The 144,179-nt window shown below is 41.4% G+C and overlaps 2 protein-coding genes across 9 annotated transcripts; one reads left to right on the top strand and one right to left on the bottom strand.

Annotated features, from left to right (window-relative positions):
• The first annotated feature begins 14,607 nt into the window (after nucleotides 1–14,607).
• Nucleotides 14,608–41,362, top strand: LOC133218728 (transient receptor potential cation channel subfamily V member 6-like). Of its 4 annotated transcripts, XM_061365449.1 has the most exons (16): nucleotides 20,808–20,946; nucleotides 21,028–21,138; nucleotides 30,136–30,233; nucleotides 30,732–30,854; nucleotides 32,358–32,498; nucleotides 33,050–33,148; nucleotides 33,358–33,533; nucleotides 34,386–34,532; nucleotides 35,304–35,516; nucleotides 35,843–35,929; nucleotides 37,042–37,118; nucleotides 37,374–37,539; nucleotides 37,798–37,864; nucleotides 38,780–39,048; nucleotides 40,084–40,190; nucleotides 40,472–41,362. In XM_061365449.1, exons 4-16 carry the CDS (start codon nucleotides 30,779–30,781, stop codon nucleotides 40,743–40,745), a joined length of 1,899 nt encoding a protein of 632 aa, XP_061221433.1. In that variant the 5' UTR covers nucleotides 20,808–20,946; nucleotides 21,028–21,138; nucleotides 30,136–30,233; nucleotides 30,732–30,778; the 3' UTR covers nucleotides 40,746–41,362. The 4 variants fall into 4 exon arrangements, with proteins under 4 accessions (XP_061221431.1, XP_061221432.1, XP_061221430.1 ...); XM_061365447.1 differs by lacking the exons at nucleotides 20,808–20,946; nucleotides 21,028–21,138 and adding an exon at nucleotides 14,608–14,818; XM_061365448.1 differs by lacking the exon at nucleotides 21,028–21,138 and having other exon boundaries at nucleotides 20,468–20,946; nucleotides 35,304–35,342.
• Nucleotides 41,363–65,250: 23,888 nt separating this feature from the next.
• LOC133218723 (ephrin type-B receptor 5) lies at nucleotides 65,251–132,063 on the bottom strand. Of its 5 annotated transcripts, XM_061365438.1 has the most exons (19): nucleotides 131,618–131,632; nucleotides 122,291–122,388; nucleotides 115,339–115,557; nucleotides 109,366–109,438; nucleotides 104,559–104,623; nucleotides 101,119–101,815; nucleotides 95,404–95,559; nucleotides 93,021–93,359; nucleotides 86,097–86,221; nucleotides 84,869–85,031; nucleotides 83,954–84,068; nucleotides 81,241–81,296; nucleotides 81,006–81,125; nucleotides 80,360–80,607; nucleotides 79,221–79,436; nucleotides 78,217–78,366; nucleotides 77,849–78,042; nucleotides 76,560–76,715; nucleotides 75,043–75,537 (listed from the first exon to the last, which is right to left on the bottom strand). In XM_061365438.1, exons 4-19 carry the CDS (start codon nucleotides 109,370–109,372, stop codon nucleotides 75,429–75,431), a joined length of 2,916 nt encoding a protein of 971 aa, XP_061221422.1. In that variant the 5' UTR covers nucleotides 109,373–109,438; nucleotides 115,339–115,557; nucleotides 122,291–122,388; nucleotides 131,618–131,632; the 3' UTR covers nucleotides 75,043–75,428. The 5 variants fall into 5 exon arrangements, with proteins under 5 accessions (XP_061221424.1, XP_061221422.1, XP_061221419.1 ...); XM_061365435.1 differs by lacking the exon at nucleotides 109,366–109,438; XM_061365440.1 differs by lacking the exons at nucleotides 109,366–109,438; nucleotides 122,291–122,388; nucleotides 131,618–131,632 and adding an exon at nucleotides 65,251–65,423 and having other exon boundaries at nucleotides 75,433–75,537; nucleotides 115,339–115,553.
• Between the last annotated feature and the right edge of the window lie 12,116 nt (nucleotides 132,064–144,179).

Genomic DNA, 144,179 nt, shown 5'->3' with positions numbered 1-144,179 from the left:
TGATTTATCTACCACTGGTCTCACCTGGCATACATTGTGACATCATTGGACTTGCCTTCCAAACAAAGGTGTTAGTCAGGAACACTGTGGACTTTGCACCATGTGTAGCTAACAACATCCTAAAGCGTGAAAGGAGTGTGAAAGCTGATGTGAATAATCACACAATCCTAAACATCTCCCCCATACAAGCAGTGCTCACAAGTAACTGACTGAAACTGGACAAGAAATGTCCAGTTAAAAGACTGGTGCAACTGGAGGCAAAAGAAAAGTGTAATGACTTTTTCACTTCGGTGCTTTAGCAATTAGTGTTTTGCAACTGCCTTTGTAAATAGAAATAAGTTTAAAAAGCAAAAACCCAATAGAATGACAAGCATGTGTTTTAAAATGTCCTCTAGATGGTGATCTAACATCAATGCAGAAACAGTTTACCTTACAAAGCACCTATTCTACTAGGGGAGAAAGAGGGAGGGAGGGGAATCTCATAGCATTTTAACCCTTGATATTCACTGTGCCAATTTGCTTTAATTTGAGTCTATGTCCAGACATCCATCCAATGATGACTTTTCACCATGTAGCCTGGGAGACAATTTTCTACCTATTTTCAAACTCACATTTAAGCCCAACTATCATCTGCTGTACCAAATATCTTCCACACTTCCTGAATTTATATACAGTTTCATGTTACCATTGGTTTTCCCTTTTCATTTTTCCCCCTTTTCTACCATTAATAATAGTGGTTTTATTCAAGATCCTCCCCTTTTTTTCTGAGACGCCCGAAAACCTGTCTGGAATTTAGGCAAGTCATGAATTTAGCTTGTCAAATCACAGTAACAATTATCTCAGGCCTATGAAAGTCACTACAGAAGTAAGCACACGCAAGGGTACATACACTGATTTAAAGACACTGAGATTTCTACATCAGGTGGTGGTCTTGGGTCATTTGGCTTGCTATCCAAAACATTAAAGGGTTTTTTTTCCAGTTGGTCTTCAAAAGGATTTACACTCAGCCTAAAAATTGCTGGTTGAAGCAGACCTTAGGAACTTAGAATATGGATTTTTCATAAGTATTCATTAAGTTGAAAGGTTGAGTATTACATGGCTGCAAAAATTTCTTATATACTGTGTCCTACGGAATACTGTGTATGAGGATCAATATACTGGGCATCAGTAGCTATATACTCTGACACAAGAGAAGGATGAAAGCTCCAATAGATCTGAAGATGGAGCACATTGGACAGAGTAAGAGGGACTTGGAATGGAATGTGGAACTTTCAGTCCTGCAGGGTGTCTAGTAAAGCAGTTTCCCTGGACAAGTTCCCTACAGAGATCTCTGTATCTAAAGGAATCTGTATCCAATTCAGTGTAAGATTGTATATCAAAGGTGCTCTGCATTCCTCACAGGGAGTGTGGAATACTTTCAAGTCCTCACCTGCACCTCTGAAATTCTTTATTTAACCAAAGTAGGAAAGTAAATAGATGCCAGATGTGGAAACTCATACTACTGCTGAGGTCATGGTAATGTATTCATTCTGGAAAAAGTCCAGAGTGCTGCCTCAGCAAGGGATCCTGTCACAGGAGACTTATTCCTACATCTTTTCGTGTACTGACACCAGTGTTGGTCTGGCTCAGTTAATGAGATATACTACATAAAACCATTTTAAATACAGGTTTTATTGGGTCACTTTTCTAACGGGTGAGTTTTGGATCCAGTTAACTGTGCTGTCACATAAAGGCTAGTCCACAGCTAGGTATTACAAACAAATGATTGGGATGGGATAGAGGAAGGCTAGACTGGCCTTTACTGAGTGCTGAACTACAAATTCAATAGAAGCTTTATAAAGGTTTTACAATGCCTTATGAAGAGACACAGTGAGTATGCAGCCCTTGCTTGAGTTCAGAGAGTTCTGCTTCTTCTTTTCCTTGGTTTGTGCTTATATATGTTCACCAGCAAAGAATATGTGTAGTGGAAATAGGAAATGGATGTACTAAGGTGAAATGTGAAATGGGAAAGATATAAGCCAATAGAAGTGCTGTTTAAACACAACTCAAAAAATCAAAATGCAAAATTGTTTAAATAAAAAAAGAAAAGCTGAAGAACAGAACCAGACTGTCTACCAAATAGGTTGTTACTCAGTATTGCTGACAGCAGTAGCATATTCAGTTGAGCATCTCAGACATTGTATTGTGCATTTCTCTGGATGTTCCCTGTTACAGTGTTTTGTGTGTGGGTACAAGCATCCAATCAGTACAAGAAAAATAGAGCAAAAAAAAAAAAGGTTGAAAGAATTAAATGACTACTGACTTTTTTCTACTTCATCTCTATTCCCAGAAATAAATCGCACTTTTTTAGCACTGTCACCCCTTGTGGAAGCAAAGATTGCTCTACACCATAGAAATCTATCTTCAATAAATGAATTAAACTGATTTGTTTAAAAAGTTGTTGGATATTGTGCCTAAATTGGACATATCATGAACTGAGTCTGATGTGTTTGAGCACTTAGTAGGTTAACATCACTTCCTGCATCACTTCCACTCTGAAGAAGACTGACTTCCATTCAAAACAATCTTACTCTACATGGCCTTGTCCTTTGCTGGAATCCTCATGGTTGTGTTTGCTTACGGTCACACTGATTGCACTGGACAATGGATTCCTTCCTAAAGCTGTGCTTTCCTAACTGTACCAAGAGATACGGGTGTATTTCTGTAGCCAATAGAATAGATTCTTAGTGTAGACTGCAGGACTGCCCTGGGACACCTCTGAAATAGAGGCTTCAAGGTAGAGAAGAACAATGGATATGGGTTCCTCTGTCCATACAGTGGATTTAGAGTGGTGGGGAATGAGCAGCCTATGAGACAGATGAGTACATTGAAATAATTGGAGAAACCAGAGTCATAGAATCGCAGAATTGTTAGGGTAGGAAGGGAGGTCTGGATATCATCCAGTCCAACCCCCTGCCAAGGCAGGTTACACCGGAACATATCCAGGCAGGTTTTGAATGTCTCCAGAGAGGGAGACTCCATAATCCCCTGGCCAGCTTGTGCCAGGGCTCTGCCATCCTCCGTGTAAAGTTCTTCCTCATGTTGAGGTGATACTTCTTGTGTTTTAGTTCATGGGCATTGCTCCTCATCCTGTTGCTGGGCAGTGCTGAAAAGAGTGCCTGCCTTTGAGATACTGATCTTCATTGATGAGGTTGCCTCTCAGTCTTCTCTAGACTAAACAGATCCATCTCCTACAATCTCTCCTCTCATGAGAGATCCTCCAGACCCCCCATTCATAGCAGTAATTTATCTTGCTAGGGATTTTGACTCAATATTTCATGTTTTCTTCCATTAGCTACTTCTGAAACATGACCCAATGAGAGGTGCAAAGACAATGAAAATACCCAAGCCAGTACAGCACACTGGCCACTGCTCTCAGATTCAGCTGGGGGAGGGGGATAAGACTCGTTAATGGGAGAAACCTCATCAGGTTGAAAGAGCTGGTGCATGAAATGTAGTAAAGCAGCTCTCCGGTCCAGTGAAGCCCAGGACAATTGGCAGCACCAGGAAGGTTATCACTGTCTGTATCAGATGACTCTCCTATGTGAGGTCAAAACCCCACTGGATTTGTAATAAGGAGGTGGAGGAGGCTGTAAAGTCATTCCCAAGATGGAGCAGTGAGGGCCTTGAGGCAAAAAAGAGCCAATGGAGGGAAGAAAGGAAATGGTCTGAAAGATCATAATCAGTGAATTTCTGTATCCTACCCGAAGGCTCTATTCCTCAGAGAACAGGATGGTGCCCTGCAGCTAAAGGCACACCCACTGGCTGATTTTGATGCCAGGATCAGAAAACTGATAGAGATGGAGAACTTTGGATGCTCCAGTCTGTAAGGGGGAACTCCAGAAAATGACTGAAAGCAGATCCCCTTAGAAATGCCCAGAACTACAACAGCCAGGGCACAGGTATGGGGAAAATGGCACAAGCAGGTCTGTGAGATCCCGGAATAAAAATAAGTGCAGGGCAGCACAGAGAATTGGCAGAGGCTTTTTTGGACCATAGGGTGGGAATGATGGGGCAGCTGCAAGGTAGGAATAATGGATGTTGGAAGTTCTGGGTTGGAGATAATGGACTGCTGCATCTTAGGCCACAGATAATGTAGAGTGGAAGTGTGTGGTGGAGTGCCTGCAGACAGTTCTGTATTATGGCTGCTGATCTGGTGTTGCAGAGAGTCCAAAAGCGCACTGCAAATTCTGAGGATCTAGTTCCCCCCTGGCAGGCAGTTCTTTTTATTTGTCTGTCATGGTTATTATCAGAAGGTAACCAGTCTGTTGGGATGTGCTTTTTGTTACTGTCACATGCATGACACAGCGCTCTTTGCTTTCTCATGCAGAATTCACAGCTTCTAAGCTATACATGGAAAACTTGTGTGAAAAAGAGCAGTGTTTGGAAAAATATGGCCATTTTCCATCACTAATATTGGATCCTGAAAATGGAAATGTCTTGCTTCTTCTAACAGCGGATACCAGCAGTCAGGTTGTATCACCCCATTCAAGAGATGAAGATAACATCCTTGCCCCAAAGGTTTCATCTATCTCACCATTACACAATAACAACAAACTAAAAGCTCCTGAGCTGGGAGTGATGGTAACAGTGGCTGATGACTTTCTTTTTAAGTGTGAATTGGATTTATCCTGAGGTCTGGGCTGTATTGTCACTTTCTTATCTCCTTCTCTCCTTGTGCCATGTGCTGGATGTGTTTTCATCTGCTCTTGTCCTGTTTGCTATTAATTATTTAAAATAGTAACAGTGGAAGCATATGCAACATACATAGTGTGATCAAGCCTGTATTAAACCTAGTCTTTAACAGCGACTCACCTCCAGGAGGCAATCGTTTTCAAACATCCCGAACAGCTGGATTAAGACAGAATAAATTGCTTTCTACGTTAACTTGGATTTAACGAAATCTTAAATATCTAGATTTAAGTGGGACAAGCGCCCCTGCTTGTAATTCTGAAGAAAGGGAATGCAGATAACAAAGGAAGTTCACCGCTGGGAGCTTCTAAATCAGACCATTCCACCCCCTGCCGGGCCTCTGCTTTAAAATGCATGAAGAACCCGATGCCTTCAGCAGAGGAGTCAGCAACAGCCTAGGCAGAAGCTTTAACTCTTGAAGCACCTTTCTGTCTGGCCTGTCAAGCTTCACATCATTTCTTTATGGCAATCATCAACCATCTCCCTGTGCATTCAGTGAATGTTGAAACGTCTCTGGTTTAAAACATTCTTATGCTTTCTCTCTAAATTACTTCAGGCTACCCTGGCTGAATTCAGACACAAGATAAACCATAAATGACTTTAAAAGAGTTTCAGCTTCTTAGTATTTCAGAAAGTCACAGTCTTTTGAGCAAGTTCTTAAGGAAATTAATAAACTACCTTTTAGATTATAAGAAACACAGTATAAGAAGTTTTCTTTGCCTTCTGCTCTATGAACATGTTTGCTTTATGTTTCAGGGTTCTTTTTTTAGGAATGAAATTTAGCAAGTCACTTTTTCAGTAGCTGGTAAAATCCAGGGACTCAGTCCAATATGCACTGTGGGTTTCAAAGGTTTTTATGCAGCAAGCATTGTAGTGCTCATACAATGCAAGTTATGTTAATTTCCCATGGAATCTGCATACATACAACCCTCTGGTTTCTATTCAGCTTCTACGATTTTCTTAATTTGTGAAGCGATTTAAGGCCTAAGGAAAAAAGATACAATTTCATGATTACTTAATTAAATTGATAACTGTAATTACTCAATTTTGGTTAATAAATTAATATATATCATTATGGCAGTAGATTGCAGCCTACAAATGGGTGGAGTCTACATATACCCAAGGTAATTGCAAATTTGAATGTGAAGCAACTCGCCATGTGCTGACTGAAACTACAGAGAAGAGGAATGGTATAGCTGCTGTGGTGAAACTACAGAGAAGAGGAATGGTATAGCTACTGTGGGAATGCAGAAGTCATCAGGTACATTGTCTGGGCCTTGAATTGCTTTCTCCCCAGGCAAAACATCAGTGGCATTGTTCTCACATGTTTTCTTTATGAATGGGCAATTATACAAGGTTCTGTCTTAATTTCTCTTGAACCTGTTCTAGAGTTGACCACATCATGTAAGTATTCATTAGATAAGGTACACAGATCACTGCTGCAGTCTCCTCTCAGGTTGTAATTTGGTTTGGGGTAAATGAGGGCAGCACAATGATAAGATGGAGATCCAAGATAATTAGGTAGTTTGTAAGAAAGACTGTGATAGTTTGCTTCTGTCAGAGGTGTGACTGTGAACTGCCCCTGAAGCTGCACAGTCTGTATCGTGCAATACATTTCAGTCACTCTTACTAACAAGGAAGACTATTTAGTATTAAAAGAACTAAATAAATAGTTATTGTCTCAACTATATTATTATTCCTAATATTATTATTAGGCAAATGAGTAATTTCATTCTTGATATTCTAATCATGTTTTCTAAACCCAGGACACATGGCTATTTAGAAAACTGACTTCTGAATGGGAACATGGGGTAGACATGATACCACTTTCTCTGTGTTCAGAGATGATTTACTCTTCCAGTCTCATTCTTTCTTCCTTCTGTATTTGTAAGCCTGGATTGGCAATACTGAATTGCTCTAATGGAAGAGAGAGATGTAAGAGACTGCACTACTCCTTTAAATGTAACTGGATTTGGATTTTGGAAAGAAGTCAGTTGCAAAATAGAAATGGCTTCATCTGGAGCCAAGATTTTGCTCAAGTAGTAACTGCATTTGTGCTAGCTAAGTGGGAGTATTACAAACAGTCTTCAGGGTGCCTGACGTAGGTACTTACACAATACAGTACTCTAGAAGTTTGAGTGTTTTTTCTTTTTTTCCCCTTCAGTTTGCTGGAACAAAACCAGTCAACCCAAAATTGAATGTTCCAATGTTGTTTCTTGGTAAATTACTGGACTTGTGTAAACAGTGTTGTCTGGAGAGGGAGAGAGAAGTATTTGTGGACTACTGAAGCATTTGGACTCATAGGACTATCACAGGACAGACTGAACAAGTAGTGGCTGCAGCTGCAAAGATATGATCTGAGATGCTTTGCATTATCTACATCTTCTGTAATGTGCTTCTCTTTATCTACTGGATAAAGCTCTTTTAAATCTAGGGCCCCCCTTTTACAGGTAGTCCTTCCAAAATGGGAATACGTTGATACTGTTTATGATGCACGTGAACGTATTCTGAAACTGTAATCTGTATGTTTTGGAATGTGAACTGTGCCCACCACTACAGCACCCGAGTTTGACTTTTTATACTGAGCTTCTTTGTGTGTATCTTGTAGTCTCGCCCTGGGAAACAAATAGAAGGTGTTCTGGAGACTTTTCTATTATAGTTTCTCCTTCTTTCCACACAAGTGAACCCCAAAGGTGGGGAAGTACAGACGCCTTATGTTAGTAACTTACGTGACTGCCTTCTGAGCTTCTTTTCATGTGAAATAACATTTGTTAAAAAGTATATTCTTATGGGTTTCCCCCCCGTAGCTTCCTAATCATGGCTTGAAATGTTTGCTATTTCTACATAGCATAATCAAGATGCTATTAAACTAAAAAATATTTTATATAGTTTCATAGCAAAGGATAATATTATACAGACCATAAGCAATATTAAAGAACTGACACAGAAGATAAAATGGGAGAAATTGTATTTGCTTCCTGGTAGTGAGAAATATTCTTAAAATTTTAAAATTATCTTTATTAGCTCTATAGTAAGTTACTTCTGGTTTTTAAAGTCATTTGTACATTTGGGTTAAGTTTCATTGTATATCACTACTCTGTGGTAGGTAGCTATGGAAAAATTGAGCATTTAATTTATTTAGTGTTAAATTATATTTTATTATCATATTATCATTTCTCTATTATTTAAATTGTTATTATTTATTTATTATTTAAAACTCTGCCACAGTTAATGCAGAAAACCAACAGTAGCTGAATGACTGCCCCAATTCATAGTCATCACCAAGATCTTTATGAAGCACTCATTGTATGGCAACATGCGGACTAACAATGCAACTAAGAGGTCATCATACCATGGCAAAGAGATTGATACAGGTGGTTTCAGACATAGCTGCAGCAGCTGAAGGAACTACCACTTCAGATAAGAAGTTTAAATTTATACTGTCAGTATTGTTACTTCCTTTTTTTTTTAATGATAAGTAACTGTCAGTCCTGAACTCTTCCCTAACCGTAATGTGCCCTTTCCAAAGGCACTTTAGACCAAAAATGTTATGGAGCTGAAAGCATCCATGAAACAGTTGCAGAACTGCACCCATGGACCTGCAGATCAGCTGTGCTTTGTGAACTGTGGAAATGGGTGGGCAAAATAAGTCGTTCAGGTGTATTGATCATATGTACACGCTTCCCATACTCCAAGTTCTGATAATGTTACTTCTGAAAAAGAAACAGGTACCCGAGTTTTGTTACTGGATGGTGGGAATGAAAATGTCTCACAGTGCTGGGAAAAGGAAATTTCCAAATAAGGACAGATTAAAAATACTATCTAGCCTAAAGAAGAAAAGAGCAGGAGGTGACTTTGTAAAGACTGGAGATAAAACACTAAACAGATGATCTGGTCTGTAATAGAAATAATCAGTTTATTACATTTATCTTTTTTCTATATAAATATATAATTTATAAATTTATGCTTACGTATTTAGAAATAAATTAAATTTATATATGGCATCGTGTGAGAGTAGATTTGGAGTAAATATTTATAGCTGACTTCAGAAGGAACTTGAGAGGCAAAAAAAGCTTTAATACATTTTAAAACAATTTTCCTTGGCACTCATACATATAGGAGGGGCCAAACAGAGTAAATGTATCCAGTTAGCATTTCTTTTTCAGTAAACTTGGTGACTCCAAAGGGCAAATTATGGAAAAATGCCGTGGGGGCACAAGGGATGTTCAGGTGGAAAAATACTTTGTGGTCTTTTCCCCAGGGTTTGCATGAAGGTCACTCAGATACAGTGTTCTTACAGCAGTTCTAGAGACATGACCTCTGATCTTACAGGCTTAGAATCAGAAGATGGGCAAAGACTTGGGCCCTAGTGCTGCCATTATTTATGGGGAATCACCTACTTTAGAGGTGAATCAGTGCTTGTGAAGGTCCCACTCTAAGTGAGAGGCCACTCTGATACTTCAAGAAGTTCCTTTTAAAAAAGTGTGATGCCACCTTTTAATTATTCTTTTCTTAGAACAATGGCCTTGAACCTCCAGCAAGTCGACTCTGATACCACGATTTGCAGCTGAGAAGTTGCTTCTTCCTAACTATAAATATGTGTTTTAAGAGATACCAGTTTAAGAAGCACAACGGTTCATAGGGTAATCTTGTGTGCAGAAAAAGCTAAAATAGGAAGTAGGTTTATCCCTGCAGCGTGTAGTGGTGAGATACCAGAGATAGCTCTGAATTAGCTAGCATGGTTGGTGGCAGCAGCATATGTTTGCACTGCATTTTGAGATGCTGTGGCTCCTTGGAGGCACGTTCTGATCTAAAATCCTTTAGCTAATATGGAGGAATACAATGGTGAGCACAGTTTGGTTGTACCATTGGTGTGTATATGTCCCAAATAGATCAAGATTTAAACTATTTGGTTTTCCAGGTGTTATGAAAGGTGAATTCTCCATTTTTTTCCCCCAGCAAATTGCGATTTTGCAAGTTTATTTTACCCAAATTCAAATCCTCCAAACCTCGTACATTTCAAGTTATTAAAAAAAAATTACATATATTAATACTACAAAGTGAATTTCCTCTTGTTTCCTAAGGTCAGCTTTTAAAAAATGTTCTTCAGCAGAAATAAGGGATGTAGCTTTAGCTTTTGCTACTTGTAAGTACAATTGACTGTTTTAATTATACCAACTCATGACTATATCACAAATTGAAGTGTGTTTGTAAACAGCATTTATGTCTCAGGGAATGCTGAAAATACAAATAAAGTTGTTTCATATAAAACCCCCTAAAGGACAACAGAGTCACATTTATTAACGAGTTGTTCACCTCCAGTATCTGCTTTGGCTAATGCCTGAAAATAATGACAGTGATGACATAGGCCCATATTTAGGGGGCCTATAAGGATGCTGGGGAGGGACTCTTCATTGGGGGCTGTAGTGATAGGACAAGGGGTAACGGGTTAAAACTGAAACAGAGGAAGTTTAGATTGGATATAAGGAAGAAATTCTTTACTGTAAGGGTTGCCCAAGGAAGGTGTGAATGTTCCATCCCTGGTGGTGTTCAAGGCCAGGTTGGACAGAAGCTTAGGTGACATGGTTTAGTGGGAGGTGTCCCTGCCCATGGCAGGGGGGTTGGAACTGAATGATCTTAAGGTCCTTTCCAACTCTAACTATTCTATGATTCTATGATGTAATTTTGATGGCTGTACAGCTCTAGATGCAATAACATCGCTAACCAGGAAGTTCATATTCTAATTAACAAAATACTAATTTTAAAGAGTTGTAAATGTTTTCATTCTGAAAAGTACTTCCATAGATTCATAGCCTTTTAAAAGGCTGGACTTGTCCTTGCTCACAGCAGCACCAGCATCAGAGCTAGATCAGCTTGCTCAAAGTGTCATTCCACTGAGTTTTGGAAAACTCAAAAGAATGAAGAATTCACAGTCTCTCTTGACAACCTACCTCACTGGTGAGCCACCCTCACTGCAGGGTTTGAAGGTTGTTGCTTTTTGCCCTTGGTATCTCTTAAATGAGTTTGGCTCTATCTTCTCTATGACCCTGTTTAAGGTAGACACTGCAATTAGACCTGTGGCTCCCCTTTCCTTCCCTTCAGCTACCTCCATGGTAAACAAACCCAGCTTCCTCCGTCTCTTCTCACACTTGTCCATCTTAGTGGCCCTTATTTGACATGCTCCAGTGTGCCAGTATGTCTCCTACACTGGGTGGGAGACAGCCCTGGAAGAAGTCTCTTAACGTGCAGTGTAACCTCTCTGAAATGAAGGGAATAAGAATTTCTCTGACATAATGTCTACAGTATTGCTAATGTGTGAGGTTGACCTTCACTGCTGCAAGGGCACATTGCTGGCTTATGTTCAACTTGCAGAATCTTTTCTGCAGAGATGGTCTGCACCAATCTTTCCCTAACCTGTACTGACATGTAGAGGTTTTTCTATCCCAGACCCTGAACTGGGTACTTGTTCTTCCTGTTGGCCTGTTACTTCATTTTATCAAGTAGTCTGAATGGCAGCCCTGCCCTCCAGCATAGCAATATCTCCCCACACTTAGGTGTCATCTGCACACTTACTTTGAATGTAGTTGTGATACCATTAACAATGTAGGTGAAACTTCATCAATCCAGTAGAGGACAGTCAATCTCTGCTAGTTAACAGACAGGACACAAGGAATGGCAAAGCATACATGCTACCCCTACACCAGCTCTTGTTGTGTTTCATAGATAAGTAGGTTAAAAACTAGGACGTCCACTACAGAAACCCTTGAGAATAATTAAAATAAAATATGCATTTGCTTGTTATTTATTTACATTGATCCCTGAGCTTGTTTTTAGTGTCAGTGGATGTATAGTGACCACACCTCCACACTGGGATATAAGGACTGAATCAAGAAGTGAGGTTATTACTGAGTCATCTCTAATGCTGTGGTGCTTTGTTGTGATCTTTGTGACACGTTACTCATAGTCCCATTAGCAACACAACCGATATTTTCCTTGTTCTATCAAGGAAAAAGTGTCATTTTGGTTCATGTAAACAACAAAAGGAAGAAATCCTTGGTTAAGACCTAGCTTAAGGAAGATTTAAACACTTTTAATTGCTTGGTCTATTGCCACTGCCAGGAAAACATCATGAATCCTACTTACAAAAGGAAAGGTAACTTTTATTTCAAGTCCTATTCTTAGAAACCCTCAGAAAGATAGAACACTGCTCTAAGAGTTTGTTATCTAAATGTCTGCCATATTCAGAGTTATGTGAGTCAGCAGAGCTTCTTCCCCTCAAGAACCAAGCTAGTGGTCACTGCAAACATAAGATTTCTATGCTTTAGGAGACTCTTCGTAATAGAAATAAATCAACTGCTCCTGGCAGGGGAAACCAAATTGAAACTAAACAAAAAGAAGAAACTTCTCAGTATAACCTTTTTTTTTTTGCTGTGTTCAGTTTTAATTCAGTGCAGGTCTGCTCTAGGGAACAGCTTTCTGGTATATTCAACATTTTCAGGGGGAAGAGGGGGTAATGTTTAATTTTGACCATTCATCATGTTCTTAACTGCGTGGTTGCAGTGACAAGCCTGTTTCTGCTCTAAGCTTCTTGGAGGGGAAGAGCAAATCACCAGTACAAATACAGCTCTTGTAGCTCTTTGGGCGTCATGGTATATCAGGTTCAAAATTCATTAACTGATGAAGTCTAATTAGATAACATGGATGTGAAGAAATCCTCAATATATTATGAAAACTGCAAAAAAAATATAACGAAATGAAACTTTCGGATCCAGCACAGTGTTAAGGCAGCCACAAAAAAAGAAGAATTCTGCATTTTTAAATAGGGTAAAACCAACAGAATCTGAGGAAAACTAAAAATGCAAGCAACAAAAAAATCTCAACCAACAACTTTTCCAGCAGAAATAAAGGGGAAAATAACTAACTCCTAATAAGCAACTAAATTTACAAATAAATTATTTTTGGTTTAGTAGTTACTTTAATATCTCATTAAATCAAACCCAACCAGTTCTGTATTACAGGAGATTTGTCATTTCCTTTGTCAATGCTGTTAAAGTTTAATTTCAGGTTAATTTCACTGCCTTCTCCCTGAATAGGTTCCATTTTGCGTATAGCACTCTCCAGTTTCTACTATAAATTTTCCATGAGGTGTATAACAGTTCTTTTCCCAGAAGCTTAGGACAATGAGTGCTACAGTGTTCCAGAATTTCTCTTAACCGTTGTAATACCAAAACTGCACAGAAAGAACAGGATTACTCACACAGTAACACAGTAACCTGAGCCTTACTTGGGTTAGCTAACCAAAGATGATTAATAGACAAATACTGCCACTCTCTATGGACAAGTCCTTTGATGAATGGATCCTTCTTCAGGATAACCTGCTCGAGAGGAACATTTCTAGCTTCTCTGCTCTTTTTCAGAGGAGGCCTTTTTGAACTCTGTCTGCTTAGGATCAGGCTCTGGTACACTCTCTTAAAGGCCTACCAATAGTTACAGCAAGAAACCACTGGCTCCTTTGTCACTTCTCTACCAGGAAGATTCTATAAGCAGTTATTCAGATATCAGAAGTGGACCCTACCATTTTTTCAGTAATTATTTCTTTACTGTCGTTAAAAGCAACAAGTTCATGTGAGCAGAGATACTTGTTTCTACTTTAATACTACTTTAGGTACAGTGGGTTGTCGAAGTTAATTTCACAGACCAATCAGTCAAATCTGGCCTCTTTCCGTGCTCTCTTGTACTGCCAAAACTTTCAGAACAGGTCAAGACTTCACTGGGACAGTCCTTGACACTGCAATCTGAAGAGTGGTAAGGGCAGAAGTATTTATAGGACCTTTTAAATTTTGAGAGAAATGTTAAGAAGTAGCAAGGACAGGCTGTGCCCTAAGGATAGGATGCTGAGCATGACTTCACACCAGGCAGTACAGGTGCCTCATGACTAGGGTACAGCCCCACACTACTTTGAGTAAGCAGACATGGAGATGGTAGCCAGGTTCAAACAAGAGCCTAAATTGTCTGGCAATTTTGTGATGATGAGGCACATCTCAGATCAACCTAACAAGTTAATCTGCTGATTAGAATGATGCCCAGTGATAGTACCAAGGTCCACTTTTCATTACGTAGGTCCATGTTGACAAAGCAAGTTTGAAGTCAGGTTAGAAGTCAGGGTTCTGATATCTGGAGCCCATGACCAAATACAAGCATAGACGTACCTGAACTAAAAGTTTATGCTCCTACAAAATAGCTCAGACAGGAACTGAAAGCTCAAGACAGATCTTAAATTGGGTTCTTATGCTTGCGGGCAGGGCATATGTGTATGTGCCTATGTATTTGTGAAGGTTCTGGGTTACAATGGTCAGGGCCATCAAAACCTATTAGTGTGCTCAGGAACCTAACAATAGTGTCCCCTCCTAGCAACACATGTCCTCACACCTTACAGGGCCAGAGAGGACTGTTTGTAGAGTGGTTTAATTATTGTGGGTTTTCATTTCAGGGGACACAGAACCAAGGATTGGGTACTGAGAAGGACAGGAGGCATGGGAAACTTGGGGTTGGGTAGTGGAGCTCAGGCTGCCTATGAGGTCCCTAAAAGCTGGGTGGGCTTTGGAGGCAAGGGTGGATAAGGGAGGCAGACATTCACTCTATCCTTAACAAGCTTTGGGGGCAGGGCAGGGTGAGGTAGGAGGAAAGTTCCAAACTACCACCAGGGAAGCCTTGGAGGCTCATAGCCTGTGATGAGTACATGGGTGGATGCCACAGGTGAGGCTGGTCAGGGCCATTAAAGCCAATTAGTATACTCAGGGTCTTGACCAAGGTAGAAGAAGGGAATAAAAAGAAGTGAAATGGGTCAGCTTTGCTTTGGGGTGTTAGAGATGTTTGTGGTATGCTCTGAAATCTGTGATGTATACTTCAATGGCCCTACCAAGACATCAGCAGGACAGATGTTTAACTGGGCCCACATTTGCCATGTTAACAAGGACCAAAACTAAATCCTTGTCATCAGCAGGATCTACCAATTCCAAGAATCACATACTGGACTTTGCAGTTATGGAATTAAGGGCTTTGGTATTATGGCATTCCTGACCATGAGGTAAGGTTAATTAGTGAGGTACTTCTTTGTTAATGTTTTTCCCTCTGTGGTGGGAGTCAGCACATTCCCAGTAATACTGCTGGGCTATCTTAAAATTGCAGACCTCTTTTGAGGAAATCCAAATGAGAAAGATTGCAGGAAATCCAAATGAGAAAGCTTGCAGGATTTCGGTATCTTACAGCTTCAAATCCTACTGTCACTTTTTTTTTGTGTAAATCTACAATCTTGGTGAGGTTCCAAGCCCTTACTTATTCCATCTTTTCCAAAGGGATATTCTTCTGCTTTTGTTGAGTACCTGAGACCCTCAGCAGGAGGCTGGGAGATTAATCTGTTACCTAAACTGGGGTGAGCTTCCCAACTCACCAACGTAAGTTTTTCCAACTTAAGCTAGTAGCTCAAATCACAGTAGCAGGAAAACATCCATGTCACTTGTCAGGGCTCTCCAGTGAGGTGAAATCCTACTGACCCACTCATTCAAGGTTACTTAGGAAGTTTCTTGGTGATCCTATTTCTTTTGTGTTGCCGATATAGCTGCACTCACCAGAGGTCTTCAATTCTTGCTATTGTTTCCTTTAGCTTTTCCTGGAAATGCTAAAAAGTCTGTGGCAGATGTTGGTGAGGTCAGTTTTATGAAGCCTAGTGATCTTTGTGCTGCTGCACCAGGATTTTCCATCACAGCCAATGGAAATATTACTGATCTCTCACCCAACTCACCAGAACCTTGGAAATGCATCTTTCAAAGTTGTTTGTTCCTCTGCTGCCATTGTCTGCCATAACTAGGTCATCTTGCTTCTGCTATTCCAAGTCAAGAAGTGGAGAGCCACTCCACTTCAAATCTTTTATTAACTAGGCTTACTACACACACATGTTCACATACAATAAACACTTCTATTAATAAAGATAATTCAGCATATTTTTTTTATTTTAAACAAGCTTGCCTCCATCCAGAATTGCATATCAGGATTGGTTGCATAAGATATAGTAGAATCTTAAAGGGCACCTATATCCCGATACAGTTTATAATGCATTGTTAAGTTACTTCTATTTCTGAGTTATCTGTGATTTATTAATGGTTAAGTAATTCCTATTTACACAGTAGATGATTTCTGGTGGAGCTGACACTAGTAGTATGTTTCTTCTGAATATCTAGTTATTTTTCTCTGTTACTTAGTTTTGTTTCCAGATATATCTCAATTGTGTGATATGAAACTCTATGTAATACCATGCATTTGCATACAATCATCCACAGCTTTGTTTTCCTGTGCTGCACAAGTAAGATACTGTAACTTGAACAACTGGAAATATCACAGTCCAACAGGATTCCCTAACATATCTGTAATACATCAAGCAATTGTTAGCTAGTCATTATTACAGCCTTCTCAAATGAAAGATCACCCATTATACTCATGGAGAAAATCCATCACTGCTTACTGCTAACTTTGTAAGTTCTTGACTTTCTTTTCTGCCTTCTGTCTGGACACAGAAACTGTTACTTTCATTGCTTTTCCCTGCTCTTCTGCTTGCCTCATTATTTTCTCTCACAATTCACATCTTCAGAGTTTTTATTAGATGCTGCAATTTCAGGCAAAGAACTGCAGTACATCAGAAATGTACAGGGGCGATGCTGAAAGACTGGTCTGGTTTTAGGCTGCACTTCCACTCTTGCTCTTAAGATGGTAGTGTAAACTTGGGTATGCATTCCAGGCACTTTCATCTTTGCCGTTGCTGAAATGACAGAATTTCTCTTCTGATCTCTGAGGTGGGAATTTCTTGAGAGCAAATCTTTATGAGAAGTAAGGTGATTTTTGTGAGCTGGAGCAAAAGATGTTTTTTATATTTTGAAGGTTTGAACATATATGTGATTCAGAAAGAATATATGGAACAAGACAGGGAGAAATATGCAGTGGAAAAATAAAAGCTTCTCAAATGGCCTGGAAGCTTGTGGCTCTGATGCTGTCCCTAACACAGGCAAGTCTTTGTGCTGAAATTGTGTCCAAGCAGAAGTGTAGGGTCAGTATGTATCTCTGGCATAGAAAACTTGGGTTGGCTACCTGCTAGCGAAGACAATGTGGCTAATCAGTGACTGTACAGTGATTTGAAGATGTGCTGAGCATCTAGTTATGCTATTTTATTTGTCTACCAGATGCTCAACATGGATTTGGGGGGCAAATTTGGAAGGCAAATGTAGAAGAGAATTTAAATTCATTGTAATAAGTAAGTTGATTTCCCTTTCTTCCCTTCCTCTTCAAAATCAGCTTCGTGTAATTCTTCTTGATACCATTTGTTACATTGCTGTGCTTAACAGAAACCTTGAAGTCTTTTTAGAAGATAAAAATTCTGAACTTCTACCATGTGCAGCTAATATAGTTTCTCTTTAGGTTTAACAGGAACCCTTACTTTTATGGTGTATATTTTATCTTTGTCTCCTGCAAATTGCAGTTCACGTTCTCATGGATTTTGTTAAAGACTAGGACTGCACTTTCACCTTTGCAGTAAATCTAAAATATCATGCAGCTCTTGCAATTCCCTCCCACCTCTAAAGAAACTGTAAGAGAAAAGCATAAAGAGAAAAAAGAACATGCACTCCCATCCTGATTTGTCACCAGATAAGCACATTGGATTCAATCCTGCATACCTTCAACACTCAAAATTCCCAAGAAGGTTAACAGGAGTTTTGTGACGACTTGGAATGTAAGGGTCAGGGCCATTAAGAAGGAAAAGAATCCATGCCATGTACTGTGCAAATTACGTCTGTCTCTGCATTAGCACTGAAATTACTTCTATAGTAGGCCAGGAACTAGCCATTTTGGGTTATGTTTAAAAGAAGGGAGGAACTGAAGAGGTGGCTTGGATGAAAAGAAAGCTGGAGATTATGTAGGAAATTTTCTTGTAGCCTTTTACCGTAATTTTTCTGTAATAATTTTTCCTTTTTAGGCATATTGCTGGTAAAGTCTAACTTAAATTCCAGGGTCACCGAAAGTCAGTTCTTTCATATTCAGATTTATGCTATTGTGGTGGGTTTTTTTTTAGTCTAGGCTGGCCTAAAACAAATGCATTGCACTATAAAAAAGCGTAGACTAGTGTCTCTGGCAAGGTCACGATCCCAAGTGGCTAAAGTAGCCTTCTTCTTCCATTGTATTTGTAGCAGGTAGATGAAAAGCGGAATTCCTTGGTTGTTGCTGCAGTATTTCCACATATCAGCTTATTTACACATTTTCTATCACTCTGCAAAGGGCAGCACATCCGAACTGTGCTATATGCAATATTGATAAATCCCCTAGAACCATGGAATGATTTAACTGCATAGAATCAACATTGTGCTATCATTGCTACTCTACTAATTTTTTGTTGTTAGCACTGTGGTGTGAGAACAAATTCAGCCAGGTTGTGCTTTGTATTTCATGCTTACATTGCTACTCATGATCTATGGATACAGGAGAGAAAGTGTGTGTAAGGAGATTTTGGCATCAGCTCTCATATTTGTTAGGTAGGGCCAAACTGGAATCAAAAGATTCCTGGAATCAGATCAGTCAGAATCAGCCCATCATAAACAAGAGAAGTCAAGACACACACCAGGAAAGGGCATTGTTGGCAGCCAGGATAAAAACCCTAATTGCAGTAGGAATCTGGAACAAGGAACAGGTAGAACTAGGATCATGTCAGGAGATAGGTAGGCCTTGCCAGTGTTATAGTATGACTTGGGAGCCATGGAAAGGGATACAAAGGGCTTCAAGCAGATATCAGGTATGTGATACATACACCAAAATTGTATATACTTACAATGCACCCCTCAACTACTAGGCCTTATCAGGTCCTATATATGAGTTTTCAAAAAACTGCTTATAGCTTCCTGCTAGATTGAAAGCCCAGCACTGCTTACAGTGTATGGCCATGATCTGATAAAGATATTTTGTTCTATGCAATAGTCTTACGTATTTCATCCATCTTTCATCTCTGAATTCTATTACCTTTGAAAATTTCCTCTATCTTAAATTACAAGAAAATACTCTTTTGCAGTATTAAGACTTTGTATCCATCCAAATGGGTAAAGGAAAACTATTGAGCCAGATTTACTGCAGTCTGAAGCTGTAATGAGAGTTGTAATAGACACCCCTCAACAGTGTGGGCAGTCCACCTGAGATACTGGTTTGCAGTTTGGTCAGCCTCTGTTGCCTTCATGTCTAACCGAGAACTCATTATGTGTCTGCTTGTACCTTAGAGCTGCCATCTGGGTGGCAGTAGCACTGCTGCCCAGAAAAGAATATGTCACTGCTTGTTTGTCCTGCTGATACCGGTCTTCTAGTGCTCTTACTCCTTGGGGAGGCACTAGAAAGTATTCTCTGCCTGGGAGAACAGCCCAGGAAAATAGAGATTGTGTTTGTCTATTATAGGCACTTAACACTTCAGTGTCTAAATACCTTTCTCAACTTTGAGTGTTTCTCCCCTCAAGAATGTTAGAAGGGATGTATTATTGATATTGCTAAAAACCCCTCATATTTTGCTCAGAATATCTACCTCTCAAAGTAGCAACTAATACATTTTTCCCATTATGACAGTTAACTTCCTCTTAAGTCTGTTCTTAGAACAGGACAATTTAGAGGGTCTTATATTTTCATATATGATTCCTCAAGTTTGCCTTAAAACATTGTGGTTTTGGGTTTGTTTTTTTTTTTCTGGGTAGTGACTTAGGTTTTTTATAGGATAGAATACATCAAGAGTTTACAAAAGTTTGGATGTGAGTCCTGGTTTGATAAGTCTGTTATTAAGTTACTTATCAAAGTCTGTTTGATAAGTAATTGTCTGTAATAAGTTTGATAACTCTAAGTAATCTGTAAATAAACCAGAAGTTTCAAAAAGATGGCTCAGCTGTATTACATTACCCACCTTACTCCCTTATCTACTGATTCTGCCTAGGAACAGGCACCCTGACCAAATCCTTTTCCACTTACTTCAAGAGTAAGAATGAAGGGACATTTCTGTTAATTCAAGATGCAAGAATATTAGGGAAAGAAGATTAGAAGCTAGGAGCCTGGTTTTTTGGTCCCATGTAGCTTCCAACTTCTTCACAAGGAGATGGATGTCTTTCCTCTTCATTTTGGTATTTTGCCTACTGCTTTGCAGACTCTCCCCCATGACCTTGATGGTGTTTTCTGTAGCAAAAACTAGCTCTTGTTAAATAGAAATTTTCATTTGTTTTCCTAAATAAGCTTTTCTGGAAGAAATATGAACAAATGTGAAGAAACGATGAGAGATTTTAGAACATTAAGGGAAAATTAAATATATGAAATTTACACATTAACCTACAGAAACTCTTCTTCCAACTTGTGATTTTGTTTGACGTAGAAAAGGTGGAGTCTATAATGATAATTTCCTTAATGGGATTTGCAGACAGTTGGGGTGGGAGGTGTGTCCTCCTCTATACTACCTTCCCAGAGCACAGTGTCTTTTAGGGCACGTTCCCACATGTTCACTCACCTTAAAGGTGTTTTGCCTGACTTGTTGAGCTGTCTATTTCAAAATTGCTTACATGTTGCTCTCTAGAGGAATTCGGAGATCCATAAGGAGGATGATTACTTCTGAGTTCTGAAATGAATACTAGAAACATTGGACATAAGGAGGATGATTACTTCAAAGTTCTGAAATGAAATACTAGAAGCTAGGACATGATGCTGTATGAATTCTTCTGGGCTGTATAGGGTCTTTGTGAGGGGTAGGCTGCCGGTGAGCTACTTCTAAATCAGACACACCTCTGGGTTGGGCTATTTTGGAAGCTAAGTACTTGATGAGGCTTAAGGTATGGTCTGCTAAGGACAAGGGATTTTATTCTGTGTTTTTACATGTACTTTGATGAAGTGATGCAGCTGAGGGACAGTCTCCTTTGTCAGTAGCAGACTAGGGCTCAGGAGTGCTGACTTGCAGTGAGCCTTCACTATCGTCTTTCAAAGTGTGGATTGTTGGCTTTAAGGCAGCTAGGTAAGAAAGAAAAAGGGACGTGCTATGGGGGTGCCTTTATTTGAGGATAGCAAACCCTTCTATTTCCGGATCTGGAATGGACTAAGTCAGAAGTTGCAAGGCAAAAAATCCTGGGATAAACATCTGGATGAAATCTACTTACTCCAGCAGAAAAGGTACAGTGCATTTCAGCCTTTTTGTCTTCCCTTTCTTCTGCTGCTCTCTCCCCGTAGCTGATTCTCAGTCTTTTCCCTTAGGCTTTTCTGCCAGTAGATAAACTTTAAACAACCCTGGAGCACTTTTCTGTATCAGATTTCTTCTTTCAAGGTGGAATGCTTCTGGAGTTCCAATCTTATCTGCTTTCACAGGTGGGTTTACTAGGTTGCAATTGAATTACCCTGAGCGCAGGACTTCAGTCACAAATGAATAATGTACTTTTGTCTTTCCTGCTTCATTGGTAAAGCTTACAAGAGAATGCAGAAGGGTTTCGTTTGGAGTTGTTTGTTGCTGTTGGCTTTGCTTGGGGTTTTTTTGCTTTTAATTAAGAGTGTGTGGGACATGTATTGCAGTCAGCTGAAATACTGGGTATGTTGCAACGATTGCTTTCTGTATGTCTAAAAAGCTGTCTTTACTATGGGATAGAGTGGACTTCATGTTGTTTCACATTCTGGTGGTCAGTCACTGCTTGGGTTGAACTGCTGTTTCTCGCCCCTGTAGCCTGGGTGTCAACATGTACAGTGACACCTCTTAGACCTTACATTGTCAAGAAGACTGCCTGTGCCGTCACATGTAAATATTGAATCTAGGCTGTTTGTTATTGCTGTGCAGGGTTGCTCCCTCCACACAGAGTAGTGCAGGGGCATTCATGGAAATCCAGCTGCATTTGTTTTTCATTGATGCTTGTTATTTCTGCATGGGCAAACACTGCAGCACTCAAATAACAAATTGCTTCCAGTCCCTGGTAAGATTTGTTTTTTCTTTCCTCACAAAACTCTGAACATCTCTGGGCACAAAAAGGTGGTTGTGTGGGAAAAAATTATCTATGTATACACACATACATGTATGGAAATAAGTAGGAAAGCACCTTAACAGGGACAAATATACACATATTTTTTAAGGAAAGAACTTACATCTGTCATCATCTAACTTCTAACCAAATAACAAAAGCCTCTTCTATTTTACTTTGGGGAAGTGGGACTTTAATGCACTTCAAATGGGAGGGGTAGTGGGAACAATAGTGTCTCCATAGAATGCTAACTAACAGCATCACAGATAACCGAAAAATAAGTTTTTAGCAGATTCTGTAATATCTGAATGAATGTGTGCAAAAGTCTAAATATATTAATATTTTTATAATTATAACATTATCTTCACATTTTTAAGTCATAGATATGTGGAAGGGGTATCTGGAGGTCCCTGTCTAACTTCCCACTTGAAGCAGGACTGTTGCCAGCAACAGATCGCATTGCTTTGGCTTTGTCTAGCTCAGTTCTGAAAGCCTCCCAGCACAGATATTCTACTATACCTTCAGATACCCATTACAGTGTTGTAGTAACCTCCTTCTGAAAAGGATTTTTTTTTTTTCCAAATGTCCATCCTGAGCCCCCAAAATCATCATTTGACACTGTAGCCCCTTGTTTTACCATGTGCTGTTACCATGAAGGGTTTATCATGGAATCGTAGAATAGTTAGGGTTGGAAGGGACCTTAAGATCATCAAGTTCCAACCCCCCTGCCACGGGCAGGGACACCTCACACTAAACCATGTCATGCAAGGCTCTGTCCAACCTGGCCTTTGAACACTGCCAGGGATGGAGCATTCACAACTTCCCTGGGCAGCGCATTCCAGTGCCTCACCAAGCTTGGCGCCTTCCTTTTCTGTGCTTCCTTTCAGATAGGCTGCTATTGAATTGCCATCCAACCTTTGCTTGACAGTCCTCATTAGTCATGTTCTGCAGGCCTACAAACATGTGTGTTGCTAATGATAGAGGAAAACAGAAAAACTGTTAGGCATATAGACCCTTCTCAGTAAACTTCTCTTAGAGAAGTTTGGTGCAACCCCAGTGCTCCTCAAAACTAACATTTCTCTGTTTCTTTATAAAACTCCATGTAACAGTACATGTACTGCATACAATATCATTGTGAAATCTGGGTTGCATGGGGACACAACTGTTCCCTACTGGTTTAGGTCTATGCTTCCCACAGCTTTCAACTAACGTTAATTAGTTGTCTGGTAGTTGGTCAGAAATTATATAGTGCCAATATATGAATTCTCTTTTCCAGAGTGGGATAGGCCCATTTCTCCCTCTTATTATCCTACTCTTTCCTTTCCTTTCTTGTCCCTAGAGATACTCAGAGTTTGAGGAGAAAAAAAATGAAAATTTTGCAGAAGACTGGAATTAGTTTTATTGACTTCATGCTCTTAATTATGTACAAGAGGAATACATACCAGGAAAACGTATATGGTGACTTGTATATGGGAAATACTCTTACGAAACCTTTGCTTCTGTGGAAAAACTATTGTAAGACAAGAGGACTTTTTTATTTCATTCTGTTAAGTTGTTGTGTGGAATTGCAGTGTTGTGGCTTCAGCTTGAGTTCTTCTCAGTGTTAATGGTGCTGGACTATATACAGTAATAAACAGCAATTAAATTCTACTATTACCTTATTGAAAGGTAGTGGTAAATATGTTACTACTTAGTAATTGGTTTGCTCTGACTACACACAGAAAGTCTGCAAGAGAACAATGCTTTTTCCTATCCTACAGGTGGTGATGGTTATACCTGGAAGCTAACTCCTTTTGTTATTCTCACCTTCACTAGAGTTGCTGTTCATTCTCTTTCTTCATGTGTAATACTTCTTTGAATTTTATTAGCAGTTGGTCTCATAAGTAAAGAGGACTTTGAGTTTATTTTGCCTTACTCTGCTAGTTTCTTTCTGTTCCAAACTCTTGTTTAAAGCAGCCTGTAGGTCAGTGCAGAGTGCCAGAGACAGTGGTCACATCTCATGTGTCTTTTCTAGTAGTATCTTTAAGCATAAACTCTGAGATCTATACAGCCTAGAGAATACAAACGTAAAATCCCAACATAGCTCATAATCATGGGGAACAAAGTGATAAATATGTATGAAAATCCTGGTCTGACATGGGAGCAGGAATCACATGGCTGTCACAGTCTAATAGATCCTCTGTAAGAGTTGTTGCTTCCTTTCTGTAAGTCTGGCCTTCAGAGGAAGAGGTTTATCTCCTTAGCATCTAATTTTATAAATTCTACCATATGAGAACAGCACTTTTCATAGAAAATAACTAATTAGGAAGTTAGAGCAAGTAGGTATATGGATCAGGAGACAATTACATTATATTTGTCTTTCTGCTATTGCCTGCCTTTATAACCTTGATTGATAAATAATCTATATTTTGTGTGTCTCCTCTCTCCCAGTTGCTGCTAGGGATTACTGGTATCACGTGGCCTTCATGTCATGTTCTGAGGCTTAATTGTTCTAATGACAGTAAAACATTTGAGTGGTACATCAATAAAAATAAAACCAAAGCATTTTTGCACATCAATTAACAATAAAAAACTGCTTTGAGAAATAATGCACTGGAAGTGCTTGAGGAAGATCTGCATAACCTGCAAAAAGCTCTGGTCATTCAAAAAATGTTGCAATACAAACTTCAGGTCCCTGTTAGTTTCCAGGTTTTTTGTGCCTTTTTACTCTCCAGTTCTAGTTGACATTATTCTTGAATGGTCTCAGATGCAGAATTAAAAAAATGAGATTAATGCAAGGAGATGGAAGAGACTGAGCAAGATTTCTGTTGCTTAGTGTGGTAGATAGCTAAAGGGGAAAGAGATAATACTTCCCTATCAGTTTCTTGTTGGTAATGAGTAACCTGTTAATTTCCAGAGGAGCTCTGTTTACCGTGAAGGAGCTTCAATATACAAGAGGTTCCAGGTAATTTGCTGAGTCTTTCTGTCAGTGCTGAAGAAATTTGCTGACCCTGATTGTCCAAGCCCCCTTACTTGTCTTCTTTTTACTTCATGCTATTAATTCCTAACTCATTCTTTAGCATCTTGTTAGATGATTGCTTTGATCCTCTTTTTGGCTCGTTAGCTTCCTTTGAGCACTCCTCTGCTCTCCTGATGTCTAGCACACATTTACATAAATATACTAGCAAAAGGGAGGGAGAAGATGGTGATTTCATGATGAGGTATTGAGCATAGATATTCTGAACACTGTAACAGGGAAAGAAAAGAAAGCTGAAATAATACCCTGATGATGAGTTTATAACTCACACAGAAAGAATTGCATTATACCCTTGGTAACTGTCGTAGCCATAGGGATAGATCATGAAGCTAGCAGATGCCGAACTTAAACTAGAGCAAACAATAGGAAAATACCCTACTGTGAATGACTCAAGTAGTAGAATGTGGGAAGGGAAGGAAAGAAGAGAAAGAGATGCTCTGTTACATCTCTGGTGAGCTCAGTATTAGAAAAGAAGCTTCAGATTGGTTTTGTCCAGGCAGTTCACATATTTAACATATTTCCTTGTTTTAAAAGAATAATCCCATAAATCCAAATTCTGGTTTTTTTGTAACAGTTAGGACTTATGGACTTGTCATTGCATTCTTTAGCTTGTCAAAAGAGTCGGATGCACTCCAAAGGAAGTGCTTATGAAGCTGTAAATCCAAAAGGGTACATATTACCAGCAGAAAGTGCTTGTGAAATCCTTAACCTTGTTTAAAACTGTTTTACATGACTCCTTCAGTCAGAATCTGACCTACATTCTAACTTCTCTTTGTTTCACAATGGATTTTGGGGTGTTCCTGATTTTGTCCTCATCTATATTGAAAAACAGTTCACAGCTTCCTGAGCATATCATTGAATCACCTGTTAAGAATACTGGCTGACAGTAATGCATGATCAAGGTTTACTAAGTGCCCCAACATAGCTATATTACTTAGCTCAGTAAGAAGATCCCAGAAGCACTTCTGGGTAAATGGTGTTGTGGTTTTCATAGCTCATGAGGACTACTGGTTAGCTATGTAGCTGTGCTTATCCTAAACTGATCCTGTAAGGCAATGTCAGTACTACCTAGTGTTACCAGACCTAACTTACCTGGCTAAATTAGTAATTTAGTGTCCCTTGACTCCATAGCTGAAGAAAGGAATGATTTAGAACCAGAACTTAACTTAGGTGTGCTGAATTCTCTTCTCAAAGCATCTAAATAGGTCTCAGCTGAATAACTCTCTGAAAGCCACACTCTCCAGTGACACGATGGCATGTTGCGGAAATGAAGCATCTACTGTAGGCAGCTCTGTTAAGAGACTAAGTTACAGATTTTACCTGCTGCTGCTTTGATGCACAGGAATTAGAGTTGTAAAAGGCAAAATTTATGCTGTGTTTGATGGGTCAAGAATAAAATTGGTTAAATGTCCACATCTTAATGAAATTAAAATATTTTGAAGGATCTAGATTCAGATGACTTTTTAACTTTTTTTTTTATGTCAGTGACTTTTTCTCACTTAGTAGTTAACATTTATATGCTCAGTACATGTAAGGTATTAAAAATGAGTTTATAATTATAATGGTGTGTTTTTAATGAGAGTAAAAGGTTTCCGCAATCATGGGACAGAAAATTAAATGAGAGTAAAAGCATATGATATAATCACGTAAGTCATGGCCCCTTAAGGCATCAGAGGCAGTGTGCCATGACATTCATCAACGCTTCTGGGATCTTTACCAGCTTGCTGACCAGTTGGAGGTCCCTATAGTAAGTAGAAAGGCTTGACAATTTTGTCCTATATTTCTAATAGCCATGAATGGTAGTTATTAGGTGTCTCCCTCTTAGTGGGTTTGTAAGTTACTTAGCTGTTTACAAGGGCTTTGGAGAATTTTGTGAGAAAGGTATTTTGTTTGTGTCCTCCCACACTGTCTCTTACCCAATCAATCCTCTCTCTGAGGTCATTTGAGGGATAAAGGCCTTCCACATAAAGCATCAACATATTAATTATAGCATTGTTTATACAATTGAAACCCCACCTCCTTCCCACTTCCTGCCTTCTGAACCCTGACATTCTCCAGGAAGTCAATTTCTTTCTCAGCCAGAATAATGGCAGAGGTGGCAACCTGCTTCTCCGATATTGAATCTTACAACTTTTGCTCAGAGCTACACTTTATTTTGTTCCTGTTTGTCTGATCCTAGATGCAATGTCCTTATCGAATCATCTTGTAATTAGCAACTAATGCAGCTGACACGTGAATAAGATAAAGAAAGAATTCTTCCCAAACAGCAAGGCAAAGAGTTCCAAGGACACATAAAAATACCTTAGAACAGTTCCCTTGTTTGTTCAGGATGTTTCTTTATATTCTGAATGGTTTTATTTCTCCTTTGTTCATTAGTGTTTTTCTAGTCTAATTTCTAGTGACTTAGATAACTGGGTGCTGTTGGTGACAGGAAATGCTCTTTTTTATGTAATGATAAATATAATATTTAGTTACTTTTATTGCTTGTAGCCCATGCCCATTAATTTAAACCTTATTCAGATGATTCCTATTTATCCATGTGATTCTGATATTTTGTTCCTTTTGCTTTATCTCCCACGTTTTCTCAAGTGAGTCAGTATCTTTCTGATATAAAATGCACAGAGTTTGCACATTTCATGTAGATAAAATCTGGAAACAATGGCATATAAAATAATTTTTCTTTCTCAAAGATTCTGTTGTTCATAAAAGACTAACTTAAATCATAAAAGACTAACTTAAATCAAGAAATACATCTTTCTGTGAGCCACAGAATCTATGCACCTGCTTTCCTATAGTTTTATGGCTAAATTACCCTATACCTAACAGGCACAAGTTCTGAGAAAACATTTTGTGCAATAGGCCATTTATATTCTCTCTGCCTCTTTCCCTGGTGTGGGTTTGCTTGTGGCTTATGGCAGTTACTTTCATAGATAACATATTCTAACATCAGGCTCATTAATAATGCAAAATGCCTATTGCTTTGTATAGTATATGCCCTATAAACTAAAACTAAATGTCATAAAAAAATCTTGTAACTAAATAATACCATAGTACAAGGAGAAAAAATCTGAGACGTCACAAGGAGAAAACATTGACTATATCTCCAGGTATATGGTTGGACTAATGTATTTGTCCCACGTGCTTTTACGTGTTCGTATGTGTGTGAGACCAACATCCAGTCCATTGGCAGCTGTTATACTGTACTGAAAGGACAGACTGGGGCTGATAGCAAAAGAAGGGTTGATCTTCTCCTCATTCGTGTCTGCTTGAATTTGTCATTGTTCTACTGTGTTTCTTAGACTGGTGCCACATCACAGATTACAGCATGGCCTGAGCCATACTAGATAATTAAGAACAAATTAAACATCTGCATTGCAAGAAAGCAGAGGTGAGGGAGTATAAAATTTGTACCTGAACAGAGATCTAAAACTGAATTTACCTTATTTTGAGACAGGAATCTCTTTCTGTTTCATACTAGAAATTCATCAGAGGAAGGCTGTTTCTTTGGGTTTGAGGGTGTTCTTAAATATTTAGTTCCTGAACTTGGGCTATTTAGAATGATTTAGTCATATAAAAACAAAAATACAAAAACCACCCAAGGCATGTTTTAGAAATAAAAGATAAATCTGAACATTTTCAAGGATAACATAAACGTTTACCCCAAATAAGTAGATTGGTTTTTGTGACTTTTTTGAGTGGCCAACTCAGTATTTTGAACATTGGTAAAGCTTATTGGGATGCTGACAAGCAGGTGTCGCAGGTAACTCTTTGCACCATCCCTTCAGGTACTTACATTGACAAGAATGGCTCCTTCTCCAGGCTAACCAGTCTCAGTTCTCTCAGCCTTTCCACATATGACAGATGCTGTAGTCCTATAATCATCTTGGGGCCCTTTTGCTGACCTATCATCAGTAGGTCAGTATGTCCTTTGTACTGAGGATCCTAGAACTGGACAAGGGCTTTAGGTATGGCCTTATCAGAGCTAAACAGAGGGGGAGGATCACTTCCCTTCACCTGCTGTTTGCATCAAGGGATCCTGCTGTAGTGAAGTTTGGTGACTGTACTTGTAAATTCTTCATCAGCTCTAAAGGATCTGTGAAGTAACCCAGAGACTCGGGGAAGACTCAAGGGCATTCTTCAACTATAAGTAAACCATTCAGCCTGGCACTTGCTTGATGGCATGCCCAGGACTGGCATACATTTCAGTTCTCAATAATTTCTTGTGTTATCTCAGCATAAGAGAAAAAACATAGTGTTACTGAGCTTCCAAATTTTTCTTCATAACTTTCTATGATGAGGAACTACATTCAGAACTTATTCTTTTAATTATACAGTTAAAACATTGTTATGATACAGAGTGAATGCTTGTTGGCACTTTTTCTTTTCTGTCCATTATTGGACTAATTCAGATGCTGTGTGAAAAATCTACTGGCTTTTACTGGCTCCTGAGATGACCAGTCTACTGTCAGGAGGGTTATCATATAGTCATGGAATAGTTAGGGTTTGAAAGGACCTTAAGATCATCCAGTTCCAACCCCCCTGCCATGGGCAGGGACACCTCACACTAAACCATGGCACCCAAGGCTCTGTCCAACCTGGCCTTGAACACCACCAGGGATGGAGCATTCACAGCTTCCTTGGGCAACCCATTCCAGTGCCTCACCACCCTCACAGGAAATAATTTCCTCCTTATATCCAGTCTGAACTTCTCCTGTTTAAGTTTTAACCTGCTACCCCTTGTCCAATCACTACATTGCCTAATGAAGAGTCCCTCCCCAGCATCCCTATAGGCCCCTTTCAGATACTGGAAGGCTGCCATGAGGTCTCCATGCAGCTTCTCTTCTCCAGGCTGAACAGCCCCAACTTTCTCAGCCCGTCTTCATATGGGAGGTGCTCCAGCCCTTGATTATCCTTGTGTCCCTTCTCTGGACTTGTTCCAACAGTTCCATGTCCTGTTGAGGACACCAGAACTGTATGCAATATTTCAAGTGAGCTCTATGACCCATCATTTGTTACTTTCTGTACCCCAACATGTAGGGTATATAAACCAGGAACATTTTGAAGCTGGTTATTCATTTCTCCTGTCTTTCCCTTTGCTGCCACCATATGGTTAAGTGTCAGTAAGTCAAAAGATAATGAACTGCCTGGGTTTCTAGAACTACACTTGCTTGTGACAGGGTTTTTTGCATTCAAAAAATACCTCGCATGGTAGGTTTGCATTACTGATCTTTCAGTGAAAATGCTGAAGATACATACTGTCTCGGGCAAAGAACATGATAGCGCTGGAGAAAGGCAGCATGTATTTAACTCTATTCCTTATCAGCCGCTTTTTCTTGACTATAGGATCTGGGAATCCCCACTTCTCCAGGCTGCCAAAGAGAACAACCTCCCAGCCATTAGGAAACTTCTCACTGATGGAACATGTGATATCTATCAGAGAGGTAACTCAATTATTTGTGACAAATGGTTTTCTGTGCAAGCAACACTCTGTTACAACTAGTAGAATAGTACATTTGTTAGTTTGCTAAAACATTCCCCTTAGGAAACTCAAACTACTTAACTCTGTGTTAGCAGCTTTGCAACAGAGTGAGTTTTCTGACTTGGAGAGCTCATCAGACCTTAGAAGAATGGGAAGATTAGAGGTTTACAGCTTGAACGGGCCTTTTTTGTGGAAGCACTGTGTGCTCATCCACTTCATGCCTCAGACTGCTGTCACTTACAAACATGAAGTCTCTGTTCAGCTTTTAGATTTTGGTGGAGTGAAGGACAGAGACTGTAGTTTTGAGGCTGTTACCATGTCATATGTTGAGGTGACATCTGGCAGTAGTAAAGGAGGGACTAGCACTCCCACAGTTCTCAACCCCAATATATGAATTTCTCTTTTGTCATATATAGTTGACTGTCTAGAATGACTCGCATGCTTCTCCTACTGTTTCTAGGTGCAGTGGGGGAAACTGCCCTTCACGTAGCTGCCTTGTATGATAACATGGAGGCAGCAGTGGCTCTGATGGAAGCAGCTCCTGAGCTTATCAATGAGAGGATGACATCAGAGCTCTATGAAGGTGACATCTTAGGGAATGAAGATGGGCAGGATTCCCTGTGGGGGGAGAGAGGAAGTACTACCTGTACTTTTAAGGAAGCAGCTTATACTGTTCCTGGTTCAATACAGTGCTGAACTGTTACAAAGCAAAGCCAACATACAAATGGCTCCTGACCATTTGTGGAAGGTGGAATTATATTAAACCCAAGTATGCACATGTACAAACATGCAAATTGGTAACTGCCAAACCCTTAACCACATATGGGCCTGTTTGCGACAGCAGGATTGCAAGGAAATGTACACTTGACTTTCTAGCATACTCATTTGTAACAGAAGGCACCTCTACCCATCTCTGAAAGAAGGAAAACTAGGTTTTTGGTTGACGAAGAACAGGATTGAAAAAAATGTGGCCACTGCTTTTGAGTCTTATCTGAGCCAGGTTTTTAAAGGATGGTTCTGATTGACTACTCAGAAAGGCCAGACAGAATCTTGAAACCACTAGAATAATAATGACGGGGCTTTAAAACTTTTAATACTGTCGTGGTTTAACCCCAGCCAGACAGCTAGTTCACTCACTCCCCCCTTCTTGCCCTCTCCCTATTCCCGGAGGGACAGAGAGGAGGATCAAAAAGAATGCAACTCCCACGGGTTGAGATAAGAACAGTTTAGTAACTAAGGTATAACACAAATCACTACTGCTACCACCAATAATAGTAATGATAAAGGAAATAACAAGGGAAGAGAATACAACACCTCAGTACCAGGTGACCGATAACTCGCCCCCCCAGCCCGACCAAGCACTGACCGATACCTCCTCCAACCCTGCAGTCCCTTTAGCCCTTCCGGGTAACTCCCACTTACCTCCTGGGCATGACATGCTGTGGTATGGAATACCTCTTTGGTCAGTTTGGGTCAGGTGTCCTGTCTGTGCTTCTTCCCAGCTTCCCTCCTCACTGGCAGAGCATGAGGCTCACAAAGTCCTTGGCCAAACCAAAACATCATTTTTATCAGCTCTGTTCCCAGCCCGAAAGTCAAAACACAGCACTGCACCAGCTACCAAGAAAGAGAAAAATGACTGCTACTGCTAAACCCAGGACAAATACCTAGTTTGAATGATTTAAAATAAGTCTACTTTGGGAGATTTGCCTTGACCTGGTCTTTGTGTCCCATGAAGGGAAGCATAATCAGTCACACAGATTTCAGTGTTATTCCTGGAAAAGTTTAGCACATCTTGTTTTCCCCCAGCAAAAATCTAGAAGGTACATCCTGTTGGCATTTTTTTGACAAGTTGTAAAGTCAGTTTTCATGAATTCATAAGAAGAGTTACGTAGAGTGGGATCCCTGGAAAAGCTGTAGGCCAGCCCCTCGTGCACAACAGGGATAACTTCAAAGCTAAATAATGCAGCTATTATGGGTGCAGTCCCAAACCCCTTAGATTTTCCATGAGTGAAATGTGAACTGCAGGCTACTGATCAGCCTGAAGCTGCTTTCCTGGAAGACAAGGTTTTATTTCTGTGTCTTACAGGCCAGACAGCTCTCCACATTGCAGCAGTGAACCAAAACATCATCTTGGTGAAGGCTTTACTCAAGAGAGGAGCTAATGCCTGCACGGCACGGGCTACTGGGCACTTCTTCAGGCGCAGATCCCAGAATCTTTTCTATTTTGGTACAGTCTCATTTTCTCTGCTTGCTGCTATGGAAGGGAACCAGCAGAGTGATGAGGGAACATATGGGGGGCTTGCTTTAGTCCCCATCTAAACTGGTCGAGTAGAGACTCATGTCTCCATGTGTCATCAATCACACATCTTTTAGCACACAGTAATGCTCGACCTGAGTATGTAAATACTACAGAAATATAAATTTATAAATCATGCAGATTTACAAATATACAGAATATTTGCATGTATACAAAAATATGTATAGCATTAAAATAATTTAATTTCATCCTAGCAGCATATAGGCACTTACTTGTCAACCTTCTTGTGAAGGTAATCTTCTGAAAAGAGCACCTCTTTCTTTTAGTGCTGGGGGGGGGAAGGCTTCCTTTCCTTTCTGAATAGAATGAGGAGTGTGGCAGGAAATTTACAGGTTACCTGAGGTAACTCTTTGTTTCATGTCCTCTAGCTTGGTAGCATGGATAGCTTTCCCTCATGGTACTTTAACCTCTTCTGCCTCCTGGAGTCATAATGCTGTTTCTCCCCATTCCTTTCTTTGCAGGAGAGCATGTTTTATCATTTGCTGCTTGTGTGGGAAATGAGGAAATTGTACAGTTGCTCATTGAAAATGGAGCTGATATTAGAGCTCAAGATTACCTGGGTATGTGCTGTGGGGCCTACTGAATTGAACACAGTGTATACGGATGTTTTAAATCAGATTCTGTTGTCTGTGCACGCACATATTTTTCTCTCATTACAAATGGCTGAGGGATGAGGGATGTGAGAAAAATTAAAGCCATTAGTCAATTGCCAGTCTTTGCACAGGGCTGGGCAATTCTACATATTTTATCTGGTCTGCTTCCTTCATAGGTAATACTGTTCTTCACATCCTGGTTCTCCAACCTAATAAGACGTTTGCCTGCCACATGTACAGCCTGATACTCTCCTATGATAGGAACAAAGAGGGACCAGGGTCACTTGAATTGATTCCTAACAATGAGGGGCTAACTCCATTCAAACTGGCTGGAGTTGAGGGTAATACTGTGGTGAGTTTCTGTGACACAGATGCTTCCATATAAAAGATAAATGGAGAACTTGAAATAACATTGTCCAGACCAAGGGAGTTTGCACATGTTTTTAGGAGGTAGAAGACACATAACAAATCCTTTATAAGAAAATCCTTCATAAGAAATTTCTTTAGCCTAATGAAAGAAATGAGTGCTTAAAGAATAACTCTTCTGACCCAATTTTTGAAGCATTTGAGTTGAAAAGGTGTTAACATAAAGATATACACACCCTCCATTAATGTTTTTGAAAGCCTAGCTAAAATTATTATCTTTGTCGAGATTTCATTACCCTAAATGTGACACATGGAAAACTTCCTCAGGTACCCACAGACATTTGTTAATGAACAAGAACTCAGTATTTAATGTAAACTCTCATCCTTTCCCTTAACAAAAAGACAGAGGTGTTTAGTGTTACTTCTGTAGCTCTATAAAGGACAGGATCACTTCCCTTGCAACACCTCTTTCCTGATAACTTGTGGAAAAGTATAAAAGGGTATTTTTTTTCCTAATCAACGTATAATTCCATGTGAAATCTATTGTCAGGATGTATAACTGTGTTAAATAACATTAACAGTTTGATTAGAATTTAAAGTAAAAAAACCACTCATCCTTTACCTCAAGCATGAGCTAATAATCAAACGGGAATCAGAAAAAGTTCTTCAACTTCTTAACCTGATGTAATTGTTCCTGAGAGATATGAGAACTGCCGCAGCTGCCAAGTTCAAGGCAAATCCATTGTAATTAATATTTTTTAACAAGTTTGTTCTCATTGCAAATACGCTATATACTGGAAAGTTCCCGGTATCCTCAAACTCCTTCTTTTCTCCTCAGATGTTTCAATACCTTATGCAGAAGAGGAAGCACAATCTTTGGTCCTTTGGCCCCTTGACCACTGTTCTCTATGATCTCACAGAGATTGACTCCTGGGCTGAAGATCAGTCCTTCCTTGAGCTCATTGTCTCAACCAAGAAGAGAGAGGTACTGTGGGTACCACATGCTTTTGGTGTACAGACCATGGTGATTATAGAAGAATGATGAGTTTGAAGATTCAAGCTCTTTTACAGTATCCAAGAGCAAGGACTTTGTACCATGTGCTGCAGGGAATACATAAAATGTATTAATGCTTATCAATGACTTAGCTACATCAGATGTATATACATGTGATTAATATACAGTTTCTTCTGAGGTGTGAAACTTGATGATTGAAAGAATTTAGCATGAGCAAGCTACAGGAAATGACATTGTGTGATTCAGTAAATGGTTCTGTCTTTCAGCAGGCTCAAATGTGTATCAGTGACAATACCTCTACAGTAGCTCTAGCAAGTAGCTTTCTGTAACTGTGATTCTGATTAACTCACAATGTCCCTGTGAGACATGATTGTGTTCAGAAATCCTAAACTTGAGTGCATTTTAAAACCATTCATTCTCTTCATTTAATGACGTTAGGCAAATCATCTCTGCTGCAGGCTTCAACACTTGTAAAGGTATTATTAAAAATTAAAGTAGCAAATGTAATGGCAAGCTTAGGCAGACCTCTAAGACTTTCAAGGGACACCACCCTATCAGTTTTAATTACCTTAAATAATACTAATAGGACAGGAAATGAACAAGAAGACATTTTAATTAGTACAATCCTCCCCATCCTGTATTTTTTCCATCTATCAAATCTTTTTTACTTATATGCATTTTTACTTTATTTATAAACAAATGCTGTTATGGCAGTTAATTCCTTCTTTCTGTCTTCCTCAGGCACGCCAAATCTTGGACCTAACACCTGTGAAGGAGCTGGTGAGCCTGAAGTGGAATATGTATGGCCGTCCCTATTTCTGTTTCCTGGCTTTATTCTATATACTCTACATGGTCTGCTTCACTATGTGCTGCGTCTACCGACCTCTGAAACCCCGAACAGGCAACAAAACAAGCAGCAGAGACAATACAATCTATGTCCAGAAAATGCTGCAGGTACTGTGTCTATAGGAGACAGGGCCCCATAGGCAACATTGGGCAATTCTCATCTAACCTACTAAACTGGAAAGTCCAAGTCTTTCCCAGTTCCCAGCTATTGCAGCTTTCCTTCTTTCTGCCAGCTGACCTTTGTCAGTGGGAAATATGGTGCACTCTCTGTTCTCAGTTGCTGGACCTGGTCTGGTTCCTGTGGCCTGGTCTAGTCCTAGTCATAGTTATTACACCAACAGTGGGCCTTCCCTTCACTCATCCTCTTTTTTAGTTTCCTTTCACTCCATTTAAAGTTTAATTTTAATTTCCATTCACTTTCTGTTTTTTTTCAGGAATCATATATGACGTATGAAGATGAGCTGAGGCTGGTGGGGGAGCTAATCACTGTCATTGGAGCTGTAGTAATTTTGATCCTTGAGGTAAGAGAAACAGTGAGCTCTATAGTTTTGAGTTTCATCAGGACAGATTTTACTTACTAGACAGGCATGCGTTTGTGCTGACAACTTGGTAAGTGTTATTTGCTTAGTCTAAGTGCTTTGATATAGGTCTATGGAAATAGATACTGCCAACAGTATCTGTTGGATGAAACAGACTGTGATAATGTACTAGTAAGACTCCAGGTGTGGAAGAGGCAATTAGAAGGATTTGCTGCAATCTCAAATACTGTCTGCAGGGTAATGCCACTGTTCCTGTTAGCACCATCTGTGGATCCAGCTGAATCCCAGCTATTGCATCAGATTATTAGAGATTCTTCACCTAGCACCCTGAAATACTCATGTGTTTAAGGCTGCTGGATGAAGTGATTTCTGTGCATACACAGAAAAGTTTATGCTTAAGTGGAGATCAGTGACTGTGTGGATCTGTAACAGGAGCCTTACTCAGCCAGAGTTCAGAGGTAGATGTGTTTAGGTGTTCTTCTTACGAACTCTCTCAAACAAAAGGCAAAGTTATTTCAATGAAAACAAACACCTCTTCCACTTGATTTTATTATAATCTAAAAAAGAAGACTGAAACTTTTACATGCAAAAACTCAAATGATGATGCCAGGGAGAACTGAAATAATACAGGGCTTGTAAACAGGCTTTTCTTTGCCCATATCTGTTCTGGAAGGACAGGTACTTCTTCCTGTGCTTGGTCATGACTCTAGGACTATACTACAATTGACACAGTGAGAATTAGAACAAACTCAAGAAAGTCTTTTTGTCTTAAGTTCTGACTCTCAGCTGTTTGTCTGGTCTCTTGTCAGTAATCTATATGAACTTCAGGCTCATAGCTCTGTGCTGCAACATCTCTCTGCCACATACCGAAGTCTCTTGATCTGCACAAGTGTTCTTAGATTTTCCAGCAATCTCTGTTCTATCCCAAGAGTGGTCCACCTGACTTTTTTTAAAGTAATATAGAAATCAATCTGTGAATCAGCCAAGCAGATGCAGCTGGTCCCAAGATCCTGTGAATATTGGTGATAACCATGACATTTTATAGTATAACGGAATTCATCTGAGTCCTAAAGTGAATAGGATGTCTCTCTTAGATCCCAGATATCCTTAGAGTTGGAGCAGCAAAATACTTTGGACAAACCATCCTAGGAGGGCCTTTCCACATAATTGTGTAAGTACACTGCTTTTGAAGGATCTTATTTTCTTGCTCCATTCTTTCAGAGTATTCCTTCTCTTGATTTGCTCTATTGGCTTGGCTGCTGTGTAGGGAGCCAGTAGACATGTAGAGTTGACAGCGCTGAGAGTTCTTTGTCTCTGGGACTCATGGCTATATACATGCTTGTCTTGGAATTTTTGAAAATGAAACAAAAAGAAGGGTAAGATTCCTCTACTGAACTTTTTTTCACTGTGTCTTCTTCCTTTGCAGCATCACATATGCTTTCATGATTCTAGTAACCATGGTGATGCGTCTCACGAGCACAACTGGTGAGGTGGTGCCCATGTCTTTTGCCCTGGTGCTAGGATGGTGCAATGTCATGTACTTTGCACGAGGCTTCCAGATGCTCGGACCCTTTACCATCATGATCCAGAAGGTATAAGACACAAACGGATATGGGCTTATTACATAATGACACCTTTTTGCAGATAGGACTGCAAAGGACTAGTGTTAATAGCAAATGGACAAGCTTTTGTTTGAGCAGATGATTTGTGACTTTCACATTCTTTCTTTAGTGTGGAAGTTTTCTTTAGTCCACTCGTAGTCTTAGAATCCGGAAAATGGCTTACATAGGATTGTATGGTGACTTGGTGGGACAGTTGGGCCTTATGATGGTTCTGTCTTGGTTCTACAGATGATATTTGGAGATCTTATGCGCTTTTGCTGGCTCATGGCTGTGGTGATACTAGGCTTTGCATCAGGTGAGTTTGCAAAAGTAAACCAGCAATATCATAGAATCAACCAGATTGGAAAAGATCTTTAAGATCAACAAGTCCAACCTTTACCCCAGCTCTGCCAAGGCCACCACTAACCCATGTCACTAAGGGACTCATCTATACAGTTTGTGAACCCTTCCAGGGATGGTGACTCCAGCACTGCCATGGGCAGCCTGTTCCAATGCCTGAGCAACCTCTGGGGAAGAAATTTTTCCTAGTATCCAGTTTAAACCTCCCCTGGTACAATATGAGGCATTTCCCCTTGTCCTATTGCTTGTTACTTGGGAGAAGAGACCAGCCACCTCCATGTGGCCAACACTTCCATGTTAGTAATGCCCTGCCATCTTCTTCAGTATGAATGAAGTGTGTGGGTTTTGATTTGTTCTCAGGTCGTTCTCTGAGTTAGCTGGCAAAGGTGTTGATGGTGTATACCCTCTATTTCTTTGAGTATGGTCACTTTCCCAGAACTGACTTTTGTTCATGCAAGTTCAGTTCTGGATTCTTTCTCTTTCTAGGGTAATAGAAATTAGAACAATACATGTAATTCCACATACACATCTAAGTCGAGGTTTACATACATACTGCATTTATGATACTTGTCTTTGGAAAATGAAATTAACATTCATGATTAATTATGCCCTTGAAGAAAAGAAAATCCCTATTTTGAGAGCAAAGGCAATAAAATAATTCTGAGTAATTCTAGAATGAAGTCCAGTGATTCTAGTGAGAGATTTGTCTTTGTTATGCTGGGTACTGCACTAGCATAGAAACACATGTAGCTCCTTCCCAGACCACTTTTTGTTGCCAGCATCTCTTACAGGACTGTTGTTGCTCTTGGAATGTGATTCCTGTTGTTTAAACTTTCTCTCTTTTTTTTTTCTCCCTATTGCTCTCCTCCAGCTTTTTACATCATCTTCCAGACAGAGAACCCTGAGAACCTTGGACAGTTCTACAATTATCCCATGTCCTTGTTCACCACCTTTGAGCTTTTCCTCACTATCATTGATGGCCCTGCAAATTATGATGTGGATCTGCCTTTTATGTACAGTGTGGTATACTTTGCCTTTGCCATCATTGCCACGCTCCTTATGCTCAACTTGCTAATTGCCATGATGGGTGACACCCATTGGAGAGTGGCCCATGAACGGGATGAGCTCTGGAGAGCCCAGGTAACCTAGTTTAGGTGGAAAAGTGTTCACTTTTAATAAAGAAGGGGAAAAGTTGTCCAAGAAAAATGTGCTAGACAGCCCAGTTACTTACTCTGCCATCCATGCTCTTAAGGAGGTATTTTAAAACCTTTCCTTGGCCTTCACTTTTCTCAGGGGCGAATACAACAAGCCATGTTCTTTTAATTCTGTTTTACAGCTTCTGAACATCAGCCACCAACTTTCTTTTTTCCTATCTATGAAATTGAAGCGACTAAATGCAAGACTTTTCTTCATGTCTTCCCATGTGAAACTGTCTTACAGTATGTTTTTGCTCTGTGGGTATTCCCACCTTATTCCAAATAGCAGCTAGAAACCCATTCAACCTTTTTGTCCATTGTGTATCTTCCTAGCTCTTTGGTCATTACACATGAGCTCACTCGTTAAATTGAATTATAGTTACATCCTTTTTTATAAATCACATTCTGTGTAACTGAGAGTTCAATTATAATTCTAGGGATTGACTGAGGTTGAGAATGCAAGGTAATGATTGCAAGTAGGTCAGTAATATCTTTAGATCCATTAAGAAAAGTTGGTTTAACTCTTGCTCAAAAGACCAAAAAAAATCAATCAGATCATTTATATAGCTGCTCAGCAGAAAACCCTTTTCTGTGGGAAATCAGTAAGTCAAATGGTTAAATGTAGTTATGTGGCCATGTTGGTAAATTCTGATAACAATTAATGCATATATAAATACTGTTCTATTCTCTAGCTTACAAATTAATTACCCTACTCTTTGCCATCAGGAAAGATATTTAACAGTGTTTTAAGAGCACCATTGCTTCCTCAAAACATGTCACAGCTGTGACTAGCATTGTAAATTGCCCTATAATAGTGTTGACTCTGATTTTTTTCATTACATGTGGAGCTGTAATCAAGTATGGTAATGGATCAGTACTCCTGAAACTGGTCATTTTGAAAGAGTTTTTTCTAATTCATCCAAGTTCTTTCTTGGTTGCTTGTTTGGTTGATTTGGTTGTTGTTTTTTTTATTCTAAAGGTTGTTGCTACCACTGTCATGCTGGAAAGGAAACTGCCAAGGTGTCTCTGGCCTCGCTCTGGGATCTGTGGCCGGGAGTATGGGCTAGGGGATCGATGGTATCTCAGGTGAGTTCTCTTCTAGTGTGTGCCTTTAAGGATCCTAGAAGAAGAATCCAAGGTGTGGATGCTAATAAGAAACATAACAGGGATGAATGTCTAGGAGGTAATTGTATGATAGTAACTGCTAGTACTGTGCCTATAAAAGATTTCCTGATTCTGTGTAGATTTTCTGGGATGTCTATGTCAGTAGGCATATGAGAGGGGCTTGCTGCTTGTGGCTGCTTGGTTTTGTTGATAAACTGGCATATTTCTACTTCATTAAGTTCATCTTTTTAATCCTTTTACAGAGTTGAAGACAGGGTTGATCCCATCAAACACAAGATGATGCGGTATACAGAAGCATTTAAGGCTCAGGATAAGGATAACTATGACAAAGGTTTGGAAAAGCTGGAAATAAATAGGGACATCCTGTACAAGAAGGAGCTGCCTGCTCTCTCATTGTCACGGAGCACATCCAAGACTAGTTCTCACCGTGGCTGGGAGATCCTCAGGCGTAACACCTTCCACCAACTTCATGAGGAGGCTGGACATGCTATGGAAGAGGAGGTCTATAATGTCTAGGAGGCCTCTTTTTTTTTTTCCCACAACACAGAACACTTTTGCCACAGCAGTTGTCTTCTCCAGCTGTTCATACATGTTCCAGCATCCTACTCACATTCAGCCTTGAACAACTCTGCTGGTAAAGAGTTCATGCACATTTCATGGTGTCTATGCTATGATATATGAATGTCATCTTTTCTCTCCTACACTTACGTGTTTCTGCTCTTGCACTGATATTTGCACCATGCTGGTGGATTTGTTAAGCTAAGATCTGTGGTAGTTTTTTATGCTTTGTAATGCCCTACAGGACTGAACAAAAGAAGCCAGCAACAAGATTGCACCCATTTACAAAAAAGTGATCAGTAAGCCTTCTCCCAGACTGTTACATGTAGTATAATCTCTCCCTTCAGTTTCACAAAATTCCAATGTTCTCATAGGAAAGAGGGCTGACTGAAGTTCTGCTTTATGATTTGGTACGAAACTGAAAAAACCTCTGTAACTAAGCTCAGGAATGAAAGTAGTTACTGACATTGTGGTGACTGTAACTATACAGCTGGCATTCAGGGCCTGACAGATTTCGCCCTCTGAAGAAAAGCAGTCTCTACTAGCTGCATTTTCAGTACTACTATCCTAACAGGACTGGTCTGGTTTGCTTCTTTGGGTTTGTGTGTGTGTATGTGTGTGTGTGAGATTTTGTTTGATTGATTGATTGATTGTGTTGTTATATGACTGCACTTTAAGGTTTTGAAAAGAAGCGACAACTGCTATTCCTGGGAGGATTCTGAAGGATCAAAAGTGGGAACTTCTTTTCCTAATGAGAGCATGAATGACCTGGTTAGGTGACTTTAAGCAACATGACATTTCAGCAGAGCTATTTATCTCCCAAATGATCTCCCAAGTGATCCCAAAGCTAGTCTTTTGTTTTCTGTGGAAGAGTAGGATTCTGAACCATAGTTCTCTGACTGAGCCATGAAGGCTAAGTAGTAAGCTACAACATAGCACTGAAAGAAACGAAGGGGAAATGTTGGATAGATGAATAAGAGCCCTTGCAGAGGCAGCTCAGAATATGGTGTGTGCCATATCTGCCTCAGAAAGCCTGAAACTATCCAATAAACAACTGAGTCATCCACACAGTTCCTTTCCAGGTGATGCTGTTCCAGTTAGTCAGTTTGTCACCTGTCTACAGCCACTTTAAGAAAAATGGATAAATATTCAGAGAAATGGACTGTCATTTCAGGTTTTCTTACATTCTCAGGAGTGTGGCGTTTCATTCCGACAGCAGAAGTAAGTGGAAATCAATCCATGGTCTTCACATTTCCTTCCCACAGAACTAGTAACAGAAACTGTGTTTTTTAAGAAACCAAGGATTATTACCTAGCACAAGACTTTGAGCCATATCACCTTGTGAGAATGAAAGCAGACAATGAAAATGCTGAATCCAGTGGATTTCTGATTGTACTGAGATATCACAGCAAGCATCTCCTCCATGTCTCTTGCAGGTGCTGTAATGAGCATCATTATCTTTGCAATTATGTGGTTTTATTTAAATGCCCTGTTTCTTTTACTTGAATGTGTATTTATGCTTCAGTGGATGACTGGCAGAGGCTGTCTTTCTGGAATGCAACTACATGCTTTGAGTTGACTCGTTTTGTTGCATTGAAAGTTTTGCCTCGTCTTGCTCATTTAGGTATTGTCAGTCCTTCCCAAATCCTTTGGGGTTTGTACTGGTGGTCTCTGGAGATGGGAACAATGTGGTACATTAACCAGAACTGTGAATTGCTGCTGTAATTGTAGGTGAATTTTCTTTCATAGTGAACAGGAAATAGCAGGAAGAGGAGGACTGATGGCTTCCCCTTCCTTCCAAACCCCCAAGTATAGTAGTCTTCTCACTGATTTGAAAACCTGGAGAAACACAATTAAGAAGGAGCTGTATGTAGCCATTTCTACAAAAGGACTCCTCTTTGTGACGTAATAATAATAGTAATAATTTAAAAGCTAGTTTGAAATAGTATAAGATGTGTAAGCCTTGGTGCTGATTTTGTATTTTTCATTGCCATGAACAACATGAAGAATTTTGATCTTGGAACTCAAACCAACATATTGACATTGCAGGAAGCAGAACAAAACTCAACTGTGCTGTGTCTTTATAGATTTTTGTATCTGCTCTCCATAAAAATAAAGGAAAAAAATCTAGTAGCAGATAGTTTTAAGCAAGTGCTTTCTTTGTAATAGATTTCAAAATCTTTGCACAGAACAGCATTAGAACTGTATGATTTCTTTTCTGAGTTTTGAGTTGCCTAATGTAAAATAAGGTAATCATAGAATATTTTGGGTTGGAAGGGACCTTTAAAAGCCATCTTGTCCAATCACCTGCAGTGCGCATGGACATCTTCAACTAAATCAGGCTGTTCAGAACGCTGTCCAACCTGACCTTGAATGTCTCCAGGGATGGGGCATTTGCCACCTCTCTGGGCAACCTGTGCCAGTGTTTGACCATTCTCACTGTAAAAAATTTCTTCCTGACTGCTATTTGAATTGTTTTCCAGCTTCCTGAGGTGATGCATATGAAAAAAAAATAATCCTTGAAAAAGACCTTATACATAAGGAGACAGAATATCTTACCAATAGTAAATAATTCCCCAGACGTCTTCTGGATGGGTTGTGGTGCAAAATGTATTTGGCATAATTTATTAAATCTGGAGGATAAAGAGCTATAGAAGAAAATGTGAGGTGAGAAAAGTCAGCAGATATAATGGGCACACAAGAAGTTAGAAATATTAAATATAATATATAAATGTGGAATAGCAATTGTTTTCCATTAGGACATATACACGAGTTGTGTCCATGTGAACCTCAGATGATGAAGTAATAACAGACACTAGACTAACAGGAGGAGCTGGAAGCCACTGTACAGCAGGGAAGTCATGACATAATTGCCATCACAGAAATGTGGTGGAATGATAGGCATGATTGGAGTGCTGCAGTAGATGGCTACAGGCTCTTCAGAAGAAATAGGCAAAGAAAAAGAGGCAATGGGGTTGTGTTGTATGTCAGGGAGTGCATTAACTGCCTTGAACTCAATGGTGTCAGTGAGAATGCTGAATGTTTGTGAAGATCGAGGAGAAGGCCAACCAATCAGATACTCTGGTAGGAGTCTGTTTACAGACCACCCAGCCAGGATGAAGCTACAGATGTAGTGTTCTTCAAACAACTGGGAGAAGTTTCATGATCACTTGCCCTTGTTCTCGTGGGGGACTACAACCTAACAGATGTCTGCTGGAAGTACAGCAGCAGAGAACAAACAGTCCAGGATGTTATTGGAGGGTGTGGAAGACAACTTCCTAACCTAGCTGGTGAGTGAGCCAAATAGGGGAGATGCCTGCCTAGATTTGCTGTTGGCAAACAGAGGAGGACAGTCGGTGATGTGATGGTTGAGGCCCTCTTAGGCAAAGCCATCATGAAAGGAGTGAATTTTCAGTCCTTGGAGAAGTCAGGAAGAAGGTCAGCAGAGTGTCCACCTTAAACTTCTGGAGAGCTGACATTGGTTGGCAGAATTCCTCAGGAAACATTACGGAAGGACAAAGGGGTCCAGGAAGGCTGGGCGCTCTTCAAGAATGAAATCCTTAAGGTACAGGAGCAGGTGGTCCCTTTGTCCTGAAAATCAGCCCAGCAGAAATAGACCAGCCTGGCAGTGCTGGAACTCCGGAAAAACAAGGGAATCTATCACCTGTGGAAGAAGGGACTGTCACCTCATCAGCAGTACAAGGATGTTGTTAGGTTATGTAGAGGGAAAGTTAGAAATGCAAAGGCAGAGATGGAACTAAATCTGGCCACTGCCATCAAAATAATAAAAAGTACTTTTTCAAATACATTAGCAATAAAGGGAGAGCCAAGGAGAACCGCCATCCTCTGCTTGACACAAGGGGTAACCTAGTGACTGAGGATGAGGAGAAGGCTGAGGCACTTAATGTTGCCTTCATCTTACTCTTTAATAGTCACACCAGCCATTCTCAGGGTACTCATAAGTCTCCTGCTCCACTTGGACGCATGTAAGTCTATGCATCCAGAGGGGTTCCACCCAAGAGTGCTGAAGGAGATGGCAGAGGAGCTCACTGAACCACTCTTCATCATCTAGCAGCAGTCCTGGTGTAGTGGGCAGGTCCCAGGGAATTGGAGGTTGGCCAACATGATGTCTCCACAAAAAGGGCAGAAGCAAGACCTTGGGAACTACAGGTCTGTCAGCCTGTCCCAAGTGACAGGACAAGAGGAAACAGCCTGAAGCTGCTTCAGGGGAGGTTTAGACGGAAGACGAGGTGTTCAGGCATTGGAACAGGCTACCCAGGGCAGTGGTGGAGTCACCATCCCTGCAAGTGTTCACGTACTGTGTATGTGAGAACCTCAGTGACATGGGTTAGTGGCAGCCTTGGCTGTGCTGGGGGAATATTGGACTTGATGGTCTTAAAAGTCTTTTCCAACCAAGTTGATTTAATAATTCTATTATTCTGTGATTTGAGCTGCTTCAGTGCAATCTGGCTCAGACTTGGAAACAGCAATAACTACAGTTACACAAAAGCAAAGCACTTTTGCTGTAATATTCTGCATGAATGTGCACTTCAGGATTTGCTTCAAGTTTTTGCATTTTGTGATGCAGTCATATCCTAAAATTCTCGAAGTGTTGCTGCTCCTTGCTGTTGCAAGGTGTGTTTTCCCTCTCTCTTAACTAATATTGCAATGATTTTGAAGTAGATGTTCCTTCCCTCCTTGAAACTGCTAACCTCAAACTGTCCTCTACATTACTGAAGCAACTTCTGAGTTTATGATCATTAATGTCATAAGAATGAATGTTTTGATCCAGTTGCTTGTAGTAAGATGAGAAGTATTTTCCAGACAATAAAAATATGATATATATGGAGTATCTTGCCTGCTTCTTTGTGTCTAAAACAAAATGGAATGGGCCATTTTTTTGTATTTGTGTATCTGTTAGGAATCGCATCATACATGAGTTGAAAAATTGGATTGTCATGCTTGGGTCCATATTAATATTTTTAGCAATCCACTTCAGAAATCTCTTTATACAAAACTCGTAGAGAGTTTCAAACACTGAAATACTTGTTTCTAAATTGGAGAGACATCAGTTTGATAGATGGACCACTCAGTGGATAAAGAACTGGCTGGCTGGCTGCACACGAAGAGTTGTGGTCAATGGCTCAATGTCCGGCTGGAGACCTAACATGTGCTGTCCCTCAGGGATAGGTGTTGGGACTGGTCTTGTTAAGCATCTTAGTCGCTGACATGGACAGTGGGATTGAGTGCACCCTCAGCAAGTTTGTTGATGACACCAAGCTGTGTGGTTCAGTTGATACGCTGGAGGGAAGGAATGCCAGCCAGAGGGACTTAGACACACTTGTTGTATGGGCAGAGGCCAGCCTCATGCTGTTCAACCAAGCCAAGTGCAAGGTCCTACAACTGGGTTGGGGTAATCCCAGGCACAGCTACAAGCTGGGCAGAGAAGAGATTCAGAGCAGCCCTGCAGAGAAGGACTTGGGAGTGTAGTTTGATGAGAAAATGAACATGAGCCGGCTTCAGTGTGCACTTGCAGCCCAGAAAGCCAACCGTATCCTGGGCTGCATCAAGAGGAGCATGACCAGCAGGTCGAAGGAGGTGATCCTGCCCCTTTACTCTGCTCTTGTGAGACCTCACCTGGAGTATTGTGTGCAGTTCCAGTATCCTCAACATAAAAAGGACATGGAACTGTTGGAACAAGTCCAGAGAAGGGACACGAGGATGATCAGGGGCTGGAGCACCTCCTGTATGAAGGTAGGCTGAGAAAGTTGGGGCTGTTCAGCCTGGAGAAGAGAAGCTGTGTGGGGACCTCATAGCAGCCTTCCAGTATCTGAAAGGGGGCTATAGGGATGCTGGGGAGGGACTCCTTATTAGGGACTGTAGTGACAGGACAAGGGGTAAGAGGTTAAAACTTAAACAGGGGATGTTAAAATTGGGTATAAGGAAGAAATTCTTTCCTGTTAGGGTGGGGAGGCTATGAATGCTCCATCCCTGGCAGTGTTCAAGGCCATGTTGGACAGAGCCTTGGGTGAGATGGTGATATGGTTTAGTGTGAGGTGTCCCTGCCCATGGCAGGGGAGTTGGAACTTGATGATCTTAAGGTCCTTTCCAACCCTAACTATGCTATGATTCTATGAAAGAGCTATCTAGACTCTTTTTTTTTTTTTTTAAAGTCTTTGAATATTTAGTAAAAAACGCAGTAAAAGCTCTTTGGAGAAGAAATCATATTTTCATGTTGGTGGAACAGCCTTTTTTGAATGGTGGTACCTGCTATAGCTGTTTGAAGTAAAATGCACATAACTACAGAGAGTTTTCTCAGTAATACACATACAGAACAGATACTGATAGCCCAGTTTTGCTTGCAGAATTTGATGTTTACACCATTTCCTACATGATGACTATGATTTCTTTTTTAGTGTGGTTAAGGGCTTCATCTCATATTACACATTACAGTAAATAAGGCAAAGAAGCTGCAAACCAGACTAATGAATTTCCCTAAGCTGCTACTGAAATGTATCCTGCACTGTTGAAGAACTCGGCTGTAAACAAAGGGTCTTGTATTAGATATCGATAAAATTGCTGATATGCTGACTCAGTAGTTTAATTTGGCTTTGTATTTGCACTTGTTTTTTCTCTTGTTTGCAATATCTAACTTCAGTCAGTAATATGTGTTATTTTTTTCAGATTTTTATAATAAATACAATAACAAAACTATCATTACGTATGTAGAAGTAAACATGTTAAAACACTTCAAGCTTATTTTTGAAAGCTTTCTAAATGGGAACAAACCAATCCAAGAAATGATTCATAAGAGATTAGGGAATATTTAGAGCCATTAACTATTGATTTTAAGAATAAGATTATTTTTGTTTCTGAAATGATAGCATTTTAATCAAGCTCTCAACTGTGCGCAGAGAACTCTTCAGCAAGAGTTTGAGGCCTGCCTTAAGAAATCTACCCAAGACAAGAAATCAGTGAAGATGCAAGCAAACATCTCTGAGATGGGCCATACGATAAGCCTCAGGCCTGCTATCATTTTGTGCTGGGTTGATAATTACAAAGTATGTAGATCTGCTGCTATTTTTAATTCTCCACTGCTGCACATTTTACCATCATCCTTCTGTACGCATGAAAACCTTGTCTTTAAGAACACCTTCCTACTCATTAATCAAATGCATGGGTTGGCTGAAGTTCCCTTTTAGTTACAATAAATTGACACTGTGTCTCAGATAGAAGCAGAACTGGAAAACAAAATATTACAGTGTTCCATAAGCTCAACCACTCCATAGTATCAAAAGGAATGATGTTTAAAACCTCTGAGAAGCTCTAAGTTGATTTAGGGATTTTAATCTGAAATATCAATAAGCCAAAGTTTCTAGGGGGACAATACTTGCAACACACACCACTCAACTATGCTATTGGCATAGTCAGACTGGACTTACCACTTGTCAAAATCATGGTGTGCATTGATGCAAGCTCCACTTCTGTCTGGGATGTGGCAGAAAATTCCTAGAGTTTTCAGTAGATGCTGAAGAATGACTTTTTAGCTCTTGACTTCAGAGGAAGTTGCTCACCATTTGAAAACTTCGCTTTCCAGCAGGAATGCGTATTTATAATAGTGCAGTGTTGTGCTACATTTTAATATCCTTGAGTTGATAGATTAAAAAAAGAAAGCCAAAGATAAACAACTCCTTGGAATTTAGTAATTATAAAAATTTAGGAAGTGTTAATACAGACATTTGGGGATTAATAAGGAAATGACAAGAATAGGTTTTAAGGAGGCACAAGGCAGAGGCAAGCAGAAGAATTCAAACATGATTCTGATCACAGCTGCTCATAATTTTCCCAGAACTCCATCTGTGTTTCTTCTGCACATAGATGTAAATAATGCTGCCACATATCATCCTTTATGACAAACAAACAATCATAAAGAATCTAATGGATTCAGATAAGAGTTCATTCTTTATTCAGGCTCACGATACTGTTAGCTTGCTTGATCTCCTGAGGACAGTGCCCTGGACTGCTGAAGCAATAGAAACTGGCTCGCTCCAATGTGATACAATAAGGATGTAGTTGAGACGTTTGGGAACACTGGCATGCTTATTCCTCCTATGTCTTGATGTTTGGGACGGGCCTTACAAATTCCTATTGACAAGATCACATGAAATAATCAGGAATGGATCAATAACCTCAATGTGCAGAAGGTCACCTTCATGTCATTGTGTCAACAGCTGGCATTGGCGCTGGACAGTCTCGCACACACATCTGGGTGTCTGTCATAATGCTAAAGAAACTGACCTTTAACAAATACTAATCTCACCAGGGAGGGGCTGATGGGAGGAGTGGCACCAGTTTGCAGATGCACAACAGTTTCATCACACTCATGGTCTGGTGGAATCCATGCTGAAAGAAGGCATGTGGTCAGTCCGGGTTGTTAGCCACCACCTTTTCACAATAAGCCTAGATGTTCTCCTGTTGTCTGTGAAGAAGAGAAATAGGATACTTTGAAATGCTTTTTACATACGCCAGCGCTGCATTTCCTCTTCTTCATCACTCCAAATAGGAGTTGCCATTTATGGCTTCGTTCAACGTTCTCCCTTTGTTAATATTTGATCTACAGACTTAACACTGCTCAGGTAAAGCAAGCATCATTGGAAGTGATACTTGAGTGCTTTTAAGAGGGCTTTCCAGTATCAGTAGTTGGTGAACTGGGTGCTAGGGGAGCCTGAGGGAGCACTCCCTTAGAAAAGTACAAATGCAGCCACAATGGTGCTTCACTTATTGAGAGAAAAATCAATACAGACCAAATTATCCAGTGTCAGATCGACCTCCTCAGAATACAAAATAGGTCACCTATTGAAACTCATATTCATATGAATATATGTATATGAATATATATGACTGTACGACTCTTGAATAGTGAAGGCATTTTTTAAATTGCAGCACAATGCTTGACTATGAAAAGCAAAATGATGAAATGATATAGTCAGGAACTCTCCATTTACTTGGGAAGATCTTTACTAAAACCTTACCTCACAAATGCTTTCCAAAGTCTTAAGTTCAAAGAGTCAGGCATATTATTGAATGCTAACGTAATAAAATATTTTTAAAATATATTACATATAAAAATACAAAAGTAAAAATAAAATAAAAAATAATAAAATAAAATAAAAATATATTATATATAAAAATATTTTATGTGTCTGCCTATGTGAGATAAGCCCTTCTATTAACTGGTCAGAGGATACTGCTAATACCTAATTAAATAAAACCTTTAATTTACAACAGTTGTGTCTGTGTTGTTGGTGATAAGTGGTTCTGAGGCCCATTTTATGATCTATGTTAAGAAATACTTCCTTTAGGTGTGCTTTTATCTTCATATTTTAACTTCCTGGTTATGTCTGGATTTTCTTTAGTAAAAAGGAATAAATAATTTTCAGTTTCTGTCCTTCTCTGTGTTCACTCTTCCAGCAGCTCCTTTCCTATATAGAATCATAGAATCATAGAGTAGTTAGGATTGGAAACAGTATAATTGAAACGACATAATTGTTTCAGCATAGAATAATCTGTCACCTTGTCTTTTAAAACTCTATCTTTATTCCAAATGCCTCTTATATCCCCTTTAATATCACATGTAATCTGATACTAAAACTGATGTACATAGCCTGTTAGAAAATGAGATTTTATTAGAAAGATCTTATCCTGGGACTAAATAGAATAAAAACTTCAACCTTTTGAGGTATTCATTGCATGTTCACTTCCCTCTGGTCTTCTAATCTTCTCCCTGTCTCTTAACTGCATCTATTTCATCTTCAGACATAAATTTCTTCTGGACTAGCATACAACTTGTGGAAGCCTAGAGCTGGGGCTTCTCCCCCCTGGTATCTTCTGTTGTCATTTAGCCATCCAGGCTTCCTGCACAATAACGTGGAGAGAAAATGAGTTGAATGTATGGGTTTTGCTTGGAACAGGGTTAGTTTTCTTCATAGTAGCTTGTGTGGTGCTGTGTTTTATGTTTGCTATTAAAAGCAGGCACGTGTGACCTATCTTTGAGCAGTTCTTACACAGAGTAAAGGCCTTTTCTGTTTACCACCCAGCCCCAGCAGTGAGTAGGCTGGGATGCTTGTGAGGGGACACACACAGCTGGGACCGTTGACCCCCAACTGACTGAGGGGGTAGTCCATACCATATAATTCGGTGCTCAGCAATAAATGCTGGGGGAAGAAAGAGAAGGCAGAAGGGGGGGTGTTTGGAGTTATGACATTTGTCTTCCCAAATAACTGGCTACATGTGATGGAGCCCTGCTGTCAGAGAGATGGCTGAATGTCTGCCTGCCAGTGGGAAGGACTGAATGAATTCCTTATTTTGCTTTCCTTCTGTGTTCAGATTTTGTATTGCCTATGAAACTGCGTTTATCTCAACCTATGAGTTTCTCCCATTTTTATCCTTCTGATTCTTTCCTCCATCTGTGACCACTCAACCTCCCCTTAGATTTTGGCTAAGGCCAGATGTGTGCCGGGGAGAGCACAGTTAGGTCAAAGGGAGAGCATCACATAAGCCAGACAGGTGCCCAGAGAGCTAAAGGGCCATTATAGAGCCATTATCACCTGCAAACTGCTGGCTCCTGCAGCCATTGTCTTTTGTCTGGCAGTCTCTTCAGAATCTGCGGTAATCAGCAATAAAAGCTGGGGGATGAAAGATGGGGTGGAGGACGTTTGTCTTCCCAAGAAACTATTACATGTGATGGAGTCCTGCTTTCCTGGAAATGGCTTAACACCTGCCTCCTGATGGGAAGTACTGAATGACTTATTCATTCTGCTTTGTTTGCACTTTCAGCTTTTTCTTTACCTGTTAAGCTTTCTTTATCTCAGGCCACAAGTTTTCTCACTTCTACCCTTCCAGTTTTCTCACCCATCTCACTGGGGGGGGGGGATGAGCAAGCACCTGTGTCTGTGTGAGGCTTAACTGTTTGCCAGGGTGAAGCCACAACAGTGAAACACCAACACCCAAGGAATTCATAGTGCACAAAAACTTGGTTGAGTCAACAAATAAGAAATGCTTAAAGGACAGATGACCAAACAGCCCTGCGTGTTATTGGCAGGTAATGTCAAAACAAAGGGATTTATCTCAGCAGCTCCAAGAACTTCTTTGGTCAGAGGGGAGGGTGGTCTAAAAATGGTTCATCTGAAACACAGGAGGCTCTGTTTGAACTTCAGGAAACACAGTATTTTTTTCTGAGGGTGACTGAGCACTGTTCTGGGAGGGCAGGACACTTAGGTTCTAAACAGAACCCACTTAAAAAGGACCTTAATGGGATAAAGAGGATAAGCTACCATATAGACTGAGTTACATATGTTCCTCCCACCCCTTTAAAGTCACTCATCTGTTTGCATGGAGATGGATCTCTCATCCTGACTCTCGTGATGCTAGGAGGTAACAGAGGTTCATGTTCCCAGTCACTGAGGTTCTCACACTTGTCCATATACAGGTTCACCATCACCCTTCCCCTCCCTCCCCCGAAATTCCTTTGAAAGGAAAAGCATTGGCCTTACATCCATCAAGGAGGTGAGACTCTCTTGAGTTCACAGGGTTTCTCCTCATGTAGTTCAGCAGACAGCCTGTACCCAGAGACCTGGTCAGCCACCCTGCCAAACCTGCAGCGGATTACAATCATTCCAACTCATGCTTTACAGATCAAAACAAGTTTTCTTTGATTTCTGGTCATGATTAGGGAATCAGGCTGTCATCCTCGGTTTATGGTGACAGCTAGATGATACTGTGGCTCTGTTATGTTTAACAAGAGACCTGAGACCTAACTCAGCCTCACATATCAGTTTTGGGTTGGTGTTTGGGTTTTCATGCTCATTCAATCGAATAGCATGAGAGAGAAGAAATGACAGCCTGATTCCTGGGCCTTCACATTTTGTTATTGCCAGTCTAGTATAATGAGATTTTGATTCAGGGATACCAATTACCTGCAAGGATACTTTTGTAGATGCAAGAGAGGCCTGCATTAAAGAGAGCTTCTGAAGGTGACTCCTTTCAGTCTCTTTGCTGATATACTTTTGGTTTAATTACTCAATTAAGGTGAAAAGAACATCTTAGGATAGCTGAAGGGCACAGGTAACTGTTACCCCGGACTGGATTTTAAGTGTAAGTATGTGGACTTGCCTGTGGTGGAAAGAGACACAAGAGAAGTTTGCCTTGAATTTAAAGGAAAAGAGATTCAAGAAAACTTTCCCATTTGGTCTCCTGTCACTCTCATTGTTCCCTTTTCTGAAGACAGAGACAAATATACCTGAAAGTGAAAAGGAGAGAAGGTGAAATGGAGCCCCTGACAACCCTTGCACTTCCATCTCTACCATTTCTCTTGAACATCTGTTCTTGCAAATATGGGCTGGAAGTCCTGTGTGGAAAATAAGTAAGACTCTTTTGGGAACACAGAAGACTTCTTACAGCTTCTGAGGAGATCTGCCTGTCTTTAAATCAGGAAGTGGTTTAGAAGAGAGCTGCATGCTTGGTGCCTCAGCAACTCTCCAGCAGGCTGGCTGCCTCTGAAACTCAGCCAAGTTGCCTACTTTAGCCAACAGTTGCATCTCTGCCACTCTTTTGCACTGATTTTCTGCACCTGTTTCCCATTTGGATTGATTTATCCCAGGTGGAACAGGGGGAGGAATTGCTATTTACACCTTAGAGGGAGAAAGAGGTGGAGATTGCTGTTTGAGTTCAGCTGGGAAAGGCACAGAACCATGGGGATGGTCCTGCCTAAGTATCATAGGTTGTTCCTGTGGCTCTGGAGCTCAAAAGAGCGGTGAGAGAGAGCTCAGGCTAGAACTGCATGAAATCAGCCTCCTACTGTAAGAAAGGTATGTCTAAGTCTTTCTGTTACTTTCTGCCTTTGGTTGGTTGGTTGGTTTTGGTAGCGTTTGGATTTTTTTGTTTTGTTTTTATTGTCTCCTTCCCCACCTGGTATTTATCTCTTTTCTGCTCCAGAACTGGATGCAGACAACAACTGCTTTCTCCAGGCAGCTTGGAAACAGTTCTTCTTTTCAATTTATCAGGTGTTAAGAAATAGGGATTCCAAAGATGCTAAGGACAAACTACAAAACAATGGCAGACCTCATTTGACAACCCAGAAGTCAGAACCTCCAAATTGCCAGAGAAAGCACAAAAGGTTGTAGGAATCTTTTGCCTTCACTGATAGTTTGTGGTTCTGAGGAAGCTGTACTCTGACCTTTGGCCCAATTGCAATCATAAAATTGATCACACCCATGATTATTATATATCCTCTCTCATATGTCTCTTCTATGCTGAAATGTTTGTGGATGGGGACCAATTTGTAAAGCATTCTAAAATTGTGTGATTGTGGAGAAGAATAGAACAGAGATACAGGAATCTTCCACTATCCACATGCAAAGTCCTAGGGGAAGATATTCAACCAGTGATAAAACCCATAGCCTCTTCAGTGAAACTGAATTTATGTGATCACAGTAAGCTGGTGTTTTGTGCTTTTCCTGCCACTGAAAACAGAAGTCTTCTCCCTGTGTCTAAAACATTCTGCATCTGTTTTATCACCTTCTTGTGCCAGCACTAATGCTAATGTGGCTGTGGTGTGGGCTGGAGCAGAGAACTGAGCTTGCTGCTGACTAGAAACCTGAGAAAAAAGTTTGTTTTCAGCTGGATTGGTTCTTGATGTGTGGTGAACTGAACACAAATTAACCTGGGCATAAAGAGGTATGGGAGAATGCATACCATGGGTAGAAACAAGGATGAAGCTGAGCCCTCTGGCCCCCAGTGGTTTTGCAGCTGCAACCCAAGACACAACATACCAACACCCACCTTGCTCTGCTGCCATGCTTTTGACATCCTCCTCTTCTGATGGTGATGTCCAGGGAGGTGGGAGATAGCCAAAGTGTCTGAAATTAGGCTGGCAAAGGGCCTACCACTTCAATACTGAAGTGTGCTCAGTGAATGGGTAGCAAACTAGTTCCTTGAGTTTTAACTATCTGAGAAGTATCATATCCTTACTTACATGTAACAAACCTCATTGTTACCCATATTCAGGATTCATAGCATAAGGGCATTAACATCAGTGTTACTTAAATGATATATAGGAGAAGGAGGGGATGATCAAGACAAGCTGCTGCTCCATTGCTGGGCAGTCAGAATACAGCAAGAGGAAAAAAGCCTTTTGTAAGGACAAAAAATACCACAGGGACTGCTGCAGGCTCTCCTCTTGCAAGATATTTGGGGAAACTGACTACTGCAACGTGGGCGATTATTTCCTGTGGTTGGCCAAATAGGTGAATCACAGAACTGGCTTGATCAGTTATTTATTCTATTAAATCTCGGGGTGTGCATACTGCAACGCTGTTTGGCTTAATCATGATGGCTTGCACCTGAGGAATTTCTGAACATGAAGGCAGTAAAACTTGGCTTGAGAACTGTAGTCCAGAGGGCCAGTAATTGTACAGTAACTGGAAGGTTAGCAACTGGAAAACCTTTCCTCTAAGCTCTTCTGCTCTATTACCAGTGTTCACCGTGACTGAATTAATGAATTGTTCAAAGCAAATCATGAAATTAATGGAATGTGACGAAAACAGGAAAGGGGTGAGATGTTAGGATGTTGTCATTGTTAGTGACTTTGAATTTTTAGCGTATTTAAAAGTAGGAAAAGAATAACAATGTGAATATTGTAATGCTTGCAGCTAGAAGCAGCCAGAAGCTGAATGAGAGGAATGAACAGTAATACAGACAGCATCCTTCAGAAAACTTGCTCCTGTCTAATCCTGTAAATGAGTGAGCCAGCTTTCTGCTGGAATCATGTGTTCAGCCCTGGTTATCCTGTCTCAAGAAAAATGAGGGGAATGTAAGAATGGATACAAAACCCCCAAATATTCAAAACATGAAGAAAATATGATGTGAGACAGAGTTGAACTTGTTTTGTTCAGAAAAAAAGAGGAGATATTGGCAATTGGAAAAAAAAAAAGAAAACAAGCTTTTTATAGCAGGTGTAATTTACTTCTGGAGCAGGACGTAGTGAGGTAAAAAGCACAACACAATCAAGTTGAGATAATCTAAAGGGCTTTGGGGCTCTATATTCTTTTTGTTTATAAGGTAGATTGCATTCATATCATGGCTAGTAGCATAAATCTATAGCGTAATTCTATGTACTGCATGTTGTCAGAGATGCAAGAGACTCCTTTAACAGCATTCTCAAGATGAAGCTCTGCCAGGGAAAGGACAGTTAAATGTACTGCAGACTCTCCCATCATCAATGCTGTTATGCTAGTCTGCATGACTGTTGCACAACAGGTTGCCATGTTAGGCCAGTGGACAAGACTTGGGGAGTTCGCACCTTCTTGCCCAAATTTGTCCCGCATGCCAACACTATGACATTATAAGGGGGGCTTCCTCGAGCCCTTTATATTTGACCAACCTGACAGTTTCCCCAAGAAAGATGAGGCTCTTGTGCCTGACCAGCCTGTCCATGTACTGAACAGCCCACTGAATCGGAGGGTGATTCATCTGACCTATTTAGGGACCCCCATCAACAGCATCACTAAGTCAAATCCCTGATCTCAAAGATTCAGGTTCTGGAGACTTACGCAAAACAGATTTCATCTAAGATTTTAATTATACAACATACAAGTTTGTGAAAGGATGAGGTTCAGAGATTGCAGTGGTACACAGCCAAACTGTAATCACTAACAACAGCTAGAATGAGTTAGTCATTTAGCGTTCCTAAGATAAGGTTCTTACCCAATGGGCATCCCTATGGGGGAGAAGACAAGTTCAGCCTGTTGACTGATCCTAGAAGTTATGATGGAGTCTTTCCTGCTTTCCCTTTCCTAATTTCATATATTTATACAATTTGATTCAGGTTAGTAACTCTCCATAACCCTCCCACCAGGCACAGACTGGGCAGTTAATGTGCATGAGGTTACATCATTTCCATTGAAAAGACACCATAGTCATGTTTTGCTGATGCGTGAGGCCGTATGTTGATGTTGTCCATGCACTTCCAAAATGTACAAAGCTTCCAGGACAGTCTTTTCCTGATTAGGGATTTGTTAGCTCTGATTCTTAACCTGTCTACACAAGGGCAAAACCTCCTTTCCCCCACAGTTCTTTGTTTGTCAGTGTTGCTCATCCTGACCTTGTAGGAGGCCCTTGGATTTTTCAGGCTTTTCCATATTAGCACAGGTTTCAATGTTTTGAGTCTATGCCTATGGAGCTGGAGTAGCTCCAGTCACACACACTGATGGGTGTAAAATCCTCTTGCTTTGCTTTTACAAATACAAATCTCTTTTCCCTGTTTGGCAGCTGCTGTGTGGTTTATCAGGACATGGTGCCTTCAAGTTCCTGCTCCTGCAGGGACTGTAACAGAGCCTGGCCGCAGGGCCTTGACTGCACTCCACCCCCTGGTCAGTCTGTCTTGGCATATGCCAGGGTTGCAGGGTTGCCTTGGGAACTATCACCAAGTAGACTCTGTAAAAGCCACCCACATCACACGTTGGGAGTAGCAGTACATTTTACCCTAAGCTTTCCTTGGTGTTATAATACAAATCTGGGGGGACTGGGAGAGGTGGTCTCTAATTTCTCCTATGTTCCCACGATGACAATGACCTCCCTCACCTTTCAACAGGCACATGTAACTGTCTTACATACTTTACGACTGGATCTGATCCTGATATTAGCCTTAAAACATCTCTGGCATCATACATGCCACTGGCCATGTTCTCTGGCAGAAGTTAGTGAGCTGCCATTGTGTCGCAGCATGACCAAGGCTATGTTAGCCTAGGTTCACACAATGAAAAGGAAAATCATTACAAGCATCATGTAACCCCGAATTTTAATTGTGGTGTGTGGCCTTGGCTAACTTGTATTACCTCTCCCCATTTTCAACCTTATAATCTGGAGCTTCCCTTTTGGTTAAATCATGTCTCCCAGTAGAACAATGTTGATTAAGAACTTTTAGCATATCTTAATAGGCAATGTAATTCTCGGTTGTATTAAAAATAACTGAGTAATCTTCCAGAGCTTTTTCTTTATTTATTATCTATATTTTGATTATGCTTTTTAAAATTAAGTATCACTGGATTACACGTGTATAGTTAGAAAAAGCTTCACATTTTTCTACAATACATGCATTCCTGATGTAGGTAAGGCCAAGTGCTGTCAGTGGTGTGCTCATGTCTTTTGTTACGCCAACGCTGTTTATTCAGATATCTGAAAAGCACCTCACTACCTGGCAGGAACAGGAATTTCATGTAGAACTGTCTGGGACATTCTTCTAGATGATTACATAGATAACATGCTGAGGAATGCAGCATTGCTAATAGACTATTAGGAAAGTAGTCATTACCATAAATTACTGTATTTTTAAGAGGGACTTTTTCTAACAGGTTTATCTAAAGGTTTATTATGTAACACAAACAGCCCACAGCCTATGCATTTTATGAGCTAAATCCTACTCTCAGTGACACTGTCCAAACCCATTGACCTCAGTTAGCCTGTCGAAGTGGGTCCAAGAACAGATGACCTTTTGACCAGTATTCACCTCCTCCTCTGTTGTCTTACAAGGCTACACAAGTTAGTTTCATGTTTGAAATCCAGTTTCCTTTTCTTTTTAAAATAGAATAGAATAATACTGTTCTAGTTGGAAGGGGCCAACAGTGATCATCTAGTCCAAATGCCTGATCACTTCAGGGCTGCCCAAAAGGTAAAGCATGACATAAGGGCATTGTCCAGATGCCTTTTCAGCACTGATAGGCATGCAGCATCAATCATCTCTCTAGGAAGCCAACTTGCTAAAGGCAGATTCAACTCCTGCATTGGTATTGTTGATGAACATATTGAACAGGACTGGCGCTAGAATGAAGCCCTGAGGAACGCTGCTGGTGACTGGTCATTACAATTGTTTGAGCCTTCTTGTCCAGCCAGTTCACACAGTGCACTGTGTATCTGCTCACCTTGTAGCTGGATGATTTGACCAGAAGATACTGTCAAATCCTTACTAAAATCCAGAAAAATTAAATCCACTGCCTTCCCTTCATCCATTATGTGGTTGATGTTATAGTAGATTATCAGATTATTTAGATAGGACTTTCCCTTTATGAATACTTTAACTGTGCCTAATGATTGCATTATTCTTTAAATACTTTTTGATAGCATACAACATTATTTTCTCCATAATTTTGTGGGTATGGAGGCTAGACTAACAGATCTGTAGTTTCCTGCATCTTCCCTCATGCCCTTCTCGTAAATTAGGGTAAAGTTGGCTAGCTTCTAACTTCTAGGTTCATCACTGATTCCAGTCAGTGACGGCCTCCCAAGATGATTCAATTGAGTGAACAAGTATGCATAGTAAATTGAGTTGGAATAAATGGGAAGAGAAGAGGAGGGGGATAAAAGCTCTTTAGAAACAGTTTTGTGCTCTACTCTGTGAAACAGATGTGTTTAGCAGGTATAACTTTAACAAAAGCTGAGGGACAGCTTTAGGAGCACCATGGAGATGGCCTACCACAGTGATGTGAGAAGCTCAGATTCTAATATTCATTATGCTTGATTCAAAGTAGGAATAAGTCTTTCCTTGCAGGAGACTGCTCATGTTACTGAGTTATTGGATTTTTCCAGAATTAGCAGTTCTCTTTTTACTGTTCCCTTGTGAGTCATACGACAAGAGAGAAACCATCTTCCACCTGGAGATACTGAGAGCGGTTTAATATGGAATACCTGGTAGAAGTTTAGTAGAGCTATTTCCTGAGAAGTTTGGTTAAAATCCTGCTCTGAATCATGTAATGTATAGTTTCAAATTCAGTGCTGCTGCAGAGTAGGTGACTAAACTGAAAGACATAACAAGGTATTGTTTTCCTTTTCTTTTAAATTTGATGTGTGATAGTGTTGTCCAAAATGCAGATTCAGGCCCCAAGGGCCAATTCCACATGCTCAAGAGATACGGCGTTTCTTCAGGCCTGGGTGCTTGGTGGACTTTTTCACAAGCTGAGCACATCAATGCTGGCTTTCTCATTATATTTATACACAGAATTTACAAGGTAGGACAGTCCCAGTTACAATAATTGGTTGCAATCTACATACAATTATATTTACTGTGCCATTCCTCCATCTATTATCGGAAGTTCAGCGTGAAGGTGCTTCCCAAAGCACCATCTTCTGGGACAAAATATAGTAAGGAGTTATAGACACCAGTACCTTACAGCATCATGGAATCTACATTCCTTCTAATGTGGGTCTTTCTTCCTTAGCACATTTCTCAAAGAATGTAAACCCTATGACTTTTAAATCCAAGATATATTGGAAGTGAGATGATTTTTTTGGGGAGAGAAAATCCTTCTTTCCTGAGTTACCTATACCTGGAACAAATAGATTAGTAGATATTATGTTTCCTGCTTAGCTATACTAGTTGTATTTTGGAAGAGAACTCTAGTAAGAAAAGATCATGAGTTTTAACTGGAACTTTCCAAGTTTTTGATTTTGATAACCATAGTAGAGGGGTATTTGGTATTGTTCCTTAAAATGATCTTCATAGAACACATCTAAAATAATAAACTGTTATTTTAGTGATTTTTCAAATTTGAACTGACCGGAGGCTTTTCTAATCCAGTTCTCCATCTCCATTGATACCTTCTGCTATATGGATCTGAAGAAGGTAAAAAAGCACTCATAGTTAATACCTTGAAGAACAACCCAATAATACATTGACTATAGGGTGCTATCAGTTCTGGCTTCTCCTGAGGTGGAGATGAGGATGGTAAAAGAGTCAAGCAGGTATGATCCATCTTGTTACTTTTTTCCTTAGGAGCTGAAAGGATGAAGTAACAGCTTTTCCATGCAGCAAATACAGCTAAAATAGCCATTAATGAATAACCTGTTCAGCACTTACTCCTAAAGGCTCCTGGTGATGTAAAGTTACCTTTTCTTACAAAACCGTGTGCACTTCTAAAGCGTAATGTTTGTTTATTCTGGAGAAAAGATCTGTGGTGTTCTGGAATAGAAAAGCTGTTATGTGTTATGCAAGAGTTTACTGAGACAGTCATTCCAGTCTAGGACTTTGTATGGATAATTCCTGAATTACATGTAGATATGTCCCTGCCCATGGCAGGGAGGTTTGAACTGGATGATCTTAAGGTCCTTTCCAACCCTAACTATTCTATGATTCTATGTGTGGAGGGGAAAGACAAGGAAAAGAGCAAGAGGGAAAAGACTATAGTTTGGTTTGCTTCATTTCATGTCAAGTGAATCACCCTAGCATATTCAGAATGCTGAACAGAAAGCTAACGGAACTATTAATACATCAAGAGATTATATGTTTTGATCAGAAACAGATGTGCTGAAATGACTTAGAAAGTTGTTAGCGTTGGCATTTTGTGTTAGATGTATCAGCAGTCAGCATATATATATTAAAATTGTTCCTGATTAGGAACTGGATGGACTTTGCAAGACTACTTCCCAGAGAACAGCTGCTGTTGCAAATAATACTGGCGTTAGGGTTTTGTACTCATCTAAATGATGGGACATCAACAAACAGAACTTCAGACACATCAGTTCCATTGGTTGCCCTGTTTGACTTGATTGTAATTACATATCTGATATTATTCAAGGTCAAGAAATGCCATTGGTTTTGCTTAAACCTTTCCGGACTCTTGTTTCAAAACCTCTACAAATGGGGAAGAAAAAGGCTTAAAAGTCAGCTTAATCTATACAGTGTCCTACCTAAAGATGAAGGAATTAATACTATGTATTAATACAATAATTGATCACATACACACAGGCTCCTAATTGAGAGCAGAATCTAACTGCTGTTCTTTAGAATAAATTCTTTTATTCCAGAGGGACAAAGAACCATTTCTGGTCTGGCTTCATAGAATAGGAAGTGATAATGGGTGATGTAGGAAAAATAGATAATTCTAGGCCAGCACTTGCTTGTAGCAGAAGGTAAGGTAAGAAGGCAGCAGATAGCATCTGTGGAAGAAACTTCAGGACCAGGGCATTGCTCCCATTGTTTTGTCAGCCTGCTGGGAAGATGGGAGAAGCCCAAAACATCTGCTCATTCATGTACCTGGATTTCTTTGCTCCAGGAGACTGAGAGATATTATATCCAGAGGTGGCAGGAGTTTTGCAGTGAGGGAGGATCATTACTGAAAAGTTCTTTGACGGGTTCTTGAGAGCCTCAATGTAAATCATGATGTACAGCAAGACATTCTGTTCTTCCAAGGTGAATCACTGTGTTGTTCCACATCATCTGGGGCAAAACTTGCTTTTTAGCTACTGGTCCTCTTTTCATGCAAATGGTTTAACTCTGAGCAGCATGCACTTCCTCCACACAAGCTGTGCAAATAAAAAGAGAAGGCTTCTCTTAACAAAACACACACAAACAACAGCCTGTGAACACCTGCATAGCCTTTGTGATCCTTCTCGCAAGCCAGTCATTTCTGTCAAAGGATATAACATTTCATCAGCTGCCTCTTGTTGAAAAGTTATTTATGAACATAAAATGAGACCAAAAATGAAAACCTGAATGGACTGCAAGAAGGAACACATTGGTTTGGCTCTTGTTTGACTAAACATAGGTTCTGGAGGGCGCAGTATGTAGCTACCTGGACATGATGTTCGTGATTCTTGGGGAAGCAGTTTGTACTGTGTGTATGGCATAGGTAAGGAAAACGTAATAAAATCAGCAGAGGAAGAAGGCTGCATTTATTTTGTTCTATTCTAGAGTTCTGTTAGGTGATAAAGTAGCATCTTAAAGTGAAATAAGTGAGAGTCATTGTCTGAGCCAGTATGGAGACAAGCCTGCGGATGAGGCTCATAATGCCTCATGATGCCTGTGCATGTTTTATACCTACAGTCTGATTGACATCAGATGTCAATGGCTTAGCTAATGATGAGACTAACCCCATCTAAATGGGGTTAGTGATGTTTGTAGATGTCTTAAGTAAATCGTAGTTCAAATGGGTTGCATTTAACCGAAGTTGCCACGTATTTATCTTCTACAAACAGACATACAATGAACAAATCCTCACATCTGAAGTTCGGGCATAGACTAACTGCTTCAGGTCCTCTCGGTTTTCCACTCCGATCTCTGCTGCCACCTTGTGGCCATTTGGTTTCACTGCAGTAGAATGGCCGCCGTAACCTCATCACCAAACTGCCTAGGACCTTAGGAGTTACTATCAAGGCTGAGTTTAGAGGACCATTTGAAGGTAGTCACCTGAGGTGGGTCTTTTTGTGCTGAGTCACGCTAGATAGTTCTCAGCTCAGCAAAATCTGTGCAGATTTTAGTCTTAAAAAATAAAATAGCGCAGATTAATGTTCTTGTATCAGACCAAATTAATTACGCTTCCAAAAAAATAAATCGCTCAAAACCTAAATCTTGAGCCTTTGCACAGAAACTGATCCGCAGGATTCCTTTCTGGATGGGCAGCAATTTCAGCTAGATTCATTTGGATTATTAGGATAATTATTAAGATAATTAGTATGCATTAGGTATTGGGATAGTTTTTAATCATATTACTTTTTTTTTTCACTTGCCTTTGTATTTGTAGAAGTTTGGGTTAAGAGGTTTCCCATTCAGGCCAACAAGCCACTGAATCTAAACACGTGTTCCCAGCCCAGTGAGAAGGGGAAAAAATGGTATTTTTGGGCAAAGTAAGTGTACTTCTGTGAAACTCTCAAGTAAAGTTTTTGCAGTCCTGAGAAGTTCACATCCATCCATCTGTCTGTCTGGTTCCTTTTCCATCCGGCATCAGAGTTGCTGTCATTTCAACGCTGAGAGTAACCTACAGTGTTCCTTGGGCCATCTCCCTCCCTTGGATTTCAGCCAGCAACCTCAAGGTGTTTCATGTGCTCAAGTCTTGTTCTGCCTGGCGCATCTGGTGTACATCTGCACCTGGGATAAAAGAATGCTTTGGATATTTCCCTAACCAGAAACTGTCCCAGAGCAGATTCTCTACATGGTGAACAGCTACTGTGTGGTGCGTCACCCTTAGGACTTCCATTCTCCTCTTGTAGACTGACCATGCTCCTTTTAGATACACTTTATTTTGATCTGCTGAACCCCAAGTGGGAACCCAGGAGACTGGAATCTCTCCCCACATAAACATTGCACAGGGAGACAATTCAGATTTCCAGCTTACCAACTCCTTTGCAAGCGTTCACATTCAGCATCTTTAGCTCATTCTTAGCTTTCTCTAGGAGCAGCAGCTGACAGGAAGGGATTGTAATTGTGATTGTGAAGGCTTCATCAATGCTCCTGAGGAGCATTCAGAGATTTTTTTGTAATGCAGAATGTCATCTGCCTTGTGTGAACCAACTATTCCTTCTACAGTTAGCTCAGGAAACTTACTACAGGTTGAAGGAGGATCCTAAAACTGTGCTTTGTGGGGGAAATGTTGCTTTTTCAGTCTCTGCATTATCTTGCATGCTTTCTGCAGCTCCAGCCTCAGCCTAGAGTTTTCATCTTGACTCACTGAAGAATGAAAGCTATTCAAACTATTATTCCATGCTGCTCAGGAAGGAGATCTAGTTTCTCCCATCTACATTGCTGCCTAAGAAGCTGTAAAGACTTCAGGGCAGTCTCCTTTTCTATGAAGTGCACAGAAATCAAGGAGAAATATAAGAAGAGAACATGCAAGATTTGGCAGAAGGGTTTCTCCCATCTTTTTCTGGGATACTTATGGAGGAACAGGGCCCACTTTCCACAATTGATTTGAGGTAAATGATGAGCCCTATGTCAATGTTTCATTGAGACTAGTATCCAAATACACATAGGGATACCTTTGTTTCTTTGTGCATTGAGAGGCAGCAAAAGAGAGGTCCTGGATTGTAACTGCAGACGTTCATACTACCCCCTGAGCAATTAAAGAAGTATTACAACCATTTTATCTATCTTTGTAATAAATCAGGTGTTGCATTGCTGGTAAAGGTGTCAGTACTACCTAGTGTTATGGAGTGCCAGCAAACACTAAGTGTTGACCACAGTCACAATGATTTGTGCCCCGTCTGCTCTTTCTTCTTTGGTTTCAGCAGGTCATTTTGCTGATGCAGGTAAGCAGAGAGACACAGCTCTTTTCCTAATTTAGTTATTCAGCCTTGTGAAGCTGTGGTACAATACCTGTTGGCATGACTCTCTGTTACCCCAGTCTTGCCCTGTTAGTAGGTTTGTCAGTAACTTCAGGCTTGACTTCTCATTCTTTTTAAGTACAGCCTGCCCCATTAAAAGCAGGCAGACTGGTTTTCATTCTCTCCTTATGAAAAGCATGATGCTGCATGTTGTTAGTACATTTTGTTAGGGTATCACCTAAGGGTATCATTTTGTCAGATGAAGCTGGCTGGGTGCATACAGAGAACCCCTGTGACCCTCTCCACCAGAGATAACAATGATGGACATGTAGCCAACCTTTCTTTTTCTTTAAAAATATGTATTTTTATTAGCAATGTTTTTATTTTCAAGCTTCTCAGAGGGATCATTCTGTGCTGTATTCAGCTGTGTTCCCATGCTGGGATGAAAGGTTTGCATATTCAATTAGGATTCTTTTTCTACCTGACTTTCCTGGTTGGAGTAAAGGGATGGGTGTTGAGAGCCAGTTTTGTGTTCTGCCAGTGTATTTCCATCTGTCAGAAAGAAAAGATTTGGTTGCTGAACTTTGTACTATGACAAAAATCAATGATGCAGCTTATTTGAGACTGGTTGATGAACTTGAAATGGGAACCGAAATCCAGGGAATATGTTCATTTTCTGCATGGATTTCAGATGGTCCTGCTAGAAAATACTGAGGTCTGGCACAAGATTAGGATGTGAAGGCAATCTGACACCTTGTACAAGGTCTAGTCAAGCCCAGTAAATGTGCAATTACCCTGGAATTCTACATTAGCACCTGAGCCAGAATTGTATTTCCTGTGATATTTTCATCAGGTCTCTGATGCCAAGCTGAATGATGAATCTTCTGGTTATGCAGAATGCCTGATCTTTGGAAGGTGAATCACTCATGGACGTGCCCTGACAGTTCTCAAAAATGTCTGTTAGGCTGATAGCAAAAAACTCTAACCAAATCTTCCTTGATGATGCAGCAAAGCTTGTTTCCTGTAACCACTTCAGTCATTTTAAGGCTATGAATGAACACCTTTTATTGCTCCCTGCTCCAGGCCTCAAAGAATAATGATGTGCAAGCTATTCAGAAACTTTTGTTTTGTAAAGGCTGTAGTAGTCATCAGAGAAGCAGTGCTCCTTCTTGTATGAGCCTTGGCTGAAATACTCTTGAAACGAAAACCTGTGGGGTCTGCATGTTTGGATAAGCAGGCACAGGACTGTAACTGTAGCAGAGAATAAACTGTACAGGGTGGAGTGGACGCAGCTGAATGGTGCGTATTCAGCAGTGAGATGGTTAATTTACTATTGCCTATCTAGGTGCAGTGAGGGAAACAGCCAGCCCTTTATGTGGCTGCCTTGTGTGACAATGTGGGTGCTGCCCAGGCTGTGATGGAGGCAACCCAACAGCTTGTCAATGAATTAGTATCTGGAGCTGTAAGCAGGTAAAAATTCTAAGCTGAAAGGACAGTGTCAGGACACTGACTTTACAAGGAGTAATGGATTAAAACTTAAACAGGGGAAGTTTAGATTGGATATAAGGAGGAAATTCTTTCCTGTTAGGGTGGTGTTGCACTGGAATGGGTTGCCCAAGGAGGTTGTGAATGCTCCATCCCTGGCAGTGTTCAAGGCCAGGTTGGACAGAGCCTTGGGTGATATGGTTTAGTGCGAGGTGCCCCTGCCCATGGCAGGGGGGTTGGAACTTGATGATCTTAAGGTCCTTTCCAACCCTAACTATTCTATTCTATGATTCCATGACACCCAACGGGGTGCAGTAATGGTCCAGATCCATGTTAGAGATTCACTCAGGATCCCAAACAGCCGCTGAAAATGACCTACTCAAGGATATTCTATTTTGTTGTCCCATGACTCAGTTGCTTGACACATCTGGACACCCTACTTTCACTCCAAGAAGTAAACTGTATACCTACACTGATGTAAAGAGCCTATGTACCTGAACTGTGTATGTATGCTGACCCCCAAAAAGTAGAAGTTACATTTTGTCATTGGGATATATCCTGTTCTAAACAATTTTCTTTATTTCTCACTACCATTTAATTCGGCTGGATTGACACCTGGGCATGATCACATTGTGGTAACCCCTGCAGGTATGCTTCGGTACTGCAAGAAGCAGTATGGACTCAGAAGATGATGCTTCTCCCATATGAAGCTCCTTCTCCCGTATGTTGCTACACTAGAGTATGACAGAGGAAGCAATGTAAGCAGTCCTGGGGAGGAGCCTCATTCCTAACCAAACATCCTTGATGAGAGGAAAATGCTCTGATACATTCATGTAGCCCTAGGAGCAGCAGTATTTATTCTATTATTTTGCCAAATTTCAGGGTGAACATTGGATTTAACTCTGTGTTTTTTTTTCAAAGAGGTTGTCACTTTTTCCAAATTATCTCATAGCAATTCTGTGCACTGTGTGAGAATCGCATCCTCCTATTTCAGAAAAAAGACTGGAAAAATAAGTAGGGAATATACTGATTTATGTGGAAAACCTCTATGCCTCAGTTTCCCCATCTGTAAAATATGATGAATTCTTTCACAGCGATAACCAAATCCTGAAGTAAAATTTGGTCAACGAACATTTCCAAGTGCTTAGGATACTCACTGAGACATAGAATCATAGAATAGTTAGGGTTGGAAAGGACCTTAAGATCATCAAGTTCCAACCCCCCTGCCATGGGCAGGGACACCTCACTCTAAACTGTATCACCCAAGGCCTCGTCCAACCTAGCCTTGAACGCTGCCAGGGATGGAGCATTCACAACCTCCCTGGACAACCCATTCCAGTGCCTCACCACCCTAACAGGAAAGAACTTCTTCCTTATATCCAATCTAAACTTCCCTTGTTTAAGTTTTAGCCCGTTACCCCTTGTCCTATCACTACAGTCCCTAATGAAGAGTCCCTCCACAGCATCCCTATAGGCCCCCTTCAGATACTGGAAGCTGCTCTGAGGTCTCCACGCAGCCTTCTCTTCTCCAGGCTGAACAGCCCCAACTTTCTCAGCCTGTCTTCATATGAGAGGTGCTCCAGTCCCCTGATCATCCTCGTGGCCCTGCTCTGGACTTGTTCCAACAGTTCCATGTCCTTTTTATGTTGAGGACACCAGAACATCAGTGGAATAAATAAGGCACTACAACACTTCAATGAGAAATGGTGACTGTGAATATTGTTGAGTGGCAATTGATTTCACAGTTGTAGTATCTGCCTTTGGGTCAACAAGCTAAAGACCTCATGGATGAGAAACGAGGCCAGATCTTGTGGTCATTCTCAAAGGACAAAATCCAGAATGTTTTCTTACAAAGTTGCTTGTACCATGCAAATGAGGTGACTCTGAATTGAGAATTTTAAGAGACTGAAGAATTCATACATTTTATCTCCTTAGTTCCATAGGTTAGTTACTCATTCCCATGCAAATCTTTCAAAATCCTGTATTTTCCCGAGCATATCTCACTTTTTCACTAATGAAGTATCTGTGGCTGTGTTGTGGATTTCTAATTGTTGAAGTTCTTCTGGCGCATTTGGTGTGATGCCAAGTAGATACCAAGGTGGATACCAAGGAAATTGTGTGTTGAAGGGGAGACTGCTCTTCACATTGTTGCAGTGAAGGAAAGCATCAGTTTGGTGCAGGCAACAATGGAAAAGGTATCTGATGTCAAGAATCCCTGGGCCACTGAGTAAGTTTTCATACTTAAATTACTATCTCATCTACTCTGGTGTTTACCTGTGGGCTGAACTGCTGTGATGTTTTATTTCTGACATGCTACCTGGGTGTCTTTACATCTGTTCTCTTTTCTTCCTCTATCAATCGGTCTGATCAGTAGCATGCCCATGTGTCTTCCACAAACCCTAACTTCAAAACTGCCAAGGAAGACAAATCTTGTAAGAGAACTTTGGTCCAGGAGTTTATTAAAAAAAGAAAGTAGTCTTTATCCATGTACCAAAGTGGAAGTGTTACCCGTGAGGAAATGCCAGCCTGAGCCTGCAGGCAGCTTAATGCAGTTAAAAGAAGCGCCAAACTTTAATCCTGGGTGTTAACTCTGTAATACCATGATACTGACAAAAGCTGTAAATGACTTCACTGTCATCCGTTACAGCACTAATACAACTAATCTGAAACTTCATAGCATGATTTCTCTTCTGCCCAAGAGCACCAGCTCTTCCATACTCAACTATGGAAAAAATTCAGCAACCTCAACTATGAATGGAATTATGCAATATGAAATTCTAGTGTGTGTGTAAAGTAATCCTAAATCAGAGTCATCACAAAAATGATCTAAAACCCAAAGGGCAGATTGTGCAAATGTATCCATGTTGTCAAATGTTTTCTTCTCAAATGGAACTTTTGTTCTGTCAGTCCACACATGTTGTAAGAAAACATTTGAGATCAGCCATGGCTTCATGGTTTCAAGTAAATACAGATGGCTTCATGTCAGTGACATTGTTCATTTAAAACGTAGCTGCCTGAAAGTGTGTGTGTGTGTGTGTGTGTGTATATATACAGGAAATAATTACAGAATTTCTTATCTACCATTTTAAAATTAAACATCATTGCTTTAAAGTGAACAGAGACTGCTGGTTTAGTCAACTGTCTTGCCTATTTCTTTCTCATGTGAATCCATGTCTTTCTCTTGTTCCCTTCTATAGGCTACATGTCATGTCTTATCATCTCATCTCAACCCATCTCATCAGAGATAGTCAATGAAGAGCAATTTTTCAAAAAGGTGTCAGGAAATATAACAAAAGTAAAGGATTGAAGCTGATTGAAAGCAAAAAGTGTAGGCTGAGTATCAGGACACATCTGAGATAGTACCGAACTTGGGATATGAAGTATTGAGCAATTAGCAGACATTTCAAAGCTCTGGTCACTTAAAACTGGAGTAGAAAAAGCAAAGAAGAATTGCATGTTTGCTAACAGTTACCATGGCTCTCGCTTGACACCAAACAGAAATCTGTGTGTCAGGAAGAAGCCTCTCTGAAATGTTGCAACAGTTTTGCTGTCAGCATTTGGCAAAATAGAGAAGCATGGTGCCTTGCTGTAGGATAGCATCATATTTTCATTGTACCGTTAATCTGAAATACCCCCAAAGAGCAGAAAATCTCTGCAGAACAGATGGAAAAGAATGCAAACCTGTAACTGTTTTCATTGACATATTTAATTCCTGTTTTCATTTCTCCAAATTCTGTAACTTGCTTCTATTTCTTCTCTCTAGAAAGTTGTGTTTTTCCCTTAATGTGCTTCTGGGCTGAATTGTTATTTGATAAAAAGGTGAACAGTGCAATAAATGATGTTAGTTGATTTATGTTAGACAATGACCTGGCCAGTGTATTTATTAATTATCAATGCCATGATCTACAAGTGTAAGGAAATAAGCTTATACTTATCTCCTTACACTCGTAAGTAGTGTAAGGAAAAAAGAACAGAAAGGTCAGCATAAAAAGGGGATGTGTTAGTAGTGCACTGCAGTGGTGCAGGGAGCTAGCAAATAGCTTTCTCTTGCTGAAGCTGAGTAGGGACTATCTAAGAATCTATTGTAGCAAGGAGATGAGGCTTTTATCTTACTGTTTCACAGAAGAGGGTGCTGTAGAGGGACTCTTCATCAGGGTCTTTAGTGATAGGACAAGGGGTGAAAGGTTCAAATTGAATCAGGGGAAGTTCAGGTTAGATATAAGGAATAAGTTCTTCCCTATGAGGGTGATGAGGTGCTGGCACAGATTGCCCGAAGAAGTTGCAAATACTCCATCTCTGTTAGTGTTCAAGGCCAGGTTGGATAGAGCCTTGGGTGACATGGTCTGGTGTGGAGCATCTGTAACCACAGCAGGGGGTTGGAACTGGATGATCTTAAGGTCCTTTTCAACCCAAACCATTCTGAGTTTATGATTCTAGGATTTTCTAACAGACCTTTACAGGTAACACCATTCTCTATATTCTGTTTCTTCAACCCAACCAGACTTTTGCCTGCCAGAAGTGCAATCTAATCCTCCCTTATGTAAGGAATAACATGGGGTAGGAAGCCCTGGACCAGATTCCTAACAGCAAGGGATTCATTCCCTTCAAGGTAGCAGGCATAGAAGGAAACATAATGATGATAGAGTATGGGAATAGGATTCAGATTACTTTAAACTGTTGTCACTGTATCACCTCCTGAACCGAAGGAGTCCATATGTGTGTATGGAACTATTTAGATGCAGAAATGCAGCTGCCCAAGGGAATTATTAGTAGACTGCACCTAACCTTCTCAACTCCTGCATCATCATCAACTTATCCTGCAGTGTATCAGAGCACTATTCTGGTCAGTAGTGACTTAGACAACATCAGTACCGTCACTGACTCATCACCTAACATTACAGCAAGGACTTGGGTCAATCATGGCTGAGGGAAAAGAGGACCTCTGTTAAACTGATAATGCTTGCTACACGTGCTGATTTTGGAAGTCTTTCAATGCTGCTTTTGACCCAGCTCAGCTCACATAGCTTGAGAACCTGGTACCAGCAGAGACTGGTAAGTCCATTCTCCCTTTGCAGGAGATAAAGGCAGTTGGGAAATGTGGGGAAACTCTAAAGGAGATTGACTTGAGTAAGTGTTTCATTGTTTCAGCTGTTCCCATCTCATTGATTCGATGTTTCAGCACCTCATCCAGAAAAGAAAAAGTCCTCTGGAATTCTGGCTTTTTGACCTCCACCTTGTATGACTTCACTGAGATTGACTCATGGGAAAACGCCCATTCTCTCCTGGACCTCACCAACACAAGGAAGAAAGAAGTACGTTACTTGATCTCTAACTCCTTTCACTGAGAAAGTTTTGCACACTTTCTAAATACCTCTGGATATTAGAATTGTCCACGTTAAAAGCAGCTGTTACAGTGGAACATCAGGACTGGCATAATCTCAGAGGCATTTGGCTGAATGTCTAAGAATGGTCTGGCCTCAGTGTCCTTTTTTTCCTCCTAAGTGCCCTCTTAGCCTACATTCTTTGTTGTCCTTGTGCCACTGTTTATCTAGTGAGTACCCAGGTCTTTTTGTCTTCAAACAGATGCAGTGGCAGGAGTGAATAGGAGGTCGTTGAGAAAAACTTCTGCTTTTCCTACTAGTCTTTGTCTGCCTGGGGCATTTCAATCGTTTGTATTTGAGGGGAAGAGGGAAGTACAACCAGGGCTGGGAGGTTCTACTTCATCTTGGTTTGTGTAACTTTGGTAATGGCAGTCTTGCTATGGGGATCAGAGGTTACTCTTCTCCTGATTGACAATGTAAATTTAGTCTGGTTTCTTTTCTGAGGCCCAGATGATCCTCGATCTTACTCCTATTACTGGGCTGGTGTGTCTGAAATGGAATATATATGGATGTAGCTGTTTCTGTATCCTGGTGCTTTACATGATCTCTTTCTATGTCCTCTAGATGATCTGCTGCAGCATATGCTGCATTTAATGACCTCTGAAACTTCAAGACACCACCAAAACAGATAAAAGAGACAATACTATATACGTGCAGGAACTATTGTGGGTATCTGATTTTTCATGTCTCCTTCTTATTTCAAAGTGATTAAGCCCACAGTCAGGATGTGGAATGACTACAGAAGACTGCTACCCTGAAGACATAATGCAGTGACTCAGGAGTTCACTGTAGCATTCCCAGGTCAAAATAACAAGGCATTCATGAATACACACTGATACCTCTGCATTTAATTTACTCAGTCTTCTTATGCACTGCATATTATAGATAGCATATAGTGTAAACATAGGCAATAGCTTGTTCATCTCCCATTGCTTCTCTGGCAATGAATTTGGCTGTTTAAGACTCCTTTGTTTTATTTCTCACTCTTTTTCTGGTGACAGATGTCAGGCTCCTACATGAGCCTCATTCCTTTCCTTCCTGATTCTCATCCCTACATGTTGAGGGTGCTCATATACTGCAGGACATCCCAGATGACGTCTGCGGAGACAGAATGCAGGATTTCTACTTTTACATGACTGAAGAAAGTGAGATCAGAGTATTTCTAATGCTGCCTTTCCTCCATGCTTGCAGAGTTAAGGACTGATGTAATGACAAAAACCACAAGATGCGTCATGACAAGAGAGCCTTTGCATCCCAATATGAAATAAGTACTTTGAGAACAGGGAACTACCTGGGAACAAGACGAATGGAGAGACATCTTACAGAAAACAGTTACCCTTTTCCACTCCATCTGTGACCCCAAGCTTGTTCCTGTGCAGTTCTGGCCACAGCCAGGTTATCTTGATGCTTGACCCCTTGGAAGAGGGCCATTTCAATCTTGCCGTAGAACAGGAGGAGGAAGAGATCTACAATGCCCAATCACTAGATGCCTGTCTTAGTATAGCAAGCAAATTCCTTCCTCTGACTGTGAAAATAACTTTGCCATAGACTTCATATGGAAAAGTAAAGGTTCTATTCCCTGGACTACCACCATTTCACTGCAGCTCCACATAAGGGGCTATCAACCCTCATTGTCATTGGTATGAGATTCAGACAAGGCTCCCATTTTGTCCCCTTCTGCATGAAGAGAGAGAATGTATTTTCTGCATAAAAGTTTCCATTAGGCTGAAAAGAGGCCATAGGTTTTTAGCTAGATAATTAATTTCTCCGGTAATCTTAACCACCCAGGGCATGGAAAATATAGCTTATCATGTTTCCCCAGATGGCACAGAGAACTTCTAGGATACACTCATGTATGAATACACATACATTCCTTGTTGTCCTCTAGTGAACACATATGGAAGGCACTAGAGACTACAGATTCCTCTCAGCATCTTGTGCTCAATATGCTTTTCTGAAGAGAGAAGCATTTGTTCAGCCTCAGATACTGTAGGTGGGACTGACAGCCAGTCAGGATATATGTAACGGGATTTGTGAGGATTTCAACTTTGTAGAAACCCCTCAAAAAGCAACCGACTCAAATTTCCTAGGGTGAACTCACCCTGGTCTGAGAAGTCTCCCTAACTGAAGAATTAACATTCATGGTGTAACAAGGAGTCTGAACTGTGCTGGCTATTCTAGTGCAACTATTCTGGAGCAATATCATATTATTGGACTCTTCTCAGTCTTCATTTGCTGGGTAAGCTGGGGGAATCCTTAAATCCATACAGGAGCAGTATCTGCAGAACTTGTGCTATTCTAACCTTGACAGCTGAAAAAATACAGTAAGCTCACGACTAATTCAGTGAGCCAACAGATGGACACAGTTCAGAACAACCAGGGTTATTTCTGTCCACACACAGAAAAGAAATTTTTATGTAGCCTTCACTGTGGTCTTGCTTAACAAAGCCCTTTCCATTTCCCTATCTGCATGTCAGCGAGGTGAACAAGAGGTGGAGATGGATATTTCCATTTCCTTTCCTATGTGCTGGTGAGGTGGACAAGTGTATAGCTTATGAGTGTTCCTCTCAAACTCAGCTTCATGCTTTCATACTCCTGCATAGGGATAGTTGGAGAGATACAGTTCTGAAGCTCTGCTCCTCCTAAGAGCAGACCTTTCCTGAAACAGGTACTAGTCTGTCTGAAGGGAGACATAAGCTCTGTCCTTCAGGTCATTCTTATGCACCTTTACCAGGTAACAGTGGATCACAAGGACATTGTTAGCCCTTTTTTAAGGGCTGAAGTGACTTGCAAGATTCGAACCTTTCCCTGATCACTCTTGACAAGAACTTGTGAAAGCGTTTCACCTCTCTTGCTATTTTAAGTTTACTGCAGGGCTGAAGTTTCTTCAGCAACAATACTCGACCCAGTGTGCCCACTGACGTAGCTGGTTAGGGTGAGAAAATGAGCAAGCACTTTTCAACAGCAAAGGGCTTCAGATTTTTGTCATGCTCTTCAGTGTTGTTGAGGAGGTCAGAGGAGAACAAACCCCAGATTCTGCATGCTCAGAATTTCAGACCATCACAGCTTATGCCTTTCATCTCAAGAATGGGCTTGTGAGGACTACAACCTACTTGTTTCCCTCTCTGCTTGCAGATCCAGCAGGATGGAGTCCAGGAATCCTTACTGTTCCATTAAGCTGCAGTCCCATAAATAGAGTTGTGTACCACCAACGACTTGCTGTTTCTTGCATCAGCCCAAAAGGATTAGCAAATTTTCCTCCTGGACCATGGAGCAGACTCAAGAATTGCACATGAGATAGCATAGAAATTTGGAAAAAAATGGTAACATTTTGTTGCCTTTATTATGTCTTTGTAGCCTTGCTGGGCTCCCAGCCACAGATAAAGCCTGCTGATGGCTTTGTAAAGTTGTCTGATAAGCTTTTGTTGGCAGAGAAGAGGCATTGTTATTGTAACTCCCCCCCCACCGACCCATTCCCAGCCACATTTAAAGGCCACAGTTATTCAGCTCTGCTTTCAAATCATGGTAAGGCTTCATTTTTGTTCATGGAACAGGACATGTAACGTGCACTCTGGGTGCATTAAGTCTTCAAGTAGCATACCGACAACTCTTTCTTACAGAGAAAATCCCTCTGAATTCCCCTAGAACCTTTTCAGAGCTTGACACTCGTGGAATAAGGATGGTGTAAACATCACACTTCAACTGGTTCAAGCTGATTCAAATGGACTCGCATGAGCTGGATGCTGTTTAGAATCTTCTTCTGGTGACCAACGAGGGTGATGCCAATACGCTGGATATCTCTGCAAGAGAATAGAGGATGTGGAAGGTGTTAAAATGGGCTTCTTGTTCTGAACAGTCCCAGTCCATTTCCCTGTAGATCCCAATCAATGTGTATGGATATGCATGTATGTATATCTTTGAGAAATAGCTGACAAGGCTTCTGCTGTTGTCTGGAAAATTTGTGTGGGTGGACGGGTGTTGGGTGCACTTGGAAGGTTATGATACAAAAAGAAGCAGCAGAAGTGGGCAATGAAAATGATCAGAGAGCTGGAATACCTCCCCTATGGAGAAAGACTGAGAGTTTGGGGACGTTCAGCCTGGAGAAAAGAAGCCTCCAGGGAGACCTTCTTGTGGCCTTTCAATATGTAAAGGGGGCTTACAGGTAAGATGAAGACTTTTTATCAGGGCCTCTAGTGAGAGGACATGTGGCAACAGTTTTAAATTGAAAGAGAATAGGGTTAGATTGGATATAAGGAAGGGTGATGAGACTCTGGAACAGGTTGCCAGGAGAAATTCTGGATGCTCCATCATCGGAAGCATTCAAAGTCAGGCTGGGCCTTTGAACAACCTGATCTACTGAAAGATGTCCCTGCACATGGCACAGGAGTTGGACTAGATGATCTTTAAAGGTACCTTTCTAAGGTACCAAGAGTGTTCCCTTTCCTGGCTGCTGTCTTCCACAGAACACTTTAACCCAGTATATGTCATGGCTGGGTCTACACATCTTCTTCAAAGTGGTTATTACCTCTGGCAGCTGTCATGAACATTCTGGTGTAACAGTTTCTCTGCAACACTGATAATAAGTTTTCTAGAGTACATGGGATCAGTATTAGTGCTTACAGAAACAGATTGCAGATACACAGTGGTATGGAGATTGTCCAGAGACTCTAATAAGATAGATGTAAAAAACAGCAGCTACTTTGCTCTGGCTGCCCTCCCCTATTTCATGTGTATGTATTCCCTATATAGCCACTACTAAATGTTTTTCAGACTGCTTTCACTTTCTGCATGGAAAACTCATTGCTCTCTGCCCAATACTTACTCCAGAGTCATGCGGGATATAACATCAAATGTAATCAGACCAGCCTGGTCAAAATTCTCCTTATAACGGCCCATCTTGATAGCATCCAACCACTCATGGACGTTGCTGAGCGAAGGGAAATCTGGAGGACTGTTGCTCAGGAGAGGCTGAGATGGTCTGTAAAAGAGGCAGGTTCTAAAGATCCAAGCTGTCAACATGAGCTGACAACACTAGTAAGGTAAGAGTTATGACAGGGAGAGAATGCAACTTCTTAAGAGCACAGAATGGAAAATGCTAATATTTGTTCTTTGTGTCCTGATTCCTAAAATCCCATCTTGATACCCTGTTTCTAGACTACCTTTTCTGCCTGAAAATGATCAACCCAACCCAAGAAACTGATCCTTTTTTCCCATTTTATACTCTCTCAGGCACACTATCTTCTTGTTGCCTCATTCTTTCCACACTTTCTGGGTCTAGACCTGTTAGCTGGACAAAGAGTCACAGTGAAGATGTTTCTGAGGCAGAGATGAGACCTTTTACCTTTTAACTTTTGTGACTAACTCCCCCTCTCCTAGATTCACTCCTTGGATCAGGAAGTAGCCTATGCGACAATGAGTGTCTTGTTTCAGCTCCAACACACATCTCATAAAAGTATAGCAGTAAAAGGCCAAAGAAAGGGCTGTTTCTAGACAGCATTTGCTCTTCCCCAAACCTCTGTTCCCCCGTCACCTCCCTTCACCCGAATTGCCCCAAGGCTATAACTCTCTTTATGTGCTGTTTTTGGCAAATTGGGCATCACTAGGCACTTTTCTCCTCCCCCCAGCTTGTCTCTACTGAGAGTTTTATAATAATGGGGAAAACCCCTCCAGGCCAGCAGGATGTAATTACATCATCAACCCAATATCCACCTCATCTTAGCTCCCCAAGACCTCTCCAGAGACTTCTCCTTTGCTGACCTCTTGCCTCTGGTCCTACCAGGCTGCAAAATGCAGTTGGGAAAATACAGGATGGAATCTGCAGTTCTAATTAGTCTTATCTGCAGAATTCCTTCCTTCTATAAGCTAAAGTCTTATCTTCCTTCATCATCTCTTCTGATCACACAGTGTTGTGTGATCACAGAATATCTTGTCTAGCTGCACCCAGATAGGTCCCTCTATTCCCTAAAATCCCTCAATTATTCATCCTCAGTGCACCTTATCAAGAGATTCATCTCCCCTCACATTCAACACCCACAACTCCTCATCACCAAACCTGAATCAGGCCTGTTGAAAGACAAGCCCTTTCATTTTTGCATTAAATTCTCATCTCACCTGCTGCTCCCAGTGCCAGTAGCTTTGAGGGCAGATGGTTTGCGGATCATTTTATCTAGGGCACTGACGAGTTGCTCAAATTTGGGTCTCTGGACCCGTTCCTTCTGCCAGCAGTCAAGCATCAGCAGGTGTAAAATTGTTGGGCAGTCTGGGGGTGGTGGCAGGCGATAGTCCTGGTCGATGGCATTAATCACCTGCAGGAAAAGAAGAACAAAGCTGGGAAATCAAGAAACAAACAAACAAAAAAGAACAGAGCTGGGAAAAGAAAATATAAAGAAACAGTCCCTTGGTGGTACATGACCTTCTTCTACTTGAATTGGTACAGGACAGAGGGGCAGATGCACATTCTCATCACTTCTCAAACTTACATCCTGATTGGACATGTCCCAGTAAGGCCTCTCACCATACGACATCACCTCCCACATGACAATGCCATAACTCCAAACATCACTGGAGGAGGTGAACTTTCGATACTGGACAGCTTCAGGAGCAGTCCAACGGATGGGGATTTTGCAGCCCTAGAAAGCAGAGAGCAAACAGAATGCTAGTGAGATAAGGACTATTATGACATCACTGAACTGATCAGATGCCAGTAGCACAAGTCTTAGGATGGAGTACCAATCCAGTTGACACTGTCTTGTAGACATTGTTGGTTTAAATTCAAAGGATGTTCAAGGTTTCCACCTTGTTCTATTGACAAATAGATGAAAAAGAGTCATGCCTCCTTGCTGCTATAAATCCCATGATGTAGTAGGTTTTAACTTTTATAGCTCTTCTTTGAAGCATTTGAGAGGTGACAGATAATAAAAAGCCTCATGAAAGTCACAGTCATTTGGAAATCTAAAGCCATTTAATCAATCCCAACCGGCAACACTGAGGACAGATACACTCAGTGGCTAGCATTAACTCCTTCCTTTTTCCACCTTGATCTCTCTGAGTGAAGGTATGACCTGCCAGACAAAATACCACTCAGGTGCTGGTTCTTCAAAATACATACATCTAAAACTTGTTTCACTTTTCAATGACTGAATACTTGTTTATCCTCTGCATACAAAACTGTAGTTTTAACCTGCCTGTTACAGTCTCACTGCTTTTGTAGTATGTATAGCAGGTGTTAGAACTTCATAGTCAATAAGTTCACTTGATGGTTGGTTGTAAGCCCAAAACTATACTTATGCTAGATATTTTTTCTGGAGGAAAACCAACAACTTTTTCCTTAAAGGGTGGTAGTACAAGACTTCAACCTCTCTTTCAGTCCTTTATGCTTTCTTTAAGAAGCTTTGGAAGAAGAAAGATAACACCTACATCTGGTTATGAGGTTTGTCCCATTCACCATCATTCCACAAAGTCTCACTGCATAGTGGTAACTCACCAGAGCTCCAGTGTAGGTGGGATTTGAAGCATCATCCTCCAGGAAGCGGGACAAACCAAAGTCTGACACCTTGCACACAAGGTTACTGTTGACTAAGATGTTACGTGCTGCCAGGTCACGATGCACATAATTCATGTCTGAAAGGTAGCGCATGCCAGCTGCAATTCCCCGTAGCATTCCCACCAGCTGTAACACACTGAACTGTCCTTCCTTCTGCTGCAAGTGAGGAGACACAGGCTTTTATGACCACGAAGCATGAATCAAACAGAGAAGACTTACAAAGAGCAAGAAGACAGGGTGGATTTATGAACTCAGTGAACATGCATGTTGAGTTTAACCAAAATGTGAAAGTTCAGGGACAGCAAGTAAGAATGGAGAGTGGGCTCAAAGCAAGGAACCTCAAATGAAGTCAGGCACTGGTGACCTTTTTTTCTGAAGACAAATCTCATCTTATGGACATATTCTCCTTTAGCATTCCACACCTGGTCTCATTAACTACTAAGATGGCTAAATGAATGGGAGTAGACAAATCTGCTCCTTTTTAAGGTCTTTACAATGAGTTCTATAGTTCTAAACAATGGGTTCACGTGCTCTTCAAAATGTACCTACCAAAGCATTTGTGGTTTAATTACCATATTAGACAGTGAAAAACAAAGAAGTGAAGCATCTATACTACAAAAATGCCTGTATTTATTTTACATTACTGAAAAAGCACAAGAAACTCTGAGTCCAAAAATAACCACAAGTTTTGTTACTTCGTCACAATGTTGAAACTTTAAAACATTCAGTGGAATGAAGTTTGAAAAACATCGTTAGAAAGGTAAACTCTGGAGCATGTACATAAGGAACCAGAAGACTGTGTACAAAGAGAAACACTTTAGCATTGTTTACCGTTCATTATTTGGGCTGGAGAAGTCTGAAATAATGAGGAAATTTTATATGGTGGCTGATCTTTTGGAATATTTTTGCCATGCTGGCGTAAAAACACTCTCCTAATTTGCTATTATTTCTATTGCACCTGGAGAGGGTTACTGAGGACTTATAGAGTGAAGAGGAAGGACAGGCAAAATTATCAGATCTGAGACTGGCACACAGCAAGATGAAGAGGTAACGGTCGTGGGAGACTCTGGTTGTGGTACCCTGAGGAAGGAATCCAGTGATCCGTTCTCCATGAACTCTGTGACAATCATGACTGGTCGGCTTTTGGTGACCACCCCCTCCAGATGGATGACATTGGGGTGCTCAAACTGCCCCATGATGCTCGCCTCACTCAGGAACTCCCGCCGCTGTTCATCCGTGTAACCCGACTTCAGGGTCTTAATAGCTACTGTGTATTCACGCTTCCCTGGGTGTTTTAGGCGCCCGAAACACACTTCTCCAAACTCTCCTGTCAGGGAAGGAAGAAACACACCTCAAATAAAGGAAACACAGCAAAGAATTTTAGTCAGGTGCACTAAAGCATTCTACTGTGGAAGACTCCAGGCGCCTCTCGGAAATAGGGTTGCTAGGACTGTTTTGATTAAGGTAAAGTTCTTAAGGCAAAGGCTCAGACTGGAGACTATACCTTCATAGTTCAAATCAGAAGCTCTGACTCTTCAAATCATGTTTTAAACTTAGTTTGGAGAAAGCATCTACTACTAAGTAGGTTAAAATGCATTTTGGTAAAAGTAAAAGTAAGCTACTCCAAGACACTTTATGTACCATGCGTACACTTCAGGCCATTAGTGTGCCAAGTCTCAAGGTGATCAAGGAAGGCACTTCAAAATCTGCAGATTGTCACACTACCTGATCCAATGACCTCCTCAATCTTGATAAAGGACACATCAATCTCTTTTGCAAATTCTCGAATAGCTTCATTGGGGTCTTCATAGGTTGAAGGATCAATGTAATACTTCACTCCAAGTCCTGCAGTGGAGGAGACAGCCCAAAACATCACCAGAATCAAATCCTGAGAGACATGGGTGTTAATAAGTCCTGAAAAGAAACAGTCCCTTGTCACGTGTTGCTCAAGAACACTTACCTCGTGTGCTGATATACTGCTGCAGGCGGTCTGTGTATGGAGTCTCTCGCCTTTTACTGTAGGACATAAAGGAAAGGAAAGTCAAAACACACACAAGAGTCTCTCAGAATGTTGAGGCAGAATTCTCAATGCAAGACTCAGAGAATCCTTGAATTTAGGGATAGAAGATGGATGTTAAGATCCTGCCTATCTCTTTGTAACCACAGCGTGCTTGTTTTCTATGTAGTAGTTATTACAACGCTATTTGTATCCCCACTTTAGATATGACAAATGGTAGGACTTTCAGCACTATCCTGAAAAAAAAAACCACAAAATACAGTTTAACATTACTGTCTTGGAAGTTTTCTTGCTATTCAGGCTAAATTTGCATTTTAATTTTATAGAATCATAGAATGGTCTGGGTTGGAAAGGACCTTAAGATCATCTAGTTCCATCCTCCCAAATTATTCTTTTCAATACAAATCTAAGCCATCTCATGTGATGCTTCAAAAACATTCTAAGAGCCATTTACTTTAATACTTAGTTTGTATACATTTCCTCCAGAGATTAATTCTTTATTTTTAGTCCTGGTCTCTTGACAGCATTTACTTTGATTACTCTTTTTGCAAGTGTGGTACCCAAAACCAACCACACAAAGTCAGATGGACAGAAATCTGTTCCATGATGTGAATTTTGCATGTGCAGATCAAAACAAATATGGCCTTTATTACTGTAATATTTACTGCATATATGTATTTAATTTCCAGTAAGCATAAGTCATTTTCAGCAGAGGCATTTCTCAGATTTCAGTCTCCTCTTGTATGTGTGTTATTCAAGCATTTTTTCCCACATTATCCAGTTGTTTTATAAGTTTCACCCTATTTTTGTCTTGCTCTAAATGTATTTTCCATTTTCAAATCACTTCTTTTGTTCCCAACAATATTTGTATTTTTTTCTCCAAACTGCTTGTTTGCAACCATTTCTAATTAGACCAGATATTGTAAATCAAACCCTGTGGTGTCCTATAGTATCTCTGCTGTTTGCATGGGTTTGTGTCAACTCATATGCTTTGCTGTTTCAGCGCAAGACCTTCTAGCTGCTGATTTTCTTAGGATCTGAAGACAGAGTATCAAGAAACACTGTTACTTTACTAACATAACTAATTCTGTCATTCCAAACAGGTAACTGTTTGTTATTCTTGTCAGGCTTCTCTCTTGAAATTCTGCTAAGATTGCAAAAACAATAGCTCTACTTTCAAAATCTGTTCTGTTCTGGAAAGAAATTGCCTAAAATAGGTGGTTTTACATTGTATATTGCCTCGAAACTGTGTGTCAACAAATGACAAAACCAAGTTAAACTTACAGCATTTGACTCTACATATATTCAACCTTTTAATGAACTACTCATAGCAGGTGGTGTTCCTCATTTCCTACACCTTCAAACCTCCTTTTCCCATCAAAGACACATTTAAAACAGAAATTTGGTATTTCCACTTTTTCTGAACAACTGTTTATTATTGCATAAGATCCTTCAAATATAAAGGAATCTGTTTTTTATGGTATTTCCTTTTATGTAGATATATTTACAGACACTCATCAATGTCTTTCCCCAACACAGTTTTGGTAATATTAATTTATTCTGGGTTTGTGGGGTATTTTCTTTAGAAAAATATATGTTTTATTGAGTTGTGCGCATCACATTTCCAGCTGTAACAAGAAATTGTACTTTTAACAGTTGCAAACTACAAAAGGAGGCAGCAATGCAAATAGAACAACATTGGAGAGCTCTTTTCTTTCCTGAAAGAAAGTTATTTAAAAAGAATATACACAGAAGGAGAAAACAAATGTAGAAAAAGGAAGAGAACAAAAAAGAAATAACTAAAACTAAATGTCGCTTTCTCAAGTTAAGTTGTTCATACATTTTTTAGGCCAGCTAAAAAAGTTAGTAAGTGCCTCTTGTGCAGAGGCAGAGTAAAGCAAAGTACAGAAATCCATTACTGTCAATCTAGGGGATTAAGCTCAAACCTTAATACATTCAAGGAGTGGGTAATGACCTTCTATTCTTCAAACAATAAAACCCCCACTGGTTACTTTTGTGCCTCTACACAAGTAGTAACCTCCTACTTTTTTTGCTCTTTAAAATGTCTGGTCTCCTTTTTATTTTTATCATAACCGATCATCTCTACATTGACTTATGTGCCCTTCTTCCTTTCCAAAGCAGGAAGTGTTTTTTGCCGTCTGTGACCTGTATTTTATGACTTAGTGTTCCATGGAACCATTGGGATTGTACAGATTTTTTATTTCATCACATGAGCTTGGTTAAAGGTCCTCAGTTAAAGGGTATTTAGCACCTTCTAAAAAGTGGATCTAAATACTTATTCCACCGGTACGTCTTTCATTACAATGCTTGTTTCTCCACTTGCTTGCCTAAAATGCAATTTACAGTCTCTTCTTGAAAGTGATGCATTTAAATACCCTCTGAATACTTGATTTAAAATGCTTTCCTTGTGTTCAAATTGCTAACTAGTCAAATATTAGCTAAGTACATGAGCAGTTTACCAAAGGAGAGGCTCCTCAAATAGGACTAATGGGGCAGCATCTTTCCTTAATTAGAAAATGGCATCTCAAGGACATCTGGATAAGTGTAGATGAGGCTGTTTCCCTTAAGACTGGGTAATGTAGCAGGGGCTATGTTCCACTGTCTGCAGTGCACATGAGCAGGTCAAGGAATTCACCTCTTGAAGATGATGGCAAGGATGGCAATGGCAGCAATTACCAAGAAGGCTAGACCACCAAGTGCTGAGCCCACGATAAGCGGCAGTCGGTCCTGGACCATCTCCGAGCGCTCTCCTAGCAAGGAAGACACATGCATACACAAATGTAGAAGACAGGAACTGTTAAGAGTTTCCCTTCTACTCAACTGCGTCTCACCCATCCCTACCAGCCCTTTGTTTCCTAGGCTAGTCCTGGCAGATCAGCAAATCCTTGACTTGGTTATCCCTTAGTACCTTCCATCACACCAGTTACTGCCTTCGTCCTTCCAAAAAGCCAGAGCTCCCTTTGAATATAACTTTCCTTCCCCTGGTCCACTGACACCTGACTAGTCACATAAGTGTAGGCTAGCACTATCCTGGGCTTTGATCCTGTTCTCCCCTATTAATTCAGCTTGTAGATGACATCCATTAGTACCCCTGATCCAGATCAAATTGGGTCACAAGGTATTATGCATGAACGAATGGCGATACCGCTGGAAGGCAAGCTTCTGAGTGTATGTCCTGTGTCCACTCGTCTTTGAGATGTTCAGAGAGCATTAAGCTGTAAGATGCCCTGTGACATCTGAAGATCAAACTACAGCAGTATATACTGCTATGTACTTTAACAGCCTCTTAAAGAAAGTTCTACTGACACACTTTGCTCCTGCTGGTCTGAGGCGCAGAGGCAACAAGGACTAGGACCAAGGAATATGGCTGTAGTATAAATTATATGCTCTGATAGCATGAAGCTTCTTTGAACAAATCTGCATATGCAAATTATGATATACAGAAATACAAGTTGACTAGGTAGCAGTCCTCCAAAAGATAAGGTATTATACTCAGGGACACAAATGAAAGAGTCACAAGCAGATCTGAGCACAGAATGATAGCACTTACCTCCCATTAAAGTCTGAAAATACATCTTTCCACTGTATGGCCCATAGCCCACTGCTGTTCTAGCTCGTACTTGGAAGGCATATATCTTTCCTGGGCTCAGATTTGATATGGTGGCCATGTTGGTTTCACTAGTCAGGGTGAATGAATTATCCTCATCTTCTGCCTGTGAATGTCAGTAATCAAAATGGAATGTGAGACTTCTGCTTACACGGCTCACTTGCCTCATCAAGGAATACCAGTTTCCATGCTGTGCCAGTATCTGAATCTGTACAGAGCCTCCCAACCACAACCTCTCTTCTAGAACTGACTTCCTCGCACTTCTTGTTCCTCACTGACACTTTTAATTCCCTTAAGCCTGTACTTCTGACAAAGTTCTGCCAAAGATCCTCTGTCCTGGCCTAAACAAGAGTGAGAGACAAAACTACTTTGTCCTGTGGTTCCTTGCTAAGAATATAAATAGAAAATTTGCTTTCTGCAAGCTCCAAACTCAATTATTCTCCTAGAGGAATCCAGCGCAAAACAACATGTAATGGAAGCAGGAAGCTGATGGACATCTTACTACAAATAGCAGGCCTTTTTCTTGCTAGAAAAACCACAGCCCTGCACAATCATGCCACAATATTTATGAGAAAGATCAAGAATATGGGATGTGAGCTTGTCTGAGCAGCCCTATGTACCTCTTCCCCTCAAGACAGCTGGATTAGAAGTCATGGAAGATGCGAATGGAAAACAACTTTCTATTTGCCACCCTTTAATTCCAGCACATAAACAGGTAACTGACATCCGCCACTTAGTAAATGAAAGAGTGCATTCCTCCTTCCAACATTTCTGAGAGATGTCTGTCCAGGTATAAATGGGAACAAAGGACTTCCCTCCACAAACACACGACAGAATGTTGGAGTGAGTCCAATTTATACATTTGGAAACTTCAGCTCTTTCCACTGTTACCTGTGTGAGCCGATGCTAAAGATTCCAGGCTGTTAGCCACAGCTTTTTAGATTACATACAAATGTCTTCTCTTTTTATATTTCCCTGTATGGTTCTAAGTTGGGAAATGCAGATGGATTGATGTTAGAAGAATAATATATTATGAACTTCTGCTTTTGTTATAGCTTGTTCCCTCATAATCGAAGCATCTTTCTCCACCTTATTCATCCTGAAAGATTTCCCTGTTCTCTTTTGTATAATAACTATACAATAATCAGCATTGCATCAGCTTTCTGCTCACCTTGTCAAAGTAGCGTAGCTGGTAATCCAGGATGATCCCATTGGGCTGGTCTGGTTGAGGCCATGATAGTGTGATGCTATTGGTAGTACGACTCACCTGATGCATCATAGGGACGGCAGAGGGGACTGGAATAAAAAAAAGAAGGAAATATTGCAAAGATATATATTTAACAATGAATTATAATTGCATATTCATTATGCTGAGTTAATAAGTTAGGTCAGTTCTTCCTTCCATTTCCTTTAATTTGCATTACAGAATCATAGAATAGTTAGGGTTGGAAGGGACCTTAAGATCATCCAGTTCCAACCCCCCCACCATGGGCAGGGACACCTCACACTAAACCATCTCATCCAAGCCTCTGTCCAACCTGGCCTTGAACACCACCAGGTATGGAGCATTTGCAACTTCCCTGGGCAATCTATTCCAGTGCCTCACCACCCTTACAGGAAAGAACTTCTTCCTTATATCCAATCTAAATTTCCCCTGTTGAAGTTTTAACCCATTACCCCTTGTCCTATCACTACAGTCCCTAATTAAGAGTCCCTCCCCAGCATCCCTATAGGCCCCCTTCAGGTACTGGAAGGCTGCTATGAGGTCTCCACGCAGCCTTCTCTTCTCCAAGCTGAACAGCCCCAACTTTCTCAGCCTATCTTCATGTGGAAGGAGATTCAACCCCTGATCAGACTCGTGGCCCTCCTCTGGACTTGTTCCAACAGTTCCATGTCCTTTTTATGTTGAGGACACCAGAACTGCACACAATACTCCACCTGAGGTCTCACGAGAGCAGAGTAAAGGGGCAGGATCACCTCCTTTGACCTGCTGGTCACGCTCCTTTTGATGCAGCCCAGGATACGGTTGGCCTTCTGGGCTGCGAGCGCACACTGGAGCTGGCTCATGTTCATTTTCTCATCGACCAGCACCCCCAAGTCCTTCTGCACAGGGCTGCTCTGAATCTCTTCTCTGCCCAGCCTGTAGCTGTGCCTGGGATTGCTCCGATCCAGGTGTAGGACCTTGCACTTGGCTTGGTTAAACTTCATAAGTACTTCATTATGAAGTACTTTGCAAAATAATCTGAAATACAGGCACAATTCTACTCTACTGGGAGATACAGTCACTGACAAGTTGGGCAGACAGACATGAAAATACTCCACATCCAACTGGTCATGCACAGGAATGATGAAGTTACCTCAGCTGTAGCTGGAACATTATTCTGATCTTCAAATTTGTAATTTTTAAATGCAAGATGACAAGGTGCTCAGTGCCACTGCCTTGTTCTAGGATCATGCTTGCACAAACAATGTGACAGTGGTCAGAGCAAAAGCAGAGCACACTCCCTCTCTTCTACTTCCCCCCCCAGATTACAATTCTTTGCCTCAGGAAAAGAAAATCTGGGCTATCAGAGTAATGGAAGCCTTTCATTACCGGATCACAGCTGCAAACCAGAAGACAGAGGCAGATGAGAACACTAATGCGTTAAGGAACAGGCTTTGAAGCATTCCTCAGTTCAGGGGTTCCAGTTCAGTCACAGATCATAGAGAATAAAGTAATTATCTCATTGTCACAGCCTGTTTGCAGCCTTGCATTCACACTACCTCCTGAATCTCAGGCCAATCCCTGCCAGGACTGTTGTCTAGATATGAAAACTACTGCTGTGTTTGAGGCTCTCAGTCCCTCTGCGGGCCACTGAACCACAGAAGTCCAATCTGAATGGGCTTCTAACTAGCACTACTGCCTGAAACCACCACCTAAAGGTCACTGTTAAGTGTGCATGTGTGGAAGCTTCACATATAGTTTTTATGTCTGTTCTTAATAGCTTGCTACGTTTCTGTGTTTTGGTGAACAAGACAGCTTGGTACACTACCCAGATGGAGTTGTTAGCTCTCTTGACTTGATTCCATTGCAATACTAAATGCCTATAGTCTGTGTCAGATATTAATTACTGTGTGAAAATGCCAACTTTCCTTTATGTAGAAAGCAAGGATCTGGACATCAAACATAAAAGAGGGCTGTGGAATCATGAATCTAAACCAGAAAGCAAGCAAGAACTTGTGTCTACCAATTTTAGAAGTCTTTTGATTGGCTATTTTAAAAGTCTGAAGTTGCTCAGTTCAAGACTTTGAGAGTTGTGTAACTGACATTACTTCTCACTAAGCTGAAGCTCTATTTGGGGTAGTTTTGCTTTTCATTTTTTTCATCCACCTGAAGGCACCGTTCACATGTTCTGAAGACAACAAAAGCACATGTTTAATAGCAGGCCCTATCCTGAAGTACTTATTTCTTCTTCAGAGCAGGCAGGGAAACGCCATGCAATGAAAAGCTGCCTCTTGACTCCAGTGGAAAAAATCCTTTAGGCCACAAGGTGCCATGTTTTACTATGCACCTCCTAGTTTTACGCGCTCAAAACGTTTCTGCCTTCATTTAAACAGTTGATGAAACCCGAAATACGAAAACAAGCACATTCATCTTCTGCTCATGGTGCAGACAGGGCACACTAAAGACAGAAACTGTAATAGTTTCTTTTTGTGGTTTGGCCATAAACATCTTTATTAAGTCCCCATCATAACTGGGCAAATCCACTGAAGGCAGTAAAGTTGACACATGTCATTAAAGGACAATTTAAACCTTAAGAGTATTTTTGCTGTTCCTATGTAAGAAGAAAACAATACAGTTAAATTCATAGGGACCTTCAGTGAGTGCTGAGGGCTGGCAATTAGATCAGAAATAAGCAAGCAGCTTATCACTTTAAACCATAATGTAGTTCATTCAGAGGACAATGAACACAGAAGTCACACACCACTTGCTTTACCTGCTGGTTTTAGTTTGGTATAACATATATATGTAGCTTTTAACAGCTCTTTTTATTCTTTTCCTCCTCTGATCACGAAAATGCCTTGCCTGAGACCCTGCTTTTGACAACCAAGTCTACTGGACTCCTTTGTCTCTCTTTGGGAAATCAAACATCTTCAAGCAATTTTTCCACTTCCCTTTGTAATCTCATAATCACTTGGCATTTAATTCTTTTCCGCTTCTCAGACCACTTCACCTGAAAATCTTATATCAGGTCCTCTTAAATTTCCTAGCACCATCCATAATTGTCCCCATTCAGTGTCTTAAAGTCTTCAGACTGTCTAGCTTTCAGTTCTACAGTTCAACAGATTGTTGGTATTGTCACATTTTGCTGTTCACTGCTCTGAACACAAGTGATGTAGAAGGCTGCTCTATACCTCTTCACAGGTACAAGGCAATCCGGTCACAAAATCTTTATTGTCACCTATCTCCATTAGCTCTTGTAATGTCTGGATCCAGTTAAAAAGAAAAAAATCTACTTGCTTTTAAAAGTCTGCACAGATTCGCTCCAACATTTGAGTCTCTGCTGCCTTTATCTCTGCCTCTTCTTTCTAGGAATGTAACAAATGTCTGAATGAATAAGTTCAGTAGCCTGCCTCTGGCAACAGACATTACCACATGCTTCAGTGGAAGGCGTAGGGAAAATAAATGGACATGCAGTTATAGATGTGCACAGAGGAAGCTTTTTCATGGTTTTTCAAATGAAAACCGGACTTCTGTCCTGAGACATGCAAGGAGATGTTTGTTTACCCTGAGACACACTTAAACATCTTAAAATAATGATTACAATTTTTGCCAGGGCTCTTTTTAATAATGTGGTTGGATATTCAGCTCTTTGCTTTGTGTCAGCTTCCCCTCTGTGAAGAAGCATAACTCCACTACAATTACATAATAGCTGTTCCTCATGCAGTTCATGTTATCTGGAGCAGCCTCCCAATATCTTTCTGTATATCCTGACACTTCTTTAGGTATTCACCCACAAGACTTCAAACCTGAGTTGAAAGCAATGCCCTTTTCTCTTGCCTCATCTCCGGATGTTTTTTCCTTCTGGTAATTTCCATGTCATACTATTACTATCCAAACAGATTTTACCATCACTATCCAAACGGGTTTCAGGTGCTTTTTGCTGCAGAAAGTGAAGTGTTAATATATTAAAGGATGTTTTCCATGGCAGCCCTTCTAATTCTGTCTTCTGATACATACTCACGGAAGAGTAGGAACATGATAATCAGGCTACCACAGGAAAGTATGATTGTGTAACCAAAGGATGCTATCATACTTTGAAGCAGGGCTAGCAGACTGTTTTTGAGGATAAGCCAACCTTAGATGAACAGTGTTTTGAAGACAAAGATGAAGAGTGAATAGGTAGCATGGAAAAAAGTAGCACTGCTCCAGCACAGCCTGAGATACCTCTAAGAAAGGGGCAGAGGGTGGGGAGGAGGATATTTTTGGATTAGCAACAGGAAGAACGGAGAGAACTCTGACTAATGTATGAATATGCAGAATATTCACAAACTGCCAGGGCTGGAGGGTCTTTGGTCACCTTAATGCAACGGAGAGAAAAATTTTGCTGTGGCTGTTTATTCTGAAGACTTATCTTTCTCTAGTCTGCCTTTTTTATACCCTCCCTGCCTTCCTGTCACCTCCTAATCTCTTTCAGAACATAAGATTGTGAAATGACCATCTCTGCTTGTATTATAATAATAATAGTAATAATAATAATGTAATACAACAACAATAAGCCATGCTAAAGTGAAAAGCTGCTGAAGGGATAGGAGGGGACATAGATGAGACAGGCCACGTGATGGAGGAAAAAGGGCCTTGTTAGTATGAGCTGTCAGTATGAATTTAGGCCATCTCATCTCAAGCTCACTCCTAATGATCTTGAGGAAGAGCAAGGAGAACAAAAAAACCCAAACATAAGAAGAAGCCATTCAGCAAGCATTGCTGTGTAAGTGTGTTGGCCTCCCCTGAAATTACTTCAGTTCACAAGATACCTTAGACACCTAGCACACCCAGAGACACTGAGAGAAGAGGGTAGATTTGGTGATTTCAGGCAGGACAAAGAAACAGCTGCTCAAATTACGCCACATACACATGAAGGAGGCTGAGATGAGAAGGATGAAGAAAGGGAATTCTTTAGGATCTAATAGGTCTCTAGCAGAAGACAAAGGAACTGCCTGGAATTACCATACAAATTACCCAGCCATATCTTTTACTGTAAAGAAAAACTGATCACCTACTTGCAACAGCCTCTTAAGGGGACCAGTTACCCTATATATGCTCTACTATGCAGTGACTGTCAGATAACATTTCAGAAGGGAGAAAGGGATATCAAAACCCTGGTATCTGCTAACGGTAGGAAATTACTGGGATCTATATATATTCTTTTCCTTTCCATGGTATAGTAGCAGAAATGACAAGATGTGATTTAGCCAAGATCATGATGCCACATCTGGTTTTGCAGCATTTCTCTTGAGCTTCGCTGAAGCCTGTTTTTGCAGGAGTTTCTACAACTACACTGTGGAATTTCATTAGGGATTTGTTTTGAGTTTAATGTTTACACATCTCTTAAATGTTTACAGACATTTTCTGTCAGTTCAAATTATTCCCCTCTTTCTCCTCCTCTTCACATCACCCCTCATTATATTCTATTAAGCAAGCTGTGTACAATTCCTCTGCAGACTAGTTTATGCATGCTTATAAAGAACAACATATGCCCATTCTCTTATTATTGACATGTAGCAGAACTGTATGCCTGTATGCATGTGGTTCTCTCCAGCTCCAGTCCTGGCATATGATATTTACAGAAAATCAGAATTTGATTGATGCTGTTCTTCATTTCCCTCCATATATATAAAGCCTTCTTTATGCTATCCGTCAGTGTGACCTACTCTTCAACTCTTTAATCTCTCCCTTTCCTTCGACTGCCCACACAAGCCATTAGTATTTTACTTCAGTCATCCACGTGGTTTAGTTCCCAGTTAGGAGGATCACACCACCTCTGATACAACTGTACAACACATTTAAGTATTTCTACCATGTAAAAGGTGAAAAAAAACCCACCCCACATTAAAAAATAATCTCTGTTTCCTGTTGAAAGGAGAATAATATTCCAAGACCACTTACATGAACAGCAAGATTGAAAAAGCAAGTACAAGGTAGAAGACAATACACGGCATGCAGAAGAACTCAGACCAATTTCAGTAAAATAGCAATGGTGATTCTGCCTCTGGATCCTTTGTCAAAATTCCATTTTACACCTCTCCAGGAACTGCAAAAGCTGTACTTTCATATCCTCCCACAGGACTGCACAGTGTTCACATGTGCCCTCCCAGGGTCATGTATATTTAGGTGATGAGGAAATATCATTGTATACATTCTTTCTTGTCACTCAGCACCTATCTGTAACTGTATCTTCACCTTAAGAAAGTGCCTATCTGTCTCTGTTTTCCACTTCTTCACTATGATATGCAGCAAGGCAAAGTTTTGATGTAATAATTAATACTACTAGTACTGTGCACTAGAATATGAACTGAAACGAGCAGAATGGAAAGTGGTGAATAGGAGCTAGAAAGGAAGCATCTCAAAACATAGAAAAGAAAAAAAATTGCACAGGTGAAAAATGCTACAAAAGCTGAAGAAGATGAGGTGGAGAAGGGTAGGAGACACAGAAGGTGAAGAGGAAATAAAGAAATGCTCTCTAAGAGCTGGTGTGGCAAGCTGATGCTCACAAAAATCCCATCAAACCCTGATAGTGTCACCTTCTCTTGCACCATGAAGTAACATGCTTTCTCTGGCCTACATCTCCCATTGCCATCTTCTCCAGGGCAGCTTCTGCCCCAGCAATTCTTCCCCATATACACCAACATCAGCTTCTAAACTCAGTTCTTCTGGCAAGAGGAAAGAAAGAAAAGCCCATTCAGAGAAGGGCAGAAGTGAAATCATGGAACTTGCATGGGAAGATAAAAAAGGGCACAACACGTAAGTAAGAAGACAAAGCTCTGGGATTCCAAAGATCAAATGAGAGACAGAAGTGGAAGAAATTTTGGGACTCAGATGCAGGGTTTTCCTTACCTGACTGGCTGGTGCTAACATTGATGGTGGCATAGTGGGGTGCTTCTGAACTCAATTCAGTCACCAAGTTGACAGCCTGGATCTCAAAGGTGTACTGCACACGGGCCAAGAGGTTGGAAACTAGCACACGACTTTCTGTCAGGCCTGCTTGACGTGGTTCAAACTGTATGTTGTCTGCACAGCGCAAGCATGGCCCTGAGGACCCTGTTGGGCATACTTTACAGATGACATTGAAGAAAACATCCTTGCGGCCACCCAAGTCCTTCGGGAGACGCCAGGTCAGGAGCACGCTGGAGCCAACAATTTCATAGCTAAGGTCACGAGGAGCAGAGGGGATGCCTAGAAGACAGAATGAAAGATCAAAATCCTGTGAAAGAATGGGAGAGTGGTGAGGGAGAGGCCAAGACAAAGCAGAGGAGAAAGAACAGGCAAACAAGTTGCTTTTTCTTATTCTTACTCTTCTCTAGTTATTTCTCTGAACAAGGCTAAGAAAAACACATTCATCGCTACATCAAATATACACTTCCATATATGAAGGAAACATGGTACTATCACATTTTAGAGAAACAAAATTAACAAGAAGGGTCTTTGTTTCCAGGGTGTGACTTTTACCTTTTCCTAGAAGAACAGCCAGTGTTTAGGGGAACTGCAAGCCTTTGAAATCTGAAATTTTGCACAAGCTTAGTATTGTCCTTACTAAGACCTCTATTTCTCTCCTTTGAGTGAGTAATGAACTCTCTCACACTTCAGTTAGCTTGTTCCATCTATTGCAGGAGTTCAACACCAGTTTCCCTATGACTGTTCCTGCTGCCAGCCAGGTTCCTGAATGGCACTGGGAGTAGACTCTAACAGCTAAAAACCTGCTCATGTGCATCCAACACTTCTGCTGGCATAAAACAGTGAAGAGAAGGAAGAAAACGCAGAATGTGAGAAGATGGTGTGGGGATGAGAATGGGACAAAATGCTGGTGCTAGGAAGTGAAAAGCTACAACAGATAAAAATAAGCAGATGTGTTATGTTGCTAAACATGGACGTAAACGCAGAGCAAGACTGGAAGGGAGAGAGAGCTGAGTTTAGTAACAGGGAGGGGCAAGGGAAACATGATTTACAGAACATTTCCCTCCAAAGGCTGTAATGAACTACAAGAATCCTCATTCTCACAATTCCTCTATACTCAAGGCATATCGATGAAAACTATGGGCAAAGCCTTTTCTTTGTCTAATGCTGACACTGTACTGGGTACAGGTGGATGAGGTCTTTCTGGGGATCTCTCCAGATGCAATTGAATTCATTGCTGGTGCATTTGAGTACATCAGACACACAGAAGACTGTTTAAAAAAATGTATTACTGACAAAATGACACATTTGTGCATCGAAAAATGTCAGAAATCTCTTTTGTGATCTTAACTGGGCCACTCAGCATTTGCATTGTACTATAGTATTTAATTGCATGATCACATACTAGTTTTCTTAAGGAGTCTTATCACAGTCAATGCAAAGGATGCTTAATGCTGCTGCAGATGGATTCTGTGCGGTATAGGAAGCAAGGGATTACAGAAGCAATCTGTGTTTCTGAGTGTTTTAACTTCAGAGTCATAAAGTGTTTGCAAACTGCTTTAGAAAGTAATTCTTTTTTCCTGTCACTTGCACAAAATTCAAGGGTGATGCTTCACATATTACTGAAATTCTATTTTTGAGTGCTAATCACTAACCTTATTTCATTTTCTGCATCTAATTATTCTTTCTTGGCCTATTAATATTCATAATCAATGACTGTGAAAAGTTGTAACTGATGAGAACCACAGAGAAGCCAATGAAAAAAACATTTTCCCATAAATAAGATCTGTAGAATTTGGATTCAGTGCAGGAAATGTGGTTTTCACATTGTCATGGTTTGAGCTTAAACCATGACACACATTTTCAGTGAAAAAGGGAAGAAAATACTGGTTAACTCCTTCAGCAAACAGTATTTACCCCGTGTATGAAATCAATTTACATTTCATGAGAAATGAGTACATTATTCTTTCATTAAAAGTAGCTCCTTATGCATATTTGCAGTAGACTTAATTAGGATTATATGAGTCATCTAAAAGCTGACATTTTCAAATTTCTGAGCATCTAGTCTTGCAACACCCCAGTGTTCTCAAAACAGAGTTTCACTAACGTATCAACATTGCAAAAAGCATATTGGGAATGCTTCTGTCTTCTTGTCTGCATTCAGTGCGTGGCTATACCCTGTAGTCAACTGGAGAAGCAAATGGCAGTTTTGGGTTATTTCAGAGGTCATGAGAAGACGTGAACTGCAACTCTCCTGAATCATTCAGGCACATTCTCTCTCATTAGCTGCTCTTTGTGCTTTCAGACACTCCATCCAAACACTTACCAGTGCAGGGAGCATCAGAGTTGTCTGAAGCAGATCGATAGTAACCGTTCTGACACACACATTCACTGGAACCTGGCAGTGGAGCATGGCTGTGGTCAGGGCATTGATGGCAGGGGTCGTCTCCCACAGATACTTTAAAGAAGCCAAGGGGACAGGCTAAACGGAGGAAAATAAGAGGCAAAAGCAGGAAACTCATTAATTCAGATTTCAGAAATAATGCAATCTTATTTACATGTAACTCGTGCTGCTGCTGTAGGCAAAGGTTATTACACAGAGTAGCTACTACAGGTTTTGTTGCTTTGTGGGGCATATATTGTTAAAGTTGCAATTTCAGAACAGTTTATTCTATAGAACAAGTGCTTAAACTGATTCACAGGCAGATGAAAGAGAACCAGTCCAGAGACAGCTCTGGCCATCTGAAATTGTCTTCTCATTACTCGCTCAAAGAACTTAAGCGTTGGAGAAGCCGAAGAGCATCCTAGCATCGTCACGTCTGGAAACAGTCAAACAGTTACAGGTATTATCCCCACCTCCTTCTCCCCACCCAACAGAGCCACAAAAATGCACTTTGTTTTTTTATGCTGCCTTCAACAGTTTTATTGTTTAAAGTACTACAAGCTACCATGGCTGATTTTGCATCAAAATTAGGAGCAGGCACTAGGATTGTCAGTCCTATTCTTTTCCTGTAGGTCTGGAAACTTCCCAATAATGGCTGAAGGACTCCCAATTTAGTCAAATTTAATCTGCAAATGCATAGGAGAATGCCTATGCAAAAAGCTGAAGCAAGGATGGAAATACATCCTACATGGAGAGAAAATGGAAAAACAGTCACTTATGAACAGTATGGGAGTATTCTAGGTTTGGCAAAGATGCAGATGCTGAATTAACTTCCTAATGAAAAGATGGTAAAAAAGAAATAACCCAGAAAAATGACCTAAAATTAGTAGTTATGTATTTTACATTTGCAGTTTTTGCCGATTAGGCTGGACTGACTACAGTGGACACTAACTGGCCTCCACGTAGCTAAAGAATGGCCTCCATGGGCAGGGACTGCAGCTAATACACATCTTTTGCTTCCTCCTAAACCCTCACCCCTGTCTCTGCATCCATTCAGGGAGCTGCTTATGTTCACATGCACCTTTATTCCTTTCCAAAATTGCCTAAAATACGCTAGCTCACGGCGCTCGGGACTGTAGCCCATAGATGGCAACGATAATTGTTCCCATGACATGGAGGTTTTCCTGGCATTGCCTCAGTCCAGTCACTCTATAAATAGTATATCAAAGGTCAAACTGGGAGGAAAGAGAAAAAAGTCCCCTGACAATCTACACAGGCAAAAGGCACTTCCTTTTATTCTAGCAGTTACAGTGAGCCTAGGGCTGTCTTTCCGCACAGAGACAGAATCTATAACTCATTTATTTCTGAGTGATTCCATTTTTCACACCTTAGGATTTTTCAGTTTTCATGTACTTTACATTCCCTTCTTATGGCAGCCCATGGCATCATATCCATTTGCTGTGGTCCTACAGTCTCTGCAAATGACTACTGTACTCATTAGAGACTGTACAAGCCCACCATTTTTCTTTAGTGAACACTATCATTTCAGGACCATCCCAGAGAAAGCTACAACAAGAACAGCTACTCCAGAAATACCTCCGCTGTGTGCCTGCAGAACAACTCACAAAACACCAGCTAAACCACAGGCCTTGTGACTGGGGGTACTATGACTTGATCATCTTCCAGGCACCACTACTGAAACACAGATTTAGCTCTCATTGATTCACAGCATCTAATGCAAGGACAGAGGGTTGCGAGCTGGCACCTCAGGGTGCAGAGCAAGCTGCCACTTCTCATCAAGCCAAGGTTATTATGAAAGGAGAAGGCAGAGCTCGGAGTGCGCAAGCGCTTTCCTCTCAACTTGTCTCAGTCATATTTCATACTCTGGCACAGTGTCAGGATGCCACAACATTCAGCTGGGCACAGCTCATCTCAGACATGTTGACCCAGTTTTCCTTAGCCCCCCCTTACACACTCACCCCTGAGCTGCCTGTGTTTGCCAGCATCAGCCTCCTAATGGGAGGATATGAAAAAAGGTGTAGGCACAAGGTGGTAGAACATGAGACAACAGACACAAGTCACAATAATCTCTGATTACATCTTATTACAGTCTCCTTCTATACTGGATAAAGAAAAATGTGTCATCAAACACTGGAACAGTTGCCCAGGGACATTGTGGAATCCTCATATTTAGGAATAATGAAAACAAGACTAGAATAAGCTTTGAGTGACCTAACCCAATTTGGTCCTGCTTTGAGCATGGGGTTGAAGTGGATGACTTCCACAGGTCCCTGAAGTGTAAACTATTAAAAAGGAGCATCTTTTAAGTGATTAAAATTTGAGAAGAGATTATTGTGTTTTGTTTGGGTTTTGGTGGGTTTTTTTTTTCCTGCATACGTATATGCGTGTGCAATAGTATATGCACATTTTTAGCAGGCTACTGAAGCTTATGCTTTAACACAAATCTTAACGCTTCCTTAGCCTCTCACACTGAAAAAAGTTTATGCAGGCTGGTAAGGAAAAGACATCTTTTAATAATACAAAAATAATCATGCAGTATTCTTGCGGGATAAATGAGCCCTCAAACAGCTGTGTGCTGTAGCTGGAGGGTAACTGCAGATGCAGGGGTATGCTGATACAGTATTGGCACATTTACAGTGATGTGGGAAAAGCATCATATTGGATACTGCCATGGAGAAAAATAGACATGGAACTTGACTGGTGGAACTGACTTGGAATTGATTTGTATTTGGACTTGAAAGATGAAAAAAAAAGGAAAATATTAACTTCGAATTATTAAAATAATAGTTGTATTTCAGTGAGGTTTCAAGCTGAGAGCTCACCTCCTCCATTTGGAAGCCAGCTCAGCAGTTTATCAAGCAGTCTTTTCTCTCTTTTTCTCCCCATAGTCATTTTTGAAATACCTCTTCGAACATTTCAGTCATGAATTCTCAGTACTATTTTCAAAAGCATCTCGTAATTTACAACCCATGTGACTTTTAGTTAAAAGGCAATGAAAAGCAGTGGGTAGTGAATCCCAAGAAACACGTTGTATTGCAAAATTGTTTGTGGGGATAGAAACCAGGAACCACTGTTCTCAGTAATGAACCTGTTGATCTAAGAGAAGATCTGGGAGACCCTCCAATCAGTCTGGAATTCTGGGAACCCCTACCCTAGGACAGCATAATCACCCAAAACGTTCTATTTGAGGCCTTCTATGTGGAAGACTTGCAGGAAACCTTCCAAGGCAAGGCACCATGTGCGTATGCATGTACAGAAAGAAAAGGAGCTAAAGTCTCAACCTTCCTTTTTCCTCTGTAAGTTGCCATTCTACTTTCTGACTGTTCAGCGTGAGAACAAATCTGCCTGGACAAAAGCAAGTGTGAATCCCCTACACACCACATCCCACATCACCCTAAGGGCTTACTAGAGGATGCTGTTTCACCCTTCTATGTAGCTGAAGGAATTTGCCATATAGTAAGAAGCAGCAGGTGGTCTTATGAAACAAATAAAAGTATCTTAACTCATGGTAGGGGGCAGGGAAAAAAATAAAATGGGTTTCTATCTGCTGAGAATGGTTTTTGTCAGATTCTTTGCTCAAAATAAAGAGGTAACAGCTGGTCAATGGAGGATTCCACAGGCTTCCATATGGTGAGGGGGAAGGCAATGCCCACACACTCTTCTACTAAAGTGTAAGAAGGAAACTTGCTTCTCCTTCCCATCCTTGGTGCATTCTTCAGTCTTACTAAGAAGAGTTCTCTGAAGGATCATCAGTAGAAGTCTGCCCTTGGGCTAATGCGTTTGTTCTGTATTTCATATAGAACACTGTAGCAACTCTGTATCACAGTGCGCTTCTGATCTTAGGAAGGGAGAAAATACAGAGAAGTCCTGAAAAGGACTCCATGTGAAGAAACACCAAGCAAAGGAATTAACTATACTAGCTGAGCATGGCTCCATTCAAACTGGACAGCAAAGTATCGGCAGCAGGATTAAAAATCAGGAACAGTGATCAAGCTAGAGGAGTTTGTGAGAAACAGGAGGAGAAAAGTCTACCTTCTGACATTAAGGTTCATTATTTGGTTGTCTTCTGTTCTTAGCTGCTCATGGAATCTCGGGAAGTAAATAATGCAAGCAGTGCTTTGTCATTTGATACACTACCATTATTTCAGTTATTCCTTAAAATATTTACTGTTTTCATCTACCTCCAGCTTCTGTGATAATGGAACTGCAAGGGAATATTGCCTGTCATTGAATGCTACAAAAAACAGAAGTTGTATTTTCTAAAAGTCCCTACTTTTATTTCCCAAGCCTAAATTCCATGTTTTTTGAGGGCTTAAGACTACCAGCTAAATTATTGACTTGCAGTTTACATGGATTATGAACTAGTCATGCTGTTGATTCAGGCATACAGAGCTGCTCTCCGCCTGTTTGAGCTTCACTCTCAGGGGCAGTACTGTATGAATATACGATGAGCAGGGTAAAAAGGCACACACATTTTAATCATTCTCAGAGCTTAAACAAATAAAAAGCACTTACCAATTTTAACTGCTTTATCGGTCTCCAGTCCAGCGCAATGAGTGGTATCTTAATAAAGTTATTTTGTATGACCGCAATCACTTTATGAAATAGAAATTGAAGGTAACATATTGACAGCCATTAACTATCCCTGGCATTTGCACTTGGAGTTAACCAGAATAACTTGTACTCCCAACGTCCCAGTCAAACTGTTACTTGAATAAATTAAAATCCAATTTTAAAATCGTGTCTGCAGCCAAAACTCGGTTCCACATCACATTTCTTTTTTGGAGTACTAAGTGTGATGCAGCAACATTTTATATTGCTGAGAGAGCTTGCGTAGACACAAATTAAACCCAAGGAAGTACCAGAAGAACATTACACATAAAATTATATAACCAACATAAGCAGTTTGGTCTAATGGACTGTCTTAAGCTTCGTAGTCGTGACATTAGACTGGGTGTCCAGGTTTGCCCAGATTTTGGCCCAATACCATTACTGGATGATATACAATTTACTCTACTTCTTCCTACAATAATTTTACAGAAAATACTATAGGCCCCAGGGCACAAAGGATATTAGAGGTAATGATAATACCATTATGTCTGTTTTTTCTTACTGAGCCAGGCTCATAGATCCCTGCTGCACATTCCCTGTCCCGTGACTAGGCTGCTGCCATTTCCTTTTTACTTTTGTTTTTATCAGCAGTTCCAGCAGCACTGGCAAAAGGCCACAACCTAGTCAGGACAGTAGAGTTTATTATTAGCTCTGGGCTCAGCTTTGTTCCATGTGGCATCTCTTCACTAACGCTGTTGCCTCTTGGTAAAGAAGTGGAACTACATTAGATCTAAATATTGTTAGTTACAACTCCTACCAATTCTGTACACGTAGCCTGACAAGCTGTCTCTGGTGGCAGCTTTAACTAAGGCCTTGAGTGGGATTTCTAGACATGTTCTTAGCACAAAGAAGTGGTCACTCCAACTCATCTGAGGTGCTAGAAGTGTCAGAAGAGGGTGCTAGTAAGCGTTCTTGGTGAAAAATTACTTCAACTCCTAGCTCTGCAAACTTTGCAAATGCCAACTACTCCTAACACAGAGAACTAACAAGGTGGCTGCCTAGGAGGTGGGGAAAAGGGTCTCTCACCTTGGCAGGCTCGTTCATCGTCAACAGGCTGGTAGCCAGCCTTGCAGGTGCATCTTCCAATGGCCACCATCCACTCGCCTTCTCCATTGCAGTGCAACCGAACACCCATAGACCCAGTCATGCTTGTCTCTTCAGCATTTGGTACGCACGTCCCTGGGGACTCCACCAACGAGGTCCTCTCTCCTCCAGCAAAAGTTTCAGGGAAGGAAGCAAATCCTTTCACCACAGCTGGGCACTTGTAGAAAAAGACTTGGACTGCCACCAGGGACATGCAGGCTCCCGAGTCCTGGAAGGCCAGGTAGAAGCCATGCTTGGTGAGTGGCCCAAAGCTACGGACTTTAACATTCATCTTTACCACCTTCCCAGTGCTGTCCACTTGCGAAAAGCTTTCATCAGCTGCAATAGTATCCACTTTGGTCCAGGGGCCCTCACGCCACTCTGGCAGTTCCTGAGAAGCTGTGTCAGCCTCTGATTGATGGTAATAGAGTGTGAAAGTCTCTTTGCAAGAAGAGGCCACAGTGCGCATACTGGCACAGTCTCTCACTGAGAAACGGAGGCGGACGTGGACTCGGTGGGCTCCTCGACGCTCTATGAAGTGAGTACGCAACCAGTTATTCTGACCAGGTTCAGCCACGTTACAGACTTGAAAGGTTCGGATCAGGCGCTTCTTGTCATCCCAGACACTTACCTCATCCCACTGAATACATGGGAGAGAAAAGGAAGAAGATATAGTAAAAGAAATATGGATTCAGTGTTCAACTGCACCAAAAATACAGGACAGGCTTTCCTCCCCTCACTTCACCTTGCCATGTCTATGATAAGACTTGGACCAGGTGATGGCATGTGTAGCACAGCACTCTATACAAGGCAAAGTATGACCCTGTAAAGAAGAGCTGTTAAAGTTTGCAAGTAAGAACTGCTGTGAAAGAAAACATAATGCATGCAAGCCTGTCATATGTCATGCTTGTTCCCTCCCTTTTCCTGCCTTCAGTTCCTACCTTAGAGCAAGCAACCACCCTCCCATCAAGTTTTGTACAGTACTCAAATCTCTCCTGCATCCCCTGAACGTCAGGCCCATGCAGGTAGTAGCACTATGCAAAGTGATGCAAAGATCCTGTCTCTTTCACTCAACTGGATGGCTTTCATCCCTGGACAATGGTTTAATCACCCTCCTAAGGTAGCCCTGGGAGGACCCAATTGAGGTTGCTCTGATCTCTGTTAAGGTGGTTTTCCTGCCTCTCACTATGTGAGACTCTGACTATGTGGTTGTGGAGAGTCTTTCATTATTAACAGAATAGTTTCTATACAAACAGATCAAACTAAAATGTACATTTACAAATCAGGAAATTTTGAATATTCTGCTATCCTGAGATTTAAACAATGATGTCAGACTGAGGATGAAGTTTTACAGCCTTGTTTCCCATTCACAGACGAACCCAAAGGTACAGTCAAATGTTACAGCAATTTCTGTCAAACCTTGCACAATGGCTGAATACAATACCTTTTTTTCCACTACTAACTGTCTCCTACATTTGAATGCATCATGATGTTTGTGGCTATAGAATGAGTCAAAACATTTTATTGACCATAGAAAACTAACACGTGTAACACACATCAAAAGTAATCACTTTTCACATAAGGATTAAGATCTGGATCACCCAGTGGTCCCCTAATCTTTAGGCATGAGGCAAGGGAAGGGTGGGAACCTGTGAGTGGAGGTGGAAAGAAACAGGATCCACTCCCTTTGGTGATAGCTTCTCTGATGTCCATCATGTTCTAACGTCTGTCCATCTACGTAACTGTTGCTCCATTTTTTCTGCTTGACCATAAACATGCAACAGAAAACAGGAACTTTTTGAAGCCTTATGCAGCTTTCTGGGGTCACCTTAGTCTGTTCTAAGTATGGAGTACTTCCAACACTCTTACTGAAGCAATAAAACAACAGGATAATTGCAGTTTATTTGAGCTCCTCTTCCTTCCAAGTCATACAGACAATACTGAACTAAGTACAGTGCTACTTTGTCTGTGCTATTCCAGCAAGAGTCTGCAGTTCCTGCTCTTCACAAATCCAGCAGAAATGGGAAATCTCATGCTTGGTCAAGAACTGGGGTCACAAAATACCTCCTAAGGAAGTGAGTAAAGCTTGGAACATAGATCAACAGACAGAAAAGGCTAAATTCAGATGCTTGACAGAATACAGAGAAGACTGCAATATACCTACACATTCATACCTTCTAGAGAGCTCACAGTCAGTAACAACATGTGCAAGATAAATATACATCTCTCTCACTTATGGCTGCACATTTCTGGTTCTGAGCCATGGCTGTAGGTCTCATGAATTTCATTTCCCCCTCCCCCCCTTTGACAGCTTCAGAAAGCCTGTAGTGTCTCATGCTCCAGTAAGCTTCAAATTCATTTCCTAGCTCTGGGCATGCAGGTAAAAAGCCAGCAGCCAGTATTGAACGCAGCCAGCTGGACTGCAGGCTTACACAGAATTGACTAAGTATACCCCTCAGTGCACCAGTCGTGGGCTCCCAGGCAGCTACTTCTCCTACTAAATGCTCTCCACATCATGGCACACAGCACACATGACTGGTTTATGATCTGGTTTATGAACAGTAACACCCAATCCGCATGATGATTGTGTCAAAATGCTTGGAATGCATAGGCAGGCTCCTAGAAAATGGACAAGTAAACACATTTAGACTGGAGCTCCACTGAACTACCACAGGTCTAGCTTTATCTTTGAGCCTCTAATGAAAGCTTGCAACTGGCCAGTGACAACTGAGGAAAGAGGTTAGGGTGAAAAGTACAGAATTAATAGGGAAATATTAATTCGTGTGCATGTGTCCCAGCAAAAGGGCAAGTCAAACATTGTTCTACACACGATTCACCTAGCCTTCAAATATTCAGGTACTGCACAATTTGACTGATCACTGACAGCCACATCACTGATTACCACTCATAGCAAAACTCTGCAAAGCAGATTTGTCCCCCAGAAGAGCATTAAATAACCCTACCTACAGAGAAGGCCACACAGACTTCACCGTATCATTCCACAAGGATCAGGAACCCACAGCAGCATCAATCTATCCCTGCCTTCCTGCTTCACAGACTTCAAAGGCAGAATTTAGCTAGGGCTCTTCAAGGAGCTAGAGACAGAGAGCAACATCACCCATGGGAGCAGACCAAGCACCCTCTGCGTGTGCAGAAGGGATGCGGCTTTGACAGCAGTTTCCGTGAACAGAGAAACTGTGAGGTGGCAATAGCATCCCACCCAGTATCCTCCTATCTGGCTTTGCACCACATACCACATTCGAATTGTTCATGTTTAAGTGTGTTAACACTTTTCACTGCCTCCAGTTTGCTGCTCTTCATCAGATGCATGCACGCCTTCCCCGCACAGAGGAAGTCAAGAAGAGCACAAGGGAAATGCTTACCCCATCAGAAGGGTGGGTGGTCCAGCCGATCTCTGAGGTCTCTCTAGTTGTATCCAGAAGTATTTCTGTTTATATTTAAATAAATAGATAAATAGAGATCCAAACAAACAAACAAATACTTTGTGCTTTTCCAAGTCAAGCTAAAACCTTACTTGCCTCATGTAATATTATCTCTGAAAAAAACCCAAAACAACCCAGAACCCAACCCAAAACCACGTCTTGTAGAGGGCTTCCACACACCCAGAATGTACATTCATGTTTTGAGATACAACAGGCTACATCCATACTAGTAAATTAAGCAGGCCCAAGACAGGGGCAGAGGCACAGGGCACAAACTCAGGCTAACTCATGGTTAGCAGGTTGCATGGCAATATTCTGGCCCCGTGAAAACTTCCCCAGGCAAAGCATAAGCACACTGACAGCACAGAGCAGAGTTATCATAACAAGCAGTACAGATGGGGCCACCCTCTTTGTGGAAAGGAGAGGGTGAGCCAGAGAGATGAATTGTATGAATGCATGCCAATCTTCTCAGGACCATGGTTGCTCATTTTATTTGCAGGTGTAGATATGGACACAAGGCAAGACACTTTTGTTTCCAACTCTGGAACCAAATTCTGTGGGAGTTTAGGATGATGACCTAGTTGATCCTGTAATGGATTCACCTTGTTCTGGAGCTGGGCATTAATTAGGGTGCAAACCTGTGTACAAGCCCCAGTTTTATCAGAAAATCAGCATTAAATAGTCTCTTGCGCTGTACTGCTTAGGAGTAGGGTACATGCAAAACTTCACAGGCCTAATTTATTCCCATGACTAGTCTGCATTTCCACTGTTACTGGCTCTACCACTGGAGACAGTGTCCTGAGCTACTTTACTTCCCAGCAGCTGATACAGGGCTGTGCTCTGGCTCTATCTGGCAATAACACTGATAACACACCAATGGTTTAGTTGTTGCTCAGTATTGCTTATCCTGATCAAGGACTTTTCAGTCTCATGCTCTGCAGTGAGAAGGGGCATGGGAAGCCAGGAGGAAGCAGAGACAGGACACCTGACTCAAACTAGCCAAGGGAGTATTCCATACCACAGCATGTCATGCCCAGTGTAGAAACTGGGGGGAGTTAACTGGAAGGGGGTGATCAGTGGTTGGGTCAGGCTGGGTATTGGTCAGCGGGTGCTGAGCAATTGTATTGAGCATCACTGTTGTCTGCTTGTGTTTTTTTTGTTTTGGCTTTGTTCCCTCCCACTTTTAGTTTTCTCTCTCTCCTTGTTACTTCCCTTTTCATTATTAGTATTATGTTGTACTTTAACTATTAAACCATTCTTATTCAACCCACTGGCTTTACTTTTTCTGCCAGTTCTTTTCCCCATCCCACTGTGGGGAGGGTAAAGGGTGAACCAGCAGCTGCTTAGGCTGGGGTTAAACCATGACAGGTTAAACCATGACAGGCAGATACTAGCCTTGACTGCTCTTGGAGATGCTGTTTTCTGTTCACGGACAAAGACAACACATGCTATACTATGCTATGCACAACAAAGACTCCATCCAATAGGTATTTACTTGTGTTGATAGATACTGAACTGCTTTTCCTTACAACTCTGAAAAGCCTCTTTTATTTGCTTATTTTATTTTTTTCTATCTGGTTGCTTTGTTTAAAAAAATCCCCCAAACAAACAGAAAAAACCCCAAACCCCAACAGGAACATTCAGCTTATTTACAAACAGGATTCATTATTCCCCTTGCTATGATATGATTGTCTATGTCTTACGCAGGAGAGATCCTCAATATTTTCTATTTCCAAATTATGGATTGCTGACTTCACTATCCCTGTCAGTGCTCCTGGGGATTCATTCCACATTAATCAGTGTAAAGGAAAGACCAGGCTCATCCTAAACCAGACATGATCAAGTGAGCAAGTTTATCCAGATCTTAGACTTCAGTGATGTCCCCAGACTGATGTTCCCTATATTCCTGCAGGAGATCATTTATTTCTTAGTCCTTTGTGAAGAGCTGATGTAGTTCCTTGCTTTAAAAGTGCAAAATATCTGGGCTGGCTACTTTGCCAGAACTGGAAAGAGCTGCTGGTTAAAGCTAAAACACAACCCCTTTTACCTAACAGGCCTCAGGAAATGCTGAGCAGTTTGGTACCCTTGGATATTTTGGCTCAAGTGCCTCCTCTGAGCATCAGAACATCTGTGAAAGGCCGATGCTCCTTAAGGCATAATCTTCCCCTAGGCTGTTCTGGCAGCAGAGGGACTTGGCATTCCCCCATACACACTAGTGTCTCAATTGCACAGTCTGGCACAGGGGGAGCACTTTGTTATGTCAGTACTGTGCCACTGAGTTCCCAAACCTGGTTTGATATCCTGGAATAATGTACAAGGTCATTTTGCATTAAAGAAAGAATGGCTCTCCCATTTAACAAAGTATAAAGCAACTATCCCATGGAAGCTCAAAGCCAAAACAAAACAAAGTTCACCAGGGCATGGAAAGACAGATAAAAAGTTTGAAAGCAAAGAAGAGAGAAGATAGAAAAGACTTCTCAACAGCCTGGGTTCTGCCACAGTTAGCAGGAGGTACGTTTTTGAGATGGCTTCTCATCACTGGGCAAGGTAATCTTTATCAAGCACATGAGTATTTCACAGATGAAGAGACACAGGCAGCCTGAAACAGACAGAACTGTCCCTCTCACAGTAAGTAAAATCAGTCAGAAAGCATTAGCAAACCAAGAAAAGCACACAAGAATGTTATGGGCATAAATCTTATTTGGTGACTTACTGTCAAAAGTCCCTCACTAGTTTTCTTCTTTTTCTCCCTCTTGTACTGGCTGTGTGCCTTGAATCAGACCCCCAGTCACACTTAGCTGCATGTACACTCATACACCTAACAAGCTGTTAGACTGCTTTCTAACTCTGAGAACAACAGGCACACTATGGTTTATGTCCACATGGCTAAAAACTCCAGCCCCACAGAAGTGCACGACTGCATCCATACCATCTCTCAGAATGGTCCACCCTAACCTCTGACCTATGCTAGGCACTGTTTAGGATAAGGTCAGTTGGCATGGGCCAAACCCATGACTGTGCTAATAATTTAACTATATGAATGACTATATAGCAATGTACAGGTAGGAGTCTTCACTTTGCTGCTTTATTAGTACTGATGTAGCATTCCACATCCTCACTGTGCTGTGCCAGACCAGTATTCTGCTGCTCTAAAGTGCAGGTAGCAATGATCTGTTCAGCTGAATTTACCAACCTGGAAGAAAAATGGCTTACACCTTTTCTACACTGCTCAAAAATCAAGGGTCTTGCAAAACCAGATCAGGCCCAGGCCAGTCCATGACGTTGCTGAGTACAACTGATCTGAGGTGACCTCAGGGTATCAGCAAAACAATATTGCACTCTGGATTAAAAATAAAGAATAATTAAGGCATCTGAGTGATCTGGAGGCTTTTAAACACATGAAATTATGATAGCTCTTTGATTCTTGCTTTAATCTTATATTTTTTGAAGACTGAGATTCCAGTTTCTTACTAAACTTATTTTAGTTCAAAGAAGAGGAAAGTAGCTGATGAAACACCCTCCTTTATTTCTCTTCCCTGAACTAAAAACCCACGTTTTTTACAGAAGAGTCAAATGGATTCATTACACTCTTCAAATGAAATTCAGAATTAACAGCACTGTCATTTCAGTGTCCTTTGCTCTTGGCAGTCCAGAAAGGGTGAAGTAAAAATCCCAAAGACTTATGCTAATACCAGTCTATACCTACCACCACAAACCAATCTCTTGGGCTACACTGTACTGAAATGTCAACATCAAGATCAAGTGGGCAGAGGCTGGAAGTTGCTTTCACAGATCAGGCTGTTCAGAATAGGCATGTCATTGATTTTCAGGTTTTGGTTAGCCTGTACTTTCAAGCAAGACAGCTCAGTGCTTGTGTTACAGGCAAAATGTTCCCTGATGCAAGTGAATGACAATTCATCCACAGATGATTGACCCTTGCACAGCCTTCATGTAGGCAGACATGTTCTAACAGCTTTTTGGATTGCAGAGATGGCCAGCTTTCTGGATTGAAGAACACTTGCCCTCAGTGTCTCAACAGTGGAGTGGTGCAAGAGGGAATTATAAAACCCAAATCTAGACAAACCTTAGCCACTGAAAAAAAAAGTTGATACTGAGAAGACAGCGAAAGAATCCCTTTACCTCTGGGATAAGGAAGCTGGGACTAAGAATGACCACACCATAGAATCACAGAATGAAACCAGCTGGAAGGGAGGTATAGAGGTCATCTTGATCAATACCCCTCTCAAGACCAGGCTAAATTACAGCATGCTTCTCTAGGCTTTGTCCAGTTGAATTCTGAACGTATCCAGATGTTCATGTACATTGGTAGACAAAGCAAAGGGCAGTAGGGTAAAAGATAACATTCAGAGACACTGCTTTGCTATGCAGCTGAATGCCCCAAGCAGCAAAGCTCTCTGGCTTAACAGACTTCTTGAAAAGACCTGAAATATTACTGGGTTTGTTCTGCCTTATATGATCATGCCTTGAACATGAAGAAGTAGGAAGATTGTAAATGCTCTCTAAAAGGGCTGTAAAGAGAAAGCATTCTCTGGGCTTGTACAAACATATTTTTAGGGGTTGCTAAATCCAGTAACCTCACATAAGCAAGGCTGCTGTAGCTCCATGTCCCCAAGTCCAACCAATAGCAAGGTTGAGTGGGTATTCCCAATAGGCACACACACAAACACATGCAGGCACTGCACATATACAGCCAGCTACAAAGATCAACACAGACAGAAACACTCACCAGTCATGCAAACAGAAACATCACCACCAACGGTCTCATCCTGCTCCCCTTTCTGACTGGTCAGGGTGAAGGTCTGTTAGTGGGAAATATATATGCATTTATATATAATATGGCTCCCTGAAACAACTGTTCTTAAACATTTGGTCTCCAGTAGCTGACCTCTGGATCTGTGGTCTCCCCATTTGCTGGCACCTGCACATACAAGCACCTGAAGCTTGCAGCCCCACTCCTGTTCCTAGTTTCAGACACCCTCACTCACTGATACATCAATTCACACACAGGCACACTATGGATCCTTTACCAACTGGCTTTAGGCATGCACCCCACCCAGTAGGTGGCCCTGGATTATTCTTCTCCTAGGTTGCTGGCACTCGGACATGACAGCCTCCAAGACTCACAGGCAGTTGCTGTAGTGCTGTCCCACTCCACAGAACCCCACTTAAACATACAAACACATGCCTAAGCACACACACTGTAGATCCTTCCAGTAACTGGTCTTGAACACTCAGCCTACCCAGGATCTGGCCCTTGGATTGTCTTTTCTCCATTTGCACAGAGACACACAGTATACAGACAAGACTCTTTGGGAACCCCAGAACTTCAGGTACCCCTGGACCTCCTGATCCCTTTAGTAGATAACTCCTCCAGCTGTCTTGCTTACAGACACACACACAAAGAGTTCTCTCTAGTCCCCGACTTCCTAACCCATTTACTCTACTGAATCGCTAGTCTGGCTTAATATTTGCTAGAGATAACAGACTCACTCATATAAGCTTGCTCACTCCAGATGCTGGCATCACAGATGCACTGATCCTATGGCCTGTGGTCCAACTTGAGTTCCTGGCACTTGATTTTCATCCATTCCAGCCTCTCTGGATGCTGTCATTTAAACACCATGTAGACATATACACACAAAATAAAGCCCTCTCACCTAGGTAACTGGTGAAATACTGAATTTAAGAAGATAGCACAGACTGGTGATCAGGCGCAGGTCAAAGCCTGGCAGGCATACTGGCCAGCAGCCTGTTTACACATGACCAGGCCCTTATTTCTCTATTTTCTCACACTCAATCCTCCCCCAAACCACTTTGATCCCTCCCTTTCACCACCTACACCTCCTTCTCTAAAGGGGAGGGAAGTTTTGCAGAAGCCCCAAATGATCTTCCCTACATCAGGTAAGTCCCATGCCCCTGTTGGCAGTAATCCCCCCCCCTCATTCTGCAAGGTGTTCCAGAGAGCACTTCCACTGACTTATCTTAATGGGTTCCATTTCCACACAATGGGCAGCTCACACTCCTGTGACAGTCCTGGAGAAGCTAGGTCAGGGTGCTTATTTCTCTACTAGGTTACTCAGGTTCCCATGTCTTTCACTGTTCCTCTGTGCTCCTTTGAATGTGGGGAGAGGAGCCTTCTATCAAACAGATGAACAAACATATTTATACACATGGGGGCTATCACTGGGAGACAGAATACAGCGAAACCTTTAGGAAGCCCTGAATACACTAGAACTGCCAAAACTAAACAGCTGTTGTGATGAAGTAAGTGGCTAGTGACATATGCAACTATAACAAGTATTTTATTTTCAAAGAATTAGTTGATGAAACAAGTAAAAAACCAACCAAAATAGATCAAAAATCCCACTTGCTCATATCTACTGAAAGATTTCTGCTCTTTTCTAAAAGTCAGCTATGACTTAACATGAAACACAAGCAATAGAGTTATAAAATAAGCCTCCTAATAGAAGAGGATATGTACAAAACCATCCTATATAAGACAAATGAGTTTGATTTTTTTTCTTGGATAAATCTAAGCTATGAAAGATATTCCTGCAATTAATGTTCCTGTATTACTTCTCATAAGCACTCATAAGCAATTAATAAAAAAAAAAGCTATTTGGGGCCACTGGGATATGTATTTCATGAGTTCCATGAAATACAGTGTTTCTTAACCACTCGCTATGTCAGATCAAAATGTTGACATTGTCAGTACATCAAAGTTGTCATCCACATGGAGGAATTCTCACACCGCAATCAGGAGTTACATGCCATCTGTGAAAGACAGAAATGACAGCCAAATGGGCTAGGATATGGAAATATGCAGCTATTTGCCAGGTGGCACAGCTTTTAAGCTTTATGAATGACTGTAGTTTTCTCTTTACCTCTTCTACTCTTTTGTTAAAGCTTTAGGGAAACTGCCAAAATTAGCTTGACGCACTAATTCCTCTGCTGATGTCAAGCCTGCCGCTTGTGAACAGCTTCAACACAGGCTTATGGTACATACCGGGGAATGGGGATGTCCTAGCACAGGGACTACAGTGTAATCTACTCTGGAAGAAAACTAATCAAGTACAGCAATTGAGACTGACCAATGAAATAACTCAGGTACTCCTCCTCTTTCAAACAATCTGCACATCTAGCCCAGTCCCATTCACCTTCTGCATGTCTACAACAGGAGATTCCTCTGTCCTGGGCTTTCCAAGCAGTGGCAAAGATTTTGGCATGCAGGGAAGTGTCAAGAACGAGCTGGGTAAAATATAACAGAAAATCTTTGCTAGGATTTTAATATTTAATATTTTAGTATTTAATGTGAATCACAAGCAACTGAAGTAAAAAGAGAATTTTACTCCCCCCCCCCCCGAAGTAAAAAAACATCCATTTAAATGTTTCTTTGCATATAACAAAACAAAAGGCAATAGTATTTCTCATGCTGAAGATTACCTTTGAGGATATGTAATGATATGGTTTTCCCCCACTTCAAAGTCAAGCCAATTTAAGCAATCAATACACTATTTTCAGGAACCCAAGACAACAACCAGTTCACAGAAAAAAATAGGGAAACCAATGAAATAAGAATGCCTGACCTCACAATGTTTTCCTTGTGTACTGCCTTTTGCCAAGGAGACCTTCTTTTAATGCAAAAATTTTCTCCCTAAGCAGAATTATCCTCTATCATAAACTTGTGGAAGACGTTTGGAAAGGCTGCCCAGCCACCCTGCAGGCTGCGGAGTTTCTTGTGGAATAAATGCAGCCTCTCACATGCAGAACACATCATTCCTCTGGAACGTAATTAATGAGTTCGGCAAAATGAACTCTGCTTGTGTTTACAGCTGTAAACATTTATAACTCAGTCAAAGCAAAACCAATATGCAGCTCTGTGCCCGAGTAAGAACTATTTCATTAGCAAGTCATCACTTGCTTTCAGCTACTTTGACTGTAGCCCATCAGGCATTCTTCAATTCTATGCATCGCTAACATTCACAATCAGGAAGGAACCTACAAAAATGATAAAACTGTACACTGTAATTACAGTACAGATATAGATACTCATAGAACTGAAATTTCTGTGTATTGATATACATATTTTTCAGAAAGAGGACAAAAAAATCTATTTTTTCACCCAGCATGTAGCTCACAAATAATGCTTCCAAAACTAAAACCTCAAAAACTCTGTTGCAGAGCCATAAACACTGGGAAATGTAATCTTAAGGAAATACTTTTGTGCAATCTCGTTTCCTTTTATTAGTTGTGAATGTTCCATCCCTGGCAGTGTTCAAGGGCAGGCTGAATGGAGTCTTGGGTGACATGGTTTAGTGGGAGGTGTCCCTGCCCATGGCAGGGGGGTTGGAACTGGATGATCTTACGGTCCTTTCCAACCCTAACTACTCTATGATTCTATGATCATAGCCAAAATAATATGTTTACAAATGCTTTCTATTTGCAAAACAGTTTTCCCTCATGCTTCCCATGATTTTTTCCCATTTTCCTAGTCTAAAAATCATCTCTGGAAAACTCTGGGCAGACATGGTCATTCCTAGTGAAATCAGTGTGTCCAAATACTAGACCTGTACCAAATTAGTTCAGCCTAATTCCTTTTAATGCATCAACAACAACAACAGCAACCAGAAAAACATTTTCAATTGCTTACAAGAGCTTTACTTTTGAGTCATGAAGGGGTTTAAAGTCCCATTAGGCCCTGTAAGGGTACTGCCTTCCTTATATCTGAAAAGCATTCTACATAAAAAGCATTTACTCTCTTCATGATGTACAGAATGATGATTTGAATATTTTCGGTATTTTTCTTCCCCTTTCTACAGCTTCTCTTCCTATTCTTAACAATTTACATTAAGTTTTTAACAACACTGTTTTTCCCATTAGAAAATTTCAAACAAAGCTTAGTTTGAGATAAAAAATGATTTACTTTCAGACTGTTTAAATCTAACTCAAATGGCTGAGAAACACTTCAAAGAAGAATTATCTTGATTGATTTTCAAGCTTCTTCAGTTAGAGGCAAGACATATTTCAGACACCACCTAAAACTTACATGAAACCTTGCAAAAACTAAAGACCAAAGTGGATATTACCTATATTTTGCAACTTATATCTGAAACATGAAGTTCAAGTTTCTACTATATATAATAATGAGTCAACAAAATGACCACAGTCATTTTTAATTCTTTATGGATAACTCTGTAGTAAAGCAAAGCCTTCTACATAGTTATCATCAGACTTTCCATCCCCAATGCATAATCCTTCTTTGTCTCTTGACCACAAAAAAATACTTACCTCTGAGATGCAAATAAGCTTTAGAGTTCAATCCTAAGATCATGTAGTACAGTCATAATGCAAGGTGCTGACTTCCCTGACTTTGAATTAAGACTCAAAATTCAGCTCACTGGGTGCCTTTACTGCTTCATCTCCATAGGCAGAATTCTACTGTCCGATTTTAATCCAAGCAATTCAACTATGTGATCTATGAAGCTGTATCACACAGTGTTTTCTAAACTCCACATACTTACAGGAGTGATCACTGAATTCCAAAAATGTCAGTTCCTATAGGCATCACTGAGTTACTTCATATAGGCAGAGAATGGACATTTTTCCTCCCTTTTCCAGCTATATTCCTCTACTAGTTACACTAAAAAACAACATAGTGCTTTATAAAATCACTCTTAAATCAGCAGTTAACAGTGTTGCAGAGATTTAAGAATTTGTATTATAATCTTACACCAATTATTTCATTTCTGAACCTCCTCTTTCATTCCCTTCCTACTAAGAGAAAGGATGCTTTAACAAGCTTTCCTCTTCATCATCATCTTCCCAGTCTCCACCTTCTTTTTCTTAGATCTCACACTATGCCCCTTTCCCTTCCTCTAGGGAAGCTCTTTCCTTCCTTGTCTTTCTTTGATTCCCTCCTCTCTTTCTTTCAGAGGCTTTCACATATGCAAGAGATGAACATTCACCACAAAACAGTGCAGTTCACTGAGCACATGTAGCTGCAAGGGTATTTCTTGGAACAAACAAGAGGATTGTTTACAGTACCTCTGCCCTTCTCTAACTCTCTCCTACAGTTCTCATTTTACATCTTGTTCTCATCACCCTCCCTCCTATAATGTCTTCTTTCCCCTCCCATTTTCTTGGCCTCTCTTTTTCCCTGTCCACCTTTTTTCTACCCTGTCTTCACTGCTCTCTCCCTCTTCTCTGCTGGTTGAACACAAACTGCCTCTTCTTGTTAATACAAAGGATTCTCTCCATATAAATATGCATATGAGGTCGGTTGTTCAGATGGTAGAGATAAAAAACCCTGATTTCAGCCCACTGGATGCTGCCTTGTAGAACAGCATAAACATCGAGAGATTGTTTCAGAGAACGAACATGGTGCAAGGACAGCAATCAAATACATGCAACGCATAAACAAGGAGCTTATTCCCAGGGCAAGAAAAAATATTCTTTGCTGCTATAATTTCTAAGATAGCTAGTAAAAATGTTCACTAATGGTTCTTCATAAGGCTGTTTGCCTGTCCCAGTAGAAACAATACTAATATCTTTTTACATCTCATGAGACAGCGATCAACCATCAAATAGGAAGTCATGTGCCCAATGCTCATCTGGAAGAGGATAAGCACATTGGCGAGCACACTTTTGTCTCTAGAGAAACTGCTGTTGAGTTGTTGCATTACACAAAATCTGTTCTTACCTTCTAGTGAGGTTACTAGATGAAAGCAGCAGACCATCCAGAGTGAACCCATTCCCGCCACTCTTCTTGAGCTGATGCCAGCATTAGAATCCATGAAGAATCAGTGTAGATACCACCATCTCCAAAAAACACACACCACTGACTTGAAGTGGCCAGAGATTTCTTGGATTGTTTTAATATCTTCCCAAATCAAAGCACAGAGTCCTTCACACAGAAATACTGGTTAACAGAAAACAGAGGGTGGAAACAGAAATCAGGTCACAATAATACAGAACTGGCAGGTTTCTTACACCCACTCCATCATTTACTACTTCCAAGATACAGGTGAAAAAGAGTAGGCCAGACTATACAACCAGTGTTTACTATACACCCACACCCTCCCACCCCTCAAGACTTCAGTCCCAGTTGTCTGGTACACTGTCAGTACACACAGATTTTGATATATTCGAGGCGTCAATGAGAGTGGAGTTCCCAGATCAGTGTTACTTTGTTCCACAGTATAGGCTGTATTCTTAATTAGGTCCTGACCCTTTGCATCTTTGGCAACGTCTCTTGGAAAGGCTCCATTCGATTTCCCCTGTATGCTTTCCAAATTCTGTCTCTTACAATTTATACTTTGCCTTTTCAGGACCTGCAGGGCAGTAGCCATGACAGGAGTTCCTGCCATTTATGACAATACAAATCTGCACTGCTAACACACTTGTAATTGCATTTCAGATGCAGGCATTTGTCCCTTTAAGTACGTGACTGTACAACACTATTGAAGCTGGACAGGTTTTTTTTCCCATTAATACATCATAGGTGACAAACTGACATACAGGCTTATCTCACAGTCAGGGAGCAGTGTGTAGCCTAATCCAGCACTGCATTAGATCAAGCGAGGTATTTCTGGCTCCATATGCCCAATTCTCAGCCCAGCAGACAAACATCATGGCAATATGTAGGTTACATGCAAAAAGCCAGTATGTATTGTTTCTTTAGGTTCCCTTAGTGCAGAGCATTGAAAACACTTCAATGTCTTCAGTGAGACAGTGAAGCATAGCTAAGGAGAAAGAAAAATATCTCGGGCAATATGGAGAAATGGCTCAATAACTGGGTTGAAATAAGGGAGAAAAGAGTTGTAATTAAAAGGGGCAGCCTCGCTGCAATTATCTGAAAACCTAGCAATGGGGAATTTAGCAAGATAGGCAGAGCAGAGATAAAAAGCAGCCTGAAGAGTATGAGAATAGGCAATGGAATGCAATTTTATTTGCTTTACTAAAGAGGGGAAGAGATCACTGGACAGGATGGAATAGTTCTCTCTTACACTGCCCCTAATGAGAAGCTATAACACCAAACACAGATGAATCAAAGGCACCCTGGGCATCACTAAAATGTAAGAAAACTAAAGGCACCTCTGAAAGAAGTGAAAGCTTTGATTCATTATTTATGAGGAAAGGGAAAAATAAAATCAATTCAGTATAACTGAGGAAAAATGAAGATTAAATGGGAGAATGGCAGAGAAGGAAACAGAACCCAATTATGCCCTGGCTGTTGGATCTTAAGCTACCATCTTGAAATTACTGGATAATAAGTAAGGTAGAAATCAGTTTGCTACCACAAAACAGAACTAAAATCCCCTACTACCAAGAAGCAGGCACAAAACCATTTCTGGCTCCAAGAAAACAAACTGTTCTCCTTCCATCCCACCTGTGCTTTTCTCTTACATCTGTTCAGCTTACCCTGGCAGACCCTGTATCCCAGTGATTTTATACCGCTCTTCAGGAGGCATCATACAGCCTTTGTCTGAACTACACTGGAAACCTGTTTTTCATTGGGAGGAACTGTGGCGAAACCAAAAAGCTGGGTTTGATTTAGCAGTTAAAAAAGGTAAATCTTTATTTTTGTCTTTTTGGTTCTGCCTCTTCCACACCTCAGTGAAAAATGCTTACTCCATCATGAAGGGTAGAGGAGAACATTATGGAAGCATTTAAGGGAGAGTAGGAGGGAAGTACCAGCCCCTCTGAATTAAAGAGTACCAAACCCTAAATTGCCCTGCCCTTCCCCCCAGCACTTGATGTATGCAGAATCTGACTACACCCAAAGACACTCATCTTTCATTCTTCAGTTCTCCTACTATTTCTTCCCTACACCCAACTACTTAAACAGAAACCTCAAACCATCCCAACTTTTAAACCACCCTCTTCTCTTGTCCACACAAGCACCTTTCCATGGCCTTCTCTGCTTGTTACTTCTTCCAAAACCGGTTTCAGACAGATTTCTCCTTGCTACAGAATACACCATCCCCCATTTTACTTCAAATCCTACTGCAAAGTAATACACCTTCCACGCACAGGATCCTTCAACAAGCTTCCTTAAATGACCTTTCTCAAGCTCCCTCTCTTCCAGCTACACAGAACTTGCTATCCAGCTGTCAATCCTTCTTATGCTAATCCTTCCATAAAGGATTCTAAACCATTTTTTGGGTATATACTTCCTTGGCTAGTAGAATGATCTCAAACTCACTGCAAGCCCTGAAAATCATACAGTATTTGAAAAGCATGACAGGTCCTGAGGATCCAAATGTCTTTTAATGATTCAACACTATAAAACAGTGAAGATCCCAAGGAGTCAGAAAAGACCATTTACATATTGCCTTTGTTTTAGTATAAAACTCCATGAAATTAGAGATGGAAGTCTCCAGGTTATCTTACATATTCACTGATGCTATCGTGGTTGTTTACTTTGGCACCATCACTGTGGTATCTGGATTACCAAAATGTCATTATGCTCAAGATCCCAATAAGAGCTATGAATACAATCATCACCAGTATTTCCCAAACCCCTGGTTTCTTAGCTGAACAACCAGAAGGGGAGAAGTATTCCTCAGGAAGATTTTCAAGGTGAGTTTGAACATCTCCAAGCATGCAGATTCCTCAGCTGCTTTGGGCATCTGTTCCAGTGCTGAACCACTACTGGGATCTGTTTTTGCTTCCCTACATGTACATATCACCTTCAGGATCTCCCTTGCTCTCCTTGTTGTTTATCTCAATAGAAGTGTCAGCTTTCACCCAGCATCTCAAGGCTTCTTGTACACAACACTGCAAACACAAACTGTGTCAGCTGGAAAGCCTTGAATGTGAAACACAGTATGCCTGGCTTAACTGGCAGTGTTTAAGCCTGTTTCTTCTCACCAGACCAAGCCAATGCTGTGATTTCTCACTTTTTCTGAAGTGGGAACACTTTAGCACAGGCTCCAGGCAAATGATGCTCAGTGCTACAAAACAGATAGTGATAATGCTCCCATGTTTACCAAGACAAAAGACACTTGTACAGGTCTGTGCTTGAGAGATTTCTGTCACAAAGGGCACTGCAATGTGCCCATCTTGCATGTAAACTGTGGCAAATATTATTTCATGCAACCAGTACCCCTGCAGTGGTTTCCATATATAAATACAGGATTCCCTCAAAATTCAAGCATCATCAATGATGACACCTTAACAGCCACAGGGCACTAATGTTGCTAAATGGGTCAAGCACTGATCTGAAATTCTCTTCCATCAGTATATTTGTTTTTATTAGAAAATAAATTCCTAGGTTTGTGTAGTCACTCATTTTAGAGTACCGCAATGGCTTACGTGTTCAGTCTTGATGGAGGTAGTAACACACATGGCAAATCTAAGAGGGATCTCCTTGGAATGGACTGAGTGGTTTTCTTCCCCAAGACTGATCAAGAACATTGACAACTACATAAACGATATTAATTCTCTGCTGGTCATAGGTTCTGCCGGACCTAAGCTTTAAAGAAAACCCCTTGCTTTCTAATCCTTTCGATATAACACTACAGAGCCTGACATCAAATAGCAGTTAAGCTTTCATCTGAACAATGCACCTGTCTGGGTTCAGAGCAGGAATTAGGCATTTAGGATTAAGAATAAAGCTAGTTTGCTCAGGGACTGCACAAGCCTCCTGGAGAAGAGATGAGGGCCTGACAGTTTCTTCTTCTCCATGAATGAAATGCAGCCGTTTATTAGAGTTCTGTGAAATCAGAGCAAAGCAGAGGGAGCAGGAGAAACTAGTGCCATAGCCCCTAACTCCTACACAAGACCTAGGGGTAGTTCCAATATTCTGTTCCCTAAAAGCTGACAGGAGCTTGATCCACTGCAGGGAGAATGCTCCATCCTGCACTACTTGGAAGAAATCCCAAACTCTAGTGCTGGTCGAAGTATTCTCAGGAGGCACAGAGGCCAATGGAAACAATGGGGCTGTCAACACAACATAAAAATTGACAATTCTCAATCAAGAGCTCCTGAGAGCCTTCCTTACTGGAAAAACACTTGCTGTGGTTTTGAATGTGCAGTCAAGAGAATAACAAGTACACATGCTTTAGTGCAAACTACTATTCAAAACACACGAAAGAGCACCGAAGCAGTTTAATGTCCATCTAACCCACATTTTCTCTGTGTCTTCAGTGCAAGAAGAGGTGCTATTTGGGGACAGCTTGCAAGCTAGGCATCTATGTGGTCCACTCCACTCCCCCACTATTCCTCCAACATCCACAAATGCAAGAGCAGGGTTGCTAGGAAATATACCCCAATCCATTCTCTTCAGCATCTCTATGAGAATTTATTTAATCCTTGTTTTGATCTTGCAACAGATTTGAAAAGATACCTATCCCTGTGCAAGAAAGTACTTCCATCTATTTAAAATTGTTCTACTAATTGAAGCTGAAATTATACAAATGCCAGATTTTTACTCTTTCTATTCCTCTTAATTGTTGCAAGAACTTTTCCAAATCACCTCGTTTTCTCCCACTGGAACAATGCTTCTTCCACCTTCACTGTTCATTAAGTCCTCTGGGCCTGTTTCACACTAGAAATCATTATGCGGGTATAGGTTCTCTCTGCAACACTCAATTCAACAGATTTCCCTAATATTTGTCATACTTGTTTCCCACACAAAGCATCTAGATGCAAAATGAATGCACCTCAACAGTTCTTCAGGGCAGAGAAGAATGCTGTACCTTTGCAGGCACAGTCTTTCCACCTCTTGCACATTTTGGACTATGACTCATAACAACTTAATATTATCTCTCAGTGAGAAGCATTAAAGAGATAAATGATTACATCTGGCATAGTCAATAACTGTAATACGTATTAATTTGTACTGCACACCAATTCATCACATTTAGGCAGAGCACAAAAAGTGGAATTAATACTTTTTTTCCCACTCATGATCAATAGGGAACCATGACAGTGTTATACATCAACCAAGAGGCCTTACCTCCTCCTTTTCTCCCAGTTCTCTCCTATAATTGCCCCTTCACCACTGAGGTGCCTTTGCAGCTATGGCCACTAGGATAAATGTCGCAATGCTGTTATGAAGAGCTATCACTCAATGCCTGTGCAACTCTTTGAACATGGCATAACACTGCCTACCCTTCCTAGACATACAATAACTGGTATTCATAGAAATCTTTCTACAAAACCAAACAGGAAGTGAATGGAAAACAGGAAGCAACACATCATTTATCGCTCAGGATTTTAATATTATGGAGTTCTGTGCTTTTTAAAAGAATTTATCACTGGGGCATATATAGCAGCACAGAGAAATATTTAATTAAATATAGAAATCATTTCAACAGTTGCTGAATACCCTTCTGTCCTCTGTTACTCTCTGAGATTATTTTGAATGACTCCAAAGTGTCTTAAAACTGTGGAATTTGTAACAAAGCCTTGAGGATCTTTTCACAGCCCTTCCAGTTTATTAAGTGAATTTGGGGATAAATGCTATAGGTGTTAACGTATAACCTTACAGGAATTATTTCTCAACAACATATGTCATAAAAGATTTCCTCTAGCCAGCTTGATCATTTGTTTCTTACAGATTATCTAAATAGGGTTGTGTCTGTGTCTTTTGGGATCCTTTAAGTTTACAATGACAATCCAAAGGCTGATTTTTGAATGCTCTCCAAAGAAAGCTATTTATTTCCTTGTTTACCATGGAAACAACAGGAGTCTTGAAGATGATCTCCCATGCTCTGATTATGCATTTCCTGGTGGGATACAACTTAAGAACTTCCACAGCCCTTGAAGGGAAGAGATGATTTTTTTTAAGCCCTTGAGGCTCAGATACAATGCCCAGATTAGAAGTGTAATCACTCTACAGTCAGTGGACTGAGCTGAATCATCTTCAGTGGGTAGCTAAGATCTGCACTGATTAAAAAAAAAGGAGTGATGGACAGCTAAGCAGCCCCCTCCGGATGACTCCTTAGGTACATCCTAAAGGCGTCTGGGGAGATTCCGAGCCTCTGTACTGTCTTTCAACCCATCCAAGTGGCCACGTTAGCATTTCCTTAGATAACCACAGTGCTTTCATTTGACTCTCTCCCATGACACATATACTCGGCCAGAGAAAGCTCACAGCTTTGCTTCCGACCCTACTTTTTCTTCCTAACCAAGATTCATTCACTGCTGCTGCTCCATGTTTCCACAGACTCCCTCAGCACCTTCCCATGATGTTTCATGGTTCATAATTAAAGATACAGATTTTCTCCCACATGCTTCTCAGGTACTTGACTTATGTGCACATCAAGAACAACAAAGCTCCTGAATAAAAACTCTTCCCACCTCACAAGATTTGACTTATCTGGCAATTTCTATAGTGATTCATGTACTTTTCAAAGCAACATTGGTAATTAGACTCAGGTTTTTAACATTAACACCTGGAAGCAAAATCCCACTCTAGAATACTAACATTATAGAATGAATGCACTGTTGTGTATGCTATCCGTCATTTGCCTGATAGAAACTCTCCTAAAAATAATACAAACTGTGGCGATACAGAAATTAATCCCACTGAATTTTCATACAGTAAATAAGGGAGTAAATAAAGAACAGAGAGAGAGAAAAGAATCAGCAGGTGCCCATCACATTTCTCATCTTTGATGGAAAGAGAAGATGGCTGTACTTACTGGTTATGGTTTCACTGTGCTCTCATAAATTTTAATGCAAGTTCTCAGGACACTTCTCTCAGTACCACTCCACACAGATCCTTGCAATGCACTTCTACCTATGTGGAAATAGACACAATGTTTTCAGCTTCAAGTATGATTTATCTTTAACCAGTATACCTTTATCTATACAAAAGGAAGATGTAAGGCTTCAGAGAGGACAAAAATAGGTCTTTTACAAGCTCTAGGGCACAGAAGCAAATCTTTCTCAAGCACTGTCTAAAAGGCTGTATTTCTAAAATGTTGAGAACAGAACTTTATGGTTAGGGAACTGGACTCAAGTACCCCTGAAGATGGACACGCTTTCCCTTCTGTGTGAAAAACGGCTGTGGTAATAAGAATTCTTTGAAAACTGACATTTCCTTCACCAGTACAATTTGCTACAGATCAGTTTCAGTAAACGCGTCAAATTTCACAGTCATTTTATGACAGAACACGTTTGAAAACAACAAGGAAAAGATCTTATTTTGGCATTTAAAAAGAAAAGGGAAATAGAACTTTTTCACAAACAGTATTCAAATGAAGGATGTGTGATGTAAAAGAGAATGTCCCTAAAATCATATTCTCATCTACTCAGCAATGCTGATCTTGCTTCTTTTTAATCTCAAGTTTTATTGTGTACCAAGTTCTGACTGCTGATGGATGGAAAATGATGAAGAGGCCAATCACAGTGCTAGCAGTGGCCACAAATCGAACAAATAACTCTTCCTCACCAGTTCTCTGAATGCATCTGCAAATCAAGGGCCCAAAGTGTTGTGTGGGTGTAAAAGCGACAGTGGCTTACAAAAGATGCAGATAAGCCTAAAAAAAGGGATGTTCCATACTACTGTTGTTTCCCATTTTAAATTAAGAATGGAGCCTTACAGGGCATGTCTAGAAATGTATGAACCAAGATCTATGCAAAACCACTCAAAACGTACATACGGAGCAAAAACCAAACTGAAAATACTTTTCTTCAACTGCTTTTTGGACCAAAGTTTGCAAAGCCTTTTAATGAGGATTAAGCTTTTCTTCAGCTGCAGTAAATAATCATTTTTTGTAAAAATAAACTTATTGCCTTCACCTCCAATTTAGCTGTTGAATTTATGAGGATTTTGCAGTAAGGCATATTTAGCATAAGCAAAAACTACATGCTATTCCTATTCACAGTATCCAAACTTATCATGGCACCACTGACAGTCAGTTAAAAGATAACATTCCTCTTCTTTGGGAATTCCCTGCATTTTGAAGTTGCCTTTCATTCCATAACAGAAATTGACATTTCAAAACAGACCACAGAAGGAACTAATAACATGAAACCACCTTCATTTCAGTGCTCCTCTTTTTATTAACCTCTTTTCTGGCTTCAAAGAGGCAACTTAGGTTTTCAGAGAATGTGCTTCATGATTTAAGGGTTAATTATAACTACTTTTTTCCCATTTTAATCGGTTTCACAGCCTCAGGCCATCATAGAACTTGGTTCTCAAATTGTCTGCTGCACGCATCTGCAGATAGAAGCTACTTTAAAACTATTTGATTATTAGCATTATTATTATTATTACTATTATTTATCATCACTGCTTTTACTCCTGTTAAGAGAAGCAACAAAATAATGCTTGGTAAAACAAGGCAGAAAAGCACTGAAGCATAATCACTTCACTGACTTGCTAATTGCCCTGATCTGCTGTCCAGACCTCCTCCCTCAGCTCTACTCCATGCAGTTGACTACCATGTTAGCTTCCACCCCACGCCTATTGCAAATACCAGTTTTCGAGTTCATAACAGAGGCCTGTAACATAAGATCTTCCCTGAATGGAAGCGGGAATAAGAAATTATCTTCAGTCAAGACAATTCCCTTAAATTTTACTGACTGCACCAACAGGCTACAAAATACACAAGCTTTAGCTCTAACATGTAAATTAGAGTGTTTGATGTGGAAATACATGCACAAAACTAGGAAGCTATGAAGAAAATGGCTCTGAGAAGACTTCTAGTACACAGTTTTTCATCCTTATGCAACCGCTGTTTGTCTATATGGGAATTCTGCCTGTTCCACCATTATTTTGAGTCTCTTGTTCATGTTAGACAATAAATTGCTACAGAATAATCCTGCACTGCACTGATCATGCTCCACAGAACTGCGCACCAACACTATACTATACTGTAGTCCTACCAATTTTGCAGGAGGTGTTACTGCACTGTGCAGTAACAAACAGCTAGGGAGCCACAATCTCCTAGCTAGCAATCTCTCAAGGCACAGTACAAATGCAGAAACAGGAACTATTAAACCTAGAATTTATTCTGGGAATACTTTAAGAAAAGGGATGGTTTCTGCAGCTTCTCTCTCTTCAGTTCTAGTTTTTAAATCCATAATCTTGCTCTCCTTCCTTCTTACCTTGGTCTCATTGCTGAAATGACTGAACTGAGCAATAGGAACAGACAATATGAGGGTCCTATTCAAACTCAGAAGCATCTGACTTGGTCCTTAAGTTTCTTTACCTCTTGTCAAGAACATATGGATAAATCATTGTAGAGGACACGTAGAGGACAACATGAACGATTCATGCTGGTTCAATGTTCAGACCAGCCTCTGGCTTTGATTTTGGGTATGAGGCTGCCCAAAATTGGTGCTCATCTAGGAGACAGTTGAGAGAACAGTGAGGCAGAAATGGCAGCTTGAAGAAAAGTGAGATCAAGGCTGCAGAGGGATAACCTGAAAGGAAATGGCTGGGTGGAACAACTAGCTGAAGCACCATAGGGAGCCCATGTGTAGTGAAAGTGGGTTTAGAGGGCCCCATTAAACATTTGAACTTGTTACTGGCAAAGCCTGCAGAGCAGCCAGTTCTATTCTCAGGTCCTTCCCTCCTCCTCCATCCTGCATTTCCAGTTTGTTGTTTCCAGCCTCAGGAAATCAGAACATTATGTGCCACTAATACTTCAGTAGAACAGAAAAAAGTCTTAACAGGAAAATGGAAGGCCAAGCAGGTTACAAGAAGGATATATAATAGAAACATATTTCAGGCTCATAGCATCTCTTTCTAATGCATGTTTGTATTATTTTTCATGCCAGAGAGGAAAATAGTAACATATAAATCTCAGAGCTCATCCTGCCTCCTCTGTGCCTCAAAGGCTTATTTATATTTCAGTGTCGATGCTGGGGCTTACTGCTCTTGTTACAGCCATGTCCAACTTCCAAAGCAAAGGATTACACTTAAAATGCAGCAAGTACAACACACCCTTTCTTTGGATACCAACTAGACATTGCTGTAACACAGCACAACCGAGATGTATTTTCTGTCAGTAAGGTAGTCCCTCTCCCAGTTGCTGCTAAGACTAACAGAAACTAAGAGGGGAATGGGCCCCTCTGTTTAGACAACACCTGGCCCACAGTCCCCAGTCAACTGAAGGAGGTTTGTCTGTTTATTCCTTTAAGTTCTTCTAGTTATGTTTTTAAATGACATAAACAATAAAGCTTGCACTACTTCCTACAATCTACCTAGACCCTTGCTGGAAGAAAATACGCCTTAATGATGAACCTGAAATCATTTATACTTTGGGCAATTTTGGCCAGCCCTTTTACTTCAGCCACTTCGCCTAGGGTACTGTCAATAGTCTCCCAGGTGGTACAGATACTCCAGAGCAACCATTCCTCAGCCATCACTAAGCTAGTTCTTTCCAGCAGCATGTCAAAAATTCCATGTAGTCACTTCTGTTGCTCTTCGTGAGCCTCCCAGTTCACCAGCGTTGCGGCAGAGAAGTTCACACAGTCAAATACAAACAGCCCATGTGCATTTGCATTAGTCAGGGATTGTCCAATTTCAACACCATGGGTTCAGAGGCATGGAAGAAAATACAGCAGAGAAAACTGAGCTGATCTCCTATGATCTGGTGAGGGGGGAAGCAATGCCCTTTTAAAAAGAATCATCTAAAACCTAATTTAAAACAACATGCTGTGGTTTCAGGGCTAGTTCCCCCCTCCCACTCTTAATTTCTATCCACGCAACTCTTCATAACCCTATTAGACACAGTGGGCTGGTACAGATTATCAGACAGGAGAAATAAGACAGGTACAACAGTTCAATGACCTATTCTGATCCTTTCAATTAAGAGCTGTCCAGTAGGTGTTGTTTTACCAAAGAGGGTAAAACTTGCTTTAGCTTAATTAAAGAAGTGAATGTTTTTATTTTTGCTTTGTTTCCACGACTGGTTTATTTGCTTTACATCCCATCACATCACGCACTCTTCTGGGGGTAATTGAGTAGACAGAATTAAGAAGAATTATTTAGGAAACAATGTTTTAAACCATCATCTTCAGGTAACAAGGATCTAGTGAGCAAGTCACTAATTTGATTTCCTCTGCTGCAGGAACCTGCAGCTCTCTTGAGACCACCCAGACCCACTTCTAATTCAAGACAGGTAAAACTAACCATGAGAAACATGCAATTATCAACACAACTCTTCCAGTCAGCATTGGGAGTACTTTTGAATGAAAGGAGGAACACAAGTCATGCATCATTCCCATTACGTTATTTCACTAAATGTCTTTTGGTGCTCAGCCTGGGGCCCTGAGGTGCTACACTAAGGCTCCAGAAGAAAATTAATTACTCTTCAGCATCTGACTCCATATACGTGCCCCAGCAGAACACAACAAGAACACACCAAGATGCATGCAAACTACAGTGAATTCCCTCTGTCTGCTAGATTTTAAGAGACTTATTTACACTCAGTTCAGCACCATTTGTGCTCAGATCAGGTTGTACTACACTTTTGCTGATTTCTAACATGCTTAGGTACTGGAGGAGAAGGCCCCTAACATCCCTGGTAATGAAAGCAGCATTCCTCAGCAGAATTGTTCCATTCCTGATAATGATGGCAGTGATAACTGCTGATGTGGTAGCCCCTTTATGAACAACACATGCCCCAAACAGGATTAGCAAACTCACTGAAAAGTGAAAATGGCAGTACATATTTGCATTCCCATTGATGCTGGCGCCAGCTCAAAGCTTACTGACATTAACAAGGGAAGGGACTATCTGGGAGACAACTGCAGGCAACCATCCCAAATCCAGCTGTGCTTCCAGCAGCTTTTTCCTGGCTCAAAACCAAGAAGGAATAATTCTAAACATCTTTCTGGTGCAGAAAGCATTTCTGATTCTGCTTACTGGAATCAAATCGATCCTAGCTGTAAGTGAAACTTAGCATTTGAAAATTCAAATGGTTTTATAAACAGACCAATTTGAATTTCCAAATGGAAACTGAAGATCTGCCCAGAAATCTCTGCAACAATATGCCTCTTGTGACATCCTACCTTCTTCTTAAAGAATAGTTAGGAAGATAAGAGAGTTCTGCCAAGGTACCCTGCTTCCATTTGTAGACATCCTCAGGATCTGAGGCAGGCTGTGGTAAGCCTGATGCTAAAGGTCTGGATCCTTCACACTGCCCCAGACGGGTCAAATAGAGACCTGTCATGTGAGTGTTTTACAGTTAAGTGGGAGAGAGATCAGATCATTCAGGGAGCTTTGAAGGTTTCACAGTAACTTGGAGGAACATGGGTATGCTAAACCTGAAACAAGTTACAGTCAGTAGTCCTCCATCCCCAGCTTCTATGGTTTAATTACCCGATTTGGACACACTGGATGTTTTCCAGAGACATGGCATAGAATGAAAAAAAAGCACTTGGAAACTGCAGAATCAGCAGAAGAATCATTTCTTTGGCAAGCCTGGGGAGGGGGAAGTCTGAAAATGAAGTCATCTATGTTTCAATATACAGGTCTGGGCTGGCAAGAATTTCCATCCTAAGGTGAACTAAGACCTTAAGCCTCCATATGTAAGGCTATAGCTTTCAGACTGGATAGGCTGTGTTCTCACAGTCTCCAGCATCTTCTGTATTCCCAGGATAGCACTTTTTTCCCCTTCTCTTTAGCTGTTGTTGTGCGCATACGTGGGCATGTGCATATACGCATGCATAGGGGATGGGGTGTGTGCACGTGAAATATGTGAACAGAACATTTCTTGACAAGCAAGCCCTGAGCAGCAGCATGAACAGGGGCCTCTGAAGGCATGGAAAACTGAAACCAGCTACAAGACCTTGACTTCCAAAGCTAGTGCTTTTCTCAGAAGTGGTCTCCAGAGCAATCTGCTAGTAGCACCTCTGCGACAGGAGCATCAGCCTACTCCCCAGTGACTTTTGAAGAGGCGAGACAGCATCTTCTGTACCAAATACTGCACCAGTACTTCCATCAAGTGTACACTTTTAGGTTTATACATCTATCAATAGCACATTTAAAATAATAGTTTCAGAAAGCATAACACGTGTTTCTGAGAAGCAACTACTCGTGTAGTTAATCTTTGTTAAGTTTTAAACTCCCTGTATAAATCAAATGCAAGAAGAGCAACAATATGAAATGGCATTTTCTTACTCGGCACATTTTCTGCTCACTTGTCAGGGTACCGTGGCTGACAGGAATAATTAAGGAGTTTTTATCCTTTTGGGGTCTGTTTCATGTTGGCACCACTAGAAACAATGACACTGCATAGTTGCCAAAGAGCAAATATGGAGAGAAGAGGGATGTCCAGTGCAAGACTCTACAGGCAGAAGATAAACAGTAAGGCTGCAAAAAGTTAGAAAACTGATGAATTTATGGAGCCAGGAGCTGGAAAAAGTATGTTAACTGCACTGTTGTAAGATGATATAAAGCTTCCTAACAGAATACAGATTTTAAAACATTAAGATATAATATATTAAAGCAGGTTTAAGTAAAAAACATTAAGAGAAGATGACAAAACTACAGGATGTTCATCAGCTCCCTCCTAAAGCTTTAATCAACTTCTCTCTTCACAGAAATAAGTCCTTTAGTCTTTTTATTCCACGCTATCTGGAATATTCTTAACAAACACCTTTTCACCATAGTGCCCTTTTTGGGTAACACTGAAATGCTTTTTGGTGATTAGACCACATTATAAAGATCTAGCTTGACCATAAATACCGGTTTCTACTTCTTCCATCTTCTATTATTTCTGTGTGCAGTAAATGTACACAATATGCCCACAGAAATGAGAAATAAACTGTGCAAGCTTAAATGTGCTCTCAAAGTACTTTACACTCATCTGTAAGGACTTCAGGAGAATCTTCCACACAGGGGCTGCTGAGCGATAATCCATGGGTAACAAGGAGAAGCAGATTTTAGAGAGAACAGAACTATAAAAGGAAGCATTCCTGAAGCCAGGGGGAAAGTATGCATAAATCTCATACCAGTGCAGGTATCCACAGAAGGAGAGTTCACCTCAAAGCAACTCTATCTTAATGGAGGCACACAAGGTAAGGGCTGAGAAACTACAGAGATTTCTTACATGACTGTATGCATGTGTCACATGAAGTATCAAAGGGGAAAACATATGCACCTGGGCAAAAACAGGTGAATTTGTATATATATATATAAATATATATAAAGACAATTCTCAATGGACTGAGGGATCAGCTTTCTTGTCAGGCATGTCTGCTGGCTGCCTATGGGAGCATGCCTGAGAATAAGCTGTCTCCATGGAGCCACCAGCTGCCTTTCCCCCAAAACCCACATTTACATTGTGACACTGGTCACCCTGCAAGTCAAATACAGAAGGCAGAGACAGCAAGACCTAAAAGCAAAAGAAAACCTCAACCCCTTCCAAAAACAGCCTCTATAACCCAAGCTGTTCTTACACAGATAGCAGCTTGGAAGAGCTGAGAACCTCAGAACAAGGCCAGAAAACTTGCCTTTCTGCAGAGTTTCAGAGATTAAATTAGAAAGGATAATCCTGCTTCATACAAGCTCCAATGCCCTTAAGTAATGGTATTTTCAAGTATCAATACACATGGCCATACAAACACTTCCGTGCAGCTCAGTGTTAAGTGCAAGAAAGTCAAATGGGAGAGAACTCAGAAGACAAGAAAAACTGTTTAGTGGATAGAGGGGCACAATACATACCAAGGAATTAAAAACTGCACATGCATAATATGGCTCAGAAGACACACACGCAAAATGCAGTAAAGGATGCAACTCTATGCAGTTATCTGAGGCTTGCCAAAACACTAGTGAAACAGACTGAGGTGGTTAAAGGTGTTGATTTTAGGGAATTAACTTCCAGATAAAGAAAACAACAAACAAACAGTATTTTGGAACCTCACCATCGGAATTCTTTCAAACTAGGTATGAAGAAAAGCCTAAAAACAGTCACTAAATATTAGTGGGTGAGGCTGGTCCACCAGATGTAACTAAACAAGAGGTGCACTCATTTCCAGCTTCCATGTTTCCAATTAGAACCTACATAGAAAGGAAGGGAGCCTTCCTTGTTCATCCCAGCTGAGGCTGCAGATTTCTCGGTAGCAGATGTGTCCGGTGGCAGCCACTCTTTCCACAGTCTTGACTTTGTTGTTTCTGTTTGCCCTCTCACTTTCCTTCCTCATCAATCTGCACGACTTGATGTCACTGCTAATGAAGGATGCCCTTGGGAGATTTGCTTCCCCACCTTTACTCACTTATTTCTACAACTTGTAGGGAAGGCAGGTGTGGTAATAGCAAGAGAGACTTCAGAGTAAGTTAAATCATTTCAGCGCATCTCTGAAAGGCAAATTTAAAATTACACATCACAGCAGCTCCTCCCACGTTCAGATTTATTTAGCCCGAGTCGTAGTAACTTGAACCAGCTCCTTGAAAAATAGGTTAATACGTCTTTTCTCTACAACAAGTACTCATACAACGATTTGTCCCTCAGAGGAGCATTAAACAACCTACAGAGCAGGCCACACAGACTTCATCGTATCATTCCACAAGGATCAGGAACCGACAGCAGCATCAATCTACCCCTGCCTTCCTGCTTCACAGACTTCAAAGGCAGAATTTAGCTAGGGCTCTTCAAGGAGCTAGAGACAGAGAGCAACATCACCCATGGGAGCAGAACAAGCACCCCATGCGTGTGCGGAAGGGCTCTGGCTTCCACAGCAATTTCCGTGAGCACGGAAACCGTGACCAATTCCATGCAGCTTTTCTCTCCCAGCCCCAACACGGCCGAAGAGAGGAGAGGTGCGCTCGGGGGCGGCCCCTGCGGGCACTCCGAGTCCCAGGAACAGCCTCTACACAGCAGCAAAGGGCAGAAACCCCACAGCCTGCGGAGTTTTAATCCCTTTCACTCCTTCGTTGGGTCTTCTCCCTTCCCCCCCTCCCTCTCTCCCGGATGGCAGAGATCCGAGGAGATCCTCGACCACGGCTCTTTCTCAGCTCTCTCCGGCCAGGCTCACAATGCCCTTCCCCTCCGGCTCGCCCGCCACAATACCTTCTGCAGGGCTCCAGCATCACCCCCTCCACTTCCCAGCATCGCTCATGTAGTTCTCGCAGGAGCCCTTCCCGCTAGAGCCATGCCGGCCGCTCTGCCGGCATCAGGAAACTTGGACAAAGACCATTTTCACGGTGCAAGTGACACCGCCTCCATGGGCCAGCGCCAGGTCCCTCTCGCTCTGCGCCCACTGCCTCTTTGTCCCCTGGCCCCCGGGCACAGCTCTTGGCCCTCGACCGATGCCTTCTGCGGGTCGGATGCCTGCGAGGGGTCCCCCTCCCCGCACTCCTCTCCAGGCCCTTCTCCGGGAGCGGCTTCTTCTTCTCCTCTTCCCTCCTCACCCCGATCCCGCTCTCCTACAAGAGTCTCCCTCTCTCCTCCTCCCTCTTCCCAGGAGCTGCCTCCCTCTTTCCTCCCCTCCCTCCCCCGGGCTCATCCCGCTGCTTTCCCCCTGCCGCCCGCCCCTCCCCGCCGTGCCCCTCCTCTTCTGCTGGCCCCCTCCCCACCGCTCTTCTGTGCCGAGGCCCGGCCCAGCGCAGCAGCGATCGGCAGCGAATGAGGCTGGGAGGGGGCTGCGCGATCCCGCACGGAGGCGGCGGCCGCCATCCCCGGTGCCGTGGCGCCGGGCACCGTCCTCTCTTCCTCCGTTGCCGGCTCACTCGGCCCCCGCCGCCTCCCTCCTGCCGACTGCCGCAGCCGGGGGCTCGCAGGGGTCGAGCGGGGCGCGGAGCCACCGTCCTGTGGCAACCGCTGCACTGGGCGGCATCGGGTTCCGTCCTGGATCCCGGCCTTTGCTGCACAGGCTCCCCCACGCTTCCTCCGCCCCGTGTCTTCCAGAGGGGAAACTTCCCCTCCCGCTTCCACGGGGAAACCCGGTGGGTCTTTCCTCGGCACAGCGCCTTGTCCACCCCCCTGTCGTGCTGCAGCCGGTCTTTGTGTGGGGATGTCCAAATGTGACTGCGGGTGTGCGAGCCCTGCTAAGTTCGTGCCAGAAGATACAGTGTGGCAGTACTGGAGTAACAGCATCAACTGCTGATGCTCGATCAGTTTCACTTCACATTGCTGAAATCCGTGGTGCTGCCGTTCTGTGGCAACCCAGCTTAAAGTTAGCACATACGTGCTTACTTGCGCTACACTTCCAAATGCTCCCGATCAAATACCGCAGAACTAGGTGCTTCCTTAATTTTAGGCACTAATAAGACTCAATCGGCAATGGTGTGAATGAATGGTTCTTCAATTATCCTAAAGGATAACCTCATCTGCCATCGTAGAAACAAAGGACTGGAAGCATCTTTTTGGCTTGCTCCTGCCTCCTGGTAGTGCAAGAGAAAGAGTCTACCTACTCAATTGTGAATGGTACTGGGCTGAGTGTAGAGAAATGCTGGAGGATGAGGCATGCTGTATAACCCTCTGATTGTATGTACCATTCTGTGAGTTACATGTACAAGTGGCAGAAAAAGAGGGTGCTGTGAGCTACAGGGCAAGCAGAGTGTGCCCATCGGGACTGAAGGGAAAATATACCAAAATTCACCAGAATTTTGGGCTTCTGCTGCCAAAGTAACTCATGTTACATACAATATAAAGGGACTGCGATTCCCTTCAGTGTAAAACACTGGTACACATACAAAAGCACAAATAAACATTAAGACACCCTGCTGCATGTTAAAATATATAAACTTGTGCTTAAAAGAAGTACTATCAGATAGCAGAATATCTCTGAATTCAGAAAGCTAGGGCTAGTTTCCACACAGCAAAGCCTTTTCTAGCAGTTCTGTATATATATACACCCTCTTCCGAGACACCATAGTTACTTTCTCAAAGCCTCTCTGTGGGGGTTTCTAGAGACAAATCAGAGCAGACCTCTTTCCTGCCCTTCCACCCCCCTTCCTACCCCCACTCGGCCATCCTCCCCCCACCACTGATGCTAAAATAAATTGCCTTCAGGAGAAACTGCAAGTACTCAGCTCCTCATGGCATCTGGACCTTACTCAGTTCCGTAGTAAATTTTGGCACATATGTTTTCCCTTCTTCTTCGTTTAAGTAGTATGAGGAGCATCTGGCTCCTAGAAAGGAGCAAGTAGGACTCTACCATTGCACCAGGGTCGTGAAAGAGGTTAACCAGCTGCTTTGTTCAATAGCTGCAGAAACACTTCCTCCCCTTTATGGTAATGGATTATTCCCCCAAAACCTCCTCCTCCTCCTTGTGTAATGAAAGCCAAGCATGAACAAGCTGCTACTATGAATGGGGAAGTTTGGGGAAACTTCCTGTGCTACAGGGATGCAGGCATGCACATGCAACACCCCAACCCTGTTTGAAATCTCACCTGGCGAAAGGCAAGATGACAGCCCTTTCCTAGGGATTATTTTTAAGGCAATGTTTAAATGTTCTTTCCTCAGTGCTGGAGCATTTTGCAGTGCATGATTTTCTATCTTCCAAAACTTTTCCAGTTTCTGAGACCTTCATCTACGAGGCAGATTATCGCATCGTAGCAGAAAAAGTCACCCTTCTCAAAATGTAAACAGTTACAGCCCAGCCGTGACAGAGATGGAGAAACAAAAGCTCTCTGTTGCAAACTGCCATGGGTGGATCTGATTCTTGGGGCAATCTCAAACATGACAAAACCAGCACACTTTATGCAACAGTGTGGCTGCATGATACAGGTCAGTGGTCTCCTAAGTGGGGCGCATGCATCATAAGGGGTGTGCAAGATGACCCACTGCATGCAAGAGAAAAGTATTAGAACATCAATAGTACATTTATATAATTTATAAATAAGTAGTTATACACATATACATATATATACACATATATACATATATGCTAAAGTCTTTTAACAGTAAGGATACATGATCAAAAAAGTTTGGAGACCACTGATACAGACAATCATGCACCACCTTACATAGACAGACATTCATATTATTGACACAAAATTCCACTCAAGAGTTGCAAATATCCAGATGCACAAACAGATCTCATAATATTTAAAGCAAAAGAAGAAGGTGCAGTTATTAAAACAACGGTCAAAATAGCAAAGCATAATCTATTTCACAAATAATCTCCTCACTGCGTGAAACATGTTAGGTCTTGAAGAGAAAAGAATTGGAATGTGCAGGGCAGACAACGTAAACCAAAGAGCAGAAAACCACCCATGAGAGAGGATAAAAAGGAGGGGTGAGGCTAAGACAGGGGGAATAGAGTTTCAAAAGAAAAGGAGAGAATAAGGAGAGTAAGAGTGAGAGAAGTGGAAGACAGAGATAGAGGAAGCAGGATACACACAGAGCAACTATAAAAGACAGACAAGGAAAGACAGGAATGCAAAGAAGGGGAGGAGCTGGGAATAGCAAATAGTATAGCAGGCAGAAGAAAGAGTAAGAAGGGCACTATTTATATATACATGAGAGGACATGTCTGACAAGCAGTTTTGAAGCAGAAATATTTTCAGTAGATAAAAATCTCCCAGATTTTTTCAAGGGCAGATTTATCATTTCAAAAGTCTAACCTAGCACATTTTTCTTCCCAGATTTCTAAAAACTTAATCATACAGATCAGTAAATTAAAACCTCATAATACCCTTCTGGATACTCTATATCATGGCCCTGTTTTGTTTGTTGATGTGCTGGATACAAAAGTATCAAACCATAAGAAAGCCCAGCAGAGGAGCAGCTTACAGAGAATTAATGAGATAACTGAAGAGAAGTTAGGGAAGCTCAGAAGTGTAAGACTGACTGACAGGCAGTGCAAAGTGGAGTGTGAAAGACCAGACCCTGCAGATTCAGTCTCTGCACTGGCTCTTGGTAGGCATTAGTATATAGTCATGTATTTATTTATGTTTTTGTTTACTTTTTACTCTTCATTACAAATAATGACATTTTCTACTAGCAAAGTGACTTCTTATGGGTTTCAGATCTCCCTTTGAAAGAAGCAGTGTGGTTTTGCTTACACAGCAGGCTTGTTCTCTGTTCCTTCTCTGCCATCATTTAGGTATGAATGTATAGGTATATTGCAATCTTCTCTGTAGCCTATCAAGCGTATGAGTTCAGCGTTTTCTGCCTGCTGATCCATGTTGACCCATGTTCCAAGCTTTACTTGTTTCCTCAGGAGGTATTCTGTGACCCCAGTTCTTGACCAAGCATGAGATTTCCCATTTCTGCTGGATTTGTGAAGAACAGGAACTGCAGACTCTTGCTGGAATAGCACAGACAAAGTAGCACTGTACTTAGTTCAGTATTGTCTGTATGACTTGGAAGGAAGAAGGGCTCAAATAAATTGCAATTATCCCATTGTTTTGTTGTTTCAGAAAGAGTGTATTGAAGTCCTTCATACTTAGAAGAGATTAACGTGACCCCAGAAAGCTGCATAAGGCTTCAAAAAGTTCCTGTTTTCTCTTGCACGCTTATGGTCAAGCAGAAAAAATGGAGCAACAGCTACAAAAATGGGAAGTTACATTTCCTAAGTGTCCTGGGATTTAAGAACAATTGCCCTGCTAAAAAGATGCCCTAACATACAGCTTGTTCTTGGAAGTTCAGTAGAAAAATAAAGACAATAAGTTACTGAAGTAGAAAGGCTAATGAGGAAGGTTAAACACTGAAGAAGCTGAAAAGGAATGAGGCTCAGGTTCTGTAAGAGAATGTAAGGTACCAATGGACTGTTTCTCTCAAACTGGGAAGCTTTCATCATCCTGTGTCAAAGCAGAAGGTCTCTGAGCCTCCTCAAGGTTACAGTAAGGGGTTATATAAATGACTGCAGCTTCAGTTTAGCTTTCAGCTGAAAAATGTGTAGGAAAGGAGAACTGCAAATTTAGTTTGGATTGGAATAAAATTATTTCTTTTCTTTCTGAGGGAAAAAATGTGGGGAAGTGCTAAAAGAACATCCTTTAGCATGAAACACTCAATTCAACTTAATTCAGAAGCTCTTCAGAGGAGGAAATGAATGGTTAGATACATAAAGGTGCTGGCAGAAGAAGTGTTTCACAAACAGAACAAGTCCGTAGCCTGGCAGTTCCTGGGTTCCATCCTGTAGCCTGGGTACCAGTTTCTTTCCCAAGGAATGTTTAATTACCTGTAAGATATGGAAACTTCTCAACATAAAACATGAATTTCTCCCTTCACACATTCCATCTCCCATGCACAGATTGCCACGCTCAGAAGCCTGGGGATGACAACATACTTGTAGAGAACAGTTTAAAATCACCATAGTGCAAAATGGGAATTGCTGCTATGGCTATGGTCCCACAGACATTCCAACCCCACAAGAATACAGGCCTCTACTGAGACAGACAACCTCACTCTTTCTTTTCTCTATCCTGAGCTGTATGTCTTGATCACCTTCCCCCTGCTGGCCGCAAGGATTTGTGCAGTGACCTGGATTAAAGAACTGATCTGGCTGAAAACTAATTCACCAAAAATCGTATGTAGAATTATAGTGTATGTGTAGGAGTCTTTATGGAGCTGTATAAGTGCCACAGCTGAAAGACTGGTGGGAAGGCAAAGGTTGTGCAGGTGAGGAGTGGCAGACAAGACCGCCCCTTTAAGCATCAACCCAGTTGATGTGTGTTTAAAGTGGACATATGTCAGTTCCCAGAGTATGATGCCTTTGCAGGTGAGGAGTGGCACGCAAGATCGCCCCTTTAAGCATCAACCCAGTTGATGTGTGTTTAAAGTGGACATATGTCAGTTCCCAGAGTATGATGCCTTTAATAGTGAGTATCCCACAATAGGGATGGGGTTTTATTACTGTCTTGCAGTCTGTGACTAAAACTGGAAAAAGAAAGGAAATCTTCCCAAAACTGTGCAGGAAACTGAAGCTAAACTTGAAAATACCTCCAGAAATTGTTGAAATGCCATTGTTCACTAAATCTGACAAGCACTGGGGGTGTGGGAAACCACCCAGGTTTAACCACAATGTAACATGAGAACAACAAATCTCCTATATATTTATTAGCACTCCTGAAGAAGGTAATCACCTTGAAGGTAACAGTAGCAATGAACAACTGCTTGTATGCCATGTTGTGGGATGACCTATTCTAATCATCTTGCTTATCTTCCGGAATCATAGCGTTATCGAATACTAGAGTATCTCAAGTTGGAAGGCACCCATAAGGTTCATCAAGTCTAACTCCCTGTTCCTCGCAGGACTACCTAAACTATATGACAAAGAACATTGTCCAGATGCTCTTTGACCTCTGACAAACCCGGTGCTGTGAGCACTTCTCTGGGGAGACTGCTCCAGTGGCTGACCACCCTCAGTGAAGGACCTTTTCCTAATGTCCAATCTGAACTTCCCCTATGGCAGCTTCATTCCATTTCAATTGAATAGAAAGACAATAAAAAATACAAAGGACAAGGAAAGGCTGAGGTACTTAATGCCTTCTTTGCCTCAATCTAATAGTAAGAACAGTAGTACTTGGGGCACCCAGAGCTGAAGACAGGCAATGGGAGCCAGGGCCCCCTGAGCTTGAAGCCAGTGATGGAGAGCAGAATTAAGCCCCTGTAATCCAAGGGGAAATGGGTAGCAACCTGCTAATCCATTTAGACATGCACAAGTCTATGGGCTGGATGGGATCCACTCAGCGGTACTGAGGGAGCCGGCAGAAGTGCTCACCAAGCCACTTTCAATCATTTATCATCAGTCGACTAACTGGGGAGGTCCCAGTTGACTGGAAGTTAGCAAATACGATGCCCAGCTACAAAAGGGGCCAGAAGGAGGATCTGGGGAACTACAGGCTTGTCACTCTGACCTTGGTGCCAGGGAAGGTTATGAAGCAGATCATCCTGAGCACCATCACATGGCATGTACAGGACAACCAGGAGATCAGCCCCAGTCAGCATTGGTTTATGAAAGGCAGGTCCTGCTTGACCAACCTGATCTCCTTCTATGAAGAGGTGACCCATTTAATGGATGAGAGAAAGGCTATGGAGGTTGCTTACCTGGAGTTTGCAACTTACCTTGCCCTTGGCACTGTTTCCCACAGCATTCTCCCAGAGAAACTGGTTGCCCATGGTTTGGACAGGCGTGCTCTTTGTTAGGTAAAAAACTAGCTGGATGGCCAGGCCCGAAGAGTGGTACTGAATGGAGTTCAATCCAATTGGCCCCCAGACACTGGTCGTGTTCCCCAGGGCTGAGTGTTTTGTTCAGTAGTTTGTATCAGTTTTGTGTAACATCTTTATCAACGATCTGGATGAGGGGATTGAGCGTGCCCTCAGTAAGTTTGCAGATAACACCACATTGGGTGAGGGTGTAGATCTGCTTGAGGGTAGAAAGACTACATAGGCATCTGAACAGGCTAGATCGATGGGCTGTGGCCAGTTGTATGAGATTCAACAAGGTTCAATGCTATGTCTTGCACTTGGGTCATAACACCCCCAGGCAATGCTACAGGCTTGGGGAAGAACAGCTGGAGAGTGTCTTGGAAGAAAAGGACCTGGGGGGTGTTGGTCTACAGGCAGCTGAGCATGAGCAGCTTGTGCCCAGGTGGCCAGGAAGGCCAACAGCATCCTGGACTGCATCACCAATGGTGTGACATCCGGACCAGGGCAGCAATCATCTCCCTGTACCGGTTACTGGTGAGGCAGCACCTCAAATTCTGTGTTCACTTTTGGGCCCCTTAATACCAGAGATGCACTGAGGTGCTGGAGGGTGTCCAAAGAAGAGCAATGAAGCTCCCAAGGTGCTTAGAGAACAAGTCTCATGAGAAAACTGTGGGTTGTTAAGTCTGGAGAAAAGGAGGCTAGGGAGACATTATTGCTCTCTACAGCTACCTGAAAGGGGTTGCAGCAAGCTGGGTGTTGGTCTCTTCTCCCAAGTAGCAACTGATAGGACAAGAGGAAAAGGCCTCAAGTTGCTCCAGGCGAGGATTAGACTGAAGAACAACTTAGAGAAGGGAGTGTACTTTTGAACTGGATCTCAGGAGAACAGAGAACCAGGGGAGGTGTTTGAGAACAAGTAACATTTTTCTTGTGCTGAGATCTGCACACAGGGGTTCAGAGGCTAAACATGTGGAGAGTCTAGCATTTTCTAGGTCTTTAAAGAGAGCATGGAATTCTAGATCACTGTGGGTGCAAAATCACATAAAGCATGCAATTTAGGAGTGCCTTTTTCAAAAGCTGGGAGTTGGGACCAGAAGACTCTGCTTTGTATTTCTGTAATTGAACAGTGCCAGTCGGTGGACAGAAGTGGTATTGTTAGCTAACAATATCTGCTTAACATCCAAACATCCAAAAGCATACCAAAACCTGCAGGTAGGGATATCACTTCCACTGAACTCCAGCTGATACTTCACATGAATACCATTTACTAGAAGGTACTTTTTTACCATGTAAAATACAGTGTATAACATTTTTGGAATTTCCATGCAAAAAAAGAAAGCTTGATAAAGTGTGAACCCTCTCTGTTTAAGAGTCCTTATTAGCACAGTACAGTCCAGGGTAGGTTTACTTCCTTCAGCCACACAAACTCAGTAGAGAAAGGATTTTGAAACCACCTACCTTGTCAGTAGTACTGCAGGGATTCTCATGAATTCTAAGTGCCAAAGATTAATCATTAACTACTACCCTGCTATGCTTCTCTGTGGTGTAGAAAGTATCTTGAACTAATGGGTGCTTTCTATTTATAAAGTCAGCATTATCCTAGTGACAGTGTGATGCTACAGCGTGGGAAATGAAGTTTGTTTTCAAATGTCTTTTTTCCTATGAGTCTGTGATTTCTTCTATGATGCTATATTCTTTCAGCCAAGACAGTCAGAATCCTGAGTGCACCAATAGGCCTTAATTGCCCTGAACAACCTCACCTGCACCCTCCAACAATGCAGTCTCTGTCCATTGCCCCACGAGCTGGGGCAATTTATGCTCAAATGTAGGCACAAATTACCGTAGGTAGTGCCTTGTCGTGGTTTAAACCCAGCCAGACAGCTTGTTCACTCACTCCCCCCCTCTTTTTTTTCTTCCCCCTACTCCCGGAGGGATGGAGAGGAGAATCAAAAAGAATGCAATTCCCACGGGTTGAGATAAGAACAGTTTAGTAACTAAGGTATAACACAAATCACTACTGCTACCACTGATACTAATGATAAAGGAAATAACAAGGGAAGAGAATACAACACCTCACCACCAGCCGACCGATAACTCCCCCCCCAGCCTGACCAAGCACCAACCAATACCTCGTCCAACCCCACAGTCCTTAGCCCTTCTGGGTAACTCCCAGTTACATCCTGGGCATGATGTGCTGTATATGGAATACTTCCTTGGTCCGTTTGGGTCAGGTGTCCTGTCTCTGCTTCCTCCTGGCTTTCCCTCCTCCCTGACAGAGCACGAGGCTCACAAAGTCCTTGGTCAGACCAAAACACCATTGTTATCAGCTCTGTTCCCAGGCCAAAAGTCAAAACACAGCACTGCACCAGCTACCAAGAAAGAGAAAAATGACTGCTACTGCTCAACCCAGGACATGTCTCCTCTTTACATTTGCTGTTTCATAGAATCATAGAATAGTTAGAATTGGAAAGAACCTTAAGATAATCAAGTTCCAATCCGCCTGCCATGGACAGGGACAACCCTCACTAAACAAGTCACCCAAGGCTCTGTCCAACCCAGCCTTGAACACTGTAAGGGATGGAGCATTCACAACTTCCCTGGGCAGCCCATTCCAGTGCCTTACCACCCTTACAGTAAAGAACTTCACTCCTTATATCTAATCTAAACTTCCCCTGTTTAAGTTTGAACCTGTTACCCCTTGTCCTACCAGTACAGTCCATAATGAAGAGGTCCTCCCCACCATCCGTATAGCCCCGCTTCAGATACTGGAAGCTGCTATGAGGTCTCCACGCAGCCTTCTCTTCTCCAGGCTGAACAGCCCCAACTTTCTCAGCCGATCTTCATACGGGAGGAGCTTCAACCCCTGATCATCCTCGTGGCCTCCTCTGGACTTGTTCCAACAGTTCCATGTCCTTTTTATGTTGAGGACACCAGAACTGCACACAATACTCCACGTGAGGTCTCACAGGAGCAGAGCAGAGGGGCAGGATCACCTCCTTCGACCTGCTGGTCATGCTCCTTTTGATGCAGCCCAGGATACAGTTGGCTTTCTGGGCTGCAAGTGCACACTGAAGCCTGATCATGTTTGTTTTCTCATCAAGCAACACCCCCAAGTCCTTCTCCGCAGGGCTGCTCTGAATCTCTTCTCTGCCCAGCCTGTAGCTGTGCCTGGGATTGCTCCGACCCAGGTGTAGGACCTTGCACTTGGCATGGTTAAACTTCATGAAGTTGGCATCAGCCCACCTCACAAGCGTGTCAAGGTCCCTCTGGATGGCATTCCTTCCCTCCAGCGTATCAACCAAACCACACAGCTTGGTGTCATCGGCAAACTTGCTGAGGGCGCACTCAATCCCACTTCCATGTCACTAACAAAGATGCTGAACAAGACTGGTCCCAAGACCAATCCCTGAGGGACACCAGTCGTTACTGGTCTCCAAATGGGCATTGAGCCATTGACCACAACTCTGCATGCTGCCATCCAGCCAGTTCCTTACCCATCAAGTGGTCCATCTATTAAATTGATATCTCTCCAATTTAGAGACAAGGATGTCATGTGGGACAGTGTCGAAAGCTTTGCACAAGTCCAGGTAGATGACATCAACTCCTCTGCCCCTCTCCATCAGTTCTGTAGCCCCATCATAGAAGGCCACCAAATTGGTCAGGCAGGATTTTCCCTTAGTGAAGCCATGCTGGCTGTCACCAACCACCTCATTTTTCATGTCCCTTAGCATGCCTTCCAGGAGAATATGTTGGAAGATTTTGCCAGGCACAGAGGTGAGACTGACTGGTCTGTAATTCCCCAGGTCATCCATTTTCCCCTTCTTGAAAATGGGGGTTATATTTCCCTTTTACCAGGCATCGGGAACTTCACCTGACTGCCATGATTTTTCAAATACGATGGACAGTGGCTTAGCAACTTCATTTGCCAGCTCCTTCAGGACCCGCGGACAGATTTCACCAGGTCTCATGGGCTTGTGCACATTCAGGTTCTCCAGGTGGTCTCAGACCTGATCCTCTCCTACAGTGGGCCTAAGGTCTTCATTCTCACAGTCCCTGCGTCTGCCTTCCAAGACTTGGGTGGTGTGGTCAGAGCATTTGCCAGTGAAGATTGGTGCAAAGAAGTCATTAAGAGCCTCAGCCTTCTCCAAATCCAAGGTAGCCAGTTCTCCTGATAGGTTCCAGAAGGGGCCCATGTTGTCCCTAGTGTGTCTTCTATTTGCTACATACCTACAGAATCCCTTCCTGTTATCTGTCATATTCCTTGCCAAGTTTAATTCTAACTGGGCCTTAGCTTTCCTAACCTGGTCTCTAGCTTCTCAGACAACATCCCTGTATTCTTTCGAGGCCTCCTGTACTTCCTTCCACCTTTTATAAGCCTCTTTTTTCCCCTCTAAGTTTCCTCAGCAGCTCCTTATCCATCCAAGGAGGTCTCCTGGCCCTCCTGCTGCACTTCCTTCTAATCTGGATGCAAGACTCCTGAGCTTGTAGCAGGTGATCCTTGATTATCAACCTACAGTCTTGGCCCCCTGCCCTCTAGGGCTTTATCCCATGGAACCTTACTGAGCAGGTTCCTGAAGAGGACGAAGTCTGCTCTCTTGAAGTCCAGGGCAGTGAGCTTGCTGCATGCTCACTGTCCTGAGGATCTTGAACCTGACCATCTCATGACTGCTGCAACCAAGACTGCATGGCACCTCTCCTTGTTGGCTCCTCTATTACTTGCCAGAGGAAGTTGTCTTCCACAAAATCAAAGAACCTCCTGGATTGCTTATGCTGGGCTGTACCGTCTCTCCAACAGATACCAGGATAGTTGAAGTCCCCCAGGAGGACAAAGGCCTGCGAGTGTGAGGCTGTTCCTATCTGTCTACAGAGTGCTTCATCTACAGAGTCTTGTTGAGCAGGCGGTAACAGATCCCAACAGTAATGCCCCCCATAGCTGTTCTCCCTTTAACCCTGACCCACAAATTCTCTGTTAACTGATCACCTGTCCCCAGACATAGTTTCATACTCTCCGGCCTATCCCTAACATAAACAGCAACTCCCCCTCCCTGTCTGCCAGGCCTGTCTTTTCTAAAGAGCCTATAACCTTCCATTCCAACACTCTATTCACAGGAGCCATCCCACCATGTCTCTGTGATACCAATTATACTGTATCTCCATGGATGTACACACATCTCTAATTCCTCTTGTTTGTTCCCCATACTACGGGCATTTGTACAGAGGCATCTGAGCTGAGCTCCAAATGAAGCCAGTTCATTAGCTTGAGCAGCTGAAACATCTCTGAATCGTTTTGAGCATTTATTACAGGTGCTGGCAACTGACTGGGAGTGCTGGAATGGATCAATGCCCCCTCCCCAAACACATCTAGTTTAAAGCTTTCTTGACCAGCCTGGCAAGTCTACCAAAGGATAAGCTCCACCAGACTCCGGTAGACCTGGCCTCCCAAATCAAGTCCCATGTTCTAAATACCGAAACCCCTGACTATGGTGCCACTGTTCTAACCATTTATTAACCTGACAAATCCACCAAGTCTTTTTAA

This window comes from Neopsephotus bourkii, unplaced genomic scaffold (assembly GCF_033783945.1).
Source record: "Neopsephotus bourkii isolate Nb327-2 ecotype Australia unplaced genomic scaffold, CSIRO-AGI_Nbou_v1 NB_1287, whole genome shotgun sequence".
Lineage (NCBI taxonomy): Eukaryota > Metazoa > Chordata > Aves > Psittaciformes > Psittacidae > Neopsephotus > Neopsephotus bourkii.
The sequence above is the reverse complement of the archived record's forward strand: the minus strand, read 5'-3'. Positions and strand labels throughout refer to the sequence as shown.

Excerpts from the sequence above, each read along its gene's own strand:
- LOC133218728 (XM_061365446.1), top strand. The coding sequence starts at position 20,816 with ATGGGGGTGCCTTTATTTGAGGATAGCAAACCCTTCTATTTCCGGATC. Across the intron at positions 35,517-35,842 it reads ATGTCCAGAAAATGCTGCAG|GAATCATATATGACGTATGA; the intron begins GTACTGTGTCTA and ends GTTTTTTTTCAG. Across the intron at positions 35,930-37,041 it reads TAGTAATTTTGATCCTTGAG|ATCCCAGATATCCTTAGAGT; the intron begins GTAAGAGAAACA and ends TGTCTCTCTTAG.
- LOC133218723 (XM_061365440.1), bottom strand. The coding sequence starts at position 115,432 with ATGGATTCTAATGCTGGCATCAGCTCAAGAAGAGTGGCGGGAATGGGT. Across the intron at positions 104,624-115,338 it reads TCTAGTAACCTCACTAGAAG|AAATACTTCTGGATACAACT; the intron begins GTAAGAACAGAT and ends AAATATAAACAG. Across the intron at positions 78,043-78,216 it reads GGGACATGTCCAATCAGGAT|GTGATTAATGCCATCGACCA; the intron begins GTAAGTTTGAGA and ends CTTTTCCTGCAG.